General features: G+C 36.0%; 16 protein-coding genes across 43 annotated transcripts in view; 5 read left to right on the forward strand and 11 right to left on the reverse strand.

Annotated features, from left to right (window-relative positions):
• Window positions 1-1,430: 1,430 nt before the first annotated feature.
• LOC104894474 (formin-like protein 1) lies at window positions 1,431-7,238 on the reverse strand. Its single transcript, XM_010680712.4, has 4 exons — window positions 4,807-7,238; window positions 4,464-4,663; window positions 3,337-3,581; window positions 1,431-2,382 (listed from the first exon to the last, which is right to left on the reverse strand). Exons 1-4 carry the CDS (start codon window positions 6,840-6,842, stop codon window positions 1,558-1,560), a joined length of 3,306 nt encoding a protein of 1,101 aa, XP_010679014.2. The 5' UTR covers window positions 6,843-7,238; the 3' UTR covers window positions 1,431-1,557.
• Window positions 7,239-25,287: 18,049 nt separating this feature from the next.
• LOC104894475 (mediator of RNA polymerase II transcription subunit 19a) lies at window positions 25,288-37,938 on the reverse strand. 11 transcript variants are annotated; one of them, XM_048644011.1, is made up of 11 exons: window positions 37,684-37,937; window positions 35,093-35,177; window positions 34,352-34,422; window positions 32,255-32,544; window positions 31,133-31,366; window positions 30,990-31,046; window positions 30,731-30,790; window positions 30,430-30,566; window positions 26,561-26,633; window positions 26,323-26,387; window positions 25,288-25,673 (listed from the first exon to the last, which is right to left on the reverse strand). In XM_048644011.1, the coding sequence occupies exons 3-8, from the start codon at window positions 34,380-34,382 to the stop codon at window positions 30,516-30,518; spliced, it is 723 nt and encodes a 240-aa protein (XP_048499968.1). In that variant the 5' UTR covers window positions 34,383-34,422; window positions 35,093-35,177; window positions 37,684-37,937; the 3' UTR covers window positions 25,288-25,673; window positions 26,323-26,387; window positions 26,561-26,633; window positions 30,430-30,515. The 11 variants fall into 11 exon arrangements, with proteins under 11 accessions (XP_048499968.1, XP_048499967.1, XP_019105305.2 ...); XM_019249760.3 differs by lacking the exon at window positions 25,288-25,673 and adding an exon at window positions 25,742-25,845; XM_048644010.2 differs by lacking the exon at window positions 26,561-26,633.
• A 3,263-nt stretch (window positions 37,939-41,201) lies between these two features.
• On the forward strand, window positions 41,202-47,646 carry LOC104894478 (ribonuclease 2). The gene is made up of 9 exons (XM_010680721.4): window positions 41,202-41,532; window positions 42,810-42,838; window positions 42,944-43,017; window positions 43,212-43,313; window positions 43,428-43,431; window positions 44,185-44,276; window positions 44,444-44,605; window positions 46,225-46,324; window positions 47,309-47,646. Exons 1-9 carry the CDS (start codon window positions 41,327-41,329, stop codon window positions 47,350-47,352), a joined length of 813 nt encoding a protein of 270 aa, XP_010679023.1. The 5' UTR covers window positions 41,202-41,326; the 3' UTR covers window positions 47,353-47,646.
• Window positions 47,647-49,501: 1,855 nt separating this feature from the next.
• On the forward strand, window positions 49,502-53,444 carry LOC104894479 (hypothetical protein). Of its 4 annotated transcripts, none has more exons than XM_057395284.1 (5): window positions 49,502-50,959; window positions 51,065-51,151; window positions 51,288-52,417; window positions 52,537-52,790; window positions 52,956-53,444. In XM_057395284.1, exons 1-4 carry the CDS (start codon window positions 50,806-50,808, stop codon window positions 52,615-52,617), a joined length of 1,452 nt encoding a protein of 483 aa, XP_057251267.1. In that variant the 5' UTR covers window positions 49,502-50,805; the 3' UTR covers window positions 52,618-52,790; window positions 52,956-53,444. The 4 variants fall into 4 exon arrangements, with proteins under 4 accessions (XP_057251267.1, XP_019105306.1, XP_048499962.1 ...); XM_019249761.3 differs by having other exon boundaries at window positions 49,503-49,796; window positions 50,756-51,151; XM_048644005.2 differs by having other exon boundaries at window positions 49,504-49,796; window positions 50,139-51,151.
• A 105-nt stretch (window positions 53,445-53,549) lies between these two features.
• On the reverse strand, window positions 53,550-58,283 carry LOC104894480 (uncharacterized). 2 transcript variants are annotated; one of them, XM_010680724.4, is made up of 6 exons: window positions 58,113-58,283; window positions 57,450-57,548; window positions 57,027-57,085; window positions 56,830-56,947; window positions 56,566-56,718; window positions 53,550-54,193 (listed from the first exon to the last, which is right to left on the reverse strand). In XM_010680724.4, exons 3-6 carry the CDS (start codon window positions 57,032-57,034, stop codon window positions 53,987-53,989), a joined length of 486 nt encoding a protein of 161 aa, XP_010679026.1. In that variant the 5' UTR covers window positions 57,035-57,085; window positions 57,450-57,548; window positions 58,113-58,283; the 3' UTR covers window positions 53,550-53,986. The 2 variants fall into 2 exon arrangements, with proteins under 2 accessions (XP_010679026.1, XP_010679027.1); XM_010680725.4 differs by lacking the exon at window positions 57,450-57,548.
• A 1,425-nt stretch (window positions 58,284-59,708) lies between these two features.
• LOC104894481 (60S ribosomal protein L5) lies at window positions 59,709-63,432 on the reverse strand. Its single transcript, XM_010680726.4, has 9 exons — window positions 63,273-63,432; window positions 62,781-62,850; window positions 62,601-62,692; window positions 62,059-62,185; window positions 61,796-61,875; window positions 61,430-61,546; window positions 60,969-61,103; window positions 60,423-60,592; window positions 59,709-60,060 (listed from the first exon to the last, which is right to left on the reverse strand). The coding sequence occupies exons 1-9, from the start codon at window positions 63,273-63,275 to the stop codon at window positions 59,940-59,942; spliced, it is 915 nt and encodes a 304-aa protein (XP_010679028.1). The 5' UTR covers window positions 63,276-63,432; the 3' UTR covers window positions 59,709-59,939.
• Window positions 63,433-64,811: 1,379 nt separating this feature from the next.
• Window positions 64,812-69,550, forward strand: LOC104894482 (F-box/LRR-repeat protein 12). Of its 3 annotated transcripts, XM_019249762.3 has the most exons (4): window positions 64,812-64,994; window positions 65,957-66,089; window positions 66,517-67,739; window positions 68,243-69,550. In XM_019249762.3, the coding sequence occupies exons 3-4, from the start codon at window positions 66,538-66,540 to the stop codon at window positions 68,247-68,249; spliced, it is 1,209 nt and encodes a 402-aa protein (XP_019105307.1). In that variant the 5' UTR covers window positions 64,812-64,994; window positions 65,957-66,089; window positions 66,517-66,537; the 3' UTR covers window positions 68,250-69,550. The 3 variants fall into 3 exon arrangements, with proteins under 3 accessions (XP_019105307.1, XP_010679029.1, XP_010679030.1); XM_010680727.4 differs by lacking the exon at window positions 68,243-69,550 and having other exon boundaries at window positions 66,517-67,913; XM_010680728.4 differs by lacking the exons at window positions 65,957-66,089; window positions 68,243-69,550 and having other exon boundaries at window positions 66,517-67,913.
• A 4,975-nt stretch (window positions 69,551-74,525) lies between these two features.
• On the reverse strand, window positions 74,526-78,589 carry LOC104894484 (probable plastid-lipid-associated protein 10, chloroplastic). The gene is made up of 9 exons (XM_010680729.3): window positions 78,429-78,589; window positions 77,536-77,686; window positions 77,337-77,438; window positions 76,924-77,058; window positions 76,604-76,699; window positions 75,955-76,035; window positions 75,745-75,831; window positions 74,987-75,048; window positions 74,526-74,898 (listed from the first exon to the last, which is right to left on the reverse strand). The coding sequence occupies exons 2-9, from the start codon at window positions 77,683-77,685 to the stop codon at window positions 74,781-74,783; spliced, it is 831 nt and encodes a 276-aa protein (XP_010679031.1). The 5' UTR covers window position 77,686; window positions 78,429-78,589; the 3' UTR covers window positions 74,526-74,780.
• Window positions 78,590-80,891: 2,302 nt separating this feature from the next.
• Window positions 80,892-88,644, forward strand: LOC104894486 (tubulin-folding cofactor C). Of its 8 annotated transcripts, none has more exons than XR_008969636.1 (5): window positions 80,892-81,133; window positions 83,475-84,583; window positions 84,781-84,862; window positions 86,985-87,749; window positions 87,863-88,291. XR_008969636.1 is itself a non-coding variant. In XM_010680733.4 (3 exons), the coding sequence occupies exon 2, from the start codon at window positions 83,545-83,547 to the stop codon at window positions 84,580-84,582; it is 1,038 nt and encodes a 345-aa protein (XP_010679035.1). In that variant the 5' UTR covers window positions 80,892-81,133; window positions 83,475-83,544; the 3' UTR covers window position 84,583; window positions 86,985-88,291. The 8 variants fall into 8 exon arrangements, 3 of the variants coding, with proteins under 3 accessions (XP_010679035.1, XP_048499959.1, XP_048499960.1); XR_008969637.1 differs by having other exon boundaries at window positions 87,670-87,749; XR_002040052.3 differs by lacking the exons at window positions 86,985-87,749; window positions 87,863-88,291 and adding an exon at window positions 88,627-88,644.
• On the reverse strand, window positions 85,266-88,055 carry LOC104894485 (cytochrome b561 and DOMON domain-containing protein At3g07570). Its single transcript, XM_010680730.4, has 4 exons — window positions 87,876-88,055; window positions 86,979-87,384; window positions 85,715-86,001; window positions 85,266-85,626 (listed from the first exon to the last, which is right to left on the reverse strand). The coding sequence occupies exons 1-4, from the start codon at window positions 88,053-88,055 to the stop codon at window positions 85,396-85,398; spliced, it is 1,104 nt and encodes a 367-aa protein (XP_010679032.1). The 3' UTR covers window positions 85,266-85,395.
• An 823-nt stretch (window positions 88,645-89,467) lies between the features above and the next one.
• On the reverse strand, window positions 89,468-93,118 carry LOC104894487 (hypothetical protein). Of its 4 annotated transcripts, none has more exons than XM_010680735.4 (6): window positions 92,779-93,118; window positions 92,508-92,600; window positions 90,901-91,150; window positions 90,667-90,755; window positions 90,404-90,514; window positions 89,468-89,801 (listed from the first exon to the last, which is right to left on the reverse strand). In XM_010680735.4, the coding sequence occupies exons 1-6, from the start codon at window positions 92,851-92,853 to the stop codon at window positions 89,640-89,642; spliced, it is 780 nt and encodes a 259-aa protein (XP_010679037.1). In that variant the 5' UTR covers window positions 92,854-93,118; the 3' UTR covers window positions 89,468-89,639. The 4 variants fall into 4 exon arrangements, with proteins under 4 accessions (XP_010679037.1, XP_048499958.1, XP_010679038.1 ...); XM_048644001.2 differs by having other exon boundaries at window positions 90,667-90,764; XM_010680736.4 differs by having other exon boundaries at window positions 90,667-90,764; window positions 90,925-91,150; window positions 92,779-93,117.
• Window positions 93,119-95,595: 2,477 nt separating this feature from the next.
• Window positions 95,596-97,748, reverse strand: LOC104894488 (hypothetical protein). Its single transcript, XM_010680738.4, has 6 exons — window positions 97,509-97,748; window positions 97,300-97,396; window positions 96,933-97,008; window positions 96,527-96,714; window positions 96,317-96,389; window positions 95,596-95,841 (listed from the first exon to the last, which is right to left on the reverse strand). The coding sequence occupies exons 1-6, from the start codon at window positions 97,535-97,537 to the stop codon at window positions 95,687-95,689; spliced, it is 618 nt and encodes a 205-aa protein (XP_010679040.1). The 5' UTR covers window positions 97,538-97,748; the 3' UTR covers window positions 95,596-95,686.
• A 505-nt stretch (window positions 97,749-98,253) lies between these two features.
• LOC104894489 (adenine DNA glycosylase) lies at window positions 98,254-104,365 on the reverse strand. The gene is made up of 7 exons (XM_010680739.4): window positions 103,774-104,365; window positions 102,971-103,030; window positions 102,576-102,695; window positions 102,399-102,496; window positions 101,205-101,740; window positions 99,083-99,189; window positions 98,254-98,663 (listed from the first exon to the last, which is right to left on the reverse strand). The coding sequence occupies exons 1-7, from the start codon at window positions 104,164-104,166 to the stop codon at window positions 98,571-98,573; spliced, it is 1,407 nt and encodes a 468-aa protein (XP_010679041.1). The 5' UTR covers window positions 104,167-104,365; the 3' UTR covers window positions 98,254-98,570.
• A 1,568-nt stretch (window positions 104,366-105,933) lies between these two features.
• LOC104894490 (MLO-like protein 1) lies at window positions 105,934-112,833 on the reverse strand. Its single transcript, XM_010680740.4, has 14 exons — window positions 112,393-112,833; window positions 112,184-112,241; window positions 111,439-111,653; window positions 110,349-110,465; window positions 110,171-110,231; window positions 108,933-109,027; window positions 108,522-108,596; window positions 108,296-108,384; window positions 108,159-108,208; window positions 107,892-107,932; window positions 107,237-107,446; window positions 107,071-107,138; window positions 106,914-106,974; window positions 105,934-106,783 (listed from the first exon to the last, which is right to left on the reverse strand). The coding sequence occupies exons 1-14, from the start codon at window positions 112,519-112,521 to the stop codon at window positions 106,559-106,561; spliced, it is 1,494 nt and encodes a 497-aa protein (XP_010679042.1). The 5' UTR covers window positions 112,522-112,833; the 3' UTR covers window positions 105,934-106,558.
• Window positions 112,834-128,932: 16,099 nt separating this feature from the next.
• On the forward strand, window positions 128,933-135,988 carry LOC104894491 (glyoxylate/succinic semialdehyde reductase 1). Its single transcript, XM_010680741.4, has 9 exons — window positions 128,933-129,089; window positions 129,521-129,693; window positions 131,419-131,529; window positions 131,608-131,709; window positions 132,815-132,916; window positions 133,199-133,314; window positions 134,984-135,062; window positions 135,145-135,315; window positions 135,629-135,988. The coding sequence occupies exons 2-9, from the start codon at window positions 129,589-129,591 to the stop codon at window positions 135,713-135,715; spliced, it is 873 nt and encodes a 290-aa protein (XP_010679043.1). The 5' UTR covers window positions 128,933-129,089; window positions 129,521-129,588; the 3' UTR covers window positions 135,716-135,988.
• Window positions 135,989-140,085: 4,097 nt separating this feature from the next.
• LOC104894492 (uncharacterized) overlaps window positions 140,086-140,873 on the reverse strand; it is a 7,016-nt gene continuing 6,228 nt past the window's right edge. For both annotated transcript variants that reach the window (XM_010680742.4, XM_019249764.3), the window contains one exon: window positions 140,086-140,873. This exon is cut by the window's right edge and continues 224 nt beyond it. In XM_010680742.4, the coding sequence (XP_010679044.2) occupies window positions 140,529-140,873 (345 nt within the window). In that variant the 3' untranslated portion in view covers window positions 140,086-140,528.

Genomic DNA, 140,873 nt, shown 5'->3' on the forward strand with positions numbered 1-140,873 from the left:
TTTAATTTTTTCTCCTTTTCTAAATGTTCACACTTTGAGTTTCAATTATATTTGAAAGGAATTTTAAGTTTTTCATACCCCCATTTTGGTATTGAGGTTGCTTTTGTAATTTAGAAAGGGAAGGGGGGGCAAAATAGTCGGTTCAAAAGAGGACACCGTTGCTCCCCCCTTCCCTTATGTAATAGAGATAAATTACCGTGAAAAAAGAGAAATGAAAACTATACTTTGAGATGAAGGGGGTAAAATATAAGGTATTGACACGGGAATTCAGGAGAGAAGAGATAAAAAGAAAGAAAAAGATGGATCCATGTGATGAAGAAAGAGATGATAAGAAGATAATACCAAATAAAGTAGCGTTTCATTTTTTTTGGAGAGAAATCCATGAAAGGGGATCATGTTATATTTTCCAAATCAATAGATCTAACATCATCCAAAAGGCGTTTGCCTATCCCCCAAGGTTGAAGATGAGCTAACATATGACCATATGAGCAACCTTATTACTGGAACGTTTAACAAAAGACCAAAGCAACATTTTATTTATTTTGAGACAGTTTAAAATGATAAGTATTTCATTTATTTTAGAACTATCAAAGTATATTTTTTTGACCATGATAAAAATTATGGGACAAATTTTGCATTAAAGCAGTTAATGCCACCCATGCCGTTTTCCAAATTGTGCATGTTTGTCACTCTTTTCCTGGTCTGGATTATTTTGTCTACAATGTGAAACAAAGGTGGCTTTCCCATGTGATTGATGAGAGATTGGGAGTTGAAAGATTTATCTTATTTTCAGATTTATTTGGTTTGTCCTCTTGTAAAAACAAATAATGCAGTAAATTGTCTAGATTTAGACAAATTATTTGAATTGTTTTTTTCTGCACACAATTATTGACAAACTACTTTCATGAAAGGGAAGTGGGAAAACTTACATCAAATGAGTATCTATTTTAGAAAAAGAAAAGGTGAAATCAAGAATAAGATTGTGGCTTTCACCATTTTACTCCACACCCAGAAACATAAAAAGTTGGTTTATACTTTAGTGGGAAAAACTTCATACAATTTTGGATATTTCCTCCGTTTCATTTTAAATGCAACAAATGAATATTTTATATCTCACAAATAATACCTATTTATTGCATTTAAAACGAAACCGAAGAAGTATATAATTTCCCTCCTCCCACTAAAATGATTTTTTACAAATTTTGGGTGAAGTTTGGGATTCTGTTCATAATACTGTCTGTAATATGCACAAATTTTGGGTAAAGTTTGAAAAATTGTGCATATTAGCAGTGATTTAAAAACATAAATTGAAAAAAACTCCTTTATTACTTTAGCTGCCTAGGAATTATTATTGATTTAGAACATACTATATATTACTATCAATTTAGCAGCCATATTTCCTAATTCCTCCTCCTATAAGACCATAAACAAATTTCAAAATTATACTTATATATAATAATTACAAAAATATGGAAATTACATATAATTAGATGTTAATAAAAAAAAAAAAAAAAAATCCCCTGCAGGCCAGTTTCTTTTTACAAAGCCTCTACCAGGCTAACCTCGCCAACTCTTTGGTGAACCATCATCAGATGAGCTAGACTGCCTCCTACCAGGAAAACCGGGCAAAACTTGGGGAAGGAATGGATTTACTGGAACTGGAAGCATTGGGTTCACAGGTACGGGAAATTTATGCGCGGAGCTGACTACTGTTCGTTCATTGATCATTCCAACTTCCTTACAAACACGATCTAGGATCGCGAGGAAGTCCCTCACTACCAAAAAGATTCTAAATGGATGAGCTTCTTCCTTAGCTGAGTTACCATGGAAGTATTCTGTTATCTCCTTTACTAGAGAAAGAGCTAAACTTTCTTGGGCTTGAACTTGACAGATTTCTTCTTCTGCCGCTTTCATGAACTTGCTGAGTGATTCAGAAAACATACTGCTTTCGTGCAAATGTGTTTGCTCAATTAATCTTGCAGTCTCCCCAATGTTTGCAAGACCTAAAGTAAGCTTTGCAACATCGTTACTGAGGACATCGGAATCCATGGCAGCAGCTTTTTTGACACTGGTGAGCTCTGAGCCAAGACTTGAAACAACTTGCAATCCCAGCTTCCGGCACTTGGCTTCATCATTTGACGCTTCATTGTTGGCAATGATTTGGCGTTGCCCTTCAGTCCTTATGATTTCCTGCACGACGAAGTGCAAAAGAGTGGTTTTGCCATCGGCACCTTTGACATCAACTAGCTTGAGCAATGTGTCAAGCTTGAAAGCATGAGCATCACCGCGGTTTGTACCAACATTCATGCGGTTCCCAGTTTTTAGGACTGCTTCTAAAAGCTTTAGGAACATTCTATTGCTCCGCAGCTCATCACATGCTGCCTGTTGTACAAAGATGAAGTAAAAGCTATGAGTTGACAAGTTGAAACACACTCCAACTGTAGGCCAAGATAAGGATGGCTTAAAGGTCGCAACAATTAAACACTGTATTTCCTGTCTTAATCCAATAGCTACTAGATGTTTTATTCCAAAAGGGTTCAGCCACAAAAAGAAGCTCTGCCTCAAGATTTCTGTCTGTCCCAAACTTCTGTTCAGTTGAATCATGTTATAAATCTTTTTTTCTGGTAAATCTTGTCTCTCAAATAACACATGGATCATTATAAGCCTCAGCCAATCAGAAATAAAGGGTCATCATAGATTTTGGACGGCCCACCAGACGCACAAGACAAGGCAATCAAATGCATAGTTGATACCAAAATCACTAAATTATTGAATATCAATAACATGACCCTATTGCTACCATAACCCTTCTATACAAGTTATAATCATGAATTACTTCAACGAACAATTGGTGCTTCGTGGATCAAGTGTAAAGAAGCAGCCTCTCTACTAGTGTATGATGCACATCAACCACCTTTAAGTCGGCCTTAGCACTGAGCAAGAGGAGGTATCTGAGTAATGTTGATGTGCTGAAAATGGGCGGAAAAAAAAAAGGAAAACTGAACTTTCTAACCATTACTAATTTACTAAATCATGACGTAAAGGAATTATGTAAGCCATTCCCTCTCCTCTCACCCCCTCTAACACAAACAATCACAAACACACAAACTGGCAAATTGGAAGTTCACTTGATCCTACATGGTAAAATGTCATACAAGACAGAGTCTCATATAGTGAGACCAGGCTGACCCAGCTTTTCGGGGCAATAAATTTAACTTTTCGCAATAAATTAGTAAGAGACGGTCTCACCCAATACTTTCTCATCCTACATTCATCAAGTAAAATAACAAAATGTTTAAATTCCAGTAAGGGAATCGAACAAGATAGAAGAATTACCTCAAGAGTCCCGAAAGACTTCTTTAGGTACTCAACCTCAGAGTCAAAATTGGTCATATAAAGCATTGCTTCCACCCTTTTGAATGCGAATGGTATATCAATCACGGCCTTCAAAAACTTCTCAGCATGCCCAAGCTTGACAGGGGAATCATCTTTGTAGTCCTTCAGTTTGCGCTCTTCTTCCTTAGATGGTGCCATCTTCAGTAAACTCTCCAGAAGCTCGGTCCCGAGAGTCTCTGCATTACCTGCACATAACAAGGCCCATGAGTTTTCCATATACGATACAGTGCATAATTTACAGCAGTGATGTGCAAAATGAAAATAAAGGAGAAATATTAGTGCATTATGCGACATCCCAAAGACAATAAACTGCAAAACGACAGAATTATAGAATTCCCTTCATGAAATCGAAAACGTGGAATGATGCTACTACTGTCTGTGAGTGAATTCTGTTCAGGAGGACAAGACGCCCAAGCATTTTAACTTCTTTTTTCAGTTCACATGGCATTCAAGCAATACAACTTAAACTTGCCTTCAAGTTATTCTCCCCGTTTCAGCATATAACCTCACTAACTCATTTGTAGAAGAAGCATGGAGCACAGAACCTCAAAATCTACAATAACAATCAAACACTACCAAATTTATATCCTGATATGTTGCAGGTGACATCACATACTTGTATCCTGTATCGACCATAAAACTAGATGTTCGTGCCCACAGCATCTAACCTTCAAAGAACTGAACTTTAGGGAAAAGATCAACCACCACGACGAAAGTCCATAAATCCTCCTTTAATGCACATCAAATCCAATTCATTACCCCAAAAACAGAATCCATCATATGGCATATGGGATTGGTCCCAGCTAACCTTTTCACCCCAAACAAACCACGTCTAGCTGAATAACTTTCTCCAACAAAAGGTTCTCAATTTTCTGTACATACTCAGAGAATCCAATGCTAGCTTCAACCAACGGACACAAAAGGTACCGTCCACGACCAGCAGCTAGTTCCAAGTGAATGAAACTCGTCTCAAACGTAACTCTTGATACACAACTATGCACGAATATAGCACAACACAATGATTAATTATAAACAGGTTAAGTACATAGGAGTATTTTATAGAGTACCTTCTAATAGAGCTTCACAAACTTCCTCCATGGTCACATTGAGTGCCCTTAACAATATGGCAATATTCTGAGCCTTCTTTGGATCGAGTACTCTATCCTCTTGCAACGGCGATGGCTGAACAGGCTTTCGAGCCATTTCCTTCTGATTTGGATTAGGAGTATTTACTACAAACAATGTCTCGATCATTTCCTCATTCAATCTGCAAACACAACTCCCGCTTAGTTCATCATCAACTCAGTTAAATTCAACAGAAAACCTAACAAGCATATCACACCATCTAATTAAAACAATCAAACGAATCAAACAATCATTTAAACATATGCAACAAAATTAATGAATTACTTGAAAGAGCTTGATCTCAGCTGATCCCACACCATTTCCCTATCCGAACTCGCCCTCACTTTATCCCAATGCAATGGCTTCAACTTCAGCTTAGGTGTGGTTTCATCACTTCCAGAACCTTCCATTGGAGAATCAACCTCTTGTTTCTCAACCGCCACCTCTTTAGGAGGCGTTGTTACCGCTACAGGCGGTCTATTCATAGGCGGAGGAGGAGGCGGTGGTGGACTCTGAGACCTCCTCAATTGAGGTGGAGGTGGCGGCGGCGGTGGAGGCGGCGGAGCAGACCTTGTGATCTTCGCTAGCCAAGAATTGTTCTGAGGAGACGCACTTTGTGATCTCAGAGCTGCCGAAGCATTCGACAACGGCGAAGCGCAATACGATCTCGAGCTCTGTGATGGAGAAGTAGTTGATGAGATTGGAGAAATCGGAGATTGAAGAGAATGAGGTGAAATTGGAGAATTCGTCACTGATGTAGATTCTGGAGATTCCTTTCTCCTTCCTCCTCCTAAAAATGCAGGTAATTTCAGTGAAGCAAGTGATGATTTACGACTTCGAGTACTCGAAGCATTTGACAACGATGGCGATGCTGGTGCCGGAGAACATGGTTTCCGACCTAAAACTCCCCATTCTCTCTCCTCCGGCGACATCTTCCCTATTTTTCCATTCAACGGCGATAATTTCGGAGATTGTGGAGGCGAATTCATTCGACTAGAGCTCGAATTGTTAGACAACAATGGCGATTCCTCTGCTTCCTCTTCTTTAATCGCTTTCATATCTCTCTCAGGCGAAGACGATGATGAATACGGAGGTGAAAACGACATCTCCGGCAATGGCGGCGAGAATGGAATCTCCGGCGATTGCGTCGATGATAACATCACCGGAGGTTGTTGCACTTGCAATTCAATAAAATCCGGCGATGATTTAGGGTTTGACGACCTATTCTTCGGACTCGCACTCACCGCAGGTGAGATACTAATCGACGCTGATCTTGCAGGAGAATTACTATTTGAAGAAGAAGAAGAAGACGATGATGTATCTTCAGAATTTCTTCCTCCGCCATTATTAAGCTTCTCAGCTTGACCTTGAGCTTGTACAACCGAAGCAAATACTCTCCTTGAATCCGATCCACTTTCTCTCCCACTCACTGAACCTCTAGGTGAGTAAAACTCTTCTTGATCCTCTTCTCCCCTTCCCTGAATATGACTATTATTATTATTATAACTACTATTATGATATTGTTGTTGACGGTGATCATTGTAATATTGTTGTTGCTGTGATGGTTGTTGTTGCTGCCGCCCACTAAGAGGCGGCAACGGGTGGAGCTCAGGGGAGTCCATCTTCCTCGGACCGACTCGAGCTCCACCCAAATCAGCTCCTCTTCCTCTCGCAGCTGCGACTCCATTGCCATTACCATTATTACTCCCAGTAATAGCAGTGGAGTCAACAAGTGTACCTAAGTAAAGAAACTCCGAACTATTAGTAGTCGGATTTCTCAACTTAGGTGGACGAGGAGGAAGAGCAGCTGTACTATTAAACGACCCTCGTTGAACCGAGCTAGCAGTAGTCGTCTCCGACCTCGAAGTAGTCTTATCACGATCACAATCACTACGTTCTTGGTGTTGTCGTCTACGACGAAAGTAGAAGAAAAGTGCAACAACAGCAAGAACAAGAGCAGAAAAAGAAAGAATAACAGTAACAGCAATAAGTTTCTTAGAAACAGGCTTAGATTGAGAATGAGGAAGAATAAGAGATGAAATGTTAGCAGGAAAAGAAGCGAAAGGTGAAGCAGAAGGTGTAGATGGAGGTGGTGGTGGTGGTGAAGGGTAAGATGGGAAAAATGGTTTTTTGTCTGAAGGAGTTTGAGTTTGTGTAGGAGGAGAATCAGAAGGTGCAGGAGAAGAATCAAGAGGGAAGAAAGGTTGATGAAGGATTCGACGGTTGAGATTCAATGTAGGAGAACTCAAGGAGAGTGAAGAACCGTCTGATGAGAATAGGAGGAGGAAGAAGAAAGAGAGGAGAGAGAAAGTTGTGTGCATTGTGGAATTTTTCCACTTTTTTTCTTCACTTACTTACTCACACTGACATACATACACTCTTTTTCTTTGTTTTCTCTCTCTTCTTCTTCAAGTAATGTGTAGAAGTGGTGTTTTGGGAGGAGAGAGAAAGGTTGAAAAATGAAAAGGGTGAATCTTTGGGGAGAAGGTGAGGATATGCTGGTTTTTTTAAGACTTTTTTAGGTTGTTTATTGGGTTTGATTTTGTTGGTGTTTTTTTTACTTCCAGCTAATATTATGCTGTTTTTGGGGTTTAGGAGGAGGGAGAAGTGAAATTTGGAAGAAGTGGAACAATGGTGGTGGTGGTTGTGTTTTGTTTGCTTTTCTCAATTTTGTTAGTGGTTGTGTTTTTTTTCCCATTTTTTTACCGTGTTTGATCATGTAATGATGTAATCATTATGCCGTGGTTCATAATTTATCTTGAATTAATCATTCTAGCTTTCGGTTGATGGGAATTCAATTATGGTTGTCAACTTTTAGTCTGAAATAAGTAGATTAAGGTTGGGATTTTCGACTCGTATAATAAATAGTAAATTATTTAAAATAAGCGATGTAGTTTTAACATAAAATTAGATAAATTGATTCTTACATTTTCCTGACAAATCCATTTTGGTCCCTTTTTTTGGATTAGGAGAAATTTAACTGAATTGGGATAAACGAAATTGAATTGAACTGGGAAAAAATGAATTGTAGAGAGCAAGTGAAATGAAATAAACTTAACTGAAAAGAAGTCCAAAAGAACAGGGTATTCATCTTACTATAACCCAACCTTTCACCAACCTAGTTGTCCCTTTACTTGTCCTTCCATTATTTTCCTTTAAATTGCGAATTACATTAGACCATTCTAAAAATACAACTTGCCAGTGTTACCAAATGAATTAAACTAGTTATTAAATAAATAAAAACTAGTCATTAAATTAATTAAATAATGTGATTGTTATATAGATTAAACTGATTATTGGTTACTAAATAGACTAAATTAGTCACTATATTGAGAAAGTTGGTCCGTTATCTTCTTGATATTGGGTCTGGGTCGTTGCCTTGCTAATTTAAATGAAAAGTAGGCGGTGTCCTACAAGATCAACTAATTAATTAAATAGGTTAACACGTTTATGAATAAATCCACATAAAGTTGACATTTTTATTTTGAGATAATTTGCTTTGACCCATTAAGTTTTTTGGGTTGAAAATTCCAAAAAAAATACATTGATAAATCCGAAAAAAAAAAATCTCTAAAGATATATATGTCGTAATTATTATGAGAAATTTTAGATGTCCATACCATTTCTCATGAATATGTTCATTTAATTTTTCAAAACAAATATTTATTTAAATGGGTTACACAGGTAACATAGTTAATAAATATATTAATCGTGCTAGAGGTTAATTTTACAACATCGTAGTTCTTTTATTTCATATCGCTCTTAGATTAAGGGTTTTCCTAAAAAAAAAATTAATAAGGTAAGGAGAAACCTTAACAAGTTGAGGGAAATAAAGGGGAGCCAAACTTGCCAAGGGTGCGTGAGAATCGGTCTCAGGACCTCCTGAAATCAGGAGGGAAACTCTAACCACTAGGTTATCCCTCACTCTCAAGGATTTTGCTAAACACTGCCCTATTTTTTCTACTAACGCTCTGTATATAGACTTCTTATGTATTTATACTCATATACATTTCCTCACTCTTCCACTCTCAGACATCCTCACTCTCTCACTCTCATTCTTCCTCACACCATCTCATCATCCAAATACTTTTCCGACCACTTTTCAGATCACTCTCTCTCATCACATATCGAAGGAGGTTGAATGACATCATCACGCCGCCACTCCTCCGACAACATCTCCGGCAATCTTTCCGTTTACAATACATGCAACTTTTTCGAAAATTGAAAATGGTGAAAATTGAAAATGTCGAAAAGTGGTCAGGCGCCTAAAATAAGCGCCCAACCACAGGTATATGCATCTAATATATGCGTCTAACCACAGGAACATGTGCCTAAAATAAAGCTAAATAAAATAGGCGCCTAGGTACTTTTTCGGCATTTTCAAGTCAATTTCTGGTAAAATTTTACTCTACTCTGAGTTGTTCTAATAAAGCTAAATAAAATCGGTCAAAATAGCGAGACCTCCGTGCTAAATTTTTCGAAGCGCCATGTTCAAGACATTCTACCTGTTTTATTCGATTTTTTTTAATTACATTAGCGTTTCCTTGTAATATAACGAGATGGTAAAAAAAAAACTTGAAATCGTTGGAAAATATGAACTTGTCGAAAATTTTATAAATCTTGTAATCCTGCAATGGGGGAAATGGAAGAGATGAGAGAGAGATCTCTAGAGAAAGGGAGTATGCGTGTGTGTGTGTGAAAGATGAGAGGGAATGTAAGATGTGAGGAGGAATGGAGGGGGGTTGGAAAGGAAATGAGTAAGAGAATGGGAAATAGAAGGGAAAGAGCAGAAAAGACCCTCATATTTTCATACAAAAATACAGGGATTTAGTAGGAAAGAAAGCAGGGAGTTTATAGGAAAAAACAGAACGACATTTAACAACCTAGAAAATGAAACCACCCTAAACTCATTCGATCCCCTGAGTCCTCTTCATTTATATTGGGGGTGTTTGCCGATCAGAGTTTTTGAGCAAAAAGAGAGGGTTGGATTACTTTTAGAGTTTTGACTAATCAAAAACTCTAAAAGGGGTGTTTGGTAAACAGAGTTTTAGAGAGAGTTTTGGAGTGAAAACTCTCAAAATGGAAAAGCTCATATTAGGAGCTTTTTCTTTAGAGGATTAGGTAGAAATATGTTTAATGACTTTTTTCCCTATAATAATAACACTACACAAATGTATTAAAATGTCTATAAATGTCATTTTACACAAACAAATGGCAAATAATTTTTTAGTAATCAGTTAATTTTTACCAAACACATTTATAAAAAAAGTTGTCAAATCAGCAGTCAAATCTGCTAAACAAAAAATTAAAAACTCTAAGAGTAAACTCTGAACTCTAACAACTAAACCTTAAACTATGTGTCAAACAGGGTCATAATCTCTAATCTCCTCACTCCTCATTTCCCGGTACTCGACCCACTTTTCCGACAAAAACACCAATAGGCTTGTCCTCCTATTAACACCATCTTTAATGAACAACTCTTACAACCACCATCTCTAATGAACTTAGAACCACTAACTTATTTCCTTATGTTTTTACCCCCACATACCTTTTGTATGTGAGCTTTATATAGAATGACAATCACCTCACATTAGTGTCATATTCAATAATTGGTTGGTTATCTAACAAAATTTTAAAAACCAAATAGATTGAAAATCATCCCACACCCCAAAAGTATGTGGAGTGAAGTTTCTCGTAACCATAAGGTGGGATAAAATGAAATTCCGTTTAGGATAGAGCCTAATCATGTATAAGGGGCGATTGAATTCTTTCCTTGTAGCTTGATCGGAGGGGAGATTATTTAGTGGTTGTGTGGCTTGTGATTTGGTAGTGTGGTTATGTTGAAGGTAGAAAGATTATATAGAAGAACTACGGAGATTGATGAAAAAAATGGTGATGACAATGATAATACATGAATATATTGTAGTGAACAATGTTATGATAAATTTTGTATACAAAAGAATAATCGAACATTTTCACGAGAATTTTGAGCCGATCTTTGCCTAACTCGGTTGGTTAAGGGCTTGAGCCGAGTTCGGATCTGAGTCGAGCTACCACGAGTCGAACTTTGACTGAGTCGGTCCCAAACCATTCGCGAACAGACCAGACTCATTATCATCCTAGTTGTAATTCTATTGATTATGTTTTAAATTTTGAGTTATTTTTATGAGTTGAAATAATCGGTATAATTTACCCAAAAGTTCTTAATTAATGTTGTTTTGTTAAAAAAAGGAAAAACCATTTACTGACAAATTCAAGAACATTAAACACAAATCCTCATATGTTCTACATTCCTTAATTCCTGTGAAAATGAGAAACATGAAGTATGAATAAAATCGTTGCACCTTATTTTCAGTCCCTATAAATAAATTATATAAGTTTAGATAAAGTCTTAGAAGGTCAAACAAGAACTAATACAATTAATTCATCAAAAATGAGGTTTGTCACACCTACAAAATAAAGTTTGATAAATCTAGATAAATTTTAATAGGTTCTAATAAGTCTAGATAGATTCAGATAAATGAAAATAAACTGAAAAGATATCAACAGAGTATCTTAATTCCCTGTTATTTGCGAATTGCGAGAAACTGAATAGAAATGAACTGAGCTAAACATAGTTACATATATAGATGGCAATGTGTAGGGTTTGGATAGGGTAAGGCTAAACTCAGACCTATACCTATTTTTTGGATGTAGACCTATACCCTATCCATACCCATAGGGTGAATTTCGTTAGGATCCTCACCTGTACTTGTAAGGTCCGGTCAGGTATGGGTAGGCCTAGGGTCTAGAATGGGTCCAATATAAAAAATAATCTGCTTATATTTCCACGTGTATACATAATTGTTAAGCACAATTCAACATATGAAGTTGTCAATTAACACGCAAAATATCATACTCCCTCCGTCCCAAAATATAGTCCCCATTTCATTTTGCACAGTCTCCAAGACGTACCTTTGACCTACGATATCTTCTATTTCTTATTAGTAAAAAATATAAAAAGTTGATATTACGAATTTATACATCAAGATGAATCTAACAAGACCCCTCATGAATATGTTTTTTTTTGTATACATTAGTAAGAATATTTGGTCAAAGTTTTAAAATTTGACTCCCAAAATAGAAATAGAAACTATATTTTGGGACGGAGGGAGTATTAAATAGGAATACATAGTTTTTCCACACCTGAAAAGTCTCGTTCATCCAAACATGAATAAAGAAAATAGTTTGGAGCGAAAGAGTGAGATACTAGTAAAATGAGACTGTGAGAGTGCGACTAGGATAAGGGATTGAGAGTTTATTTTGACTGGAAGAGTTTCTTATATTTTTTATATATTAAATTTATATATTTCGTTTAAACTAAAAAATATAAAAATATATATATTTCAGTTTAGGTGGGTCTATCGATAAGGTTAGGGTATTTGAAAAGTGGATTCTCACCCTATCCGTATCCGATTGTATCAAAACTCTTACCATATCCTTACCCGATATTATCAAAACTCTTACCCTAACCCTTGTCCCTTACCCATATAATCCAAAATACTAAGACCCATACGCTTTAGTTAGGGCAGGGTCTAGACGAATCCGGCCAGAGTCTTGGTCTCTTGGATCCATTGCCATCTCTAATTACATAAGAAAGTATTAAATGGGGGGTGAATAGAAGCAGCATCAATCCACCGACACTAGTATAAATCAATAGTAAAATATACTACTACTGTGTGCAGTGTGCGTAGTTTTCCATGCAATTAGCTACGTCGTATACGTAGTAAAAGTTGACTGACAATTCAAACCAAAAATAGATCAGAGTACCCAAGACGAGACGACGAGAAGAGTCGTTGGATTTGTACGGCTTTTGCTAATTGCTAAAATTGGTGTTTTAATGTCTTGGGAGGTGGATGCGTGGATGGTATCAGTCTATCAGATTATTGGGACAAGGGTTTTTGGTACCTGAATGTATTGTGCTTTTCACATTCTGATCTCCATTAATGTTTCATTATTAATGAATTAATCATGTCCTCACATTGCTTTCTATGACACTGTCAATGTATGATCTATGCTTATAATATTGTGAGTATTCCATAAGCAATAATTCACTTTATTAATCAATTACTAGTATATACAATTGCAAAGAAGAGGTTAAAGAGTTGGGATTTGTTTCTTTCTTACATCTTTTCTATATTATACTGATTTTATCTAAAAATATGCATCTTTCATTTTTAATATTATTTACAAATTATACCTTAAGCATCTTGTATTATTTATATATAAGGAAAAACATAGCTGATCATGTGAAATCTTATTGAATTTGTCTCATTATATGTTTTTTCAAAATATGATCAACTTTTTATGATTTTAACTTATATCTAATTAAAGATATAATTGTTCATCAAAGTGTCATTATCTATCGTATGACACTCTTAACTATGTCATGCAAAAGTCTCATTTTCCATTTTTGATACTCATTTGCTCACTAAACCGATGTTATTCTATACAATTTTTAATTTGGAATGGTAAACTTATCCACCAATCCACTCAATTTCACAAGTTTCTATTTTTAAAATAAAAGATAAATAAGTCTTATATGGCTATACTTTTTCGTTTCATTATTATTGCAACATTATCCTTTGTCACATTATTAAGAAAGTAACGTGAAAAAGTAATGGGAAAGGAGAGAGGTAGATAGTAAGAGAAAAGATATTACCAAATAAAAAATTTTGATATACTGATGTGAAACTTTTGAATAAGAAAAACATTATTGCAATAAAAAAACGGATGAAGTAGGATTTATGAAATTTTGTGCATTTGCAACAATTATGGTATTAGTATGATTTTATTCACTTATTTTATTACTTATATTATTACAAAACAAACTATACACAACAATTAGAGACAGTACTAAAATCATGAGGGAGCCCAATGGTTGGAGCTCCCACCTCCCAGCTTGTTGGTTTGTGTAAATATTTGTTTTTGAGTATAAATCTTCATTTTCCAGTCTCTAGAAGTTTTCAATATTTGGAGACTGGAAGTTTCCAATATTTGAAGACCGGAAGTTTCCTTATGGATTAGGAATTAGGATCCCCCTTCTTACCCCCAATTAATGAGGATTGACCCTACTTAGGCCAGTTAATTATCAAATAAAAAAAAAAGTTCGAGACAATACTGGCATACCCATTCACCAGTTTATATATATACCTAGTGAGTCATCTACTTATTAATTTTTTGTAACATATTAATTAAGTCCGTTGGATTCTCTTAAAGACAGCAAGGTGTATGCTTATAGTAATGTAATAATGTTATACTCCTAAATATTAATAATTCATGATTTAATTATAATGAACTCTCTGAACTTACACACTATACTATAAGATCTCAGTACAAAGTATGACGATTGACGAGTAATTCTAAAAAAAAATTAATAGCACGTATGTATGACTCCTTAATTAAATATAAGGAAAAGACAATGCAGACCCAACTAATAGATCAAGAATGATTAAGTTAATTAAACAAGTAAATAATCATACATGGCCCATTACGATTTGCTTTGCTTCATGCATGTGAGTCTTAAACCAAGGTTGTTTTGCCTGAATAGCATTGATTGATCATCATTTTTATCCTACACTGTTATAACTTTGTGATCATGAAGTACTCCACTATGCACATTTTAAGAGAATTGTCAATCATATATAGTTCATAGGATATAAATTATAGATCAATCTATTTTAGAGGTAGGTTCATTTGGTTAAATCTTGAAGGTGAAGGAACCACATCACCTCATCATTCATTCTAATGTTGAACGTAATTGTGTGGCAAGGAACTTTTTTGCTTGGTCGTTCATTTTGAACTATGTATACAATAATATAAAAACACAAATAAGATTCCCCCTTTTAAAAAAGATGTCCTAACTTTCCTCATATACTAAACAATCATCAATCATGTTATGTTCGTCTTCTTCAAGTTTGTTCGACAAGTAGTTGTACATATTGCTAGCTACTTCCTAGATAAAATATTTGTTGATGAAGGTTTTTGTATCAACCGACTCCTTAATAGTCAAATAGATAGAAAAAAAATTGTCCTCAAAATTAAACTAACCTAGTTGATAGATTCCATTTGTGTAAACACTACTTCAAAAGACCCAAAATTTGGGAGCTGGTGTAAATTACGTACTATCCTAAAAGTTAAAGCTAACCAACTTTGAACATACATTAGTTCATAAAAGTTAAAGCTAACCAACGTACTATCCTAAAGTTAAATCTCATTTCATAAAATTCGGAAAGTTACAGTTTAAATCTATTTGTAATTTAGTATAAAATGTTAAAAGTGTCTAACAATCAAAGTAATTAAGTGGCACATACAAACATATAAAAAAAAATTAGCGATTAGGGGATATTAATTTGTGGTCTACTATATCGCTTTTTTGTTAGCTTACAACTAGAGCTGATCAACTCAGCCTGTCCCGGTTCGTTTTTGAGCAGCAGAATTTTTTGGCATGTAATCGGGTTCGGCCTGATTTTGTTTGCTTTGGGCAAGTAAACAATGACTTTTTAGTCTATTTTTTTGGCTTGAAAAGCCCGCTCATTTTGGTCCGAAATAGCGGGCTTTGGGCGCAAAAAATTGGCTCGAATTTTGGCCCGACCAATGAGCAATTTTTCTAAGACTACGTCCAATTCATGATCACCTCTACTTACAACTAGAGATAATAAAAAACAAACAAATGACATATGATAAAACGATGAGCATAGTAAGATTGAATTCCAAACAAAGGAATCGTTATGTAGAAGATGCTTGCATTTGTAAAAGCAGCCTTTTGATCTTTAGGTAAAAATGAAATCTTAGCTTGTGTTTTAGTCTTTTGATAAATATAATTGGTCCAGTGCATTGCTTTTGCAACCTTATCGTTAAAAAGTGCCATATTTGTTGTGCATGACCGTTAAGAATGCATTAAAAATTTCCTGTTTGAGCTAACTTTAATTTATCATGCTGAGCCAACTTTTTTAATGAGAATCTTGAGTAGGAAAAGGTTTTGCAAATGAATGTATAAATACCTTTACATTTTATAGAGGTATAAGAGGACATTCTAGGATTTCACTTTTTAGTATAGTGGCTTAAACGAACTCTCGCCTTCTTCTAGATCTTCCAAATTAGTCCAATATTTTCATGCTATATAGAGAATTGATGTTAGGCTTCGATGCTATGTACTGTTTTTAGTATCAATAAGGAGGTTTTGAACTAGGTGTAATGGTAACTTTTGAAAGTCACAACATATTCTCTTAGTTTCTTTTAGAAATGGCGAACAGTGCGGGTCAATTCAATCCAATCAGCCCAGCCCACTTCGTGGGTTGAGGTCGCAAAAGCCCGGTCCAGCCTAGCTCGAACCATGAAATTGGTGGGTGGACCGTGGGCCAAATTTCTTAAGCTCAGCCCACTACTAAATCGCTCAGCTCTGACCACGAAACCGGTCCAGCCCCGCCCATGAACTGGATCAGCCCAGTCTAGAGATGACAATGGATCTTGGACCTGTCCCAGATCCGTGGATCCAGGTCCGTTTTGAAGGATCTGGATCTTATCATTTTGGATCCTGCGGATCTGGGTCTGATCCGGGTCCCACACAAAAAACGGATATGGATATGGATCTTATGTAGAGGATTCAGATCCGACCCGTAGATCCGTTTTTTATAGTTTGAATATTTTAATTAGTAACTTAAGGCTACTGTTTATCTCATTCTCATACAAGATTGAATATTTTAAATGTTGGGATGTTGCTATATTGTAGTTTGGTGAATGTTATAATAATTATATCATTTAGTGATAAAATATTGGCAATTATTTGTACAACTTTTTGGAAAAACAGACAGATCCAGATCCGTAGAACCGTGGATCTAGTGGATCCGGATCTGGGTATTGCCTTTTGAGATCCGTAGGATCTGGATCTAGGCTCAAAAAACGGATCCGGATCTGGTACCACCAAGATCCGGTCCAGATCCGGCCCGTTGTCATCTCTAGCCCAGTCCGAGTAAATATTGAACCAAATTGTGTATATTCTAATCAAATTGTATATAATTTTATCAAATTGCATATATTATAATTCAATCAAATTTGAAAATAATGAAATTATTCATTAATATTAATAATTGTATATATTTTAATTCATTTTAAAGATTTTATGTAATAATAATGAATAATTTCATTGATTAAATAATTTTGAAAAAAATTCTCATGCCGGCCCGCCAGCCCGGTCCAGTTCACCAGACTCGCGAACTACCAGAATCGCCACCTGAACAATGAAAATCGGTAACAGATCGGTGTGGGCCAAGATTTTTCAGCCCGCGAACCAGCCCGTCCAACCCATAAATTTTGCGATCCGGTCGTGGGCCGTGAAATCTTAGCCCAGTACGCTACGGCCCACGGTCTGACCCGTCCAACCCACACCAGTAGCCATCACTAGTTTCTTTTTAATCTACCCATTTTTCTTTTCGCGATCTGTATCTTTTTAGTTTATACATTATTGACTAATTTATTTATGGTAACATGCCTCATCTTTCTCATCTTTGTTCACCCACATTATCCACTTTTTTTTAATACTTTAACCTACTTTATTTTTAATTTCTCTATCTTATTTTCAGTTTTTCTCTCATAACTTTGTACATTCTCCTTGATTCTCCCCGAAAATGAAGTGAGTGAACTAACGGATGGAGTAGTTTATAAGGTGATACTCCCTTACGTAAAATATTGGGAAATTTTACATGCATGGTAACACTGCACTTTTGACTTTTCCATGTGATGATACCCAGAATTTATTGGATTATACATGTATCCCATTGTAGTTTGGAGTAATTCTCTACGGTAACATGCCGTTAATTAAAAGGTTAGTTGGGGGTTAATTAGGGTTAGGGGTTTGCCTCGTTTTTGCGTGCTTTGATTTACACACCAGGTAAATCGATCTGAGTAAAGTTTTGGGGGGATAATTTAGATCTCAAGGGTTAATTTTGAGGCTGAAATTGGAAAAAAGACCGTAAATGCCTCGATTTGCGCAACAAAGAACAAATAGTCTTTCCTCGCACGTAAAACGACCTGTTTTTGGTCTTTTTTTGCCAATTTCGACTTAACATCTGTCCCTTAATGATTAAAATGACCCTCAAAACTTTAACCGAGTTTTTTCGACACCGAAACTGAATCGCGCAAACTGAGACATGCAAACGAGACAAAATCCTAACCATATCCAACCCCCAAATAACTTTTTTTAACGAAATGTTATAATATAGAATTAGTACAAATTACAGAGGTATCATCTAGAATCCAAAATAATTTTGAGTATCAAATAGAAAAGTAAAAAATATAGTAGTATGAAAGTGATTGTTTGTCTCGATAAAACACAGAAAATGTTTTAAGGGCTACATATAACATTACCCAAATTTTAATATGAAAGTGTCACAACTAAATTGAAACGGATGAAGTATTATAATTTGTACGCTTTTACATTAGCTTTTTGCATACTGAAATATTTTTTTAGTATTTACTTAGCCAATTAACAAATTTATTTTGTATAATTGATTGTAAAAAGGGGTAATTATACACTCTACATATACTAAGGGATTGTTTGTCTCGATAAAACACAAGAGGCAAAAGTATATGAAAAGCACCCGAAAATTTATGTTTCGTAAAATGGAGGAAGTTGTTTGGTAATGTTATATATAGCCCTTAGGGCTACATATAAGCATTAAATACATTTCTTTAAATGAAAACGGTTCAAGAATTTAAGACACATTTTCACATCAATTGAGGTAATAAATGCTGGATTCAATATTTTATTTCCATTTTAAGCACCTTATACATCCCCTCAAAAAAAAGCACCTTATACATAACCCTTAGAGCTATGTATATCATTTTCCTAAAATTTAAGAGGCAAAAGACACGATTATGTAAAATCTATACAAATATATTAAAAAGCGTGCGAAAACAAGAAAATGTGCCACGTGACGCTCTCCCTAGGGGAGTTTTAGTTCATGTAATCCATGTACACTAAAAAAATTAAGAAATTGCATAGTATAGGGTTTGATCCCCAAGACCTCAAGTACATATACTAAAGTTCTAACCACGCACTAGGCTAAGTTGTATTTATTATTATTATCATAAAGTATTATATTAATAAATGAAATTCTTTCTTACCAGGGCATAACCCGGGCCTAATAACTAGTTATATACTAATGAACGCTCATTGATTTGCAATTCACTTTGGTATATTATTAATCAACCATTTAAAAGTAGTCAATGCAACTACATAAAACTAGTTTCCTCTTACATCAAACTATCAAATTAAGGCATACATCATTCATTAGCTTTACACTAATTAGAGTCACTGTATAAATCATTTAAAAGAAATTCTATTTCCTTGATTTATATATATATTATTATTAAAAAATTCTGTTATAACATTCATAGCTTTATATTAATATTTTCTTAAAAGAAAGATAATCTAAGGTTACGTATAATTATTGCAAAAGGTTATTATATTACTATCTAAATTTGAAGTGTAAATATAAAACTCTAAATATCATTATATAATCAATATTTAATCTTTAAGTAAAAATATAAATAATTATGTACTTCTTCCGTTTAGAAATAGTTGTACCATTTGTATAGTGTTTACTATTCACATTTTGCACTATAATGTCTTTTGTCATTTATATTCTAGGAAAAACATAGTCATCTGAGATCTTATTAGATTCGTTTCAATGTATATTATTTTAATATCAACTTTTTATAATTTTTACTTATTGATAATTAGAGATATTAATATTTGAAACAGGGGCCAGGCTATTGATGGGCCTAAGAGTATGCCCATTGGTTGATCCCAAACATGGATCATGAGAGAGAGAGATTAAATTGGAATAAAGAAATAGGAGAGAGAAAAAAAAAAGAGGAGAGAAGGCAATGAACCGATCGTTGCAACGATCTTGCCAAAGAGTAGATCATTGCCACATGGCGGAAGGGGAGAGGAAGAAAAAAAATGGAGCGGGGCCCGCTGCTGCTGCATGGCAGACATCCAACGCCCCTCATTTCTCTAATCTAACGGCTAGGATTATTTGTAATTGTTAATGTTGCAAATTTTTGCAACGGACATATTGTCAGTTTAAATTTTTTTTTTTTTTTTAAAAAAAAACACCAACAATTATTATTATTATTATTATTATTATTATTATTATTATTATTATTATTATTATTTTGTCTATAAATAGAGATCAATATTGAACTATTTTTACACATCTTATTTTTGAGCTTATTTTGTTATTGGAAGTCATATTTGTTTCCCTTCTTTATTTATCTACCCCCACAAACATAAAAATTATTGTTTAATGTAATATTTTATTATTATTATATTTCTGACTAAGTTAATTACCGTATCTAATTATGTACAATATTAACGAAATTAATTTTTACTAATAGTTTTTAGTCACAAACATAAAAATTATTTACATTCAATAATCATTAATTGATTCTTAAATAATCCATAATAAATAAAAAAGATGGGATGGAAAGGAGATTGAGGAGAGAGAATATATGGTGGAGTATAGTAAAAAGTAGGAAAGAGAAGGTGAAGATCTAAAATTATAGATCATTCATTGGGGGTGAAGAGATCATTAAAATTAATTGTGGATCATAAATGAGGTGGAAGAGTGAGAAATTAATGAAGTAATTGATGATCCCAAATTTGGGATCATCCATTGGCCATGCTCTAAGAGGACCATGGTCCTTGCTAGCCCGACCGTACCTATAATATATAAGAGACCCAAATAGATGAAAATTAGGAATTCTAATAAAGTGGCCCCTCACAATATAATAATGAAAAAAGGGAAGTATATTCGGTCCTCCACCTAAACCTAGTCTGACTTCGTCCCTGATTATGAAATAATACATTAATAAACGTAAAAATATAAAATGGTGTAACTATTGTAATTGAGAAAGTATATTCTACAATTGTTTTTGTTGCCCCATAGAAGAAGCTGACTCTTCATGCATTCAAGAACGGCGTAGCATGTATGCCGACAACTAAAAGCCCCCGAAAACTACAAATGTGAAATAAATAAAAAAAATCAATAGAGAAAGCTTGCTTTATTGTTCTATAGTTGGAAGGTCTGATGACATATATTGACATTAATGAATTCATTTATAAGATAAAATTATGAAAATCGAAAAAAGGCAAAAGGAGATCAATTATGACATTTTGGAAAGTGACACTTAAAGACTTACAAATCACGTTTGAGCCTTTTCTATCTTCAGATGGCCCCATGATTAAATTAAATCAAGTAATTAGTGCTCTTATTAGATCATATACTATATTTGATTAATCAAATAATAACATATCGCAAACATTTCAACAAAATTTATAGTAAAGTGAGCAATACTGCTATCAATGCACATGAAATAACCTTAACAAAGAGTTGACACATTCGTTGTTTACATTTATTGCTGATAGTTTACTTGACAACATTTAAGTGATTTTCTCGTTTAGTTGATTTAGTTCCTCTATGTTTTTAAAGACTTTATTAACATGAGTACATGACGCAATTGCTCCTATAATATGATGTTCCCACCATAGAGAGCACTCATGGTAAACCTGGTGTACCATGAGCATGGTACACCCAGGTATTTTTGTAATAAATTACAACTTCAGGGGTACGTTTGTAATTCCGCGTACTCTCTCTCCTCTTCCTCTTCCTCTTCCGCGTGCTTTCACTGCCATTTTTCCGGCGATGCTGCTCATTTCCGACGGGATGTGTGCCAACGGCGGTGATCCGTTCAAATCTTCGTCATTTTTGTCGTCGTTGTTGTTTCAGGTTTCATTTCTCTCAATTCTTTGTCTCTCTCTTTCTCGCTCTTCTTTCTCGCCGGAAACATAGAAATCAAAACTTCCACGATCTGAAATTCGCGAGATGGTGATGATGAGGCGACTGAAATTCCACGATCTGAAAGTCGACAGATCTGAAATTCGCGAAACAAAAAGAAACAAGTTGAAATTCGTCGATTTGTTCAATTTCTCATTATTCATTTGTGTTGTTCTTGTTGTTTTGCTCATTGTTGTTCATTTGTTCAATTGATCTGTTGTTGTTGTTGTTGTTTCAATAGTTCTCTCTCTCCTTCTTCCTTCCAAACACAACAATGGAAATCTAAAATTCGCGAAAAAAAAAAATTCCAGATCTGAAATTGAGGAAGAAGATGATGAGCAAATGACAAAGTTTGCTCGTTTGGGTAAAAGTGTGCTCATTTTCTTAAATGAGTAGAAATGCTTGCTCATTTGTTCATTTTACTCATTTGCTCATTTTATTCATTTGCTCATTTACTCATTTGCTCATTTTGCTCATTTGCTGAAAATAGCCTTGGGTGTACCATGAGCATGGTACACCCAGGTCTACTATAAAGATTCTCCCCACCATACACTAAATTTGATGACACAATATCTTTACTTGAAAGGATCGAATGGCGAACTACATTATTTTTGTACACATGAGGATACGTAAATTACAACTAAAACACATAAGAAATCTTACTAAAAGGAAAATTCAAGACAACAAAAAAAAGAAATATAGACCAGGAATGATTAAAGTGACCATTACATAAGGCCTATGAAACTTTCAAAGATGGAGGATGAAGGCTAGTGTTTTGAAAGACATCATATTGTTGCATTACTTGTGAACTTTTAGTTGTTTTAGATCTAAGCTATTACATACATGGTTTATTTTATATCTATCTAGTTTTCCTTCGAAAAAGAAAAAAAAAGTATCGATCAAATGTTGACTATAACCCTCAGTTTGATGTTGAGCATATTCAGTACTTCAGGTTGATGTTTACTATAGCCCTCATTCATCATCTGATATAAACTAGTATTATATAAACGCTATGCGTCCGAAATTATCATCAAAGTTCAAATAAAATACTTACTCCGTTCTTTTTCTATTGCAGCAACGAGATTTGTACACTAGTCACTAGCCACCCTTTAACTATCCATTGTGATTTTTACGTAAGTAAATATATAGTCATGTGGAGTCTTATTAGATTCGTCTCGATGTATACTTACAATATATCAAATTTGTATAATCTTAACTACAAAGTAATTAAAGATATTAATAATTGATGTGTGCATTGACAAGTGTACTAAAAACTCAATTGTTACAATAGAAAAAGAACGGAGAAAGTAGTTAGTTTCTTATATTTTTTATTCTTTTTTGAAAAAAATAAAGAATTTTTCTTGTATTTTCTAACCTTTTTTTTTTTCCTTTTTCCTATTTTACTCTTCCAATATATAGTAGTGATATAAACTCAAATTAGGAGTTATTCAAAAATAGATATTTTTCTATAACCATAACATGCAAAGTTCCATACTCATCCACCCCATTACCCCAAATCCCAATATTGGAACATTATGGCTTCTCTAGCACTAGAGCCCAATCAGGCCCAGTTGGGATATCTACAACCTAATTTTATTTATTCTTATTTAATTCTACTAAGATGTATTGATCCTTTACACTCCTAAAGTCCTAATTACCAAATAAATAGATAAAATCTATGACAGATTCATAAGCAAAACAAATGACTAACTTTAAACCAGATTCCTTCAAGCAAAAGCATTTCAAAAAGGTGATTTAGAGGACCACAAGAAATTGCTTCAAGATAGAGTACTCATAAAGATCAATGCATATCCACTAAAAGGTTTTTAATATTAGGTTGAGAAAATCGTCCCTTTCGCTTACCCTTGGATGGAAGATTAGAAAAAAAATCTATTACCTCTAAGAGCTAATGTCAATGGCGACACAATTGTTCATGAAATTGTAATTTTTTTAAGTGAACAAAAAAAACCACCTCTCCCATTGCTGATAATAATTTGTTCATGACATGAACAAATTGTTCATTGTTCACTATGCGAACAAATTGTTCATCCTAAACTACATCAAAACAAGCTAATGACAAGTTGCCACATATCCTGGCTAACTTTAGGAAATTTTGTAGAAATTTTCATGAAATTTCCCGAAAAATTCCTTTATAAAAAAAAAATTATACCAAAATTCAAAATTTATTTCCCTCTATAAAATGATACCCATATTAACATATTTCGGAATATTTTTAAAAAAAATAATAAGAGGTATAGTGATGATTTATTTATTCATGAGTAGAATAAAGGTGATATTTTTGTTCATAAAATTAACAAAACATTAGTAAGGAGAAAAATTACTCACTGAAAATAGACATTAATAATAAATAAAATCCAACTCGACAATCCTTATATCTCGTGCTTCATCTACCCACTAAATAGGTATGTTACTCAAGATACTTACTATTAACTTTAGATCGAGAGAGTAATATCAATTCATTAGCCTTCACTAATGCAGAGCAATTGCAACTGAATTATGTCACAGAATAAACCTAACATGCAGTATATCTAATGTGGTCCAAGTTGATTGTGTTACCTCAATAACAACCTAATAAACGGGTCAAATCAGGCATCATAAATTAGCAGTACCCCCAATCTGAGGCACAAACCAACAAATACGTCTGGATAGACTAAAGATGAAGTTGACGTATATAAACATCACACATTCACACCACAGTTAACATGGCCATGAACCAAAAAAATGTCCCAATCATTTGAGTTGGACAAGAAAGAATCCACAAGTTGCTTTCTTCTTCTTGTTGTTATCTATCTTCACATGCAACAACAGCTGTGAGTCTATGATTCGTGTTTATTAACCAGTTTTTTTCTGCAAACAGCTTAGATTATGGTTTTAACATCTCTACTCTTTTGCATCTACAAATTAACCTATTTTCTATCTAAACAATGAACAATAACCCACAACTGCAAATGTAACATATTTTGATTGATTGGATATAGTTTGATGTACTACGTAGGATATCCAACATTGTGATGGTTATTTTTGCCCCCAATAACTAACTCAAGACGAGCTATTTTTGACATATGCACACAAGCATATTCCCACAATGATCACCTTTAGTACATATTTACTCTGTTTCCAAATACATACAATATGTCGACTTTTGAATATGTTAATTCACTACTTTATTGTTAATATATTTAATCATCAATTAAAAAAAACCTTATAAAACAATGAAAAGTATGTCAAAAGACAACATTTTATAAGCAACTTATCGACTAAAACCTTTTAATTTTTTTTAGAAAGACCTTAAAACCCAAAAAAAACTTAAAACCTTAAAAACATTGTCAGAAGAAACCTCAAGACATCATTCTTGCATTGACAAATATTTTCCGACATTTGACTAATCCCACAGCATATTATATGAAAGCATTTATATTTATATAGAAAATACTAACTTTGAAATGCTATCAAATTAGCATTTAAATAGTGCAAAATTTCTAATGTTGCGTGTATTTAGAACTAGAGGTTGTACTAAAAAGAGCAAAATGGACATTATTGGCACATCCTAAAAAGTGGCAAGTGAAATGCCCATATTTACATAAAGTTTTAACAAATAGATGCATAATATGGACCACGAGGTGAAGAACATTCCCTGCTCCTGTACAACAATTACCTCCACCTATGCCCTAATGCAGCAAGAGTCGACAAAGCAGTAACAAAGAGTTCATTGTAAATCAATTTGTCATATTGTACGAAATGACATACTATAATCACGTATCACAGATCAGACACAAGTGTCAGAGTTGACGAAAAAGGCCATCTGGACAACAAAGGTTCCCCGGAGAACATTATACAACACCTTACCCATTTTGCAAGTATCACATTAATAATTACAAGACATTATCATACATTCAATGGCTCGTTCGACACGATCAAAAATTGAAAAAATAGCAATAAATTTGTATGCAACTTTACTTTGAATATTGCATACAATTGTCAAGGTAATACATCTCTACTTCCAAGTAAATGCTTTCTTTTGTTGGCTTTTACTACCACTCAACAACCACATCTCTAAGTGGTGACTTTAGTGGTAAAAAGATCAGTGAGGAAACATGGAGATACATCATCATGAAAATTATGTAAATAATCAAACCATTCGCTTAATTACGACATTCTATTGAACAAGCACAAGGAATTCTAGATCCGCCAGCTTCAAACACAGTCCTGTTTTACTCAACATCAAACTCACAGTAGCATATCCAGCTATTCCTAACAGAATCAGAAGACATTCAAGGTTTAAGCTCGTCTAAAATCACACGATTTTCTGAAACCAAAGATGCAAAAATGATTTGATTGATCTAACACTTGTTGAAATACAAAAGATCTTCACATCTTACAGGAGGCTTTATAGAGAGGCTCGATAGTTATCAGTCTCAGTCACCTACACAAGGCAGTGGCTTCTACAATCAATTCTATTTTTTCAGTGAACCCGTTCTTCCATTTTGATAATATAATTTACAAAGAATATTTCACCATTCATGACTAGAGATAGATTAATTAAGATACACGCAAGCCTACCCTTAACATCTACCTACCTGTTTAAACAATACGACAATAATTAAAAAGACAAGACACTTTCCTGCAAGTAAGAAGTAAAGGAGGAACACATTAGCACTTCTACCCAATCCTAACCTTGTCTACATCCCAGCGACAAGTACTAACTAACTCAGCATGGTAAGAGTGCTCAAGTTTGGACCTCTAGAAAGAAGAAACGTTATCATAATGGACAAGAGTTGGGAATTTCCAATGCGCCATATAAACTGAAAACAAAATGATCAGAATTTGATAGGGGTTACTAGCAATAATATATGGGGGACCTTTAGATGATACATGACATTTCACCACCAGCAATCTGTACCTTCAATCCATACATTCTTCCACAAGGAGTTCGCCTTCCACACAATCCTCAACTCAACAAATATTCTGCAGTCCAAGAATAAGAGGAAGCATCATATTGTGCATATCAAACAGCAGACGATTTTGTCATGAGATGACGGTCAAAATCCATAGATTCCCATAAGCCGCAGTACAAGGCGAGTAAAGATAATATAGCAGAGCTAGACTCCAAATAAATTGTATGTATGAGCTAATCTGACCTCAATGCTAAATAGCACCGCCTACGGCTCCATATCATACCTAGAAGTCAAAATAAGTGTCTACACTGGCCAACTGAAAAAAATAGTGCAATGAGGAATATTGGCCAAACAGAGAAATAATACTAACTCCCAGAGGCAAAAGGCACGGTGGCCATATAGATCAAAACTTAACACGCACATCATATTCCCAACTATGAAATATTTTAATTCATATTGTCAAGATAACTCTCAAGCAAGATAGCAGAAGAATCAATCAATAGTCCGCATAAATGATGATCAGGACAAAGAGTTCCAAAATTATGGCATTGAGCCCAGACTTGCAACTGCTTGATACTTATACAAAACAATGCATCTCCAGCATTCCAGATTGCCATAGTTTCCTTTTTGGATTATCCCAATTTATTTGCCACACCCTTTTAGCAATTTTTTCACTCCATCGTTTCTCCATTTTTGGGTTTTACACCTACCCACCCACTTCATCCTCTCTGCTTTCAAACAAATCTTTGCCTAAATAGCTATTGGCAACTAATCTCTAATCAGGGATGCAAGGCGTATTTTTCTCTGCCTATCATATCTGATAACTAAAAGCAGAAGAGATAAATGTGGAATATACCTCATTTAGCATGGATGTGTTCACTTCACCATTACCAAAATTTTGCTGAGCTTTTATTCAGAAGGTTCAAGGCATTATAAACATGTAGGACACTAAATACAAATGCACGCGGAAACTTGGTTTACCCCTAATGGTAGTGCTCGAAGAAAGCACATTTAAAGGTAAGGATTCGGAGGAAACTACTTGGGGCTATATGAAGAAAGTGGATCAAGCGATGCCAATGTAAGCTACTCCTTGTGCCCCAAAATTTTCCCCCATTTCCTTTTCATTGGTCCAAAAAACTTTGCTCCTTCTATATTTGGTAAAAAAAATCATCTCTACATTTCCACTAAAAGTTTTGGCTCACAACCATTTTTTCTTTCCTCTTTACCAATTTCTCTCTTCTTAATATATATGTAAAATGCAAGTGAAGCAAAGATTAAAAGACAGGGAGTATGACCTTTTTTGTTATATACAAATTTGCATCGACATTAGCACAATAATTAGCAAATTTAGGTCCAAACAATGAGACATGGAACAACTTAGCCATCAGCTTGGTGTAATGTGATCCCCTAAAGCTAGGGTGGGTTTGGATTGAGGATACATTTAGATAGGAGAGTTTACAAAAGCAAGTTTGCATTACAACACATACTAAGGGTCTGATCAATTTGATTTCATATGAACTTAACTTATTAAAACTTAGCTGAACTTATTGAAATTTATTTTTATAAGGTGTTTGAATTTATTGGAGCTAATATGAACTTAACTTATATGAACTAGTCTAAACATCTCTAAAATAGGTTGAATAGAACATAACCTAAACATGAAGAAGCCTAAAGAACGGAAAGAAGTTTTTAACGAGGGATTTAGAAAGAGTGATAGGCTGATAGTTACTTAAGTGAGAATGCATCCCACGCTCTAAATCATATATATGCCCATAGGTATTGTTCTACTCAATTTTATTTTTGCTAAACGTGATTTATTTTAGTCAAACTTAACTTATTTTTGTTGAAACTTGGTGTAATAAGTTGAAAAGAACAAATCATGTATTGTTGGTCAACATAAAAGGTTTAACACACATTTCTTTCATTAAAGTGGAGATGATTTTATCCCAACTCACATAGGACAGGTTTTGGATGGATTTTTATCATAAATCAGTATACCACAGTATTTTCTAGCCGCCAAAGCCACCATAATGCATAAGATACACTAAACTATGAAGTCTTAGAAAATATTAAATATATTTGGGGTATCATAGGTAAGTCTGATTGAGGGAGGGGGAGAGGAAGAGGAGTTCAAACTTGTCTTTTTGAGCCAATACAACTGCTGCAACTCTAACATCAAATGAAACATTAATCACTAACTGAGAAGTAAAAATCCTTTTCAGCCATTATATAACTCATCTTCTTATTTGATATACAATTAAGGCCCTACCCACTTCCACTTCGAAAGATAATATTCACTAACAAATCAGTTTTTTTCAATGGAAGCCCAATCTAGTAAGCAAAAACATTCTGTCCTTAAAAATCAGTTAAGTACACAAGAGGGATACAATAGAGATCAGAAAGCATCTGTTTCAATTAGCAAAAAGCAGTTGCAACCAAAAATATCAGTTAGATTATGTTATGTTCAACTTATTTTGACTTATTTCTAAAAAAGATAAGTTCCAATAAGTTAAAATAAATTTTAATAAGTTCCAACAAATTGTAACACCTTATAAAATAAGTTCCAATATAACTCAAGATAAGTTCGATTAAATTGAGTCAAAACAGTTCGTTCAACACAGTAATATTGCCAATTCTTTTAATATTAGGTGAGTAAACGAAGTGTGAATAAAAGGCATATACACTAAACCTTTTCACTTGTTTTTTATATATTTCATAAACTCACATATAATGACTCAAAAAAAAAAATACTAGTACTTCATCTTTATTTTTTTAGTTTGCTCACTAATAATCTTGACACTATTCACTATAAAAAAGAATCTTCTATATTCTTCTCAATATATAAGAAAAAATATAGTCATTCACTTTAGGGTTAGTATTCACTATTCACTTTAGGTTGGCCCGCGTCTTAGGATCCTCCCTAGTTGTTTATTTCCTTTATTAAAAAAAAATGTGTGATCTTATTTGATTCGTCTCAATGAGTACTTTATTAATGTTGAATCGTCATAATTTTTACTCATATGTAATAATAATATATATATATATATATATATATATATATTATATATATATATATATATTATAATAATATATATTTATATATATATATATATATTTAAGGTCAAAAAAGTGCATTGACAAACGCACACTGTCAAAACAAGAAAACAAAAAAAATACAAAAGGAGTATTTCATTTGATGGCTAAGCGAGCAAATTACATATTTGCAAAAACTAAAATCTTGAGTAAGGCGGTTTAAGGAATTATTTTATGACTAAAAATCAAAGGACAATTTTGGAGTTTATTGAACACCTTATATAAACCTGGTAGTTTTAAGGAAGACCAAGTTACCCTTTGGTGCTTCATAAAGACTCCAAATTTAGTGCCAATTATTACTCGATCGGCATACCATTTCGAGTTTGGAGGGGGGGGGGGGTCCACCATGGAAGCAATCGCTATTATTCCAACAAATAAAAATTAACATGAAATCACAAAAAATCATAACTTTCTTGACTTTCCAATGGCATTGACTAGTTTTGTCTAGTACTGAATATCAATCACTGGAAAATAAAAAGCGCGACCTAAATGACGAGGAGAGAAATACAGAGAACTCATTCCTATATTAATATTACAACCAATTTGAAACTTCAAAAAAAGGTAGGTGTTGCAAATAATTTGAAACGGAGAAAATATAATTTTTCCTCTCTTTCTCATGGGAAATTTTGACAAAAGAGCAGACATATAAACAATCCAACACAGTGAGTCACCATTAATAACAAACAATGCGGCAAAAATGACACGATTATTAACTGGGGATTGTATTATGGGCATCATAGATGGCAACTCCCAGTTCTGTTGTAACTCGGCCATTCTACAAAGGAATGACCAAGATTTAATTCCCTAGTACTAACAAAGACATCATACCAAAAGGCATTTGCAACACCACAAAAATCATGCACAGTAAGGCTTAGTGTGCTGATGAATCACACATTGAATTTAAACTAAATAGCTAGAATGCCTACAGCAAAATCATTTACTACAAAAACGTCCCCCAAAAACAAACGTCGTAATACAAATCAACTAACATAAACTATGAGTAGAATACAAGAAAATACCTCAATTGATTGCATGGAAGTAATCGACTCCTTGAAAGTCCCAACATCTGAGAACAATAAAATCAACAAAACTACCAGCAAACGTCTCACCCAGCAACCTTTATTGCACCCATCTCATCTATTTTTGAGCGATTATGCTGAGACAGTTCAGTCAAAAAGCAATAGGCTCAATACATGAGCACAAAAGCACATTAACAAAGATTCTTGCTGTCGCATAAAGTAACAAGTGCAAATTCAGACCCCCAAGCAAAAGAAACTGGGTCCAAGTGAACAGACAGTGAAATGACACCATGAATATTACCTTACTCTTTTTATGTCTATGAATGTCATTAACATCTTCATCACCATCATGCTTCCTCTTCTGCAATCAAGGGAGATAGAATTATTAGAAGTCAGTAGAAAATCTATGGAATACAAGAGAATATTACTAGCAATCATTCTAGCAAAAGGATGGTTAGCAGCAATATAAAATTATTTTTTCGCGGAGCGAACAGATAATTACTTATTCCAGAAACCAACTAAGCAGCCAAAAAAGTAAAACGCAATATGTAAAACATTACTTCAACACCCGATTGCGATTTTGATTGAAACTCCCCAATCCCCATGTAAGGCATTAGCTGTCAACATCAGACAGTGATGAGCCTATTCACAGATGGGTCATATCATCAAATGCCAATTTCAGAAGATATAAACATGTACAAACCTTATCATGGTGTTTCTTCGAAGGTTCACCACCAGAATCCTGGTGTCCACTTTTATCCTTCTTCTTTTCCTTGTCCTTGTCCTTGTCCTTGCTCCGGTCTTTATGGCGGTGTTTGTGCTTCTTATGCTCTCTATCCTTCTCTTTGTCCCTGTCCTTATGTTTTTTGTGTTTTCTCTCCTTGTCTTTTGACTCGCTTTTAGATTTTCCGGCAATTGTAGGCATCCCCTTTTCTACCTAAAGGATACATGAGATGTAATACTTAAATGAAGAATACACAAAGACACAACTGTCAAATTATACTCTTCAAGATAAGATACAAAGCAGAAGCAATCAAGCAAAGAACGGAAGAAGGAAATATTGCCATCATTGCTTTTCAAAAGCAAAACCAGTTGCCACAGAAGCTTCTTCGGAGAATATAAGATTGCAATCAAAACTCTAGCTTTTGTCCCAAAATAGGAAGTCAAGAAACTTCTTCGGAGTAGATAAGATTGTAATCAAAACTTCAGATTTTGTCCCAAAATAGGAAGTGTCCAAAAACCTCTTCCAACCGAAAAACATTTTCTCAATCATTTGCCAGTGAAAAATGATATACTTCCTCCGTTCTTTTTCTATTACACAATTACCACTTTCGGTAAAAAACTACTTTAGTTGACAACATTACCCTTACTTTATCTTACTAAAACCATTATTAATTACACACTTTGCCTTATAAAGTTGCTTTTACTTTATTAAGAATTATTTTCTCTCATACTCTAGTTCATTAAAGGGGTATCTTTATGCTAAACTATCCATTTTTTCCACTTACTTAAAAACGTACCCAAACACATTGTTGCAATAGGAAAAAAAAAACGGAGGCAGTATATTTCAAGTTCAACTTTAAAAGCAGAAGCAGGTCAGCAGAATGTATTTATCAGAAAACCCTCTCTTCATCAACAATAACATCCAATTTCTTAGTGGAGATCACAAATTCACATTTGGGGGGAAGATAGAATAAGAGACTTTAACAAAAATAAGGTTTTCATTAACTATTTGAAAACAAAGTGGCATTTAACCATTGATCCAAGATCCACCACTGAAATTTCAATTCTGGGGAGGAGGTGTGGGAGGAAAAAGATTACTCACAGAAGGCAACTCAACAGGGGTTGTTTCCCTTAGATGAAAGGCTTGTCTAAGAACATCTAAATCAAAGGGTCGTATGCGTGTATTTCCATCCTGTGAATATGATGGATTTTGTATTAACTGATCTAACTGCATTCCTTCTCCCTTCCTAATTTCTGTATCGCCGACCACATTGTGGAGGTAGTGGGTATCTGCAACAGAAACAGGAAGAGACTTTTTGCAGAAAAACTCGTGATGTGGTAACAACTTGTAGTGACTTATCAGATCAACAGCACCTGTTAGCTCTCTCGGACCTGAAACCAAAGCAAATGAAACATAAGCAAGAAAAAAAGAGAGCAACAAGCAGCCAAATTGCATCAGGATTCAGCAGAAACAGTAAGCGATTAAAATCAAATAAGAATCAGTACATCAACAAGTTACATGCCCCTTAAATCAGGGCCACAATCACTAACACTTTGTCTGATAGGAATGATAGAGGTCGAAAGAGTGAGCTTGCATATTCCTTCCAAATCATACAACAATGGATGAATTTGGTTTATCAAGAGGGGAAGAAATTGAGTCCTTCCAACTCCTTCCCCTTCCGTAAAAGTCGAATCCAGACAAGGGAAAGTAAATCCGTCCTCTCTTCACTCATTTTCCTTCATAGTACCTCTATCCAACCAAACTATAAGGATATGATAATACATGAAATACCCAACCGAAACTTGATAAAATGGGGACCCACCTATGTTACTCCGACACAGATGGGTGTCGTATCCAAGTAGGGATCGGAGGATCCGACACCCTACTCCAAATATTTGGCCGACACTCCGACACGGTCAATAGAGTGTCTTGACCAATATTCTAGACACGTCAATGATTGAAAGTGTCGGAAAAAAAATTTCCGACACTTTATTTTAATAAAAATAAAATCAATACTAATATATTTAGGAAATTTATACTATTATACTTTTTTGTTTTTATATTAAACAATAACACTTTGCTTTAAAGTAGGCAGTACTTTTGCTTTAAAGTAAAAGCCACCTGGGCCCAAATGAGGTGTCCATACAAAATTACAAAGCATGCAGTACTTTTGCTTTCAATGTGCACAGAGGCCCATAACAAAAATATCCCATCTCTTAATTCTTCACCAGAAAGAAAAAATACACGGCTCTTCGTCTTCGAAGCAAAATCAATTGAGTGCTCCTCTCTGTCGCCGGCAGCCGACAGCCGCCAATGATGTCTCTTCTCTCTTCATCTCTTCTCACGCATACCATTCTGTGCGGCTTAACCTCCTGAGTAAAAGCCCTAATAAAGTATGAAAAAATTTCGTGTAATTCGACCTTAATTAGCAGATCTAGGGTTTACAAGGTAAACCCTAAATTTCAAATTTTGAAGAGAATTCAACAAAATAGGTATATTTTCACCCTTTTCTCTGCGTTTTTCTTTTTACTTTTGTCAAATGGGTGTCGGTAGGCGACACTTTTTCGATACGGGTATCGACACCCATTTCCAGGCGTGTCGCGCGTCGTGTCGAGTCGACACGCGAGGTTGAATAGGGTGTCGGAGTAACGTAGGGACCCACTATCACGGCAAGAAAATTCAGCATCCTGCAACTTTAAGCACACAATTCACTAGCAGAATACCAAAACTCTTATCATCTATTATAAGCAAATAGCTGATCGCAGTTTGCAAGATATTAGTCTGCTGTGTGTCACAATACATCCTGTACAGAAGATGTGATGTTGCAATCCGAGACAACGTTATTCTGATTTATTTGAACCCACACGATTCAGAGTTAGATCACAAAAACTTGGTAACTTGGACTAGCAAATAGCATCAGTAAACTTAACCAGATATACAGATTTAAAAACGCCCATACTATGTCAACTTGTATATTCCTAAAGTTAGCATGAATATGAAAAGAGGGTCAAAGAGAAAGAACTCCTCAACTACATAAGTTCATCAGCCAACAAGGGTAAAGATGATATGCAATGTTTCCTACCCAGCCCTCCATCTACAGTAGCATCCCCACTCTAGCTGATTGTTTCTCTTGTTACTACATACAAACAATAAAAATACACATTGACTGACAATTGAAGATCAATCTGATAATTTTACCTCTTCCAAACTTCTTGCCTTCAGAATCCATTAATCAACATCTCTAAGTGTGGTGGACCATCCTCTCCAAACTGTACATATAGAATTCAGACGCAGTATTAAAAACAGATTGAAACAGTTTCAATTTAGACACTGTTACAAAAACTAACAACAGCAGAAAGAGCAACGCAACTATACAAGTTAAGCAAGTGCCGATCTTTTGTTTACTTTTAAATGTATACGGTCAGACATGGTTAAGGCAAAATGCAAAACTCACTTATTCCTTCCCCTACCCTCCCCCCCCCCCCCCCCCGCGCGGTATTATCCAAAAACGCCTTTAATTTTGAAACTAAACAGCAAATACAAAATAAGACTACTAGTTTATTTCACATTCACGAGAATGACCCTCATTATTCAAGAAGTAAAGGCAATGAATGAAATGCTCAATCTCCTTTAAAGTCGATGAATGCATTGTTCTCTGCTAAACACCACCATCAACAAGTTTGACCCAACAAAAAAAAAAGGTACATGCAATATGTGGGAGCCAATGGAACGGGCATGCGGGGCAATGAGGGTGAGTGGATTTCATTCCCGGAACGAAGAAGCAACATAGCATACCAAAAGGTAATTTGTATCATTAACCAATAAAGATAATATGTTAGATTTTCTTAAATTTTCCACCTGCAAATCTATAAAGATGCATTTTACATCATGCATTACAGACAAGCCCATGCAAACTTCACAAGATATTGCATCAATCACCTTAAGAAAAAAAGTAAAATGTGTGCCCAGTGGAGAGAATGGCCTCGAGCTTCACCTTTTCAAATTGCCCCAAACCAATAGCCACCTACCAGAAGAATAACAGATAAATAAATTTATATTGCATTCCTTGATAAAGAAAAAAATTACGCAAGTGAATATTTAAAAGGTTATTTCACTCAATTAGCTGAAGAAGAAAAAAAAGAAAAAAGATTATCTGTTTGGCTGGAAAGAGTAATCAAGTAAAATCCCTTTTTATTTACGAAAGATTTTAAACACCAGCAACCCCCCCCCCCTCCCCAGGTTGCAACTCACAGAAGGAAAATACAAAATATTATCGAATCAAACTAGCATGCACAGTGGAGAATAAACTTGCACTTGTCTCAGAAAAGGGACACTACCAATTAAAACACTCATGACAGACAAAAATAAAATAAAAGGAAAGGGATATGGTAAAACTTGGTGCTGGAGGGCCACCGAGTTTTAAACAACCCCACATTTTGACTTCTACTAGATAGTACAGATCATAGGAGCACAACCAAAACACACTATGCACAAAGTGGCTGCATCACATAAATCAAGGCTCAATGCACCGGACCAACAACTATAAACAAAACTGGTCTCCATAGGAAACACCAATTAGATCAGTGATCACAAGTAAGAGCAATAACAGATGATCAACAACCAGCAAGAGCATTCTCTCCACATGTCATCCCATCAGTCATTTGCATAAATCAATTTCCTCCACTCGCCCCTATTAACTGCAATATGAACCTGTATACCCAATTATTACCTATCCTCTTTAATCCTTCCATCCACGTAATCCTTAGTCCACCTCGAGTCCTCGACTGCTCTTAACATTTCAATATTACATACTAAATACTCAAAACCGTGCACCCTGATGCCGGCATTGGATATGTCAAAGCTACCCCAATCTGATCCCTTTATCTTCCACTAGATAACACTGTCAATCCAAAGTCTAATCCTGCGACAGATGTCTTTATTATTTATTCTTATCTCGTCTCGAGTTCGTGTAATACGACACACCACCTTCAATATTGACACATCTGAGATGTCTATTTCTGAACATGATTCGTAAAAGTTCCCAACATTCGAACCCATATGGCAAAGTTGGATAAACAGAAGTACAGCCAAAAAACTTCCCTTCACCTTTAAAGGCGCATTGGAATCACAAAATACAAAGGTTTTTCACCAAAAATGATCCCAAACAACTAATTATTAACATCAACATACAAGAAATAAGTTCAACATCATATGTTTAGTGTCTTTACGGTCTCTCTTCTGCATTTACTAGGATAATGAAAGTAGGTGTACGCTTTAAATGTCTTCATAAAGATAAAAAAAAAATACAGACACATAAATAAGACTGTATATGCTGGTTCGATATAAACTTCACATACTATTAAAGTTATAACTTATAGGAGAGATAGATGGCTCATGACAAAAGATACCTTGTTTTGCCTAGCAAAAAAAAAAAAATTAGGAAAATCTATATGCTACCCCTATATGTTTTACATTTCTATTTGATACACCCCAAATTATTCAATTCCAAATGGTGTATTCCTCAATTATTACATTCTTATTTGGTATCAACTCCAACAATGATACTCCCTCTGGCCTCCAGGCTCGACCAACGACCATCCAGCCGCCATCGCCACAAACCCACAACTGCCATCAGCCAGACCTAGCAGGCTACTTATTGGCGATAGTGGTAGGAAATATGGGGGAAAGCTGGCGGCGCTCCAGATGGCGGCAAAGACTAAGGTTTTAAGAGTCAATTATTGTGAGATACCATGACGTATTCATAATATCCTTCTGTTAAGAACTTCATAAATAATTATGATGTTATAAGAAGCTGCCACTTGGTAATTCTTGCCTCTTGTGGTAGTTGATTCAAAATTAAGTATCTTGCCATGATTCTTCTCATTATCGATAAAAAAAAAAAAAAAGTAAAAACATTATCTAATACTTAGTCTCACAAATGGATGCCATGCTAGATTCTAACTTCATCTCCCTAAGTACAAAACCCTTTTTCCCTAACATAATTATCCAATGATCATAAGTATTATCCCTCAATAGTTTGAACAATCTTTTTGTTCTTGTAAAATGACACTAAATTATCCGTACCAGATCCATATTGATAGTGTTAAAAGATTTCCTTGCCCTAAACTCGAGTCGGAAGTATATAACAAATAGGCCATCAAACTCAAAAATCCTTAACTCCGTAAAATTCTGATATCATGCATAATGAAATAATGAATTATGCTCAACATCCTCTCTTTAGCAAATTAGCATTCTAAATGTTCAAATACATCATACACTTCAACTGTAATTCTAAGTTCAACTAACTCAACTATAAAATTCAAGAACTATCCTTACCCTAGAAATAAAGCAGTCCTTTAAATCTTTGATAATGGCGGTTCACTAACTTCAGCTGAATTCCAAAATCTATAAATTTCTTATTGCAATTAACCATGAAACCATTAAGAATAAATAAATATTCTCCAAATTTTGCTCTTAAAATACAGATTTTCAGCATAAAAATTTTGTATTGAAATTACTCGTAAACAAACCTTCAATTTTCGTGGAAGTTCTGGGTTCTCGATCTCGTTGAAAGAAGTTTTTTCTCTCACAGTTGTTATCTATTCCTGAAATTAGGGTAAAATAATTTGATTGCTCAGAATTTGAAAATGAGTGTGATGATTCGTCGACTTTTCGAAGGGAAGCTCGAAGAGATGAATCTAGAGAGAGAAAGTTGTAAATTGAAATAGAGGGGTTAGGGTTAGAGACTCGATCTTCTTTTCTTTTATTTATTTATTTATCCCTTCTCTCTTCGTTAGTTTGTTAATGGAGGGGTGAGGAAAATTGAGGGTAATAAGGGAATTCTCATATCAAATCTATACTACTAAACTAGTAGGCTTTAGAGTTTATCTCGTGAAAGACCGTCTACTTTTAAATTAAAATTAGTCAATAATTAGCCCAATAATAAAAAGAAAATTTGCCCAATAAGGATTAGGCTAATTTTTCCGTTGACTAGTTTAATCTATCTAGTGACTAGGTCAACTTTTATATTTAAAATAGACCGTTTCTTTTAATAATTTTTGTAGGTTTATTCTCTTCGACATATAAAACAATTGAATTGGATTGAACTGATTTGAATTAAACTGAACTTGCACAATATATATATATTCTCTGTTCTTTTTCTACTGCAACAATTTAGTTTTCACGCTTGTCGATGCACAACTTTAGTCCTTAGCTATTAGTATCTTTAATATCTTTTTTAAAAAAAAATTCAAATTTGGTACTTCTTTAATATCTTTTTAGTAAAAATTATTCAAATTTGGAAGTATATATATAGACGAATCTAACAAGCTAAGACCTCACATGACTATATTTTTTTTATGTAAAAATCACAATAGATTTTTTTTTTTTTTTTTTTTTTTTTTTTTTTTTTTTTTGAGGGGAAAAATCACAATAGATAGTTAAAGGGTGGTGAGTGGATAGTATAAAAATCCTATTGTTGCAATAGAAAAAGAACGAAAGAAGTATATTTTTATATATCAACTTTTATAAATATTCGCTTTTTTAATTCTTGCAGCATTTGCATAGTAATCACTATATATCAACCAACCTTATTCAATATTCTCTCACAATAAATATATAAGATAAACATAGTCAAATGTGATCTTATTTGATTCGTCTAATGCATACTTTTATAATATCAACTTTTTTACAATTTTTACTTATATACAATTAAAGATATTAATATGGACGAAGTAGTGCATTGGATAACATGCATACATGAAATAATACAAGTATTAAGAAATAGATGAAGTAATATTAAATAATTAAAAATATTGATGGTCAAATTCTTACACTAAACAAACCATACAAGTTACCGTATAATATCTATAAAAAAACAGATGCAGAATATATAAAGGAAATCGCTTTTGGAATATGGACTAACTAACCCGAATGTTCCATGAACTGAGTTTTTTAGAAGTGAGTTTAAAATGGAGAATTTATAAGGGCCTGTTCTCCCCAACTTATTTTCAGTTCAGTTCAGATCAGTTCAGTTCAACTCTTGACAATACTTTTACTCTCACATATCACTATTCATTTCAGTTCAGTTCAGATCAGTTCGGTTCAGCTCGGTCCTAGTTGTTTTATGCCGAAAAGAATAGGCCCTGAGGATAATATATGATACATATATAGAGTTTTAGATAAGAAGATAATATAAGTGATTTTGAATAGACAAACTAAGAATATTACTTTATGTAACTAGTTTAACTTTTACTACGTAATTTGAGTTATTTTAAAATGTATTTCATTGGATGGTAATGATAAACGATAAGGAGTTTTTTATGGATTTTTCACCATATACTCCCAACAATTTTTTTTATTCACCATATACCCTTGATGTTTACAAAATTCACCTTATATCCCTTAATCTCTTGATAATTCGCCATGTGTCCTTAATAATTAACAATTATCAATTTTTTTATCATTAACCCTTAATTCCATTACTAAACCTTATTTAATCCCTATTTCACTAATTTACCCTAATATATTATCATTGAAACAACATCTCAATACAAAAAAGAAGGAAAAGAGTTCTGAAGAAAATGAGCTAAAAAGGGTCATCTGTGGTGTTTCACTGGTGTTCAATTAAGACTAACGACTCAAATAAGGGTTAATTAGGATTTGGTAACGGAATCAGGGGTTAATGATCAAAAAAGTTGATAATCGTTGATCATTAAGGGCATATGGTGAATTATTACGAAATTGACGGGTATACGATAAATCTTGAAAAATCAAGGGTATATGGTGAATAAAAAAAATTTGTCTTGGGTATATGGTGAAAAATTCGTTTTATTTTTTATTTTTTGTATTTAACTTGTGTATAAGAGCATAATTAACAAAAAAAAAATGGGTCATGAGCTATAGTGGGAACATGAATAGGTGTAGTTATAGAGCAATAGGTGATATTCTAGTGGTGTTGACATCACATTCGATCCCAACGCTCCTGAGATCAAGTCTCATCCCTTGCAAGAACAGATCCCCATTTATCTCTCCTTGCAATGTACTTCATTTAAAAACTTATGAATATATGTAGCTATGCAATCTTCGGATTTACAAACTATCAAAGATTGTTAACATTTTATATACTTCTTTCTTGTTAACAAGGACCATGTGTGACTTTCCAACCCTTTTGTGTGTCAACTTCAACGAAACACTTCTATGTACAACCACATGAGTACTCAAGTTAGATCATACCATAACTGAAAAATTCTCACCGAATCATATTATTTTTTCTTTTTAGAGTCAAATCATATAAAAATAATTCGCATCAACCAAAAAAAAAAACATTCAGATCAAAATAACCAAAAGAATTCAGACAAAATCCAATAAAATATATGAAACTAAACTTGAAGTCTATACTATAGCTCCTTATTCACAAAGCTCATCTACGTATTTTTTATTTGATACTTTTAAAATACACATTGAGATTAATAACGTGTTCTCTTCACATTTATTTATGTGAACTTGTTGGTGCAAAATCAATTGGTTGACTTTGCAAACAAGTCAATGCACATCCAATAGTCCAAAAATGGTTTTTGTTTTGGTATCACTGTACCTCTATTGGAACAAAAAAAAAATATAGTCTAAAAATGGTAGTAACGAAACTGAACTTAACATATCTAAACTTATTGAAACTTGTCGAAGTTCATTATATATGCAATTTATATTAGACACTCGAATGGATCATAAATCTTTGGCTACTTCATCGTTCATTACACATCTGTACAACTCTAAGACTATGTTCTCCTCGACTTATTTTTGAGAATTTAACTTATTTTTATTAAGTACAATTTCTTTATGTATTGTATATTAATGCTTAATTTAACTTATTTTTGTTAAGCACAATTTCTTTACAATAATATTATACGTATTTATGGCATTAATAGAAAATTATAGGGCGTTATTTAGCAAATGAGTTTTTTTTTTTTTTTTTTAAAAATTTCCAGGTTGGAAGATCAGTAAAGTAGGAGTTTCAGTTTAAGAAGTTAACAAAAGTATCTAACTAGTAACTACCGAATATCCTACCAAGTTTTATTACGCAACAACTTATCTCCACACTGATAAACAACTTTATATAACAACACCTTGAAATCAATAAATTTTCAATCATCGTCAACCTTCATTCAAGCAGTAATGGTTTCAGTCTCCGTCATTTCTATTCTCTCTCATCTCATCATCGCATTCTTCGTTGCTTCTACTGCAAGCTTCATTGGCGTTAATGGCGGCCTCGAAATTAGCAAGCAGAGAGAATTCGATTACTTCAATTTAGCTCTTCAATGGCCCGGCACCTACTGCAGGAACACTCACAAGTGCTGTAAAAAAAACGGCTGTTGCCGACGGTAATTATTTCAAACTCTTTCTACTTTTCGATACGAATTGATTGATTGATTGATTGATTGCATTGGACTATTGGAGTTTGATGCACCTGGTGTTTGATTGAGAGATTGATTGTTGAATTTATTGGAGTATTTTGCATCTGATTTTGTAACTAATTTGAAGAATTTATTATATGAACGCATTTATTATGTTTCGTTCGTGTAATTAATAAATTTAGGAAAGAATACAAGATAATCTGAATTAATGTATTTTATTCTATGTAGTTTATTATAAATGAGAGATAAAGAAGGTTATTTATTTCATTTTTCCTTCAAGTCAACGTTTTTTAATTTTTTAAAATTATAGAATTGTGTTAAGTACAGGTAAAATTGGAGATATCCAGAAGTGATTGTCCGATTTGACATTAGTTAAGGTTAACGATTTATGAGTTCAAAGTTTAGCTGATAGCATTGAGATTTGGAAATATATTCCCATTTTTGGAGCTTCATTGTAATTGATTTTACATCGGACAAATCGATAGCGTGGCATAATTTTAATTAATTTCCAACTCATGTTTAAGGATAAGTGTATAGTTTGGGCCAAACATAGATTGCCATGGATGAGTGTCACATTTGATAGATGTAGAAAATGACACCTTCAATTGTGGATTTTCCACGAGAGTCTGAAATCCGTCAAAGAAGAGGGACTAGAGATCATGAATTTCATCGATGATTAAAGTACATTCTAAACAATCATGTAGTTTCCTTGATTGTGATTTAGCAAAAAACATTGATATGAATGTACTGAGACTTCTTAGCATAGAAGAAAATAAGGGTTTACCCTGAGGTTAGAGGAAATGAATACTTAAGATAAGAACGGAAAAAAGCAAGTATATACTTTTCATTTATCTGGTAAGAAAGCTAGACCGTAGTTAATTTAGAGGTGCTGCAAGTAAAAATATTTTGAAGATCTAGATCAGCCTTTTAATTTATTACACCTATCTCGTGGAATAATTGTCAATATCATTGTTTAATTGGAGCTAGAATTGTGGCCACCATATTGGAATGCATCTAGTAGATAAGAGGCATTTAATAGATCCCTCTATAATGATGCTAAAATCAATGTCGCACCTCATAATAACGCTGTGGATTATTGTTATTCCTTGAGAGATGGATGGTACATAGTGTAAAATTAGCAAGTTAAAAACAAATGATAATGTTGAGAGACTATTTACCTGTTTCCCGTTATGAAGTTTACTACCAGAAACTCACAATCTGTTTCTGCCTTCCTTTTCTTCCAGAGATGGTCCTCCAACTCACTTCACAATCCGTAAGTTTACTATAATACTACTATGCCAGAGACATTTTATATGTTTATATTTATGCTTCTAAATATGAAATGTTGAATATGTTTAAATGGCTGCATTCACTGCAGACGGTCTTTGGCCTGACTACAATGATGGAAGTTGGCCTTCTTGCTGCACTAACGCTGATTTTGACATAAATGAGGTAATCATCTTCAAATATGACCATCACACTCATAGACTCATAATACTTCTAATGAATAGCAAATTTCTTATTCCACATGTTTGATAGTGTTTTCCTTCTTCTCATGATAACATGGACTTAAAATATATGATAAGTGGAAAATATGATCATAATTTGACAATTCACGACTCTTTCCTATTTTTTCTGGCTTCTAGATCTCAACTTTGCGCGATGTACTAGATGAGTATTGGCCATCTCTAAGCTGTGGTTCACCATCATCATGTCACGGACACAAAGGATCATTTTGGGAGCATGAGGTGGTTATCATTTATTACTCATCAAACTAAAACCTGCTAATATCTCTTTCCATATTATGTTTCTGACAGCTTTTCTTTTGTATACTTGTGGTGCCTGGTTGCTACACATCGCAGTGGGGTGAGTATCTTTGGCTCTTTTCTTGCACCCCTCTTGTTAAGCTCTCATTTTTTTTTCATCTGTACTACTAACTGCTAAGTTGGAGCAACAACTGTATGTGTTGAATAGAGAGCTATACTAATTTTGACTTGCAAAGAGTCCAAAAAGCTTCTCGCCTCCAACACTTACTTGCTAGTTGTTAAAGATCCATTTTTTCGTCTGCATTAGATGTAATCAATTACAAAGTATGTTGAATATAATAAGTACTTGGTGCTTACTGTTTGCCCTCTAATTTATGCCCTTTGTGCAAGTGCCGCACCAGCAATTGGTCCTAACTCCTAATAGAGATGAAGTTTAATGTTATAATATGGGGTCATTCAATGGGTTCGACCTGGGTTGTTATTGCTGTTTGATACTGGATCAGATATAAGAGTCATACTGGACCACACTTGGAAGTTGGAAGTTGGAAGTTGGAAGTTGGAAGTTGGAAGTTGGAACTATAGTAGATTAAATCATATAATTCATTAAATTAATGTCTACTTCTTTTACCATGAAATACTGGGTTAGTACTGAGGCACATGCGTGTAATAGTCTAGTATGATGCATAGAACTGAAAAATGAGATATTTTTCTAACTGAAAATTGAGATATTTTTATAACTGAAAAAGCATCCAGAGGACATGCAAGTAAAGTTTCCAGATTTTCATTTTAAAATTTGAATTCCATTGTTACCCTAACATTTTCCTCCTTGTATGTGATGGGATGCATCTCTCAGGAAAGCATGGGACTTGTGCTTCTCCGGTTACAGGAGATGAGTATAATTATTTCTTGACAGTACTCAACCTCTACTTCAAATATAATGTCACAGTGAGTGCTTTGGCGGATATGTATGCGGAATTTCTCATTAACTTCTTATGTTGTGCTGAAAATTCGTTCCAAATTTTCTTATCATGTATGATCTTTTTTTTCTATTAGCTCCTATCCTTTCTGGTTCATTAACTTAATCGCTAGTAAATTTTGATGCACAATTGCAGGAAGTGCTGAGTGAAGCTGGATATGTGCCATCAAACTCCGAAAAATACCCTCTTGGTGGGATTATATCTGCTATTGAAAATGCTTTCCACCAATCACCTACGGTAGTTTGCTCGGGTGATGCCATTGAGGAACTTCATTTGTGTTTTTATAAGGATTTCAAGGTTAGCTCAGATCATTGTTCATGTTCTTGAGTCTTGACCCTCTCCAATTTTCTCATATTTGATTGGTTCTTCATATCAACAGTTGTATTCATGTACATTTATTATCCTTACATATAATTTTAATTTAAACCATGTATAATGTGTAAAGATGCAATAGATCAACAGTCTGTAGTGAGGTACTTGGTGAATTTTCACCATAGTTCACTTAGCTCTTAAAAGATTAGTGGAGGAATTTTTAGCTAAATTTACTGTTTAATATCCAGTTCTAGAAAACTTCTCGTATGTTTCTTCAGCTATGTTCTATGACTCAGGCTTATTTTAAGGAGACTGTTACCTTTTCTAAAATATAAACTTCAGAAGAACTAGACTCGAGAGATGGTAAATTAGATCGTTATAAGGTAGAAAAAGAAAGGTGATGCCCAAGAATCTTAGTATAAAGAAGTGCCTGAGCGTTAAGAACCAATTGATCCTAGTCCAAAATGAACAGATTAAGGATAAATGGAGGATGTTGTTTCAATAAGAACAGTATAATAGAGGAGGAGAATAGTGGTGTGAGAAAAAAGCTTACTCTTTGCAGAATTTATAAAATTACTCAAGGACCAAAGTAATTAAAGGCACAAGAAATTTTACGAGAAAAACCACGCCAGGTTAAATAGGTAGTAAGAACCTCGACCACAAGGGATTTAAAAATCAATTCTTTTACTATAATGGACCAAACACCAAGGAACAACCTGTTACACTTGGCCAACACCTGAGTTTCTCAACAAAGTCAAATCCCAACAACAATTCCCTTAACTCTTGTTGTTCTCTTGACTTCACTTGAAGCCTTCTCCCTTCGTCTCTTAGCTTCACTCACAGGTCACACAATACAGGTTTTTGTTCAAACCCCTTTACCCCAGAATCAAATAAAGAATATGATAAATGAACTAAGGGAACAAGTGATTTGTAGCAAAGGAAGGATAACACTTATAAGAAATGATTATGGCACTGGCTCAATTATAAGTGAAACTCAATTAATTACTTAAATTGTAAAACACTCTTCAAATATTAATTAATTGTTAATTTATAGGCCAAAGGAAATTGGAATGAAGAGATACATGTGAATGTTAGAGTTCCAGATATCGAGGACAAGATAAGGCCATAAGCCCATAAGGAAAAACTATCTACGTTGGTTGCACCCAATTAGGGAGACCAAACTTGATACGGATGGAGCGTTATTTATGTATACTAGATAGAAAAGAATAGAGGAAAAAATCTTGGTGGATGAACAACGACCACATGGTATCATTTCTTGCTTTCATGCATCCCCATATTTCGGGATAACGTTTTTTTTTTTTTGGGTGAAAACAGCGCTGAATAAATTACATTATGGGTAAAGTCCCAATATTTGTTACATGCTGCAGATTGTCTCTGGGATAAAGGCTTTGGCATTGCTGTCGAAATGAAAACCTCTTGATACTGAAAAAAGGGAGCATATACATAAGAAAAAACATTTTCTGTATCAAGTGTTGGATAAATTGTCTTAGACATATCCTTCTCTCTCAAATATATGTCTGCATTACATATCAATCTTTTCAATTTTCATGCAGATCTAACTTCAAAGTTTTGATGATATGCAGCCTCGAGACTGTGCAACTCACGCTAGAGTTGAAGCAAAGGTGGGTTCTTCAAATAAGGCTTGTCCAAAGTATGTCAGCTTGCCAACTTACGATTCCTTTGGTGAGTTCTCCATCTTTATTATAGTATATAAATGTTCTTCAAATTGTATTGGGCATGTGCTGAATATATCTTAATGAACTCTGAACTGATGTTACATAACTGACAAGGCAAACTGCCAATGCAGTATATACGAATGTGTAACTTAAACTTAATTGCAATTTTAGGATGTCACAACTTTGTGCTGTTCAACGTCTGAGTTGAAAGAGTCATAGTTTGTTTATTGTCCATTTGGGACTAAAATGGACTAAATCGACTCTCATTTACAATGGTTTCTTGTTATAGTCTATTGAATCAGCCTCTGCTCGGGGTAATCCTAGTTCATGCCCATACCACATCCTTGGATACTATCTAAATTCTATTTCAGAAACTTGGGACAACCCCACATGGTTTTCATACTACCTAAATGCTAGTGATTGTATATGGAGAGTTCCTGCTACCAGTCTCTACATTCAATACAGAAGTATCTCATTATTGTCTAGATGGATATAAAGAGTCTTAAGTTTTTCAAATTGGATCCCTTTTTGATAATTATTTATTACATTTCCTCTCTCATGAAAACCCGAAAACCCAATGGGAGGGTATGCCTATAGTTACTTATTTACTCCCTCCGTCCCATAATATAGTGCTTGTTTCTTTTTTATACGGTTTCCAAGACGTAACTTTGACCTTTAATATCTTCCATTCCGTATTAATAAAAAATAATAAAAGTTGATATTATGAAACTACACATTGAGACGAATCTAACAAGATCCCACATGAATATGTTTTTTATATATACAAATGAGAATATTCGGTCAAAGATTTTAAAGTTTGACCCACCAAAAATGAAATAGGCACTATATTATGGGACGGAGGGAGTAATACTTATGAGTTATGGTGTCCTTCCATGCTGTGATTTATTCGCAGCAATGATACCCTTGCATAATTAGTTGATTGTGTGGTGCTTTGGGCCGTGGCTAAACAACTTCTTTTGTCATTGAACAGGGTTAACTAAATTTGGAGCGGGGTTTAGATCAAACTCAATCTGATACCGGAGCTCTGCGAGATGCAGTTGAAATGCCACCGAAGTGCTGAGACTATACGCTGTAGCATCTAAATTCAACAGCTAATGTCCTTGCTCGTCATGCAGTACTTCGCATAGGAAATCTTGGCAACTACTACTTGTCTACTCATATGTCATATCTCATGTGTGGCTATGAAATGATGTATAGGTTGTAGTTACAACACATTTATCTAGTCAAATCTTTGTAACTTAATGAATATGTTGTACAATAATTTGGTGCGAATCTGAACTATAGCAGAATCAAAATTTGAGCATCAAACTAACAGTTGAAGGCACGCCATTACTGAGTTACTGTGAAGTGTCAATAAAGATGAGGTCTTGTGAAAAGAAATTGGAGTGGATAAAACCACAAAAATCTACAAACAAAATTAGAGATTTGGTAATATAAAACTAATATGGTTTGCAACATCAGTGTGAAAAAAATGGAGGTGTTTAGGCTGAAAAGTAACAACCAACAACCTGAGTACCTGACCACTTACATATAAATGTTATCAGAATTATTGTGTGTAATATATCTTCCTATTTTCACTTCTGAAAGATAATATTAGTAGCAGTGGAAAGTGGAATGGATAGCAATATTTTACACACGGCCAAACGGAGCCTGAATTCAATTGTAACTAAACTAAAAATAAGATGGAGAGAATAGGCTAGAAATAATAATTCTATCTATATGATACTCCCTCCGTCCCATAATATAGTGTCTACTTCATTTTAAGTGGGTCAAACTTTAAAAACTTTGATCGAATATTCTCATTTGTATATATAGAAAACATATTTATGTGAGATCTTGTTAGATTCGTCTCAAATCTCAATGTGTAGTTTCATACTATCAACTTTTTATATTTTTTTTATTAATACAAAATTGAAGATATTAAAGGTCAAAGTTATGTCTTAGAGACTGTGTAAAAAAACAAACAAACACTATATTATGAGACGGAAGAAGTAATATTTAAGGTCATAACAAATTTTTGATACACAATACGTTATTATAAACTCGTAAATTCAAGTTTTTTCTTTTTAAACCTTTTGGACTCTACATTTTCGGGTGTTATGCGCAAAAAAAAAAACTCATTTACTAAATAACGCCCTAAAATTTTTTATTTACGCCCTAAATACGTATTTTATACTGTATTTATATATCTTCTTTCTACTCTTTCTCTCAGTTTCCCTTTCTCCTTTTTCTTTGACCACCACTATGAACTAAGAAGTGTACCACCGGAGCCACCAGCACCAATTTTCCGGCGAGCTTGTTATCACCAACAATCCAAAAACAAAAATTGTGTTTTTTGAGAGAGAGAAAATGGTGGAAAGTGAAGCAATTTCAGAAAGCATATTGCACTCCAAAGTGTGGAAAATCAATTTTGTAGAGGAGAAAGTGCAAAGGTTACCAGTAATTGAAAACTTCATCACAATCATGAATGATATTAGAAGTGGGAAATCAAAAATTTCTTTCAATGCAGGAAGTTGGTATATTTGCATGTAGTTTTACTTGAGTTTGGTATTGCTCCATTATCAAATCTGAAGTTGCTAGCATAAGAATTTGCAAGCTACGAGACTTAGAAAGAAGGTTTGATTTGTACAGCAACATATCTAGAGCAAATAACGAGTCCCCACTGTCAATCACCACCATATCACACCCAGTACCCCACTCTTCTTCTAGATCTCCTCTGTTTTCTTCGATTTTAAAAAAAAATCAAAAAAAAAAAAGGAGGCGTCCACCATGGACGCCCCACCACTGGTGGAGGCGCCCATGGTAGGCGCTCCACCACAGGGTGAGGCGCCTGCCATGGGCGCCTCCACCGGTGGTGGGGCGTCCATGGTGGACGCCTCCCCTTTTTTGGAATTTATTTAAAAAAATATATATAGAGGCGTCCACCATGGACGCCCCCACCACCGGTGGAGGCGTCCTTGGCAGGCGCCTCACCATGTGGTGGAGCGCCTGCCAAGGACGCCTCCACCGGTGGTGGGGCGTCCTTGGTGGACGCCTCCTTTTTTTTTAAAAAAAAAAATCAGAAAAAAGGAGAAAAAATAGAGAGAAGGAGGTGGTGGTCTGTCGGGGGTAAGGTGGTGGAGGTGGTCTTCCGGTGGTCTGCCGGTGGTGCTGCTGGTGGTGATGCCGGTGGTGGTGGAGGAGGGGGGTAGGGACGTGAGTTAAGGGGAGGAGAGAGAAAAGAAATGCAAAGTATATAAATACAGTATATTATACTGTATTTAGGGCGTTAGTAGGAAATTGTAGGGCGTCGTTTAGCAAAGCCAAAAAAAATCTTAAACTACATAGGTATAGGCGTATAGTACCACTCCAAAAGACGCAAATTCAATTCTTTTACAACGTTCCTCTAGAACCACTCATACGCAAATTCGTCACTCATACACTAATTCCAAAGCTCGAATTGCAGAAGCTGATTCCAGGTTGTTGTTTTGTTCCTTAGATGAATCTACTTGTTTTGTTGCGGATTTTGGTGTGGAATTGCGATTTTTAAGATCTACTTCATGTGATTATTCATGCGATTGGTTTTATGCGGTTGCTATTGTTTGTTTCATGAATTTAACTTATTTTTATCTCATATATGTTACTTCATGTTTTTAGGGATGGATAATTTACATGTTATAAACTTATGATTCGAATGAATTTCTGGTATAACTTGTTAATTCATGTTTGTTTGTTTCATGGAACTAAATGATAAGAAAATTTATGTTACAATATGTAGATACGCATATTTGTGTTCACTTGTTCTTGTTTAATTTCATCAGATGAATTTTTCAAGTGTTGTGGCTGGAAATCAGGGATGAATGACCTGTCATCCCCGGGACCAGGGCGGCCGCCCCTCCTGCCCTGGCTCAGGGACGGGCCTGGAACTCTAGAAACTATGATCCGGCGCGTCAAGATGTCGGTGCCGGGTGGAAATCATGCTTTTTGAGCATTTTGATGAGTTCATAACTCGTCTTAGCTTAATGCCTCTAATATTTCAATCTTTATACTTCCTACGTTTCAATTTAGTTGTGACACTTTTAAAATTACGGGCTCCTAGGCAATTTTTGGAGAGGAGAGAGATAGAAAAAGATAATAAAAGGGTCACATGTGATAGGAGAGAGATAGAGAGAAGTTATTAACCAAAATAAAAGTGTCACAACTAAATTGATATTTCCTAAAATAGAAAGTGTCACAACTTAATTGAAACGGAGGAAGTATTTATTTTGGTTTGTCTTGTTGGGTTTCCATGAATGAGAATATTGCCATTAGCATATATACCTTGATGAAGTATTGTTTTTGGAATATTTAACCTAGTTGCTTCATTACTTGGAATTGGCGTGACATATGAATGATAATGTGCATTCTTGTTATAGATAATCAAGGTTTGATATTTCAGCGAGATATATTAGGCATTTGGATATCAGCATCATTGGCAGTTTTTTTTGCATGATGATTGAACTCTTTCTATCAAAACCTATATGGGATGATGATAAAAATGCTGAATCTGCTGAGCTAAGAATGCCTCTTTACAACAAGTTGGAAAAGAGCATATGGGGACTTATGACCTCTGAAGGCCGGTCAGAGGCTAGATTGTGGCTTTGTGAGTCTATTTCAAGCTTGAGTTCAATCTCAAAGTATGAACAACATGACCTGTTTTTAAGGTTGTTGAGGTCCAAGCCTAATAAGTTGGATATTGCTGCTCAAGTCCTTCAGATGCTCTTTGAGAGGAGACCACAGCAAGCTGGGTTACTTTTGGCGAAGAAAAGTCGCAGGCTTGAAAGGTTCTTTGAAGGCAAGTTAGTTTTGTAGCTTTATATTTCATACTATATTTGATTAAATTATGAGCAATGCTGTATTATTTCTGGATGTCTTTGCTGTAATAAAACTGTGGAAAGTGCTGATTCTGGCATGTTATATAAACAATGCAGGACATCCAATGCGTATATTGCAATGGTTTTCAACATTTTCTATTGCTGGTGATTCGGCACATGGAAAGGGTGCAAAGTCACTAGCCCAGTTTGCCTTTGTGAACCGGGACATATGCTGGGAAGAGCTTGAATGGAATGGAAAACACGGACAATCACCAGCAGTTGTTGCAACAAAACCTCATTATTTTCTTGATTTGGATGTTGAACGTACGGTGGAGAACTTTCTTGAGAATGTACCTGAGTTTTGGTCATCTGAGGAATTTGCAGAGTCTCTAAAAGATGGTGAGATCTTGTCTGTTGATAGCAAGTTCTTTGTAGATTTCTTTCTCAAGCTAATGTACGAAGATAATCTGAAAGAAGTTTGGGAGATTATTGGTCAGTTTTTAATGGAGGAGCCTTTTTCTTATCTTTGTCAACATCTTTTAATCATTCTTGATGAACGAGACCTATCTACTTTATTGCAAATGCTTCAAGATTTTCTCACTAGAAGAAAGAAACCTCTAAATTTCGATAACACGTCTTATTGGCTGGAAATTGTCATCTATAAGTGTGGTGACCAAATATCTATCGACCAGTTATTTCTATTGAATGCACTGTTTAATAAAGGAAAACTACTTTTACGGCTTGTACATAATGAAGAGACGGAAGAGGAGAAGGTCAAAATTAATGATTTAGTGTTAGGGATCAGTACAAGTACAAGTGAAGCGAAGAGTTTGGCCCTGATTTCCAAGGATCACTTGAAGTCAAAGACCATAGAAATGATGAAGTGCCTTGGTCTTCTTTCATGGAGCCTTCTTTACAGGTTATCTAAGGAATGTCAAACTTCGGAATCCTGGGAATCACTGTTTGTCGGTAATAACATTGGCTTTCGTAAATCTGATATATATGGTCTTATGAAACATTATGGAACTTCAGATGAGAGTGAACTGGACTTTGGTGATAAAGCAGCAACTAGAGCTAAAAACAAAAAGAGAAAGAGTAGAAAGAAAAGGAGAAGAAAGCAAGATTATGATGACCTCAGTGATGAGGATTTGCTTGAGCTTGACAATCCAGATGCTAAATTCGGTGTCAAGTCTAGTTCTAGAAGCTGGTTCCTTTCTACTAATGGCTATTCTACTTCATGGAGTGCGGTATGTTTTATATCCTTTTTCTGTTGACCTATTGATATAATGATACTTCATATTGTCTTTTGTGATATATGACGCATGATAAGTTACAACTCTGGAGGTTTTCCATGGTGGTGTTTCAGGCTGATCTACCGGAACATTTATCAAAGCATTGTTTGAGAGAATGGATGAAGCAGACTTTTAAGAATAGCGATGCCACGTAATTTGTGACAGCGTATGTTTTTCCCTATCATTTGTGACGCCCCAAAATGGTGGTTCAGATAAGCTTGAAATGGACCGACTTTTCTATTTGTTGAAGTCTGGCCTGGCTTGTGATCGGTGCTACTCAAGTGCTGAAGTGCATTATAGTTTGCTATGTAGAGGCTGAATTTTAATGGTGAGTTGATATCTCTTGTGATCTGGCGACTTTGGTGTGAAAGTCTGTTTCTTTTCTTCCTCCCGTTCATTTTTCTCCCCACCCCTTCTTTATCTCGTCTTTTTAGCTGTTGAATGTTTATCGTTGTTCATAAATCATACCATTGTTGTGGTGGTTTCTACTCAGGGGTCATGTGTCATTCACCAAGGTGCTACTATGTACTAACAACTGCTTAAGACTGATGATGCGATGTTTTAGTAAATGAAGCTTGAACAAAGTGCGGAATGCTACTCCTTGTCGTAGCTGTGACTCAGACATCACTGCATGAAAATGTGAAATTATAGAGCTTTGTTGTTACGCTTTGATTTTAACTTGTGAATGAAGCCTGCAGCTAATATAGAAAGTGTGGCAGTCAGAAGTTGTAATAGCTATATGGTTCTTTAATAATTGTGTATATTATTCAAAACAAAGAAGTATAGGTTCTTCCTGCTGGAATCCTACCACAGCCTAATGCTGGATTGCTGCCCCTTCAATATGTGATGCAGAATAGCAACGAAGTGTATACAAGATGTTTAAAGCTGAATGTACGTACTTTTGTTAAATTCTAGGGGTAACTTTGCCTCAACTATCTGTTCCGAAATGAGAAGAGTTTGCCACGGCTGTTGTTTACTAAAATTTGTTCCTCCATTGTAGCATGATCTGAAGAGAGAAGTGTGAGATTAGATTATGTTCTTTTGGATTGAACTGAAATAAATTTGTCTTAACTAAACTAAACTGAAATGAATTAAAACCGTGGGAGTAAATTAACTTAAATGAATTGAATTTGTCTGAACTGAATCGAACTTTTATTATCAGTTCAAATTTCAAAAGAACAAAGCCTTACTTCATTGACAAAATGCCATGCTATGCACTTTTTGTCAAGAACTTTACACTTCTGGCTACTTCCTAATTGTTCAACAAGATGGGTCTTGCAAATAGGCCTGATCAAGATGGGCCTGCAGGTAGGCCTGATCGAGATGGGCCTGCAGGTAGGCCTGACCGAGATGGGCTTAGTTGGTCGAACTAACCAAGGTTTCAACTCTATCACAATGATTAACTCAAAGACAGTAACAACTAACAAGAGGTGAAAGCCAAAAATAATGTTCATTTCCTTTTAAACTAGAAATGAAGTGATATCTCATATTATCTGCACAAATTTATATAGCCTGTAACAAATATCAGCTTGCGTCCATCTCTTCTGCATTATCCACGTCAGCCTCTTGTTCACCATCCTCCATGTCAGCATTTTGTTCACCATCATCCTCAGCAGCTTCGTCGTCCATATTTTGCTGGTTCGGATGGGGTGGCAGCACCTGAACTACCAACTCCACCATCTTGTCCAGTCCGTCCTCATCAAAATTGCGCTCTTCCATCGATTCTATGATCTGTGAATCAAAAAGGCAAAGAACGTGTGTGATAACTGATAAGCACACAATTTCGAAGAGCAACAACACTATGGCTTTTGAATCATCTGAAAGGAAAGAATTATAGTCCTAGTAATAAGATTTATTGACAAAATAGGGCTTTAAAGCCGGCAGGAATATGGAGAGGGTTTATAACCTTACAGAGACACTGCACTAGATGCGCATGAGGGAATGAATCGATACTAGTACAGACTAGAGGAAATGGAAAAAGCATCACAAACTAGACCATTAACCAAGAAAGATATTTTAGAAGCCATTTAATAAGGTGAGGAAATTTCAACCCCTTTTGGAGTCCTTATTCACTATAGTTTCCTCTTTGGGATCTCCCTAAAAGAAAGTCCCATACGAAAAATTACCACGAGGGATTGAGAGTCCGTGTCACTTTACATTCACTACATTTGGTTCCAACCCTTTTGTCTCGTATCACCCAACCCTAATTTAGAGAAGTAAGGCCCAATTGGACATGAAAGGGTATTTCATAAAGCCACAGAGTCAGCACAACTATAAACAGCTAACCTAGTTTTTGTTGATCTGCATAAAATATCCAAAGTTAAGGTCCCAATGGAGACATGCAGGCTCGTTTCTAAAGTCTAATATGATTACCACATTTTCACTCTGTCCTGAGGTAACCAAAAGGGAAACCTTTTATTTGGACGGAAATTCTAAGCTTTAAAATAGAAGTAAATTGTTGGCTTAAGAAGATGATTATAAAGCAAGAGGAACAAATTAAAAATCTAAATGTTCCAAAATAACCCCCTTTCCTCACTGCCACAGATGCCCCCCCCCCCCCCCCTTTTCCCTCTTCCGCTTCAAAGAAAGAGTAATGGGCTTCAAACGTGCTCACATTAAGGAAAAGAGAAAACTCGCACAAGCTGCTGAGATGGCGCTTGCAGTGGTATCTCTGGTAGTGGTTCTGACAAATGGTGGTATAACCGTATAAGGTGAAATGAAGAGACAGAGGCAGAGCACGATAGTGAGAGAAGAGAAAGAAAGTCTGCTAGCTTTACAAATACAACTATTGCAGGAGGGGGGTCCACCAGATAAGGGAAAGGGGGTTGATGTCAGAAAGTGGGGGCTTTACATGAGGCTAAGGAAAATAAGAGGTAAACCGTAAACGGTGCACGGGCAGGTGGTCACATGAGGGCTGGATTAAGTTATTGGTTGGGCTGCAGGGTGAGAGGGAGATGCAAGGAATGTAAGACAAATTTCTAATAGAGGGGTAGCTAAACTTAACTGATCTTTGTTTTGATCTAGGTTGTATGCTCAACACAAACTATTCAGTGTAAGATTTATGAGGTTGTGTGTCCAATGAAATACTTCTATTCTTTAACGTGCCTTGGGAGTAAGGGGCAGCAGGAATATCATCACGGTGTCACATAAAAGAAACCAAATAAGAAGCGGAAGGAGGAGAACGGTCAAATACAGATTACAAAGCAGTAGTACTTTTCCCTCTTCAAAAACTTAAGGAGCCATTTTCAATGGAATTCTACCCATATCGCCACAAACAAGCTTTTGAAGTAACTTATATAACGAGCTCTGTTCTTTAGCAAGCACTGCACGCCAAAATTCTAATGAGAAATTACTTTCTCAGACACATTCAGTGAAATATACACATTGCCTTTACGTAATTTCCATACATGTCCAGTATTAGTCTTCCCTCAATTGGATGTAGCTAATCTGGATGCAGGTAAATCTTGGCTTCCAATACATGGTGCATTTAGCTGGACAAAAGATGGGGGGTCGTTTAGCATGAGGATAAGAGAACTAAGAACTTCTGTCTAGATTAAAAGTTACCCTTAGATTTCTGATAAGCTAAAATTCAGGGAATGCTTTCAATACATATATACTCCTAATCTAAACATATATTCCAGTAACATCGAGAAGTAACACACAATAACTTTTTGTCATGAAGTTTTGATTGAAAGCAAGGGAATATTGCACTCATCAAAGCTTCCAGGAAGAGACCAATACAGTCCAACCAAAGTTCTAAGCACATGCAATCAGGTGGAAAACTTCAAATAGATATCAGCACCAATTACGAATTATAGAACAGATTTTCCTACTTGCTAATGAATCCATCATTGAAAAATGGAAGATATTTCTAAAAGAATATCTCTCCTTATTGAAATGGAACCTACTGTTGATTAACCACAAAATATTTCAATGAGAAACTACTTGTCAAGATGAAACCTGCTCCATTATAAGGATACAATAAGGTGAGATCCTGAGGGAAGTCAACAAGCATAGGTACAACCAAGCTGCCAGCAAGTGAAGGGTATGAAAAGGCATTACGCAAACCAAGAGTTATGAGTTAACCAATTAACAGATCATACCGGGGCAACTTCAACAGCAGAAGCAGGTCGAATGTTAATGATGTTGATCACCTCAGCTTTTGCTAGCTGGAACTCTTCAGATTTCTCTAGAAAGTTATCAATACTTTCTCTAGTCTGATTACAAGCAGCACTCTCAACCAAATAATCATACACCTGAATCACACAGATAGTAAAATATCAACCACGAGTCCATGACAAATCTTTTTCCATGTTAAATAAACGAAACATGGCATCGCTTAAAAGAAAAGGAGATGATGCCAGAACCTTGAACTCGGATGGTGTTAACAAAGACATAACCCGAGTAGGATCCTTTGAAGCCCCTCTAGATCGTAGAAAGTCGACCACTTCAAAGTTAGTAAGAGGACCAGCATTGGCTTTCTGGCTGCAACAGTCAAGTAATTTTTCTAAATGCAGATATAGTAAAATAAACCAAGGAGATAATCAAGAGTAAGAGGACGTACATCTTCATTGGACCAGTGGAAATCCGTGACTCGTCTTCAATTCGAGAAACTAGAAGTTTCTGCACCAAGTAACATAATAAACAAATCATCACCAGGTCATTATCACTATATGGTTTTAGGTGGCACCAACATATTGCCATTAACAACGTACATGAACATACTACATATTGTGAGAGAGAAAAAACGCTATAACATGATATTAAGCACAAAATCATCGAATCCATAATCATTTCATTAACATGTTAACACGACAATAAAACAAGTCAAGTGTTTATGATTATGCTACTTTATTCTAATTTTCTAAGTTCATACACATGTTCTTCGTCACGTTTTCTTGTAAAATTAGACAAATCCATAAATTCAACAATTACCAAGTAATACCAACAGTAATTTTAAGAGAAGTAAATAAGTAATAAAACTAACCACAACCACAAGCCCAGAGCTCTGGCTGTCCGTTTTTTGCAAAACCAACGCAGCAATCCTTATTCCTTAAGGGTGAATGTGGCACCAGGTTACAGGTCACTGCAGCATTGTCAGTGGCGGAGCCAGGATTTCAAAATCGAGAGGTCACAAAAAAAGACAAAGGATATTCAATATTGAAAATTTTACAATGCAAAGACACATTGTCTGATATTCATTGTCATACATTCCAAGCTAAGAAAAAATTACATAAACAAAAATAAAAAAAAACAAGGTGTATCACTCATCGTTTCCTATATTCATTATTTAATACAAATTAACACATATGAACTAACTATTAAACTATATGAAAATCAATCAATAAATTACCATCATAAAGAAACTAAATCATCATAGAAAACTATAAATTAATTAACACTACCTAATATATACAAATTCACATTTCACAAATTCAACATTCACAAAAAAAACTTAACAACAAACTAACAAAGTGCATCAAGCCATCAATCACTTATCACACTTCACAAATTCAAAAATTCACACATGTATGCAAATATTACAATTAATATCAACCAAATAAGATTTTATATATACAATTTAGGAATTAGTAAATAAATAATGTAAAAGAATTAAAATTTAAACTTTGTAAATGTAAAATGTTAATACCTGATGTGCGATGGCTTGTCGAGTGGTCGGAGGACTGCGGGCGTGCGGCGCGGTGCGGCGGTGGTCGCCTGGTCGGCGTGCGTCGTCGTGCAGGCGTGCGGCCGGTGGTCTATTTTTTTTTGGTAGCGTGAGAATTCAGAATTGAGATAGGTGGGTTGGAAAAGGAAGGAGGAAGAAAGTGAGAGTTTTTAAAATTAAATGATTTTTAATTTTTAACTAGTTATTAGATCCGGGTTATGTCCCGGGTAAGAAAATATCTTATTTATTAATATAATACTTTATGATAATAACACTAAATACAACTTAGCCTAGTGGTTAACACTTTAATATATGCAGCGTCACGTGGCACAGTTTCTTGTTTTCGCACGCTTTTTAATATATTTGTATAGATTTAATAAAAAATTTGATAAGTATTGGGAGGAGAGACTATTGCAATTAATCTTTATTAGTCCTATATGAATAAACAAAAATTTAATTGTGTAATAATATGTATGAAAAATTATCTACAAAGTTCATTAAATTAATGATGATGATGATGTAAATATTTTGTTAATTGAGGATATAATGATAAAAGATGGTGAATTTATATTTTGTTACGGGTATAAAAGAAGTTACTATATTTGGTATCCCCCTCCTCTTCGCTTAAATTTGTACCTCCATAGAAAATATAAAAACTATACATGCGTTAAAGTTCGACGACACCTATGGGCTAGGGCGATGATTAATGAGCACGAGTCAGGCAAATATTATGTGAGTTTAATGAATAACGAGTTCGAGTCGAACAAGGTTTGAAATTTTTTCGATTTGGGTCGAGCAACTTTCTGCTTGCAATCAACTCGTTCAATAATCACCCATATGGCCATATGTGACATATTGACCTTTGATTATAGATAGTCACCCTGTCTTTAATGTTAATATTAGTTGCAACTCTTCGTTTTAAAAAAAGAAATAAAAAAAAAAGCTCTCTGTAAAAGTTTTTGTTACTCGAGTAACTAAAAAAACTGTAACTTTTATTTTCTAAGTTTAGCCAACATCTTGAAGGTAATACACCAAGCTTAACGAAAGAAGTATATGAAATAGATTATATTGATCACAAAGAAAATTGAAATACATAGGTAACATAGAACATCCTTCGAGATTACATGGGAGAAAACCATAGGAAATCCAATTAACTACTGCTTGTTTCTTTTTTACACGGTCTCCAAGACGTAACTTTAATCTTTAATATTTTCAATTCCGTATTAATAAAAAAATATAAAAAGTTGATATCATGAAAGTACACATTGAGACAAATCTAACAAGATCCCACATGAATATGTTTTTTATATATACAAATGAAAATATTTGGTCAAAAATTTTAAAATTTGACACACTAAAAATGAAGTATGCACTATATTATGGGACGGATGGAGTAAAAACTTAAGAAAAGAAATTTAACTCAGAGGGAACAAATAGACTTAGTCCATGACCTGGTAAATCTGAAAATCGCTAAATTTTATCAACTTCTTATACAGTTAAATTTTGTAGTACGTCATCGCAACAATACATAGAGAATTTGCAATGGACTAAAATGTAGCTTAACTTCAAACATAGAAATCGACCAAAAAAGCTGAGATAAAAGACTAATTTGAGTGCAGAATCATAGTTAAAGCAACTCAGAATTTGAACCAGCTACAGCTGAACGTTTGGCGGATCAAAACCATAATTCAAAAAAAAGTTTGTAAAATAAGATTTCACAAGAGTAAAAATGTCGGACAAAATTGAATTTTTCCCAAGATGTATGGACTATGGATATCATAACAGAAACTGTCTATAACAAAGTTGTCCTCACTCGTCATCTTCATCCTCGTCGTCATCCTCCATATCTCCAGCTGCAGCATTCAGGGCATTCAACCTCTCTATCAAGCTAGCCTTTCTCTCATCATATGTCAATTTCTTCAAGTTGTACCTATCAATGACAACAGAACAGAAAAAAGTTTAATTTATGTAGAACAAATCATGCAGTTTTACAAATCCCTCCAGCTTTCATCTCTTTTGACTCATAACAGTAAGACTACAGGGATGTGTAAATCTTTATTCAAGAGATGTTATGACATCAAAATAATATTACAGAGATATTTATACCATGACCGGGTTGTCAGACTTGAGCATGCATTTATATATATGTTTTGTAGAACGAACTAGTTTTGGAGGTAGATGTCCACATTGACATGGCTTTAATTTAGTAAAAATATTTTCTACCCTGTAAGGATTAAAAGAAGGAGCTCCTTGGAAATATAGATGTCTGTTGTCTATAATCTATATTCTTACCTCTTGTGTGTTTTAGGAGCTTCTTTCTCAGATTGCTTTGCGGTAGGGTCAGCTCGTATAGCAGCATGAACCTTTTTGTACAATGCCTCAAGGCCATCTGCGTCGATTCCTCTCTTAACATATTCACTGAAGTGAGTCTGGTACTTCTCAGGCTCATCTTCCATCAATGTCTGAGAGTAGCAATGGTGCAAAAGCAACAGACTTAGGTTGAGAAAAAAGTGAAATATGAAACAAGTTTTCCACAAGATAAACTTCAATTGTTGCCCTTCACTTCTCATAAATTTCAAATATACCGAGAAATAATAGAAAAGTTTATCTCAGCCATTTATTACTCCTTATACTAAACTTTATATAACATGATCGCCGCTTCCTCTCTCGTCACAATAGAAAAATCATGCAAGGTTCTAATTGAGCCCTTGAAAACTCTTCATATTTTCTTTCACTCTATTTCGGGTGCATTTGACATACAGGAGCAAGGGAAAAAAGAAAGCTGCAGTACAAAGAAGCATCATGTAACCAGAAACATGCCACAAACTGAGGACAAACCTTCATGTAACCAGAAACATGCCCACCGTAGATATATTTGCGGTGAGCCTCGGCATCAAGCTGCTTGCCGTCCTTGCTGAATCCAGCAAAACGCTTGTCACTATGAGGTATATCTAGTCCACCATCCAGAGCTCCCTAACAGCAAGCAAGAAAAAGAAAAGTGAGAGCCAACAAAAGCAGTTATACAAACAAGCATTTAAAGTCAACACGAACCCACGGTTATTCTATAAGGCATTAACACAGGCAATAAACGATTACAGATTATCTTAAGTGTAACTTTTCTATATACTCCTATAGATATGTTTCAAGCATCAAAAACAAACTTCACATCATCTACACATCCACAAAAAGGTAAAATATATGAATGATTGAGTATGAGAATATACAAAAATAAGTAAGTTGAATGTCTTTTTATTGGTATGTGCAAAAGCATGCAAGGAACTTAAGAAGAATTAACATACCTTCAATGCACCAAAAACACGATTTCCGGTAGTAGTTCTTATAAGTCCTACATCAAGCAGAGCACGGAAAGGTCTCCTGGTCTCTGCTGGTTCAACAGAGAAGTCTTCCCCAGTTGCCTGCGAAGAAAAGCCATGAATGAAACCAGAAATCACGCTGGTGAGAACATTAAAATAAAGAATTTTCTAATTTCCCCAAGCACACAAGATAAAGATGTCCTAGATTTATAATCGAGAAATTTCGGCTTAGCATTCCACGGTTCTAGAACCACACTTTCAGCCTTTTGTCAATTTAAATATGAAAGTGGATGCATTGATATACATTAACATGAGTCCGAATGCATATACTCCTAAACAAAAGAATTATACCTCCACGTTCCCTTCATACTCCTGATCCATTTCAAGCTTAGTCAATACCCTCCTCGCCAGAAGAAGCCCAGTGCAGTAAGCTACACTTATTAAGAAAAGGTTACAGTTTATATTTTATATGTCAATAATGTCAATGATGATAGCTATAGAAGAGTAAGAACCTGGTGCAAACAAGCCCAGTGCAGAAAGATACATGAAAAGATGTTATAATTTAACCTACATATATGTGAACAATGTTATCTAGATAATATAAAGAAGCTGACCTGCAGCGTAGTTTGTAAGACCCACTTCAAGTCCATAACGAGGAAGTTCGTGAGCATATGCAGAAGCAAGAACTGAATCACCAGTTATGCTAGCGGATATAATTTGTGCGGTAACATCTTTGTTTGTCTAAAAAAGAATTAAGGATTGACAAGGTAGAAGCGAAAATAACTAAATACAGATAAGTACCTCATTATAAGGTCAATGAGAAAGCGCAATAAGTGATGAGGGGCATAAAAACTGAAACAGTACAATTGAAACTGATGGACTAGAATACATGAGATGACAACAAACGACATATTGATATCTGAACCCAGCTTGACTGAACAAGAAATCATAAGATGGGTGAAAGCAATATGGAACGACTGCATGCAAAATGTAACCAACCAACTCCATGGCCGACACAATAATCAATGAAGGAGACCAGTGTTTGAACACACATGTAACATTACAAGGCCATATCATATATAAAAAACAATTAAGGTCTAATAAGAAGCACATTAGCAACAAATCGAACAACAAGCAACTCGAAAAGCTAGGATACAAATCGCACAACAAAACGATATTTTGGAGTGTTGTACTTGTTCTTGTCCTGATTAATCAGGCGATTCCTGGCCCTATAATCGGTCTTACCCTCTGCAAAACATACACAACAGAACTCAATAACACGAAGCATAAACTATAAAATGACATGCTCAAAACAACAATAGAACAACCCACGTACCACGCCTTCTCCTGAACTTAACTTGGTATCGCTTAAAGTAAGCTCTCGACTTTTGAGCTTTCACGAATGCCTGTAAAAATCAACAAATTCCCAATTTAGATCATAAAACTATCTAATTTCCCAAATACAAAACCAATTACAATATGCATTAACCCAACAAAATTAGCTCAAACTCATTTTACCATCACTGAACTATATAGATTATGAATTTATGATAGTAATTTTCATTTTCATCAGATTTCTCTAAAATATATACCCTCTTTAATTTAAATTAATTATCTTTTTACTCCCATTTCGGCTTCAACAAACAGAATAACAAAATAATAAAAGCATGTATAAATTAGTTGTACAGTAAATGTTTGAAAAATGAAATCTAAAACAAAATGAAGATTATGAACAAAATAAAAGTCTAGAAAACATAGCAATATTAAATAAAGTCAGTTCAAATATAACATAAAAATAAAGAGAAGATGAAGGGAACAGCAGAGTTACCATTGTTGCACGCTGAGAGATTTGCAGGGGACTAGGGAAGAGAGAGAGAGAGAAAGAGAGTGTAGGCGAAATCAAAAGTGTTCAAATACCTAAAAATTGACAAAACCCTAAACTAGATCTCATTTGGGCCGATAAAGATAAGGCAATAGATGAGCTGGTTTTTTTTTTCTTGGGCTTTATTCGACCGAAACCAATAAGCCACTCGGCTGAATACCAAATAGATTTACTTTGAGGATTTTTTTTGTTTTTATGAAGAGTATATTAAGGGAATTTGACTAATTTATACCTCCTCTGTTTTTTTTTCTTATCTTTCTCACTTGTAATCGTAAAATTATTCATATTTAAAGAGAATATTTCTCTATTTTTTCCAATTTATAAGAAAAAATATAATGAAAGATATTTAATTGTGTTTTGTTTGATTTGTCTCAATTAGTACATTATTGATATTCAATTGTCTTAATTTTTCCTAAATATATAATGAAAGATATTTAAATTCAAAGAGGTGTATTGGAAGACACGCAAAGGAAAGTGAGAATGATATAAAATAGAGGAGTATTCTACAATTCGGTGGGGTGGTTGGGGAGGGGGTTTCGGTAAGGTGGGGGAGGGGGCTGCAAGGGGAGCGGGGGCTGCTAAGGTGGTGGGATGGTGGGGGAGTGAGGGCTCCTAGGATGGTGGGAGGGTGGGGGAGGGGGATTAGGGTTAGGGTTAGAAGTTAGGGTTAGTTAGGACATATTTTAGGGTTTAGTTAGACTAATTAGGGGTTAATTACGGTTAACGTGGTTAGTCATTAAGGGTATTTGGATTTATTTACCTAAAACTGAAGGGTACCTGATGAATTTTGAAAACACAGAGGTACTTGGAAAATTTTTTTTTAAAAAAAAAACTCAGGTATCTGGTGAATAACCATTATTCTTATAAATGGACCATATAAAGCATATGCGCTCCTTTCTAAATACATTCTCCTCTGATTTGCAAAGTTACTTCATAGTTCATACAGCATGCCAATCCCCTCTCATCAAAAATCTCATTCAGTCAACTTTTTTTAGAATTAGAGGGTTGAGTCCAAATAACTCTCTCAATCCACATCTATATATAAAACACCAAACATCAAAGAACTTGAATGATCGATTCTCTAAGTGAAAACGATAAAATTTATGCTCAATTCTCTTAAATAAACTTAACGTTTGATACTCTAATATATGTTTAATTTTATATAACAAATCAAAAAGTTTAATTTATGCTCAATCCTAATTTAAGCTCAAATCTTCCAAAGCTTAATGGTGCACATGCTAGTGCATAAAGCATGATACGCATATATACATTAATAACAAGTCAAATGTACATGAATAACAAGTCAAACAAATACATGTACACATGTACATGGATAACAAGCCAAATGAACATATATACATCTCTGTTAATACATGTTTATTAATAACAATATTCGTGTACATAATATAATACTTCATATTGATCGCATCTCATCTATAATACTCCTCGTATGGACGTGTATACTTACTAATTTCGGCAATCCTCCTATGGATTTGTGATACCGCTTACAAGAACTTGGGTTCTGTCACTTTTTAACACCTCTCCTTGGGTGGATTTGTGATCACTCAAGTCTCATTTTTATCATCCGACAAAACCAAATTCTTCTTCACACGCAATACAAGCTTGCAGCGATCTAGATTTCTTCCCCGTGCGACGACATTCAACCTGGTAATTCCTAATTACTCAGTAATTGCAATCTAGTATTTTGGTTCTCATTTTATCTTGCTGATATTCTCATCTCGATTATGTTATGCGGTTTATAGGATTTTTTTGGAGTAACTTTGATGGGTTTAATACGAAAATTCATGATTGAGAACTCTCCTTGTAAAAAAATTGTGACTTTGATCATTTTATCTTGCTGAATTGCTTGAATTTTTGAGTTACTTTGATGGGTTTGAGGTTCTGGTAATATCCCCTCTTTATTCTTGTACCATTGTAGTTGCATTTGAGCTTTACATCTCTCTAAATTAATCATTTAGTATTACAATATAAAATTTGAAAAATTGATTTTAAAAATTCAACCCTTTTCCCTTAATTTAATCTCAGCTATTAATTATTTTTTAATGATCCCAACTTTTGGGGTAGCATCTTAATATAATTCGAATTTTAATTTTCTTGCCATCATCAATCCGTTTTAGGCGTATTGTGTGCCAGGAAAATAAGAGCGAATTTTTTTAGATGATATCCCCAAAGTTGGGATTATTACAAATAATTAAAGATGGGAGATTGGGAGTCATGGACTAATATCAGCAAACCCGCCAAAGGTTGGATTATTAGATCAATTTTTCCTATAAAAGTTGAGGTTTGTAAGATATTTTGGGTAATAATGTGGAAAGATTAACAACAAATAAATAGATATAAGAATTAAAGTGTTGCTCACATCTAAACACTAAACACACTTATATTATTTAGTGATAAAACACTCTTACATGAGATTGATAGAATTCACTCTTTAACAATTTATCTCCACTCACAAATGAGCTATCGTAGTACTACTACTATTTCTTGTAGCTAACGCTCAAAGTTGGCTGAGCATACAAACAATGCACACACAAGCACTTATTTATACTACTACATTGCACTATTCATTTGACATTTTTCACACTAGCTTTTGTTTTTTGTCATTGTAGCTATGCATGTAGGGGGTGGTGGTAGGAGTATTGAAACTCTTGCCGAAGCATTAATTTCAGCAGCCATGTTTTTACCAAAGTGAAGAAATTCAATAGAGGAGAGAGAGTGGACAGTCCACACGATTTTAACAAGGTTATATGCTTTTCCTGTTATTATTTGATATGCTAGTTCAAGATGCACACTTTCTGATTTTTAAAGTTGACGTTAATAATCCCAACAATTGGTAGTCGTACCAATACAATCTCAACTTTAGATTATTCTGGAATAATCCCAAGTTCTCAGGTCCTTCTCAATTATAACACAAACTGTTGAGTTTCTTATATACCATAAACCCAAAATGAATTTAACTGAGGCAGGAAAATACTAGTTTGGATTATTTCGAGAAGCCCAAAAACTTAGGCTTATTCCTGTACAATCCAAAGTTCCGATTATGTTGAAAGATGGGTGAAAGTTGGGAATTGGGATTGTTCATGCCAATATTTTCTTTTAGTAATCAGTGGCAAACGTTTTCGGGTAATATTGTGTTCTTATGAAGTTTAATGTTATGGCATATTCTCAGAGTGATAATTCCACATCCGTAATGGATCTCCGCAACGATTGTGTTGGTGTGAAGTATAATGTCATGGAGGATTCTCAGAGTAATAATTCCACTACCATAATGGATCTTCCTGATGATTGCCTAATTTTCATCTTCAAATGGTTAAGAGATGAATGTGATCGAGTAGCCTTCGGACTAACTTGCAGCAGGTGGCTAAGAATTCAGAACCACAATAGACAGTCCTTACAGTTTGACTGCTCATTTACCTGTTTCAAACTCGGGCTCTCGAAAACCCCGCGTAGGATTGGCACATTCGAACTACATAGGGTTTTGACCCGTTTTCAACACCTCCAGTCGCTATCCTTATCTGGGTGCGTTAAGCTACCAGATTCGGGTCTTGAGCTATTACAATTCTTTGGTTCAAGTCTACGAGCCCTACATTTGGATTGTTGTTCCGAGATCACTGATAAGGGTCTTTCATTTGTAGCAAGTGGTTGCCCCTTGTTAAGGTTTATCAGTCTATACCGTTGCAATGTTACTGATGTGGGTTTGGAAATCCTGGCCAAGTCTTGTCTGGGTTTGGAAGATGTTAATCTTACACATTGTTTGTTTACTACTGATCATGGCATTAGATGCCTTGTTCAGAATTGTGCTCACCTCTATGGGATTAAAATCAACAACTGTAGAAATATAAAGGGAATTGGATTTCATGGGTGTTCTCAGACTTTGGCTTATTTGGAAGCTGAATCTTGTAAGCTTGAGCTAGAAGGGATAACAAGTATGGTAAGCGGGGGAGGTCTTGAGTATCTGAGTGTCTCAAATCTTACTTGGTCGATTCGTGGAGACGGTTTATCGGCAATTGGGGGAGGGTATGCAAAGTTTCTTCGGGTTCTGAATATGAGATTATGCAGGACGGTAGGGGATGAGGTTGTCGAAGTAATTGCAAAGGGGTGTCCTTCACTGGTGGAATGGAATTTGGCTTTGTGCCATGGGATTAGAGTAGCAGGATGGGAGTCAATTGCCTTGAATTGTCACAATTTGGAAACACTCCATGTGAATCGATGTCGAAATCTATGTCATCGTGGATTGGAGGCTTTGAAGAATGGTTGCAGGAAACTCTCTGTTTTGTATATGAGTGGTTGTCCTAATATTAGTACTATTTCAACTGAACTGTTTATGTTATCAAGAGGTGATATTATCAAAGAAGAAGAAAATCTAGCAACTGGTCCCAAATGGCATTTGAGGTGGTACCAACGCATTTTTGTGGAGTAATATTTATTTGTCATGTAATTATAATTTCAATATTTTAAAGAACTAGTTGGACCACCGCGTGCTACGCACGCGGTAGCCAACATGAATTATAACAATAATCTCAATTTTGGAATAATATTTTGCATATAATAAGTTTTATATATAAATATTATTTATATACACACATATTTATAACATACATATATAAAAGCTTAATTTTGGGCATAATTACATGTAGACTAAGATATAAACATCGAAGGGAAAAACAAATATTACATTCCTATGATATATTATTTTACATAAAATATACTTTTCTAAGAGATAGCAACATCTTTTTTTTATCTTTGATCTTGGATGCATTCATTGTATTCTTGAAGTAGATGGTTATTTGTATCTTGCAATATTTTGAACTCATAGTAGTTGAAATCTGCAACTTTAATATTATATGTTTCTTCTAGAAATTTAATTGCTTTTCTTGCTGCATTTTGTTGTGAAGGGCCTAGTTGTGTAGATGATGATCCGATAAATCGTAGAGGTCCACGAACGTTTGGAATTCCATAAAGATCGACATATGCTTCTATTTTGTCATGAATTGCCGCATGAATTCCAAAATCTGCATGTGGTAGACTTAATTGCATTAATATATCATTTAATATAATTTTGATATTTACCTCAATTACTCGACGTGGTTCTTCCATTGATACTGAAATAGAAAAGGAGAGTGTTAATCAATTATAAGCAAGTAGTATTTGAGCTTTAAGATATGTAAGTTGTATAAGTACATTCTTAATTACTATGTAAGGGACGAACTATTGTACTTGTTGATGTTTTTTTTTGTATTTATATAGAATACAAAAGGAACTGAAATAGATTTGTGAAAGGTAAACTATGAACAAACTTAATTTCAGCTACGTGTCTTGATGTAGATATCTACAAAAATACGTGTAAGACAGGTGGTCAATTCAATGTAAACTTCTATATATTATACGTGTCTAAAAAGTTGTTGTATATGTGTCAACCAGTTAGTCAGTTATAAAAAGGTGTCATAGTATTGAGTGACTTTGATTTAAGTAAAATGTTGATAGTTATCCGCATATGATGTATGTATATACATTTTTTTTATTTGTTATAATATTGTATTTAGGATAGATAAAGAAATTGAGTTGTTGTCATTTCTATATAATAATATTTGTTAAAGTAATTATAATTATGAAATAATATGGATGTAGTAAATAAAACAAAATGATATTAAAAAAAAAACTTAATGGAGATATATTAGTATTTGTGAAAAAAGACAAATACATATTGTATCATATATTACATAGTTAATAAAACATAGTTGATTACATAAAATCTAATTTTGAACGTGAATACATTATGCAACAACATAATTAGGTTCTAATATATTTTTTGTATAGCTGATGTAAGTGTCGATGACTGTCTTCCAACAATTTCATCTGATAATAATTGTAGTCTCCAATGTCAAGATTATATGTATCTTGAAGAAAGCTAATGGCTTGTCGAGCTGCAGTTTGCTGTGAAAGATTCGCCTCTGTTGAAGTTATTCCGATGAATCTTAGTGTTTGTGGGAAATTTGGAACTCCATGAATTTCAACGTATGCTTTCAATTCGTCAGCAGTAATAGAATGAATTCCATAGTGTGCCGCTGGTAAATTAAGTTGTATCAGCATGTCATGCAAAATTATTTTCATGTTCGTTTCGATTACTCGATGTGTTTCACCCATTATAAGCAACAATATTTTCGAAGTTTTCGTAGTATTTGAATGAGTGTGTATGTGTTTCACTTTCTTTCTATCTCTGTGTGTGTGTGTGTGTGTGAATATATATTGAGTACGAGTTTGATAATATATGTAACATGCATGTTGCCATGTGCCACAAAGATTGCTCTAAATGCATATATGTACGACAACACGTGTTGTTTAAATATTCATGTTGATATGATTTGGCATGAATGTTTATATGGACTGTATATTTGAAATTTACGTGTCAGAACATTTATACCCTAAGATAATAATTATGACATAATATGGATGTAGTAAATAAAACAATCTGATCTTAAGAAAAACATAATACAAATATATTAATACTTGTAAAAAAAAGGTAAATACATATTCTACCATATCTTACATAGATTGTTACATAGATTTTAATCTTAGATTCGGATACATTATGTAATAACACAAATAAGTTCTAAAACACTTTGTTGTACAGAAAAAGTAAGTGTCGGTAATTATCTTCCAGCAATTTCATTTGATAATAATTGTAATCTCCAATGTCAACATTGTATGTATTTCGAAGAAAGCTAATGGCTTTTCGAGCTGCAGTTTCTTGTGAAAGATTGACCTCTGTAGAAGTCATTCCGACGAATCTTAGTGTATGTGGAAAGTTTGGAACTCCATGAATTTCAACGTATGCCTTCAGTTTGTCGTCAGTGGCAGAATGAATTCCATAACATGGCACTGGTAGATTAAGTTGTATAAGCATGTCACGCAAAATTATCTTAATGCTTGTTTCCATTACTCGGTGTGTTTCATCCATTACAAGTAACAATATTTTCAAAGTTGTGGTAGTATTTGTTTGAGTGTGTATGTGTTTGTGTGTGTGTGTTTGTGTAAGTATATATTGAATACCAATTTTATAATAAATGTACCATGCATGTTGACATTTGTCATAAATTTTGCTTTAAATTCATGTGTCTATGATAACACGTGTTGTTTAAATATTCATGTTGATATGATTTGTCATGAATGTTTACGTGGGTTGCTTATTTAGAATTTACGTGTCAAAACATTTATGTCCTAAAATAAGAAATAACGTGTTGTTAAATAATTTAATTTAATATTGTACTTTTTAGAAAATATTTTTTATTATATTTATATCAATAAATTGTGATTTATATTTGATTTCTCTATGTACTTAGGATACTTGATATGACATAAAAAATATAGTAAAATTGGAAAACATTGTATTTAAATATTTAAGGGTTCAACAAATGATATGAAATACATAGAATCAAATGTGGAAGATAAAAACAAAAACCCACCAAAGGAACACGATTTTACGACAAGTTTATGAAATCACAAAGCACAAACCATCAAGCAAATGAAATTTCAAAATTGTAATTAATTCCACAAACTCAGTGTCAAAATTCGTATAGCCTTAATTTGCTCCATAAACTATAAAAATTCATAAATATAAATGAGAAAACAAACAATAATAGTAGCTGAATACCTAAGATGATACAAACTCACTGTACTTAATCAACCCACATAACCATCTAATTTTTTTTTTTTTTAAATAGACATAACCATCTAATTTATCGTAGCTCAACCAGCACTATATCAATCAATGTACCATAATTTCATAATGAAATCTACTAATCATAATCGCAACTTTACCAAAGATCATCTTTTGGTTATACAATGTTATTACAAATGGATACATCACCCCAAAATTTGACTCAAAGAATACGCTCATAGTCCACTTCCATGAATAAAATTTTGTTATACTATACAATAAAAATAACATTCCACACATGCAAATCGAGAATCAAAATACCATGGAAGTAGTTGTTGTAGGCTATCAAATATAAAAAATACGTAATTTTAGTTGACTAACACAACTTGATCATGATTAATTATGGAAGTATAATATAGGTTTTTCTAGCATAGACTTAAATTACGCATAGATATCCTGTACGTCTCTCATATAACAATTTATTGCAAATTATAACAACTAAATAAAGTTTCATTACAAGTACTAATAAAGATATAGTTTCATGAGGAGGAATGCCTAGGTTGAGTCGATATTTTTTATTCTTTTCTTATGAATTAATAAAATTTAATACTAAATTATCAAAAAAAGTACTAAAAATATAGTAACAACTTTAACAACAAAAAGATATGTATGGTTGATATTATAAAATATAGCTTTGTGCCATGCAAGGTATAAGGATTTATAAGGAGCGTCAACTTAATTAATAAAGTTATGCATCTAAATTGAAAATGACTAATTTTTCTATTTGAAAATACCACTTTGTCTTACATATAGTATTCAAGTCTCATGCAGTTCATCTACCACGCTTAAATTGTGGATTTTAAGGGGAAAATATACACCACCAATAATGTGGGTCAGATGTGATCATGTCACAATTCTTAACCTAAATTTATTAATTAGAAGTTGCTGATAGATGTACCAAATGATCATCATTACATATCTAAGTAACACAATTTTTTAATTTTTTCTGGTGCATGGCTAGATGAAGACAATAACACAAAGTTTCCTACAACTAAAAAATCAAAAGGTTAAAATAAGTAAATTAGTTAACACCAAAATAATACTTCTACTTACTGAAAACAAAGCTAATAAGAACAAATTTTTTTTAAAAAAAACAAGGTTGCTGATGGTTTTCTTCATCTTCTTAGTTCTTAAGAACTGCCATCACCATTCTCTAAACTTGGTCCTTTAAGTGTCATAATCTCGCCGGTTTCACTATCCAGATTATTTCCCATTACCAGAAGAACAAAAATAGAATCTAAAACTCTTGTGCACATATCTTTTCTTACCATTTATATCTCTAAAATTCTAAAATGACCCATAATGGAGGCACTCTATAGCAGACTTTATTATTACTTGGTAAACTTCATAACTTTTGCATCTTTTCAAATTTTTAAAAATTTCGTTCCTACTTTGCCAATCACTTTTCTCTATTCTTTTGCACCAACCCGAAAAGAACTTTTCTCTATTCTTTTCCAGATTTAGTGCAAAAAAATAATGTGCACAGCTTGGATTTTCAAGAAGTTAGCACAGTTGCCATTTCAAGATACGCAACCTGAACTTTAATTTTCCGTATCTTGTTTGTATTTCGACTCGCAAAGTAATCAACCTATAACATCCTTTTTGTATTTCGACTCGTAAAGTAATCAACCTATAACATCCTTTCGGATGGTAAAACAAAAACTAACAATCAAAAATTTTGTTGTTCACGTGATAAAGTAGTTTTTTAGTCAAAACATTCTATGATATTGATATTCTTAGTAAAGGATTTTTTAATAGGAAACTCCATTGTTATAATAATCTATTGTGGTCCTCAACTATTTGGTACTACATTACTAAATTAATAAGACTTATACTTTTAATCTAATAACTGTGCTATTATTCATTTATACAATCTTTCATTTTAAAACAACATAGAATATGAACTTTCATTATCTAAAACATGTCACCTACAACTCAAAACTTAGGCAATATAAAGTTGAAAACAGAAGAAAGAACATTCTTCATCTATGAAGATCGAAAACCAAATAAGATATAAGAAAATATAGAGAAAATATTGATGATAAATTCTGTAGACTCTGAGTTTAAGTCAATCTAAAAAAACCCGTCAATTTTTTTTTCTTAGTGATGTGCCAATGGTCATCATATCTCAACGAGGAAGAACTCAATAATTGGAAAAACTGAGCTAGTTTTCCTTCCTCAACTTTGTCTTCTCAAGTAACAACAACAAAGAAAATTTTATCCCTTTCATCATCAACGTCTCAAAGGGAAAATGAAGTTGCTTATTTACTCAAATTTAAAAGCGTAGAATTCAAAACTAATAACATACATCCACATTCCACACATGAAATTGGGAATCAAAGTATCATGAAGTGCAGTAATTTGGTTTCGTCGCTCAAATGCTTGGAATAATTTAAGATCTTCATGCCTTTATTAATGGAACATTACACTTCCAATTTATACACATAATACCGTTTGTATAAAATTCAGATGAACCCTCTATATGAAATACTCAAACAAGCTAAACCAATTTAAAAATAGAAAACCAAATTACCGAAACAGAATTACAACAAATTAACAAGATGAAATTTCGGGTAAGAAAAAAAAATCAGAAATTGTAGTAACAAAGCTATATAACTACTAATCAAATAAACAAAGCATACACCTTGCTCTCTTCAGCAGCGCTTAATCGACCCAATAGAAAACTCTACACCTCAATAAACAAACACAAGATGTGTTGTAAAAATGATGGTCGAGCTCCGGCGAAAACGACGGCGATGGCCATGATAATAATGGTTATAATTACGATGACGATGAAGAGAGAGGAAAATCTGAAAGTTTAGTTTGGTAAAAATGATGAAGGGAGAAGAAGCAAAAATTTGAGGACAGACTACAGAGCTTCACGGGTTGAATAGTACCATTCTTCCCATTCTTCTGTATTTTGCCATTAAAAAAAACATGGAAACAAAAAAGTTAATAAAAAAAAATGATGAAGGAAGAAGCAAAAATTTGAGGAGAGAGGTTGACGGGTTGAATAGGAGTATCTCTTTTGTATTTTGCCATTAAAAAAAAGGAAAAAAAGATAGTAAATGGCACTCTGGTAATTATGTGAAGGAAATGGTCGGTGCCCCTACCCCTGGCAAGCCGAAACCCAAGTTCTCTTTTTATATAAGATATAAGATTTTGTAGAAGTTATATCCTTAATTATATGATTTTTTTGTAAATTCGTGTGACATTCCTTGGATTTAATGTATGTGCGTCCAATTAAGGTCTTGTACTCATGTTAACGATTAGCATCGTGAAGCGAGCTCGGAATAGCAAGCGAGCTCGGAATAGCCATAACCAGAAACTAATTGGCAATGAGAAAAGTAACTTATATATATTGGCACAGCTTGCATTTTGGGGCAATGACCTGTTTGTTTTGTGTTACTGTTATCGCACAACAAGCGCATAAAGGGTCATTTAAACTTGAAATTAATCTGTAAACACAAATATGGTCTTCCTTAATCCTTAATCACCCTTGGTTGCTAATATCATCTTTCATACACGAGAAAATAGAGGAAGAATAACTTTACACAAACAAGAATACTTATATTAGTACATGTTAAGAATTGAAACTACATAGATGACATGTATGACCTATCGAACCAAAATTTAACTGTTTGACCAAATCCTATAGCTGAAATACATGTTAAGAGTTGAGAAATCCATAAGACAAACATGGGAGTTGAGCATTGTCAACAGACAAAAGGTTGAGCTCGGGTAAACACGAAAACACCTCCACCACCAACTGCTCGACCTAAAAGCATATTGTTATCCAAGTATGAAAGGTAGTATAAACCTCCTACTGATCGCCTGAAATCGCAACGAATCAATCATCAAAGTGAAAAAATTTCAAGTGAAAAGAAAGGACCATAATGTTTGAACATATCATGTGGTGTACCTCTGAGGGCTTGTGCTTGTTACAGGAATCTCAGCTTTAAAGGAGCGGATGAACTGTAGAATCTGCAAACAGCCATCATCATGACGTTCATATATGCCTTGGATGAAGCTAAGGATAGCAAGTACCGTAGCAAAGTGGTGCTTAAATGCAGAGGTCAACATTGCAATAAATAAACTATAGGTGAAAATTTTGTTGGCATTTCGCAGCCCCCCAACACAAAGAATTACAATTTCACAACCAAAAGTTGGAGAATGAAGAAAATAAGGAGTTTGTTGCTCTTGACAGACTTGCGAGTTGCATTCTTTTACAAGACGGAGGAAGTATTTTGTTTGTTTGTTTTTCCCCCGGGGTTGGGGGTGGTGAGTTGGTGTAATTGGAAAATAGTCTGAAGGCAACTTAGAAACTAGATATAGCTAAGAAATTGTTAGACAGACTACAAGACATTGAGCTTTTAAAGAAGCATAAAGCACAATCATCAGAATAAACATTTACAGCAGAGTTAGATTAACGTTTTATCAAGACTTCATCAATTTTATATACACCTATGTAACTATGTTACTTTCACACCTTCATCTACCTCAAGAATCGCGTCAACACTTGGATACTTCATTTCAAACTAATAACTTGACTTTTTCTACAAAACACCCGAGTTACACTTGGACACTCGAGTAGATACTTAATCTGTGTCTGAATAACATTGATATGCACAAACATATTGACGCAAACTTAAAAATAAATAAAGTTTTATACGGTTCTACCTGTAGGCTTAAAAATGTTCGCGGTAACAGCGCTGGAGCTATGACAGCTTGAACCTGCTCACTGATGACAATGTCTTGAAGAGTGATCTGCCAAATAACATCCCAAAGTCAGACATCACAGACTGGAAGGTCAAAGGAAAGAAGAAACTGTGAAGTGGGAGGGGGTAAGTGGAACCAAATAAAATGCATCAATTGATAGAAAGGACTAACCTCCTCAAACTGAAGGTAGATATTGCGTCGTGAAACCACTGAAAACTTTGCAGAAACAAGGAGGGTAGCACCTTCATTTTCCTAGCAACGAAAACCTCATTTAGTACTTAGCATATGTGATGTGTCATGTGTGAACAATGTAAAGAGCTGATAGACAGCCTGCTCTAGAAATATGTGTATATGAAGATCAAAGGTTACAGCAATAAGCAGCTACATAGGGATCATAAAAGAATTTTAGCTGAAATGATTTCACGTCAGTCGAGCATAAGTACCGCATGTATCTTTTAGCCAAAGTACATATATTTCGTCGTTTGGATGATTTGAGGTACATTTGGGGACTAGTAAATTCCACATTCAGAAAGAAAAAGGGTATTGAAAGAATATGTTCACCGAAGAAAGGCTATTGAAAGAGCATGTTGAACAGACTCACAGAGAACAAGAGAGACGGGGATGGAGAACAAGTTTGTTGAAAGCCAAACTTTTCAAAAAGTGTAGGCTCAACTCTCAAGGGAGGTAAACATAATGGGATCACTGAAAACATCTATTTGTGGTCCTTCCAACAACTTCCAGGTACTGCACAATACATAATACTTATAGCTTAAATGAAAAAAGCTCAATGAAGATGTAAACAAGAAGCTGGTGAAGTCACCTCCAGTAGGTTTTGTACGCTCCACCTGATAATATTCCTGACAGCACCACCATCAGATCGATTTCGGCATTCAAATTTCTGGAAAATCTGCCCCACCTATCATCACACCAACAGACAACTACCACTGAAAAACAAGCATACGAAAGACACATATGTCAAATAACTTTCATAAAAGAAGGAAAATCTATAAAAGAAGATTAAAAATCCTGTGAGAAAATTAACATAAAATCAATAAGATGTCTTCAAAAGTACTACAAACATTAAACATAATGAAGCACTAACTTAGAGGTATTATGTTATCTGAGGGACCCCGTCAGTACCTGAAAGACAGGAAATCTACTAGCAGCGTCAAAGAGGACAACGACATCAGGAGCAGAAGTATACTGAAGACGCCACGTACCATCCAGTTTTGCTAAATCAATTGGCTCACCAGCATCATATTCCTCTACAGTCACCTAAATATATATTTATCAAAATAGTTAAGCTCACATCATCTAGCCAGTAACTTGCTTCAATATAAACCATGTAACCAACACAATATAGTAAAAAAAATTAAGTGGCAAAATCTTGTATGAGACGGGTCTCACAGTAGCTCATCATGACTAAGGCGACTTTTAATCCTTTCTTAATGATAGCTTTTAATGTCTCATAATAAGTTAGTGTAAAAACATCTTACGAAGACTTACTCTAAGAAATTAGTGTAGACAATGTTCAAGTAAAAGGAGATACATACCAGGGCCTCTTCAATGAAAGACCGTTGATCAGCCGTTGTTTTGAGCCCCCTTTCAGTGTCTTGAATTGCTCTCAACAAATCATGCTTTCTATTTTCCACTTCCTGAAAAAAGAACAATAAAAGTGTGTATTAGCCATTGTGGTTAAGAACATGAAAACAAATGACTAGTTACATTATTAAAGGAAAGAAGTCCACGAACCAAGGAAGTAATAGTAGCATTAGCCGAGCACCGCCATAATGTTTTACGGATGTTTCTTGCCACACTAGGAGTTGTAACATGAAGATTTTTCTCATCATGGACTCTATTGTAAGCTGGTGCAAGTTTTAAAGGTGCCATAACAAACACCATACTGCACAGCAGAACACAATGTTGTTATACAACTAAAGGAATAAACATCCTGATTCCTTATACTCCGTCCGTTTCAAATCACTCTATTAGGCATTTTAGCCAGAAGAAAAAATTGTTTCAAAATATAATAAATTCTATGATACCCATATAATATCAAGTTAAGATTATAGGTTATTCTATATCATCAATACAAAATTTGATGTCAATGCTTAATACATATGCAACTTAAAAAGTAAACTAAAATTTGTACTCTATACAGCATAGAACATCATCAAAATTCTAAAATTAAAGTTTTATAAAATAAAGCTTTTGCACCAATGATCAATATTTCAATGAGCTAAATCAACATCTAAAGAGGGAAAATGACAAGATATGATACAACAATCCATAGTAAAATTATGTTCATCCATTATATTGATGAAGTAATTCTTTCTCTAATCTATGGTAAATCTTGATTAGCCAGCATAATTAGGCCCCCACTTCACATTTACAAAAATGTTTAATTTTCCACCATCATCTGCTTAAGTGATGATATTCCTAATAACCAAATTTCTTCTTCTATGCTATACCATTTAAAAGCTGGAAATTTTTATGATTTCATGCAAGAATCAAGATAACATATTAGAAACACCACTTACATAAGCAATAGATTACAAAAATGAAAGTTGGGCAAAAATATTTATCAATAATGTTGAACAAAAACCCAGCAAAAGAGAGATGAAACCAAAAAGATTGAGTATAACCTGGAGAAGTTGAAGGAAAAGGAGTGAGAATGTGAGATCAGAATACTCCGTAAGTCAGCAACAAGCCAGCAGATGTGAAGCTGAGTGGACGGGAAGGGAGATAGAATAGGTGTTGAGGGGGCGAAAAAAAAATTATCAAAAGTGACCTCGAATTTTTCTGAGTTTTTTTTAATTACTGATCGTGTTTTTTTTATTTTTATTGTTAACTCTTAATTATCGTTCTAGTTCCAAATGTAATATTATAAAGGCAAAAATTGTTAATTTTATTAACTTTTTGTTAGAATTAATGTCTTGGCACAAAAAATCAAGGTGTTTCTAATCATTTTTTGTCAATTTTGAAATCAAGTTTGACTTTTAAGGGTCAAAATGATACTCAATTCTTTAACCGATTGATTTTTCGGCATGAAAATAAATTTAGACTTTAAATTTGATTCTTGAGGACTAAAATGAGGCCTAAAACTTAAAGATTTTGTCTTGTAAGAGACCGCCTACTTATAAATTAAAATTAGGCGATAGTAAGTCCGATATTAAAAAGAGAATTAGTCCAATAATAATCAAGTTAATTTCTTTTGGTGACTAATTTAATCCATTTAGTAACTATGTCTACTTTTATATTAAAATTAAACCGTCACTTTTAATAATTTTTGAAACTTAAATTGAGCTGTATTTGCGGCATCAAACCCAAAAAAATCAAGCACGAAAATCGATACTTTTATTCTAATGATAAGTTGACAAAACTAACGGTTTTTAACTCTATAAGGTCACATTTGAGAATAAAACAATAATTGATGGTTATTAATGGAAATAAAAAAAAATTATCGAGTACGGATGCGAGTACGAGTATATGACCTATAAGAAGTACCCATGCTACATAGTTCTTGAGAACCACTCATCTCAATCACAAATGCGTTTCTTAATATAGACAAGTAATGCACTTCAAATCAAAGCAAATGCATTTCAACTAATGATTCACCACACAAGCGAACCATCCATGAAACAAAAAGCACTTTCTAATTTTCTATGATACTTCATTACATAGCCAACACCTTTGCAGACTTGTGTTTTTTTTTTTCTAAGAGCATGTAAATACGAATTCATTTTGAAAAAAAGCATGCCACAACCTTATTAAACAGCTAGCCCTCAAAATTAGGAATTTCACAAAATGAATAATGTTGTTGTCCATAATCATTTATCAGTTTCCATCAATTCCTATGTGTTCTTCTTCTTTGGCCTTTTTTTTTAAAGAAAATAATACACGTAAGTATGACCGGGAAGTTCTAATCAACTAAATTATTCCTTAATTGGAGTACTTCTATTTAAATTAGTACTTATCTGACTAATCAATAATAGACTCATTTGTAGAGGTGACAAACAGATCATATGAGTCGGGTCATAGTTGGGTGAACTTTGTTTTGGGTTTTGTTCGGCTCGAGTCAGAACCGTTCGGGTACTGGTGCATCTCCGGTTCATGACATTTCAGGTAGGGGTGTTCAATGTCGGATACCGGATCCGATCCGATCCGAAAATTTCGGATCGGAGGAATTGAGATCCGAATCCGATCCGAAATTTTCGGATATCCGAACTTTTCGGATCGGATCACCGGGTTCTCGGATCGGATACCGGATTTTCAGATCGGGTTCGTTGAAATTTTTGAAAAATCCTGATCCGTATCCGATCCGAAAACCCGAATTTTTTTCCGGATACCCGATCCGAAATATCCGAAATCTTAAAATCGGATCGGATATCCGAAATTTCGGATCGGATCGGCGGGTTTTCGGATCGGATATTTCGGATCGGATATTTTTGCACACCCCTAATTTCAGATCATATCGTATCGAGTTAGATCAAATCAGGTTAAACAGGGTCGGGTTAAATCAGGTTTTCAATCTCGCAAATAAATAAATCACATGTAAGACGAATAATAGTAAGCTAAATAATTAATGGACAGTGACTATTCATGACAATTTTTTCCTTAAACTTATTTAAAAAGTATTCCTTCCGTCTTTTATTAGTTTACCCCTTTTGACTTTTGATACTATTCACATACATGACTTTGACTATCTCTTGTAATTTGTATTTAAGGAAAAATATAGTCATGTGAGATCTTGTTGGATTCGTCTCAATGTGTATTATCCAAATATCAACTTTTTTGTAATTTTTGCTTATCGAAAATTAGAGATATTAAGGTTCAAATTAGTATCTCGGCAAATGTGCCCTAAAGAAAGGGGTAAACTAATAAGAGACGAAGGGAGTCACTAATATGACAACTTATCGGGTTGGGTGTGGGTCATCATTATCGGGTGAAATTCCGGGTGTAGGGTCACTCCGGGTCGGGTGGATTCGAGTTCAGATAATTTTCGGGTCTGTTTCACCTTCGGGTCGAATTGGCCGGGTTATCCGAGTTTCAATTCTATTTCGGGCCATTATTTTTGGATAAAAACGGGTCTCAAGTCGGGTACGTGTCTATTTTGCGGGCTGTACTTATTTGCCCCTCCCAATTTTCTCCTTCCAACATTCGAATTTTTCATTCGTGCGTTCTCTCTCCGTCCACGCCCATCAACGAGCCAGCGACGCCATTCACCGTCGCCGAAAACAGCAAGTCGGCAGGAGTACCACTAGTGATTAATCTTCGTTCGCATTCATACATTTGATATTTGTAGCAAATTAAAGCTTTGATCTGAAGAAATTTTCTCACCTAAATCAAGGTTAGATTTTATTCGATTTCTACAATATTCTCAGGTTTCTAAATTGCTGTTTTGGAAGTGTGCATAATTCAAATTTCTAGTTATGGTTTACTATTTTACTGGTCAGAGTTTCTTAATGTTGCTTGGATTATAATTTATATGCTTGTTTGAATTTGAATTATGATGTTGATTTTAAGTTTTCTAGCAATGGCGATTTTCGTTTTTTTATCTATTTATTTTGGAATTCGCTTATATTTGCAATTTTAAATTTGCTAAGTTTAATCTAAGGTAAACATCCATTCTCAAATATTCCATTAGTGAGCTTGTAATTTGCTATTATAACCTGGATAAAATTGGTTGCTTATGATTTGTTTTTAATGAATGTTAATTTAGGTGTTTTGAAGCCGTTTAAATTATGTAGCATATGTAATTAGATCTTAGAGCTTAGAATTGATGAACCGATTTTTTCGCCGTATTGTCATATGCTTTATAAGTTGTGAACCAATGTAATGCTTAGTTTTCATGCTTATTTGTAAACCGCCTATGGACATAGTTGAACATCAGATGCAGATTACAGTTTTAAGTCAATTTGTCGTGCTTTCGATTTGTGTTTTCTGTTAAGATATGATCATATTGCGACATAGCTTTTTTTAACAGAAAAACAAAGCAGTATTAGAACATACGATGTTTTTTTAATGTGGCTTTATTGACGTGACACGGATTTGTCATCTGTAGCCTGTAGGACCTGTATAGGCATGTTGTGATCTACTTGCTTGTAGTCGTGTTTCTTTGTCTTAATCTGGTTTGTTTAGGGTAGATTCATGCTTGTCCTGTGACATTGCAAGTTCATGTTGTTTTGATGCTAATGGCTATTCTACGACTCTGGAGTCACTAAATTTCATGTTATGTGATTAAGCACATGTGAGAAACTCGATTTATTGGCTGCGATCCATGTGAGAAGATGCTCTGTTTTAGCTTGTTGAGTTTTAGCATGTGTTCATCAAATGTTTTTGTTTTTTTTTCGGTGAAATGATTCAAATGTTTTGTGAAAGATAATATTTATCTTGTAGCAAAACAATGTGGACCGTCATTTAATCTATGGAGTAGTACTGGACACTAACACACTATACCGTGTCTCAGTGGATTTCTAATCATACTCTACAATCTACATCACATTAGTCATTCTCAGTCTCTCTGGAGGAAGTACTATTGTGTTGTATTTGGAATCTGCAGTTATACATGGATTCATCATTGTACAATCCCAACACTGGCTTGGATAAATATTTTGGTAATATAATCTAGCTTCTATTTCAGTCTGAGTCTGCATTCTTTTGACCTTGACTTATTTGAACTTATTAGACTTGGCTAAACCCGACGAGCCCTAATTTCACCTTGTGCCTAAATCTAATTAGACCTAAAGCCTTTATTTTAAGGGGAAGAGAACATACCCTAAGTGGATTTTCGATCATAATATACATCTCATTCCATTGTTGGCTTTACATACTCTCGTTTCAATATACCAGAAGTCCCATTAATTTCAAGCCTCTTTGTTTACATCTACCAATAATTTGTGCACACTAATCCAATCTAGTATTTGTCACTTCATCCAACTGTCTCTCTTTGGTTCGTAATACTTACTGCTTCAATATTCCAATGCAATATTCTTCTTAACTTTAGGTATCAATGCAATACAATTGCAACACTACCAACCCTTATCTTGTGCATTTTTATAAATAAGGTTGCCCCAAGTTGAACCCCCCAAAGAGAACTCTTTTCTTTGTATTTCATTTAATATTTCCAGTCTTTCAAATTAAAAATTTTGTAGTACTTTTCTTCTATCTTCTGTTTGACAATGTGGATCCTTCCAGATTGTTGGTTGGTTCTCTAACCACATAATCAGAAATTTTGTTTTTGTTTTCGCATTGTAAGTTCTCATCATTTTACTATTAATTATTGCTTCTTGAAATTTGCTGATTACTTTGATTTAGTTGATTCGTATTGTATATATTCTCCCGTTCTGATGCTGAAGATACACTAAGTGGTTTTCGTGTTTTGATGATTTAAGGGATTTTATATTGTGGGACAAACTGCAAAAAGTCTTCACAACTTGGTTCTTTTCCTCTTCATTTCAAGTCATCTCTAAATGCTGTGCATTAATCATGTTAGTTTTATTTGGTTTGCAACAGTTTAGAGTTACCTTTTTTCAGTTTCTTTTCATCGTTAATGGTGTTTGGGTGATTTGAGTCAAATTATTTAGCTCATGTAAAAGTCAGAACGATTTGTTTTCGATGCGAAGTTCTTTCTGGAAACCCTATTATGTGAAACCTTCACACTGTATCTTGATATTGTCATTGACTTGTAGGGGATTCACGGCAGCTTTTTAAGGCGTGCAAGATTCGCCAAATATCAGAATATCTGAATCATCTCGTGCCATGGAAGATGAGAATAATGCCCCAAACCCATCCTCAATTTCTGACCAATCCTTAGATCTGGCTGTTCAAAAGAAGCACCAAGCAATGATCGAACGGCTTTCTAACCGCCACCAAGCTCGTCACCGGAGCAAAGAGTCGGATTCATCTCCGTCCTTTGAGTCTACTGACTCTTTCCTTGCTCGCTTTTCTGATCTGAAGCATTCAGTTAACTCTGAAATTGATCAAATTGGACAAGCCCCTGAGTCTTTCACTAAAGGAGACCTTGATAATGTCTCTGCTTTAATCAGTGATCTTGAGAAGCTTCTTGCAGAAAATTCCTACCACTTGCCTTCCTATGAAGTTCGTGCCTCTCTCAAGACTATCTCTGACTTGAGAGAGTACCTTGAAAAGGTGTCAATGAAACTAGTTCCTAAAAAGAAATTCTCTTTTAAAAGCAAAGTTGTGAAGCAGAAACTGCCCAATCTTTCCACGGAAAAAGTTGACAAAGTTGAAGTGGTTTCTGGTAACAAATCTTGTATTATGTTGGATCTCCCGGGATTTAAGAACAGAGAACGAGAGGTTCTGGTGGAGAATTTGAAGGGAAAGGACATGGGGGAGTTTTCATTGTCAGACCTTGATTCTTGTGAGGTGAGGCTGGTAGGTAGGTCAAGGGCAATCTTTATTCATAGGTTAAAGAATTGCAAAGTTTATGCAGGGCCTTCTCTGGGTTCGGTGCTGATAGATGATGTTGAAGGGTGTGTATTCATGTTGGCATCACATCAGATAAGGATTCATAATGCTAGAAGATGTGACTTTTACTTGAGGGTGCGGAGTCATCCCATAATTGAGGACAGCAGTGAGGTGAGATTTGCTCCCTATTGTTTGCAATATGATGGGATCGAGGAAGATTTAAGGGAGTCGAGACTTGATGAGGAGACCGGGAGTTGGGCAAATGTTGATGATTTCAAGTGGCTGCGTGCCATACAGTCTCCTAACTGGTCCATCCTTCCGGAAAATGAACGGGTTAGCTCGTTTCGTGTAGCAATTGAAGATAGCTGATGTAAGCAATGCTATTGTTAATTTGTTATAGTGTGCTAACTTTTTTCAATATATTTCCTTTTGCGAGTATTCTTTTATTATATAAAACCAGAATATTGTATGGATCATCATATTTTTTATTTAAAGAGCTTTTTTTCCCCACTTTCCTCCTGGTGTCTATCTGTCGACAACCCTGCTGTGCTTTACTTGTCTTTGCAGTTGGTGCGACTTCTTTTGTTGATGCATTGTTCATGAAACCTTGCCGCTGCCGATCAAGCTACTGGCTTAAGAATTTTTACTGGTCAGTGGGCCTGTCTACTCCTTCAAATATAAATGATTGACCTTTGTGAATTCGCCACAGTTACTATAGGAATGATCATTCAGGACTTTGAACTCATTGTTGATTCTCGATATCATAGAAATGCTGAAAAAAATTGTGTTGCTTTCTCTTGGCTTGTTTGCTTTGAATATATCACTTTTCTCTAATAGATGCTAGTGCAAAAGGGGCTTGCGTAGGCTTTTTTTGGAATGAAGCTGTGCAAGCTTTGTTGAGTGTGTATCGTCATTAAGAAGAATTATAAGGTCTTAAGTGGAATAAGGATCTTTAGTAAGCCCTATAGGATGGAGATGTACAGAGCGCAGTCCTGGGCATCCAAATCATTTATCTAAAGTTCTGGAACAGTATTTGAAATTCATTAATACATTCACAAAAGAAATGTTTGGTGACATGTTATCTATGAGAATAACAAAAAAGTTACTTCCTATCTCATCACACTCATCAGGATCGCCATAATAACAAGTATTGTTAGAGTTTGGACTGCAAGACATACAAAATTATCTTTGTCTCCATAACCTGATTTCCAAGATAATAGCCACAATAACCATAAGTGCAACAATCACTGCGTAGGTACCATACCAACTGGAGCCCTCCATACCCAAACGAATTCCATAGAATATGTTTGAGATTGCAAAGATAACCAAGATCCTCCCTGCATTATGGTGGTACCAATTCCAGTATTTCCGCGGCTTTGATCCTTTCTTTGGTCTAATCAAGACAGCCATTACCTGCATAAAGCCGAGCCCTTTTTAATATGTATTTCCCTCTATTGTAGATTTTACCTTCAAGGTAGATATATATGTAAATGTATCTTACCTGAAGACAGCCGAGTATCAGAATTAGGATACCAATGTTCTTGTGGTGTGTAACTTGTGCCCTTAAAAAATCCTTAACTACAAACCCTAAGACAAAGCCGACTAGTCCAAATAGGAAGCCGAAGATCTGGATTGCCATGTGCGAGTAAAACCAGATTGGATCCCACTGCCTGAAGTACCTAGCAACTATTGCTCCAATTGGCAACAAGATTCCCCATCCTAGCATGTTTAGAGCACCATGGGTCCTTTTTATTCCAGTATATGGGCTGTCTTTTGTGCTGCTTCTCCCTGATAAATAATTTAAAGTAAAATGACTTTTCAAGATTCTCACTGCTATAAATTTGTTTTTCATTATCTAGAAAACAGAGAGCGAAATGACTACCCGAAAAAGCTGATTACTGAGCAACACATTGTATTTGGATGGTGAAGTTCATAATGTATTTCTAACCTTTGAACTGAAGCAAAGTTGTCATGTACAAGGAAACTGATAAAATGTCTGTCCATTTCTGCTTATACGGAGTGTAGTTTATGGGGTGAGTCTTATGCAATAGTTTCAATAAGATCTCTAGAGGTGGGAATGGACTGTGGAGAAGGTATTTTTTCTTGCAACAGTGAACTTGTTTATATGATGTATTGATGTCCACGACCAATTATCGTAGGATAACATAAATATCTGTGGTAGCAGTATGTGGGGTTAAATGCTTCAGTTTAGAAGATGCTTGTGTGAGTTCCGTGTAATTAGTCTTCCATTGTCCAATCACTAACTATCCAGAATTTCCTAACCAGACATAGCAAGAATAGGTTATATTGGGAGCTCTGACTACGCTTATCCTGACCATTTCCAAGATACTATATAATAAAATGGAGATCATGCTGTCAGAAAGACTGGTCATTTGACATTTATTTGGTGGTGTGAGTAGATATCTAAGGGAGAGTTGGTACTTGGTAGTGATATGGTAATGTATGTCATAATGCAACCAAAAGTAACTGGGAGAATTATTCTGAGTTCTATGAACGTGGCCTCTACAGCATTTGTTTTGTTTCCTTTCTTCCTTTTTCTGTCTGTCTGCAATTTTTCCTGCTTTTATGAAATATTTTTTTTGTAATTGTTTCCCTTATGTCATTGTCATCTCATTGTAAATTCAATCTGAATTTTTATCATTACCAGTATGGTAAGTGAAAGAACTGTTCTTTGACCAAGTAAATGTATGTAAATTAAAGTTATGATCTCAATCAAATGAAATACTAAGATAACCGAGTTATACCTGTAGTATAATCCAACGAGGCGCTGCCTGTTTCTCGGTGCTGAGTCAACCTTAACCCGTCATTGGCTAATGGCAGCCGGCCATAGGGCCCCACGGCATAGAGCAGCTCACTGCGAGGATGAGCTGTATTGAGCTGGAAACCTAGGTACATGCGGTTTGACTCAACAAACACTGCTGTCGAATTCTCCGTCACAGTGAGGTCACCTGCATCAGGCTCCACCTTCTCAGGGTCTTTATCCTGCAAGTAGTACTGCTTGATGACTGCTGTCCCATTCCTGTAGACCCAGCCCACCATTGCACTGGAGCCGACCATCAGCCCATTGGTTGAGAAACCAATCCCAAGCCATGAGTCCGTGTTCGGTGCTGAGAGCAGGAAGCTCCATAGCCCTGGTTGTGCTTGTACATACTGGAGAAGCAAGGGAAAGAAAAGTGATGAGAGATGACATCTTTATAATTCTAATGGAATAGGCAGAATTAACCCAGGCTATCCAGCTCATTGAAATTGGATAGCAATGCACATATAGGACCCAAATCAATATTAACCCAATTTAAGTAACTCGAAAGGGGTGAAAATTGAAAATCAGGTATAGAATAGGCTTGAAATGAAAGCTGATCGAAAAATATAAGGTTCTAAACATGACTTTGGACCTACAAATGAAATCACCTTCTCTGAGACCGATGTTTTTGACAGGTCTAGCTACAAGGTAAGCTAAGAAGTTGAAGGTTGAACCCCGCCTACAAAGTTGATTGCTTGGTTGCTGTCTTGACAAGGTTGTTTATGCTTTACTATTGACAGCTTACCACCCCCCTGTACTTGCTAACAGATGAATTAAAATTATTTCCTACCTGAAAGACCTTGGTTTTTGGGGATGGGGGGTTTGAAGGTGGCGAACTTACCCGAAGAACGTAGTCTTTGGAGGTCCAGACATTTTGGCAGAACATGGCAGTTGTGTCAAAGTTGACCATTTCATTGAAGTCGACAATGCTGTTGCAGGATTCTGCATTTTGTGATAGCACCAGCAAACATGGGTTAATGAGGAGGACTATGGTGAAAAAGATGAGATCTACCTGTTTCATATCCGTCTCTTTTCCCTTGTTATCTTGGATGATTTTGTGTTATTTGGTTCATGTAATTCCAGTTACTTTGAATGAAGGCAATACGTTAGGTAACCATCTCCACTAGAAGGATTTGTAGGAGTTGACCACGTTTGTTGTCGCCCAGTTTGTGATTTTAATGTCTGTGTTATAAAAATACTTTGTATACTATATTGTGGTATTTGCTGAATGATGGGATGGTGGTTTGTTATAATATTCATGCTCTGCACTTGTAACTGATATTCTAATAATCTGATTACCTGTCTTTTTCTGTATGTTACGCAACATAGTAATCTTTGTTTTGTTCAACTCTACTGGCCTAGTAATCTTTGTTTTGTTCAACTCTACTGGCCTAGTAATCTTTGTTTTGTTCAACTCTACTGGCCTTCTCCGTTTTGCTGAATTTTTCGAGGTACACGGTGGGACCCACAGGACTCGGGCTTGGGGGAATCGAGGGTCGTGTATGGGTGGGGAGTGTGGAAGGCTAGCCTTCCCCACTTCCTCCAGCCCTCATCCTCTAGCCTGATTGTAATATTTGTTCCTTCAACTGCAGGATTACAATCTATGTGATCTTCGTCTCGTATAAAGATGTAAACTCGTAGTCTCGACGAGATGATTGTGTTCATGGCTTGGCAACACTGGAAGTATGGTATTCAAGGCATGTAGAAAAATGGAATTAGTAAATTATTAGGTCAGTTTACTTTGATATTGCAGGTACAATGATCTGCAAGAGTCCCTTATACATTGATGTCCTTTGTAACTTCTTTGAAACTTGCTTCATATTATTACCCAGATATATATCAAAATCCAAAGAACTTTTCCACTGTAGTGCAACCGCCTATTATATTATATTACTCTCATGATCTCTATTATATAAGCCAAAGGGGGAGTAATGGTGTCCCCTTTGAATTTACATATTCACCCCTCCACAACATAAAGATAAAACCATTACACGTAAACTTACCAAAAGAAAATTCAACCAAATCTCTATTAAACCCAATCAACTCATGACGTAAACTTTTCCAATTTCTTAGTAGACAGAAAAGGACAAAAAGTGGCAAAATAAATTATGGAATTTAAAAATAATAACATATTTGTTTATTATAACTGATCCGAGGCAGATCCGAACCCAAGTATTAGTTCCAACTTAATGTAAGGGGTAAGGGATTTTTCCCAGTTCTCACAACGACAAAGGTAGGCAATATTCTATCGGCCATATTATATTACCAAAATCTGTAGCACTTTTACCTAATCCAATTGAATGATTCCACAATTAATAGATGATAATGCTGAGAGATCAAGTCATAATAGCATGGATAATATATTTTGGATGTTGGATAACACAAACAAGAGGCAAAGTCAATTTTTACAGATAAACAAACGAGGCAGGGCCCTGTGAATAAAAGTGGCATGTGTTTATCCATTTTTTGCCCTGTGAAGAGGGTAAGAAACCACATCTACAGCCTATAACAAGTCATATATCAGCCTAGCAAATATGTTACAATACAAAAATCCTCGAGAAAATTAAAAAAAAAATCCGGACAAATTAATGGCTCAAAAGGCGGGTTATATTACAATCTCAAATGTAGCACAAAGCTGACATTGAATGTACAATGCAGTTAGATCAAATACAGTTTCGATACAGAACTTAGGTTTGGATCTGCAGCCTCTATCAAGATGTTCTTCATGAGCTTCTGCTAGTCGATCCCTCAACAAGCTCAGGTTTACCTATTAAGCAAAATAATGATAAACGGATAAGTAAACAAAGAGTTTTCGACCAAATATTCACAAATTAGCAGAGAACTCTATGCCACTAACATTCAAACAATGGGGGGACTAAAGAAAGACAAGTTCCAAACGAAACTTGCAATTTCTGCAGCTAGATATAGGAACACTTTAGCCAAAGTTCTACAGCAACAACAGATGAACTGAACAAATTTTCTCCAGAAGCAAAATCCTTTCTTTCATTTTTGAATCACCAGTACCGGAAAAACAATGCCCCCCTGGTTTATCTAGATACAGTTAGGTCCCAAGGACACCCTTTGAGAAAAGCAGAAAAGACATCTCTATCTCCATTTGTTCTTTGATAAATCTTTTTTTTTTTTTTTTGGGGGGGGGGGGGGGGTTGCATGGTCGTCAATCATATAAGTGTAAGTCATAAGGGCCTCAAGATTATAAATTGTTAACACAAAATAGAAGATCACAAAGACTATCTAAATATCGTTGAGTTGACAGTCCCTACGGATCCTACGCACTGCCTAGGTGAGAGTTAATGTGTGTGCAGGACAAAGCATGATAAAGAATGAAAGATTGAGTGATAATTGCAAGACCTCATCTCCTCGGTTGAGCTTAAGATGACAAAGATTGCAATATATAAGATGCTCATTCTCTTGTAATTCTCCCTTCTTGCAGACCGGACACCAGATTTGCTCCTTCCATGACTACAACCATACAATCATAAGATAATACAAGGATGAATTAGGAACGGCAGCCTAATAAAAATTGGTTCTTTATTATATCTTTAACTACACCAGTTAAAGTTTTCTTGGTTCACATCTTATCCACACATGTTTAATCACTCCACATCACATACCTTTCTATCATTTAACTGCATATACTCATTAACTGCAGAAGCCAAGTACTCGTCTTCTTCATCCTCCAAGATAATGGATTCCTCCGCTTCTGAAAAGGCTAGATAATTTCAGCCTCAAAAGTCAAAAAACTTTGCATACCAAATCAGTTCCAATTTGTGGATTTCTTTTTCTTTCTTGGGGAAGGGGAGTGCCACAAGTGTTCCAGGAAAGCTACCAATAACTTGCTACTATACCTTTTGCGAGAGGGTGGAGCATACCTTTTTCACTCAGCTCCAATCTTATATCTTCATAGAAGATCCTTTGCATTTCTAGCAAAATCTCTTCACATTCACCTTTATTAGCTGTTTGGGTACCATCATATTCCCATAAAACGTCATCTTCTCCTGACAAAGAACTTGGAAATTCTGAAGAATCAGAATACTGGTTCTTAATCTTTTTCAACTCATCAGAAACTATACCCTCAAAAGCAGACTTGATTGATTCCTGTAATTGATTCATGAACCAAGCATGTGTAAAGATATCTACTTAAAAAAAAGGCTTCTAAGTTTCTGGAATCTTTAGTACAAGAAACATTGCATAAAACAGTAGCATATCACAGTCAATCGTACAGGCTATAGTATCTGAAAGTATTAGGAATTCAGGATGTAATGTGGAGGAGTAAGAAATATATGGTCTGAGAAACATACATAAGAAGTGCATGTACTCCAATTGAGATCAGTAATCCTTTTGTTCTCCTTAAATTGAGTATCGATCCAATAGTTAGGTATAGAATACCAAATCTCGTAATGTCTATCATAGTCTTAATCAAAGTTACCAAATTACCTAATTTCTAACATAGTCTTACTTAGAATTCAGTATTCTAAACCATACTGTGTGCGCTTCAGGACACAGGACAAGAGCATCTATGTATATGTTAAGATATGAGCTTTTGAAAATCAATCTTTCTCCTCAAACTGAGCTTTCATCCAGTAGTTAGTAAGCATAATAAACGTCATAACATCCAAAACAGTCTTATTTCAGTGTTCTAAAAACATACCATGTCTGCTCCAGAATCCAGCAGACAGTAGCATCTTTCTAAACGTTAAAAATACAGATTGCACATTACAGACTACTGAAAATAAATCACAAGAATGACCAACTTCAACATTTCACAGATGACTCCATCTATCAACAGCATGCATAAAACAGATGACTCCATTATTCCGACACTCCAACATGAGTAAACGACACTTGGATACTTTATTAGGATCCAAAAACAAAGCATTTTGTTATAAAATAGCCGAATCAAACACATACTCATGTACAGTTCAAGTAACTCCAACATTAGTATGGACACTTTATTATGATCCAAAAACATAGCATTTCATTATAAAAATAGCCGAGTCAAACACAGACCCATATCCCCAATATGAGCACCCAGAGTTCGGAGTAACTCCAACATGGGTATGGACACTATGACACTTTATTATGATCCAAAAACATAGCATTTTATTATAAAATAGCCAAGTCAAACACATACCCATACCCCAATACGAGCACCCAGAGTACCGAGTAACTCCAACACGAGTATGGACACTTTGACACTTTATTATGATCCAAAAACTAGCATTTTATTATAAAATAGCCGAGTCAAACACATACCCATGTCCCCAATACAAGCACCCAGAGTTCAAGTAACTCCAACATGAGTACGGACACTTGCACACTTTATTATGAGCCAAAGCATAACATATTGTTATAATATAGCCTACTCGGACACGTACCCATGTCCGATACGAGTATCAGATTTCTAGTTATAGGAAAAAGAATGCAGCATAACCAAGTAGAAAACAAAGCAAACCTGTTTAGCAGAAGATTGATTGAGAGGTGATCTGAAACTCCATAAAAGCTGACTTCTATCTTCTTTAACCCTCCGGTAACAGCTCTCCTTTAACTATTCTTCATCAAAACAAACACAACCAATAATAATTAAAACAAATATATAACATAATAATACAAAAAAAAAACAAGAAAATTTAGATTGTGAAAAATTCTTAAATGAGGAAGATACAATGAATATAAGAAATAACCCAGAAAAGATTATGGGCTAAAATTTGAAGGGTTTTTTTCACCTTTTCTTTCCAAGAGATATGAAGGGTTTTGAGGGGTTGTCTTTCTGGCTTCAATTGCTTCTTTTTTCCCTCCATTTTCAACAAATTTTGCCCTAAATTACCTCAAAATTCTATTTTTTCAAGATTTTAATCCCAGAATTAGGAAGAGTCGAGATCTTAAATTGGTGTATGTGGAAGAATTTCTGGTTTTATAACAAAAACAATCGAGAAAAAAATGCGTGTGTATTGGCGCCCTATGAAGAGGTTGAAGAAGGTGATGCAGCGCGGTAGTGTGACCCTGGTTACGACGTCGTTTATTAATTTAGAGTTCAGTGTTTTGCAAGTTTTTCTTGATGTTTTTTTTGGTAAACAAGATGTGTATTCATTGTCGATATTAATGACTAATCTCCTCGCCCCGAGTGTTCCACTTAAGAGTAAAGAGTTGGCCAAGAATCTTTTTCAATTTTCAAAAATTGAGGATTAAACCTCCGACTAGTGGTGTCATAACAGGTTCTCAAACAGGTTCTGGGTATACCCAGGGTGAACCAGATCAGACCCGGACAGGTCATGATTATGTCAGTCAATGTCCCAGGTCGTGATTGGTCAGGTTTTTGTTCAACTGGGTGGATCACATTTGAATCATGGGATTGCTGAGTGCCGAACAGGTCTGAACGTTCCATTTACAAGTCGATTCATTATCAGTTATGATCGCTTCTGGACAATTTTTAACCGAGTTTGTGCTAGGCGTATTTGGGTTTCAGGTATGCTTGGGTAGAGTCAAGTGTACTCGGGTTGAATCACTAATGACCTTAGTTCGATCATTGTAAAGCATCGGATCCATTTGCTATTGAACGTTAATTCAACTTCGACTGACTCCTTGTCGGGTCATTTTGATTTTATAAACGAATCATATTGTTAAAAGCATTAAGATCGACATACATATACATATGTAAGTGTGGGATACTATATGGATGATAACAAAAAACTAATAAAACACTATATTGTTTATCGTAGTTAAGAAAAAACATATTCATGTGGAATCTTGTTAGATTCGTCTGAATGTATATTTTTCGGATATATACTTTTTATAATTTTTATTTATCGGTAATTAAACTTATTGATGGTTGAAATTATACATTGGCAAGCATGAAAGTCAAACTATTGCAAGTAAAAAGAAACAGATGAAGTAATAATAATAATAATAATAATAATAATAATAATAATAACAACAACAACAACAACAACAACAACAACAACAACAACAACAACAACAACAACAACAACAACAACAACAACAACAACAACAACAACAACAACAACAACAACAACAACAACAACAACAACAACAACAACAATAATAATAATAATAATAATACAAATAATAAGAGTAATAATAACAATGCTAACATTAGCAATAATAATACAAATAAGAACAAGAATACTAACAATAATAACAATATAAATACTAATAGTAATAGTAGCAACAATGCTAATAATAGCAATAACAAAAACGAACATAACACGGTATATATGTACTATGTTGTGACTATATATGATAAAAGTATAAACACACTCAGTATCTCACTAACTTGTTCCACGATAATTGAAAGAAGTTGTTACTAGATAAGATTAATGAATATATCAATATAGATTATAAGCTAATTCAAGAACAATACAATATTTTATCTAATAGTCTTCATGTGAAATACATTTTGAAACTAAAAACATATAATTGGATTGAAACAACTTGTTATTGGACAAGATCAATAAATGTATTATTGTAAGTCGATAATCTATATATGTCAATGTAACACTACATATAAGTTTACTTAAGAAAATATAATAATTATACCATTACTTAATTGAGTAATAGACTGATAGTTGTATAACGCTATAAGGAGTCTAATTAAAATTTAGAAACTCAATTCATAACTCTAATTAAATAGTACTTAAATACTAATCATAATAATTTCAATAAAAATAACCAAAATTTCAAATTAATAAAATAATCGACTAATTATTAAATTTAGAAGTTACTAAACCAAGACAAGAATTAGTAAGATTATAAAAAATATAAGATTGTCAATCATGTGATAAGTCATCAATCCATCAATCCATGTGCTAGATCATTCTCTTTTTCTATTGGCCAAAGATTAATATCATGGATCATGAATTAGAACCCTTGATTTGAGAAGGATCAAAATCTAATCACCAATCTCTCAAAGATTCAAACTCATCTCCCATTTCTGATTTTCCTTCTCTATTTCATCTCTCCCTTCTAAAATCCTAATCCCCATCCGTCTCTCATCCAACCACCTCCTATTCCTTAAAGTAACTTTTAGTTTCACAGAAAGTAACCCCTAGTTTTAGTAAAAATAACCCCCAATTTTAATAAAAATAACCCTACAATTACAAAAAATAACCTCTATTTTAAGTAAAAGTAACCCATTTACATTGCAAAAAGTAATCTCTAACTTCACTAAAAATAACCCCTTAGCATTTGAAAAGTAACCCCTTAGTATTTGAAAAGTAAACCCTAGTCACAAGTGCAGAAAAAGAAAGAAAAAAAGAGAGACAACGCTTGGGCTTTATATTAGCTGGCCACACCATTTGTTCAAGGTGTGGCCAACCTGGTGTGGCCGACCTTATATAAAAGCTTGCATTAATAATCAGGGATATTTGGTTCAACTAAATGCTTCAGTTAGACGACGTTATGAAGACTGGTTGAAAAATATAATACTAGTACTGGAGTACAAATTATTGATTGTGGATGAATTTTTGAGTTTTAAAATGGTTATTTGCTAAAGATAAAGGTTGTAAACAAAATGTGCACAAAAGTACAGTAATCTTTCAATATGTATTATTAACAGAGAAATTTATACAAAAAAAAGACTATGAATTTGGATTAGATAGAACATTGAAAAGCAAATTATCGTTCCCAAACAGGAATGATCCCTTGAGCTGCCAAACGCTTCTCAACCCAAAACACCACATGCCTTGGGGTGATTTTCTTCTCATCAATAAGAAAAGGCTCCACAGTACTCACTTCCGAGCCATACGAGCATAGCGAAAATCCCTTTGGACCTGTCAAGAGAGAGTTATGTGATAGTTTTACATCTAACGCATTGATTCATGGCATGAAAGTATGTAAAATATTCGATATTTGAGCCACATTACGATACTTAAAGGTAAGATCGAGGGGTGATAATAAGCCTAACTGGTTGGTGAGCTAGTCGAGTTGTGGAGAGCTAAGCTCCACCACGACTCACAAGACTATTATAATTTGACTTAACTTTATAGAAAGGATTTGCATAACTTGGTACGAATAGTAATGTTATAACTTGGTTACAATAACTTTCGAACTAAAGTTGAGCTTCAGGCTAAGTTGATCATGGAACTTTTGAGCTCGACACTTGACTTGAACTCCATGCAAGTAATACATGCTGAGCCAAGCAACCCCAAGCTTGAGATCGACTTGTTATTACCCTAATAAGTACTACATGGGTTTCATCAAACGAGAGAAAAAGGGAATCAGAGGAAGCTGAAAAGAAGAAAATACCTGTAAGATTTCCATCAGGGAAAAACGCCCAAAATGAGTAGGCTTTGTCCTTTTGCAGAAATGAACCTTCCAACTGATCATTTCAGAGCAAAAAAAAACCATAAAGATTTTTTTATAAAAAGGATTGTATTATAGCATTTTGTACTTTTTAATACTAATGTTTTGTGATCAAATGAGCATGCAATTTTGCATGGGATGCAGAAAACTAACAGTATTATCCTTGAAGGCCAACTCAAGATCTGTTATATCATCTTGTGCTTCAAGAATTGATTTAAGAGCAGGTATAACATCTTCCTCCATCATCTGAGGCAATGCTTTAGCAGGAGCTTTCGCCGCAGGTTTTGGCTTTGCTGCTGCTGGAATTGCTTCTGCCTTCTCTTCCTTTGCGTCCGCAGAAACTAAGGGGGAAAACATGGCATAATATGTTGTTAATTGATTTGCAAATTGTGCCACTCATTTTGAGCCAAAATCATGGAGAACTTCATAACAGTCGAATCAGAAACTTGGACACATACGGGATACCCATGTTTAACACAAGTACTTGGGTCCGAGTAGCATAAAATGCAAATGAAAGTCACCAGATTAAAGTAAAATTCAGGAAGATAGAAATGATTACCTGTAGGAGTGGATGATTCTTGAACAGCAGAGCAGGCAATGTGTTTACAAGGAGCAGCAGATTTGAGAACCACCAGCTAAACCAAGTTGTAATAGGTCAGTGGACTAGCATATACTACTTCAGAGCAATGGTTACTTGTATGTTTGCATCAATCTTAAAATTTTTGACAGCAAACTGAATAAAGTAAAGAACAAAGGTGATTCTATTCATATATTAAAATTGATGCAACATTCTGTAACATAAAGTAACATATTGAACTAAAAATTAAAAAACAACATTTTAATAGTTTCAAGAAACTTCACAAGAAAATGGGGAGGGAGCCAGAGACTAAAGAAACTACTGCAGAAAAAAGATGAGATGTCTGTACCCGGGTAGGATCAGATGAAGGAGGAGCTAAAGCGCGACTGCTGGAAACCCAGTTGCTTCCATTAAAATCCAAAGAAGCGGCTTTAAACAAAGATATCCTGTAAATTTCATCATATATAGAACTTACACATTCAATTAAAGGAGAATAAACAGAAGAAACTAAGATATACCAGTTAAATAAACAAACAAAAAGTGTAGAAATTAAAGAACCTTGAAACTCCAACAGGTGATAATGCCATCTACACTTCAATTTTTCTAGAGTGCAGCAGCAACTAAATAATCTAAATTGTCAAGTTTAATAGTTGCACATTCTTTATTTCAGCTTATAAAAAGTTATTGGATTTTATTCTTAGATTGATGAAAGTGAAAAAAAGAAAAATTAAATAGTTTTTATCAGCTGCAACTGAATACTAAATGAATGGAGAGGCATAGCCCAACAGGCTAATATCCACAGAATTGAAGAAAATATATGCCACTGAAATTTTAATTTCTTTAAAATAAGAGAATTTATTTTTTTGTCTTTTTTAGTTCCTCATTTGAGGCTAGAAATAGACCCCACAAAAAGGTCCCAACCAGTGAACTTGTGAAGGCTGGATTCTGGGGTTTGTTTCAAATGCTTCCCCACATATCTGTTCTTCAAGGTCATGTATGCATGTGACTTCCACGTGCAAACTGCACCAAGAAGAAAAGGATTTTGCATCTAGGATATGGCTTCTTTCTCTAGCTAGTAAAATAGTATGTTACTCAAACACGGATTGAGTGTCTACTCGGATACGGGTGTCCAAGTGTCTAACTCGGTTATTTTGTAGAAAAAAGTCAAGTTTTTAGTTTAAAATAAAGTATCCAAGTAAAGTATCGTGTCGGACACTGACACCCTATTTTTGAGGTAAATGAAGGTCTCGAAGTAACACTGGTAAAATAACTTGATGAATGATAAATTTACTAAACCAGTGTATGATAAAATATGTTCAATTATCAATATATATCTTCCTTGTGAAGAAATAAAAATTTCCCCCACATAACTTAGCATCAAAAGATGATCTACTAAAGTTGCAAAAATTTACATGAAATTGTAGACCTTGCAAGTTACAATCATCCCATACGCCTTCCTGCTGGAGCTTAGTGCGTTGCGGAGTCATGAGCAAAGGCCCCAGGGAGTATAAATTAGTACTGAGGCAAATTATACACAAAATTGGAAGCTTGCCGTAACTCAAGAGAGTTTACATTTGTTGTCATGCAACCATGAGAATGCAGCAAAGGCAGACATTTCAATTATCTTTTCTTTCTCGATTTTGTTAGTACAGTGTCTTGGGTCTTCTTCACGGTCAGGCTGTTTTCTTTGAATTTCTGAACCATGGTATGAACCTGCATCGATGAAAGAAAAATATCATGCACAGCTGAGTTCAAACATTGGTATAAAAGAAGCTTTATAGCATGAAATTCCAACTGAGGTAATAGAATTGCAACTTCGCCCACTTGATACGGGGAGATTCTCATTGGATAAGAGACTTCGTCCAAGTCAAAACTCTAATTAACGTAAAAAAATGGTGTTTGGTGAAGTGGTGTTTTAAGGTAACTTTTAGTAGTCAAGGACTTAAGGTAGTGTTTTGATAGAGGTAGCTAAAACATACTATAACAACTACTTTTGCCGCACGAGCCCACAGGCCACAACTCAGGAAAAAGAAAATTGTTCCTTTAGTATATGTTCGCACATTACTTTTCTCACAGCTGGTTCTTTGGAATATTTAGAAAAAAGAAAAAAGCAAAGAACGGAGAAGACAAACCTTTTTGACACCAGATGTCAGACCCATTCTTGAAAGTTCCTTCCAGTCAACACATTTCCAGACCATACTTCCTTCATCCGGCACGCTCTGCAAGAAATCCAACCCACCTTCATGGCAAAGGCAAATTGCAAAAAATAATTAACAAAGAACCAACACCCTTTAGATACATAAATAGTATAATAGCCAAACCGTTAAGATACAATGTAAAGTTGATAGGCGTGTCGCGCACATAATAAAGATAATTCCTAACTAACCTTTGTAGTATGGCAAGTTAGGATCGAATAGACAAAGACAAACAGTATCAAACACTAGATATTTTGATTCTTGACTCAAATTAACTAAACAAGTGACAAACAACGGTGGAAGAGATGTTAAACTAATACAAACATCTATTCATGCACAATATTTTGCACGCATGCGAATTATCAAAACCAATTTTCAAACTTCTTCGAAATAGTAATTATGGTAGAAAACAATCAAACCTCACAATGTAACACAAGGAAAAGCAATCATCTTATCACAAGTTCTCCCATAAGCTTGACTCAATCATGAATATAGTAGCTCTCACTTTAGTCGTGCACAATATCTCTCATGTGTATAAAAAGGTTCAAATGATTGTTCAAGACTATAATTTACCATAAGCCAAATAGCCTTAGCACGCTGGGTATAAATTATAATAGACGACTTGACAGTGATCAAGTTACAAAAAGCATTATCATCGTAGCGCTCAGATCATATTGAGTCTTGAGCGCTCATTTGAACCTTTTTATACACATGAGAGATATTGTGCACGACTAAAGTGAGAGCTACTATATTCATGATTGAGTCAAGCTTAGGGGGAAACTTGTGGTAGGATGGTTGCTTTTCCTTGTAATATATTGCGAGGTTTGATTGTTTTCTACCATGATTACTCTTTCGAAGAACTTTGAAAGTTGTGTTTGAATTGGTTTTGAATATTCATGCATACTCTGCTTGAGGCGGCTATCGAACTCCTTCCTTGATTTCCTAGTTTGGATTACTTTAGGACAAGGAATAGTTTACCTTGGGGGAATTTAAGTCGGTTTTTAGTTGCATATAAGTAGGTTTTAGGTCTCAGTTTCATGTAGTTTTTAGTGCATCTTAGGTCTATTTGCATGATTTGAGTAGCTTCTGAACCACATGTTACTTTGATATACTTTTGCCTAGGGTGTGCACCGGTCCAGGACCGGACCGGTGGACCGGAATTTAAATTTTTTTGGATCGGGATCAGACTGGAATATTCCGGTCCGGTTTTGGACCGGTTGGAATGGAATTTGTATTTTTTATTCAAAAAAATCTTTTTTGCTTAGGTTTAAGCATGTTTATAAATTCAATAGATTAAAAACTAATAATTCTAAAATCAATAATCTTAAAAGCAATAAAGATGAGGTTTTAACTTTTTAACTTTCGAACTTTTCTAAGTTTTAAACTTTTTTTTAACCTTCAAAGCTATTTTTACAAAAAAAAAAAAATCCGGTCCGAAACCCAAGTTTCCATGGACCAGAGACCGGACCAGAAATTTCCAAAGTATTTTCGGTCCGGTTCCAAAAGTGCACAGCCCTACTTTTGCCTCTTATTTGTGATTTTCATAATATTGTGGCCGGTTGTGGCAAAGAGAGGTTAAGATGATTCGTATATGGTCTAGATAGCGCATCTGAGAGGATAGTAGATGAATTTGAGATATTTCGGATTGAAGAAATGATGTTATTTGAATAATATTATTTACACGGACCATGCACATTTCCGCTTGACCGAGCGACGAGCAGATAGCTGCTTTCCCGTGCAAATCTGTAAAGAGAAGAAGAAAACAGTCTGCACATTTCTGCTTGCCCGTGCAAGCTGTTGGTTGGCTAATAGAGTAATATCCGCGATCTTCATTATTTCCTTTTTTTAGTTTTTTGAAAACAATAGTTAGGTTTTCTAAACATACTTTGAGACAGCTTTAGATGATTAGAGAATAGAGTATTAGTTTTAGAGAGTTTTTGGAGAGAAAAACTCCATTATTGAGCATTCATATCTACACTTTGGCTACTTTGGATCGATTTTAATCAAGTAAAAGACTAAGTTTTTCTGGAAAAAAAAAGGAGTAAGAAATGACTCGTACCTTTTAGGTGTATGATCAAGTATTCAACATACATTTTCAGCCGTATGTGAGAGAAAACGTGGACGTACTCTCCAACTTCCTCTCTCGAGATCACTTTGCAGGTTTTCTTTGTATCAAGATTGAATGATGTTTTTAAGAAAGTATCAATTGATTTCTTTCTAATTGCTGTTTCAGACTCTTTCCCTAGCAGAACAGATGGAAACTCCCAGAGGCCAGCTAGCAAACCTTCATTGGGTCTCTTCACAAGAAGATAACGGCTTGTTCCCTGGTAGGCTTCTACCAAGTTCCTGGATTCTGTAATCTCCACAACACATACAGCAGAGAATTCATTTCTCGGTTTAGCCTTTACAACTTTTGCTGGATAATCAGTCACTAATCCACCCTTCTGAGATAATGATAATGCATGACACTGAGCAGAAACAGGGCATTCAGAACAGCTTGGGCTTGTCACAGTGCATGTTGTTGCACCAAGCTCCATTAGTGCCTGGTTGAATTCTCCAGGTCTACGAGGATCCACTAGTTGGCCTGCTAATCTCCTAAAAAAGAAGAATCATTCAGCATATAGAGCAATAACTAGCTGACCTGAACACGGATATGCTGAGAATATCTTTTGTTTTGTACCTCACATTTAACATTTCTTAACAGGCATTCCATTTCTTACATTAACTTCAACTTCATTAGTCAGTCAGTTATCCAGTTCGTGGTATTTATTGACATAGACATGTAAAGGTGAATATAGCATTGTAACAGTACAAATTTTATTTCTTCATGATGATAAAATTCTATATTGACAGTCCTATGAGCAAGCAAAGATGACAGGGAAAAGAGTAACACAAACACCAGTTTTAGGTGCACTTGCATATTGTACTGTTACAACTCCTACATATATCAGAAACAGTTTCCTACCAAACAAAATTCTGATTCAAGGAATAGATAGTCAACCTAGCAAGCTAAAGCATCAGTGTCCATTTGTTAAGTCATCGACACCCTTAGAAATAATAACACAAACAATCATGATGAGAACTTTCCGAACAACGTATCAACACATTATGTATACTGATGAACACAGTTATTATGAAAACATGTCAGAGAAATGAGAGTAGAGCCGTTGAATATCCACATATTCGCCAGAAAATGGTTTGAGGAATGCATTTGACAAGAATAATATTTAAGTGATAAAAGATGCATCCTCACCAAAATTTCTTTACAGTCACCGAGTCCTTTGGATTAGCAGATATAGCCTTCAACCTAGCAAGCACCCTAACCACATTGCCATCTACAACAGGCACCACCTGAGATAGCAACCACAGATTGTCAGATATTTAAGTTAATAAGAAACCATAAATACTCAATAATATTGAAGTTACTGACCTCATTGAACGCAATGGAGGCAATTGCACCTGATGTATAATCTCCTATGCCAGGGATCTTCCTCAGAGAAGAGACTGTTCTGGGAAAAGTGCCTCCTTCTTCAATAATCTTTTTTGTCCCCTATAAGATAAAAGGATTCAGTCATCAACAATGTCGTTCCTCCTCCACCATATATAGCTCTCTCTCTCTCTCTCTCTCTCTCTCTCTCTCTCTCCTCTGTTACTATAGGGATGAGGGGTGGAGGAGAGGAGGTTCGGTCATGATGCTGAAAAACCAATTAAATGCATTGCTTGAAGAACCAAAGAAGTTCCGTCCATAATTTGAGAAATGGCAAGAAAACCAAAGCAAACCTTGATCAGTATTCAATGGGAAGAAATATTAAAAGTAGAGGTTACCTCTAACAAATACCTTGCTCGTCTGTAATATCCCAAGCCTGCCCACATTTCATTCACCTCCTGCAAAGAAACACCGCTATGTAACTTCAGCAACACGATCAAACAGACACCAACCTTACGCAAACAATGTATATGCATTGATTCAAAAGGAGTATCATATCCTATTTCAATTGAGTTTCATCTTCTTTTGGTCACATTCTGATGCATCCAGAAATTAATTTGCAATCAAACACAGATGTCGAAGCAATATAGATTAATAAAGACATCAACTTCCCCCCCCCCCCCCCTTCAAACAAAAGCAACTTTAGAAGGTTTGCAAGTCAGACTACATAGTTTTCAAGCTCATAAACATAAATCAGAACTCACAAGTAAACCACACTAATCTCCTTCATAAATCAAATTCAAACCATTGACGGGGCGTTTCGTATGTAGCATGTAATTACATAAAAATAAACAGACAGCAAAATTTAGATTCATACAGTTCATTTCAGCATTCCAAGACTCAAACTTGATCAGTAAATTTCCTCAAAACACACCCACTTTCCTCACTTTTCCCATCTCCAAAAACCCACTAAATTTAACTCCTTTCATGGCTAAAATTAATCAGGCTCATTCTCCCTCTCCCCTTGTTACTCAATCTCAGTAACCCACTAAAAAAAATCAAACAAAATCATCACTATTTGGAAAAAGATGACAACTTTTTCTTAAACATCTAAAATTAGCATATATTTTACTAATACTTCATAATAAAAAGTAGTAAAAAAATGATACAAAAAAAAGGATGGAAAAAGAAGAACAACAACCTCAAGAGAAGCAAGAGAGAGAAGATGAATGGAAGGCCATTTCTGCATCCAACGGTTATAATAATCAATTACAGTAACAACCCTAGTTTGTTGCAGCATTACTTCAGAAACCCAAACCCCATATGCTTTTCTCTCTCCTCCATCATCAACATCATTTAAATTTCTCCAAGGCAAATCCCTTTTGTTCTTATCATACCATTCCAACAAAGATGCCCTAATTTCTGCAATTTCTTTATCATTGAACTTCAACAAATCTTCTATATCTTCAATTTCATTGTTTGAAGTATTTTTCAGCTTGGTGGGTCGTTTTCTCTTGTTTGGTATGATTTCAGAGGCTTTTGTTGATGAATTTGTGACATTTTTTAGACGTTTAGTGGTGCGAGGTTTGGACATGGAAGTGGGTAATGGAGGAAGGAAGAGAAGAGGGGAGGAGAGAGAAATTAGGGGAAGAATTTTGAAGGTGGGAGGTTTTCTCTGTTTTCCCGCCTAAAAATGGAGGTGAAGGGTGCCTCAGAAGTCAGAACTCAGAAGTGGAGTGGACAATACTGATACACAAGAAGACTAGAAGAGAGTTTCTTTGCGTTGGAATTTTTGGGGAGTGCTACTAGTAGGGTTGAAAATAATGACTAACCTCTTCGTGAACAGTTCGAGCTTATTCTGATCAAAGTTTGGCTCTTTGTGGCTCGACTCAACTCAGTTTGAGTTTGAGACCTTAACAAGCTGAGTTGAGTTACGACAAGTTTGATTCGAGAAGCTCGTGAATAAGCTCGGTTAGTTTTTGATGTATGGAAATGATGTGTACATAAATATATTTATTTTTGATATTACATAATGATAAGTTAATAATAATAAACTCAAAAAACAAAAATATTCAAAAAATAAATATAAAGAATACGAGTAAACTAAAGATAATAATAGGTCAACATTGTTCGTGAACAGTTAGATAATGGCTTGGTCCACGTTTGATCATAGCTCGACTCGATCACAGCTCAGTTTGTCAAGTTTCGAGCTTGACTCGAGTTCGAATAAATGCACAGAAGCCAAGCTAACAAGAGTTCGGCTCGACCCGAGTGATAAGCCCTCCTAGCTAATTAGGACTTTGGAGGATGCAATTAGGACTTTGGAGGATTGTGAATCACCTTCAATTCTTATTAAAAAAGTTCAAATAAGGATTAATAACTAATAAGTTCAGTATAATAAAAATAAGATTTGGCACATTAATAAAACAAAATCTAATGAGTTCAGATAAGTTTAAAGACATAATCAATTCGATTATCTTGGACGATAATCGATAAACTAATGATAAAAATTAAGTAATTTCTGGTACTACCAGAATTGTAATTGGAACATTTACAATTTTCAAGTTTCAAGTATTAAGAACACTAGATAGTATCAATTTGGGTTTCTCGTATACATTGATATTATTCTAAATGTTTTTAGTACTATATTTTTTTTACATAATTGCATACTCATAATACTATGTTAAACTTGTATCGTACATTCGTACTATAAGTCTTCTACTGATACTAAAAAAACATTTATTGTTACTGAAAATGCTTACTTGAAAGCCATCAACATAACTACATAAGGTGGAAACCAAAAGTGATTAAAAAACAAAAAAGAAAAGTGGAGACCAAAAGTGATTAAGGCGTTCTCATGGATACGTAGTACATGGAGATTGCTACATCTACCCACTAGATAGACTACTCATTAGAAATAGACAATTAAAAAATAAATAATTCTGCTGAATTGGACTCCACTTATTATTAATGTCTATCTCTAATGGGTAGATTACACAGTGGATAGGCGAAGTTTTTCCCGTAGTACATGGTAGTACTTTTAATGCTTTTAGCTAAGAATGTTTGGTGGTAAAGAGTTGAACTTTGTGACTTGGAGAGTTGGAAGTCAAGAATTTAACTTTCCACTTTGACAAGGATTTAGATTTCTTTACCTTCCACCTTACTTTCAAAGTTTTTTTTTTTCCCTCTTTTGGTAACCCGTTGGAAGATGAATTTTCTCTAGACTGCCCTTGCACAGAGCTACTCACCCAGAGGCCCAACAAGTCCCAACAAAGCTACTCACCCAATGTTTTGGGGTGAATCGTGTTCACAATAAATTTATTGTAAACGCAGAGTGACTATATCAAAATTATACAAAAACTGACTATAATAGAGAAAATTGATTATATCATATAAAAACTGACTATACAAAAAATGAGTATATCATATAAAACTTACTACATTATATAAAAACTGACTATATCATACAACACCTTGTGCAAAATAACTTATTATGCACCATGTCCATTCAGATTTTTACCATAACCATAAATCTGGGACTTTATCAAACATATAATTCGGCTGAACTTATTTACTTTGGTAAGTACAGTAGCATAAGTATAAAATTTGCAGTATTGTCATTCATCATAAACAATTGCATGAATAAAGAGAATACATTAGCCCTTTATTTACAAGTGCACATTCCTTCAACATAGACAAAAAACAGCAGCTGCAACAGCCTAAACTCCCATCCCCTCAATCCAACATCAAGGCATCAAAATTTTGCAGAAGCTTTTATATACTAGTGTCATTGCTTTCTACATGTACTTCTCCTACAGCCTTTATCACATATCAAAACACTACCTCACTTCCGAAGATCATACAAATTCACCAAGTCGAATCTCCGAAAAGGCAGTGTAGAAGGCTACATATTAGTGAAGTCACACACCTGCACCAATCATTAAAATTTGTAGCCCATTCTTCCTCTGATACCAACCATTGTCTCCTTATGTGTTACTTGGTTGAATCTCGCTTCCCGCATTTCCATTTTCCTTTTGGATAAGTCGAGCCATCTGAATTCTCGTAGTAGGACCCTCAGTCGATGTCCCACTAGCTGTAGAACCGTTAACTGCATCTTTCAAAGCTTTCTTCTTCTTTACCTTATCGCGCCACCCTAGGATGCCAGCTTGTACATGCTCATCAAATATTGCCTTCTTGAAATTACTTCCCATCTTCATAGAATTCAAAAAAAAAAAAAGTTTAGGTATGACAAATTCACAGTAACAAAGAGAGAGACATTTAGAGGGGAGATGACTTTAGGACAGGAAGCAAAAGTTTGCACTTTGCAGTATATTACAGTACCTGGGTAACAATGGCATAAAGTGGTAGAGTGCTATAACTACATAGGACTTGGATGATAACACTGCAAATGATAAAGGGAAAGAAAAATTACAAACGAGGAGACGAAATGTAGAGGTTCTAACAAAATATGATCAGAAATTCAGATGAGCATTTTTACCCTATGATCAGCCTTGGTACAATATACCGCACTTGTCCCATTATACAGGAGCTGAAACCATATTGCACCTGGGGAAAAGAGCAACATATCATATCAAATTATGAACCTCAGATGAAGTTAGCAAGTAAAGAACAGCCTGTGAAGTCTTCAGCATGCAGCTCCTCACCCATATCCAAAAGAAATATGCAATCTCAAATGCATTTTGAAAAAGGATGAAGTGGATCAAGAATAGAGTGATCTGAGGCCGACTGAACCAGAAATGTTCATCAGAAGGCTTAACCACGAGGTCTCCTTCTATAGCAACATGTTTTTCAGCAACTTCATGAGCAAGCTCTGTGATGATATGCTCCAGTTTTGTCCCCACAGCAAGGAGAAGCTGAAAACAATGCACAAACACAGATGAAAATCAACTATCAAACCTCTTGCAACCATGATGTGGTTAGTCGCATACATTATCTGCTAATCGAGTAAGCAAGTTCTATGTTGCCTAATGACTACCTAATGCGGACCTCACTCAGAGAAGACCAGGAATATCAGAAACACACTATACCAAAAAAAAAAAAGGGTATCCATTTCTTTATGCGGTCTAGTGACTTCCTAACCGAACACACTATAATAGATTAGAAAACGGGAATACCAGAAACACGTTAAAGAAAAGATAACGGAAGCTATCAATCTCCCTATTTTTTTTCCTCTGTATTTGCACAAAGCCAATGGTAAGTGTGAAAGAGCCCTTCCAGAAAAGTGTGCATCAGTGATGAGCTGTAACATGCCAAGTCGTAGTCACATCATTTATGAAAATTTAAGTAGAAGATACTTACAATAAAAGGAATAAATGCTATCCAGAAGTATGTATGCCAACCTGCAACAAAGTACATCCAGAAGATGGAAAGTAAACAATAATCACTACATATTCTGCAATTAAATCCAACAAATTTTAGAGTACATATTTGGACAGAAAGATAGAGGGCAAGCACTGGGAAACGCACAAAATTGACAAACAATTGCTCATGAAAAGATGTAATTAGCAACAATAACATGCTCCAGGCATAAAAGAATACATCAGCTGACCCAGAGTAAATTCATACCATCAACATTCAGCAACAAGAAGATGATCACAAATACCCAAAGATACCAGCTGCATCATACAGAATAAAATCTCAGTTCATAATTTTAGCAGACAAAATATGTCATAGGGTAAGCAAGTGTGACATAAACCACTTGCCTTATACCAACAACTCGTTTAAAATCATCTTCCAGAGCACGAATCATGTATTTGTGGAAATTAAACTTGCGATTTCCTTTGCAATGTGTCTGAAATAAAAATCATTATTATCTAGTTATAGCATATGACAGTTACACGTAAATCAAAAAGTAGAAATCAGAAAGAAAAAGAAAAAAAGTGCATCAGCATGCCGAAGACACTATAAGAATTTAGAAAATATGCATACCATGATGAAACCCATACGCAATGTCATGTAGTCTGCTTTTGTCACCGCTCCATAAAATTGCTTGACAAAAGAATGCTGACAAATAAGCAGAATAATTTCCAAACAATTAGTTTGATTATAAGTAGTAATTCCTGATTGATAAATACTTTGTTTCAAAGTCCTTCTGGTATATATAAGAAGAATAAGACAGGGGATTCCAACTTATTGATATAAAACTTTGCACAAGCATATCTACAGTCAGATGTATGCTAAAAAGGGAGGGATAACAAGGCCTCCTAGATGCCAAACAATTTTTTAAAAATCAAACTTATTATATCTAGGTGGAACAATGTTATTCTTTGTGAACTGCCATCAGTAGGTTTGATGATTGCCTATGATACCCGTCGTGCAATAAAAAAGAAACTCACTCACCATCCAACGCAAGATTGCAGAATTTTCACCAACACCCACAAAATGATCACGAATGAAGGCATGGTCATGAACGTGGGTAACTGCAGGTTTAACAGCTGCACAAAAAAATGTCAAAATGGTTTGGATCAATAAGCAAAAATGTATTCAAATGCTTCCATACGTCATTTCTATTCCCAGAAAAAAGTAATGAAATGCAGTTAGCAAACAAATCAATCACCCAGTGCCTAGAAAGTCTTGTACCCCTACAAAGACCACAACTAACAATTGCTATCATCCTGCAGAGAAAAGACCCCCACTTTCTTTGTTTTAAATATCTTTATTATATAAGTGAAGGGCGGAGGAAGATGGTGCCCTCCTTACAAAAAGTTTGATATACCCTTAGTGAATTTAAATCGTCATATATATTAAATAATTTTTTCTTCTTACTACTTGCCATATATATTGATTGAGTTAACTATGGAATTGAATTTGAAATTTCAATTAAATATTAAATTAAGGAGAATGACTTCCTCTTCTTACATATGTAGTAAAAAAAACCATTGTTACATGGAACACAGAACATTCCGGAACGTGGTACAGAAATGGGAACGCGGAACGAGCCTCTAGAGTAAACCAGAAGGACTCCTAGACCACATACCACGTACCACGTTCCGCGTCCCCTAGAACATCGAACATGGAACGTCGAACGTGGAACATGACCACGTACCACGTTCCCGGTAAAACTCTCCAAAAAAAAAAATTAAATGAATATATAACTTGATTGACACAATGAAAAAAAAAACATGAATTTCATATTAATAATTATACTGATAATATTTTAAAACCTAAATGTTTATTATTATTCGGTAATCTCTATTATATAAATCAAACTTTTCCACTTTATTAATATTCAAAGATTGAACCTGATACTCAAGCTCTTCCACTTTATTTGAGCACAAGCTTTCTTCTTTCATTCTCTCAATTGAATAATGATGAACAAATAACTATAAAAACCAACGAAACATTGATTTAAGAATAACATATTAAAAAAATTAAAAATAATTATAAATGTTCATACGAATCAAATTGTTTGTAACACTGATGAATAACTAATGGATGAAAAAAGTTACACTCGCACGCATAGCGTGCAAAATGTGCTAGTATTCTTATAAAGCCAGATAAGGGATGAGCGAAAATAATAGAAGTTCATGGTGCAAACAAGGAAACAGCAAGCGACAATTTTTGTGCTACTTCTTTACCTTGATCTGTATCGTAATTTTCCTTGGCAATAGAGTCTTCCCAGTGCTTCCATTGGCGAATCTGTCACATAAGATACACATTAGCAAAAATCAAACCAACTTCACAGCATGGAAAAACATAACACTACTAAACAGCAATAAGAGAGCACAACGTAAGACTCGAAACAATTATACATACTCTTGCTCCCCCAAAAAGGACGGTGAAGACAGAGAAAGTGCAATGAACAACCGCCAGAACAAAGATGAAGATATGGAGGTGATGCAGCCCTTCAATGGATAAGAAGGGAACTTGATGCTGCCAAAAAAAAGGTAAGAGATAATTAATGATAACTACTTGGGTAATACTTTCAAGTGAGCAGCATACAGTTTGCCAAACACTATAATATAAGCCAAGCTTATATCCTCACTGTTTAGCATAAAATTTATAGTAACCTGAAGTGATTTTATTATTAAAATAAAAAAATAGATTGTCACAATGCAGGAATGAAATGATATGTATTTATGCTTCTCACAGAGCATACTAACAGACTTGACTTTGTATCCTCTTTTGTGAGTAAAATCTGACCTCCTAACCTCCAGACCTCCGTACAACCCGTGGCATAATCTCCACATTGGCAACTGAGTATTTTGTTTTCTTTACATCATGAACTCTTTTAATACAACACTTATTATCATCTGTGTAATTCAAGAATATAAGGAAAATGGCATGTCAACCGTGCTCTGGAAGTCTGGATTCTTCATTCAATACAACTTAATTTTCAAGGCTTTTAAACAAATTTAACAAATCCTTAAAATGCAGAAAGTCCATAGCCTAGTCGAAGAGAACTCACAATTTATCCTTAATTGGTTCAGTGATCGTTCTAAAATATAAAACATTAAATTAAAAAAAAATCAAAGCAAGAATTACCTAATAATACCAAGAACTCCTATACCACATGCTTCCATTGAGTTTAAACAATTTTGAAATAAACTAGTAATTGTAATAGAAGAGCAATGAATAATGCACCAACAACTTTATAGAGACAAAGGTACATGAATTTCAAATTTTCAATTATATAGTAGTCAACAAAAATGGAATGTTAGCCAGCGATCGCGGCATAGATTGTGGGCTTAGTAAAAATAATTACACTTAATAAAGTACACTAGAACAAATAATAATATATACAGATTAAAGCCAAACCTTACAACTCATCCACGAGCCTATAACAACAAAAGGCCAATAGAACAACAAAACACTAGTAAAATGCAGCAACTAAATCTCACATTACCTTATTGGCACAGTATGCAGACTGAGACACGGCGGCTTCAGACAGAAGCCGCCGGAACCCACCAATGTGCTTGGTCGTTGGTAAAGCAGCCGCCTCCTTCTCTTCGAGACTACAGGGAAGCATATGTCTGACATATTTCTCAGAAATACATACTTTGGAGATTGCCCCTTGAAATACTGTTAGCAGTAAGGATATAAATCCCAACAGCATCAGCTCTGTCCACCATTATTTCACACAACTCCATTAATTTTTTTTCAGTAAGAAATATCTCATTTTCATAATTAGAACACATGAATTGAAGTAACATCAGTTGCAATTCTAGAGAACAAATGGCAAAAAGGACACTTTTACATAAGAAGTTATTAACATAAATCTATGAATTCCTGTTCATTTCACAATCAATGAATCTAAACAAATATATACTGTATCAAACAGTACTAAATTGACATGAATTGCTACTAATTCTGAGGTGACATAAGTTGAAAAAGGCAAAATTCAAATTCAAATTCAAATTCAAATAACAAATTCATATGACATCAAACTCATTTTCAAAACCAACATAGGAGAGAAATGAAATTAAATTAAATCAAGATATAGCATCATTGAATCAATTCAAAAACACATAAAACAAATAATCAACACAAACCCATCAAAAAAACAAACAAATATTCTAGTACAAATCAAAACCCCACAAAATAAAAACCTCAAAGTTCACAACTTTAAACAAAAAAGATTCATTTTTTACCTTCTTTCACTTTCTGCAATGCCTCAAAAAGAGGTTTCTGATTCTTTTTCTTCAAATACTGAAAATTCAAACCCACAAAAAGCAGATAAATTGTTGACACTGTTACATATAATCTGGGTTTCAAAAAAAAAATTACACCAGAAATCATATTACATATATATGTTTGAATTTTTATCTTTTTTTTGTGGGTCTAAGTGAAAAAAACTTACCTTGCCACCATAATGAATACAACGTTCAACAGCGAGAGAAATGGCGATGATGATAAAACAAACAACTGCAACAACCCATGTTGGAGTGAACTCCAAACTTAACTCTTCTTCACCTTCTTCATTTGCCATTTTTTTTACAGTTTTTCACTCAAAAACACAATTTTTTTCTTCCTTTATAATTTCTCTCTCTTTTTCTTCTATTTGTAAGTAAGTTTAGTTTTTCCTCCGAAAATCACTACTGATTTATTTCCATTGTTTGGAAGTCAGAAATGGTGGGGTCAAATCAACCAAACGCGGATTACACACAACTGGAAATCGGTGGTTTAGTTTTAGTACTAAGAAAATTAATTAAGGTTTTACACTTTTACATATGAAAAAGCAGACTTTTAAACATTTTTTAAGAAAGGATGAGAAAATGAAGAAAATTTGAGAACTGCCAAAATATGGACATATAAAGTTGATTGGTATTCTATCTTTTTTTCTTTTTCCTTGGGGCTTATTGTCATAAATTTTTGTTGTATCCATATGGGTCATTGTCAATTGTATGACTCGTGAAATATGAATGTTGATAGTGTTACCTGTTACGGTAAGAATAAAAAATGAGAAATGTGTGTATGCCTAAGAGTCTTCGTAAAATCCGAAACTGAAAATCGGTCTAGATGGATGGTAACTTTACTGATAAAAAATGTTTAATAGTATAGTTATTAAGTCGATAAAAGTAGCAGTCTGACGATATAATTACTATTATGATTTTGAAGTAAACGGATAGTGAAATATCGAAATATTTTTCTGTATTTTATTATTGTGAAATATTTTTCTGTATTTTATTATTGTGAAATATTTTCCAACAATTACATTAATTCTACTATTTGTTACTAAGTTACAACAATTAGAGGAAGTATGTGATTATTTGAAGCTTTAGTACTAATATAAATACTATAATTAGGAAATGGAGTAAATTTTTAGTGTTAGTTATATTTTCAAATGAATTTATTGTTCACGCACTTTATAATACATTAAGTAAAATATATAACTTAAATAATGTTGACCGAAAAAATGGTTGACTATTTACTCGGTAACCAGTGTGAACGGTTAAGGTTCGCAAAAAAGAATGAACCGAGATATTATTTCAGGGCGGTTAACTACTCATGAACACTCTTAGATGTATCTATCAGGTTTGGCGTAATTTTAAACATATTTCTTTCAATTTTGAAATCTCTCATATAACATAAGGTTTGACACATTATTCATAAATTTATAGACGAAAATTTATGTGTATTAATTTATTGAGATAGCCTTGAAAATTAATATTTAAACTTCAAAATTCAATAAGGGGATTTTGAACTATATTCCGAGTTCTCACCAATTCCCATATATAATTTGTAAATGGTCATGTGGAAAGAGTTATTTTATAAAAACCTACCATACAATATATAATTCATGCAAAGTATCACTTAGATAGGAAAGTAAATAAGTAATGTGTTATTTTATGTGAATCATAAATGAATGGTCAAAATAATAAAATGACAACTGTGAAAAATGTAAGTGTTACGCATTACTCATGAAAAGTAATATGTTAAAGTTACTTGAAGTGTTTAAACTCTATTGTATTGATTTTTATGTTTAAGTAAAATGCTAAAGTATATGATTGGGGTTCCATAAATAGTTTGATACAAATGTAAAAATGCAAGTGTTAAGTATGGCTTACGAGTTACGACAAATAATGTGTTAGAGTGACTTGAAGTGTTTAAACTATAACGGGTGAATTTTATGTTGAAGTAAAATAATATAGTAGTATATAATTAGAGTCCCATAAATAACTTTATAGTCTATCATGAGTAAGATATATGGTCTCTTATAAAACTTGGAATTTTGGTTATGTGGAAGTTTATTCCGAAAAGGAATGAGCTATTGATTTTGTCTTATTTTGCAAATATATCTCTCTATTTGTTTATTTTTTAAGGGTTTGTGAAGTATGATTCTAGGCCATTTTCTTTTAAATCGAAGTGAATTAAACTGAATTCAAAATTGTGAGAGAAATTTGTTTAAACTGAACTTCAAACTAATCGAAATTGAAATTGTAAGAGAATTTGTCTCAACTAAATTTCAAACTAAGGGTGCGTTCTGTTCAACTTAAAAAATTAAGTTTCAGGTCCAATAAGTTCAGATAAGTTCAGATAAATTCAGATAAGTTCAGATAAGTTGCAATAAGGTCTAATAAGGACAATAAGTTCCAATAAGGTCTAATAAGGTCTAATAAGTTCCAATCAGGTGCAATAAGTTTTAATCAGGTGCAATAAGTTCCAATCAGGTCTAATAAGGTCCAATAAGTTCCAATCAGGTCCAATAAGGTCCAAATAGTCAATGTTTAATAAATATTTGTATTATTGTCCATTATTTTGTTATTCATAATTTCATATCACTATTAGCTGATTATGGTATTATTAGAATTTAAATAAAGTACCACAATGATTATATAGTATTATACTTGTATTAGTGTATATTATTCTATTATTTATTTGTATTATGTCTATTATTTTATTATTTATTTGTATTATGTCTATTATTTTATTATTCATATTACTATTAGCTGATTATGGTATTATTAGAATTTTTTATTAAAGTACCACAATGTATAGTATTATACTTGTATTATTGTCTATTATTTGATTATTCATATTGCTATTAAATAATATTATAATCATGGTCAAATAATTAAGGTTAACAATAATAATAATTATAATTATAATTACAATATTTGCAATTCGTCTTTAAATAACTAGAGATAACATGTTAAATATATAAATAGTAAAAGTTTTTTGTTAAATTAATTATCATAAGAGATAATTAATAAATAATTATTTATTTATAGGATGAATTTTATTATTTATTACTTCATAATAAATTTTGAAGGGTAGTATTTACGTTAGGGGTAATATTTATATTACTAATAGTCAATTTTTTTGTCTAATAAAGTCAAATAAGTTTCAATCAGGTCCAATAAGGTCTAATAAGTTTCAATCAGGTCCAATAAGGTCTAATAAGTTTCAATCAGGTCCAATAAGGTCTTGTTTGGGCCCATTAAATCCCTCCAAGGAAATCATGCCACGTGGCACCGCTACCTAAGGATCGTGGGTCCCACCAGAGTCATCCAATGAAAAGGTATCACCAATCCCCAAGTGAGCTGTCATGTCCAGCACACCACTTTATGGAAATTCTCACCACTATAAATACCTCTTGTCCCATCAATGCAGAGTATTGAATACTCACCTAACTAACTTGAGCTTCTCACTCTAGACTCTCTCTCTACCTCAATCATCAACTGACTTGAGCGTCGGAGGGGCGATCCCGGAACAACCCCCGGGGTAGTTTGTTTGTGTTTTGCAGGTTTCCGGTGAACTGATAACCAGCCCAGCTCGGACCTAAGGACTTGTTCAGCACAGACCATTAACCTTAATTTCTAGACAGAAACAGTTTGGCGCCGTCTGTGGGGATAGTACAAAAAGTTACTTCGCCACCATTTCGAAAGACCCTCTTGCTGCTCAGCAGGATTTAATCTCAGTACCAGTCTACCATGGCACCTTCCAAGAACGCCCGTAACAGATCTAACCAACCTCAACAAACTGAGAGGGAACCCTCACCCCAACCAAGGAGGTCAGCACGAACTAGATCCCCATCGGTTCATACACTAGACCCTAACCTGGAGCTCTCTCAGGAACTTCAGCCTTCTCCCTCTCGAGAAATACAGCTGCTGACCCCCAACCTCTGCTCACAGCTGACATTGCACTCATAGCTGCTCAGCTGCAGCAAACCTTGCAACAGAGCATTATGCAGATGCTGACCACTCTCCAGCAAGGGCAAGGGCACAACCAGCTCAACCTCCAGCAACGTGAGGACAATATCCAGAGGCCCTCTCATAGGAAGAGCGAAACCCTCGCTCCCTTCATGACCAGCCTAACCGGCAAAGGTCAGCTGCTAAGGAGAGAACTCATTCTCAGACCCCCCTCTCGGCAAGATGAGCGCCCACCTCGGGCGAGAGGTCTGCACCTCGGGAAGCAGCTCTCCGAGGGAGGAGACCCATGTCTCCAGATCGCCAAGGGGAAACCCCGGCTGCAAACCGGAAGATGCTCGAAATATCCTTAACGAGAAACGCCGTAGCCAGGGTATGATGCCGTCAGTTCCTAGATCGAAAGGCTGCTCAGCGTGAGGGCATGGTGATTCCGCTCAGTCCAAACCGCTAAAGCTCGGCAGCGGGAGTCTCAAGTTCATGACCCCGTTCAGCCGAGAAATTATTGACACCCCTACCCAAGGGAAAGTCAAAACGCCACTTATGAACCATTCGCGGGCCTAACCGACCCGGAAGATCATATGGCCACGACAAGGCCAGATGAGTGTGCAGACCAGCTGTGAGGCCACATGGTGTCGGTTCTTCCCTACCACACTGAAAGGTCTCGCGCTAAATTGGTTTCAAGAATTGCCGGCCGGAATCATCACCGACTTCACCGTACTCGAGGATATGTTTACCCATCAGTTCGTGGCCGGAAAGAGGCAAAGAAAACTAGCTTGCACCTCATGGGGGTCAAGCAAGAGAAAAAGAAAGTCTTGCCGACTACATAAAAAGATTCAATGAGGAGTCCCTAAAGTATCCGACCTACAAGATGCTGTGGCCTTTGCTGCTCTCATGTCCGGATTACAACCTGGCCGGCTAAGATGGACATTGGCTGAAAGTGAGGTCAAAACCTTCTCAGAGGCCATGGCAAAGGCTCAAAGATTTATCCAAGCGGCGGATATTTGCCGCCACTCGGAAGAGGGAAGTAAGAAGAGAAAGGAAGAAGGAAACAACAGAGATCAGCCCAAACAGCAGAAAACGGGCGGTAGGTCGGATAGGTTCACTGATCATGGAAACGACCCTCGTTTCAATAAAAACAGAAGAGAAATATACCTGGACATCAAGCACAAGTCCATGCTGCCCAATCCCCAACCCATCCGGACCTCAGCTTACCGGAGGGAAAAAGCCAGTGGTGCGAGTACCACCGGGAATGTGGTCATACCACAAAAGATTGTAGGGAACTGAAGAAAGGTTGGACAATCTAGCTGACCAGGGAAGCTGAACCGCTACCTCAAGCACACGAGTGAAGAGAAGGGAAGCAGAAGGTCGGTCAGTCCAATAGTGGGGACACTGAAGGCTACATTGGGGTCATCTCGGGTGGCTTCGCTTCGGGGGGCCTAACCGGCCGAGCCAGGAAAGCTCATCTCCAAAACCTCAAGCACCAAGTACTCGAGGTCAAACCAAGCCGGTCGGACTGTCCTGTGATGACCTTCGGGGAATCCAGTCGACCAGTCAGCGTACCCCATGATGACCCCCTGGTCATCGAGCTCAAGGTAGCCAACTCCCGGGTAAGGCGAGTCTTGGTTGATAGTGGGTCGTCCGCTGACATCATAACTCTAGAATGCCTGAAAAAGCTGAATACAGCGAAGAGGATGTCATACCACTCGACCAGCCACTCATAGGCTTCGGGGGTAACTCGGTACAACCTGTGGATCGATAAAGCTCCCTACTCGGATGGGTGAGAAAGGCAAAGGCAGAAGCCTACCGATCGACTTTCTAGTGGTCGACATCCCCCTCCCATACAACATAATAATGGGCGACCCACTCTGAACAAAACAAAAGCTGCTATCTCCACGTACCAACTCCTCATGCAGTTCGAAACAGATGAGGGAAGGTCGGAAAAATTCAGGGAGATCAACAGGCTGGACGAGAATGCTATGTTAATAGCTTAAAGAGCAGAACTGAGATCGACGTCCAAGAGGACTCGAAGAAGAGGAAAAAGAGGAAAAAGTTCACCAAGGAACTTGGGGGTTACATAACAGAAAACCCCAAACAGTACGAACGACCTCAGCCAGCTGAGGAAGACGAAGAAGTAGAGATCGGGACAGAACCGGTCGGACTGTAAGAGTGGGCAAGGCCCTAAACCCAGAAACAAGAGCACAAGTTGTGCAAGTGCTCAGGGAATACCAGGACGTGTTCGCCTATGAGGCCTCAGAGATGCCCGGGCTTGACCCCAAAATTATGTGTCATGAGCTGAACATTAAGGAGGGATACAAGCCGGTCAAGCAAAAGCTAAGGCATCAAGGTCCGGAAAGGTGCAAAGCTGCCGCAGCGGGGTAAAAAACTGCTCGAGGCAGGATTCATTGAGGAATGCCAGTACTCGGAATGGCTGGCTAACGTGTATTGGTGAAAAAGCCGAGCGGGCTTGGCGCATGTGCGTGGATTTCACAGACCTGAACAAGGCCTGTCCGAAAGACAACCATCCTCTGCCCAAAATAGACAGGTTAGTCGATTCGACAGCTGGTCATGCCCTTCTAAGCTTCATGGATGCTAATGCAGGCTATCACCAAATTCCCATGGCGGACATGATCGGATTCATACCGCTTTCACCACCCCGCAAGGGGTATACTGCTATAAAATGATGCCATTCGGACTGAAAAATGCCGGAGCCACCTACCAGCGGACAGTTAATAAAATTTTCAGTGATCAGTTGGGCCGGAACATCGAGGTGTATGTTGACGACATGATCGTCAAAAGCAAGGCCCACTCTGATCACCCAGACGATCTGAGGGAGACGCTGAGCACACTAAGGAAGTATCGTATGATGCTCAATCCTAAAAAGTGCGTCTTCGGAGTGAAAGGGGGTAAGTGCCTCGGATTTCTGGTAGATGAAAGGGGTATTGAGGCCAACCCCGACAAGATCAAGGCAGTTCTGGAAATGAAATCCCCCGGAACGTCAGGGAAGTGCAGCGCCTAACCGGATGTCTAGCTGCCCTTGGACGGTTCCTATCACGGTCGGCTGATAAGAGCCTATTCTTTTTCAAGGCCCTTAAGAGAAAAGATTCGAATGGGACGAAGAAGCTGAGCAAGCCTTCGCCTCCCTCAAACTTCATCTTCAACTCTCCCAAGCTCATGTCCCCCTTGCCGGGGAAACATTGTTTGTATACTTGGCCGTATCCGAATACGCCCTAAGTGCTGTTCTGGTAGCCGAAAGGGAAGGGACGCAACACCCGGTCTACTTCATAAGCCATGCCTTCCGAGGGCAGAAGCAAAATATAGTGAGTGGAGAAGATGGTCTTCGCCCTCGTCATGGCAGCAGAAAGCTGAAACCATACTTCCAAGCCCATCAAATCAAGGTCCTTACCGGACAGCCTCTCCGCAAGGTCATAGAAAGCAGGAACCACTCCAGTCGGATGACTGATTGGGCTGACCAGTTGGCTGATTTCGGCCTGGAATATGAGCCCAGAAGGGCCATCAAAGCTCAAGCCTTGGCGGACTTCATAACTGAATGCACAACTCGGCCCCCGGTCGGCCAGAATGAAGAGTGGGAGCTATACGTGGATGGTCTTCCACCAAGTCAGGATGTGGGCGGGGCTAGTGCTTAAGCCCCCGGTCGGAGAAAAAATGGAGTATGCAATCAAATTCGAGTTCCTGGGGTCGAACAATGAAGCGAATATGAGGCATCATCCTCGGACTTCAGCTGTGCATTCTTGCAGGAGCCACGGCCATTGAGGCCCGATCAGACTCACAGCTTATGTGGGTCAGTCTCGGGGAGTACGAGGCCAAGGAGGACAATATGAGATGTATCTGGCTAAGGCACAAGAGTCATCAAAAAACTCTCCCATTTCCGCATCAGCCACATACCCAGGTCGGAGAATCAACAAGCCGACGCCTGGCTCGTATGGCTAGTTCGCAGAGGGGTCAGCCCCTCGGACTATCATGTGGGAGGTGCTTCGCCAGCCCAGCATAATGCCAAAGAACATTGATTCTAGACCGAACGGCCACTTGGATGGATGAGGTGGTCGGATACTTAAGGGATGGAGTCCTCCCAACAGATGCAAAGAAGCCGAAAGGATCAAGCACCGAGCAGGTTGGTTCTTATGGCATGACGAGCAGCTCTACAAGAAGTCATACACGCACCCATTGCTGAGAATGCGTAACCCCTGAAGAGGAATTACATCCTAAGGGAAATACACCAAGGGGCGTGTAGTAGCCATCAAGGGGGGAGAACCATAGCAGGAAAAGCTCTAAGGGCTGGGTATACTGGCCTACCCTCAAGGGATGCACAAGAATTGGTGAAAGATGCCCATCTTGCCAAATCCATTCGGATATTCCCAGATCCCCAGCTACCCCCCTCAACCCATTCAAGCAGTTCTACCTTTGACAAATGGGGCATGGACCTGCTCGGCCCATTCCACCAGCATCGGGTCAGCGGAAGTTTTGATAGTGGCCATAGACTATTTCACCAAGTGGACTGAAGCCGAACCCCTTGCCTCCATCACTGACAAACAAGTCCAAGCCTTCATCTGGAGGAACATAATCACAAGGTTTGGAGTCCCCGAGCCCTGGTCTCGGACAATGGTCGGCAATTTCAACAGTGGACCAACTCGGGAATATTGTGCCGTTTTGGAATACAGACCAGGTTCTCTGCCGTGTCCCGACCACAAACTAACGGCCAAGCTGAAGCACTAATAAGATAGTGCTCAAGGGGATAAAAAATCCCTTGACGCAGCGAAAGGGGCTTGGGTGGACGACCTACCTGGAGTCTTGTGGTCTGCTCGGACAACGGTAAAAAGCAACGGGACACTCCCCGTTCGGACTTATGGTAGTGAGGCAGTACTGCCCGTAGAGGTCGGTATCCCATCGCCTCGGATCACCTTTTATGACTTTGAGCAAAATGAAGAAGAAAAGCCTGTCAACCTCGACCTGCTGCCAGAAACAAGGGGCAACTCATTGTTAAGGTCGATCCGCTACAAGCAAAGAGTAACTCGCAGTTCAATCGTCGAGTCAAGTCAAGGCCGATCCAGCTCGGAGATTGGGTGGTCAGGAAAGTCGAAGCTACGGGGCTATCACATCTGAAAGGCAAGTAGGGGCCAACTGGGAGGTCCTTACAAAGTAACCAAATTATCAAGCCTGGTACATTTCAGCTCGAAATCCGAAGGCATACCACTTGCTCGGCCATGGAATCTGGACAACCTAAAGAAATATTATGTATAGTCAATTGCAATTAGGGGCATATAGCCGAGATACTGGCCAGACGTGGCATGTAGTCACTCGGTTTGTAAGACTTAACCAGTCAATCTTCTAAGTTAATAAAAAAAAGACAACCAGTCATTTCAAGACTTAACCAGTCATCTCAATTGTTCGAATTAAACTTAACCAGTTCGAGAATCTATACTTGAAGCAAAAATTGCAATCGACAATAATAAAAGGTGCTCGGATGAAATAAAAGAGACTTTCATTAAAGTTAGAAAAATAGTACATCCTAAAACCTTGGTACTACCAAGGTTAAAAACAAAAAGAAAAAACAATACAAGGCAAAGCAAAGCCTAAGCTACAGGGGGGTCGGTCTGATCATTAGTACTCCCATGGTGCTCCTCAGACCTGGCCACCCCTTGGCCTTGATCCTCCTCAGCTGCCTCCGCATCCTCATCATCATCATCATCATCATCATCCGAGAGGCCAATATGTAATTCCGAGAGGATGGCCTGATCCTCCTCCTTCAGAAGAGCTTCGTAGCTCCCCATGACCTCGGACCAAGAAGAGAGGGATGCGATCTCTCCAGGGCCGCTTTCATCCTCTTAAGGGCGCATCTACCCCATCTGCTGGCGGTAGATCCGACCTCATTGACGAACAGTTCGCAGGCCTTGGTCTCCTTCCAACCCGCAAACCATTGGTCCTCGGTCTTGGAGCCTTCTCCAGCTCGGCAAGTTGGAATCGCACTGGTGTGATTTGGCTCTCCGCCTCCACCACTCGGGCCTCGGCCTCAGTCTTGGCAATCACAGCCTCATCCCTCTCCTTGATGAGTTTCTGCTTAGCCAAGTCCCACTGCTCCCGTTCGGCCTTGAAGTCCTTTTGGTCCCGGTCGATGCAGCGTTTGGCATTGACGAGTCGGCTTCAGCTATCCTTTGGCCCTCCTTGGCAGCGCGTAGCTCCTCATATTGCTTCTTGCCTCGAGCCTCCAAGTCGGAGACCTTGTCGGCCAAGTGCACTTTGTTCCGAGCCACATGACAAGCGAGCAGAAAACTACAATAAACAAAAGATTCAGTACTTGGCAAGAAAAAATAGCGAAGTTAAAAGCGAAAAGGGCTCACCTCAACCCAGCTGCGGAAGAGGTCGTTCGTCTCCTCCGGGCCGCTGGACTGCGCAATGTACTCCCGGTCGGTGGGACTGTACAGGCACTCGACCGCATTCATCCAGCGGGTGTCGAGCCCGTGGGCATCCAATTCTGCGAATGGTTTGGCCAGCGCGAGGTTGAGCTCCTCCGGGTCATCATGATGGCGAGGAGTGGCCGGTGTATATTGAGGGCTCTGGACCGGTCGGAAATCTTCAGAGTGAACCGAAATCCGAGTCCCCTCAGACCTGTCTGCCCGCTCTCCTCGGTCGGGGACTATTAACTTCAACGGACTTGGCTTTTTTAGCCTTTTCCTCCTGAGCCTTGGCAGCGCCTTCTCGGACTTGGCCACCTTATGCGGATCCCGCTCCTTCCTTTCTTCGAAGCTTTGGGCTTCGACGGATCCTGCAAAGTTTCAAGATCAGCTCGGAACCAACAAGAAAGGGACTCGGCCAAAACCCGAGACATACCTTTGGAGGGTTGGGGACTCCGATCTTTTTTGCCTTCAACTCAGCCTTAAGCTGGGCCGCCCTCATTGCTGCGTAATTCAGCTTCTCGGCCATTTCGGGATCGGATTCGAGGAGACGTGTCAAAGAGCAAGCTGCAAAAACAACCAAATATGAGAAATTGCAAGCGCAAACAAAAACAAGTTAAACAACCCCCTCGGCCGATTACCCCTGGGAAATGTCCGGCTTAGCCCGACCGTCGACAGCAAGTGCTCGCTCTTGAACAAGCGGCAGCTCGGTATCCAGTTGCTGGCAACATAAACCTCCCCCCCTTGAACAATTTGGGCCTCGGTTTGTAGGTAAATGGCCGCAATGGCTTCCTCTTCGGACATCTCCGAACCCTGAAATTAAGTTCATGATTGGGCTCGACATCCGGTCGACTGTGGGGATTCCCAGTCCCCTCCAAAAAACACGAAGGCAAACTCCCTCCTAAGCCCTTTTGAGACGTGGGCAGGTCGAGCACTACCTTGTACCCCTGTCGGGCCTGGAAATACCACCAACCTGGACCGTTGTCTCCAGCCGACATCTCGACCAGCTTGAACATATTGCGCCAAAGTCTAATGGTTGGTCGGACGCTCAGCATAGCACATACTGTCTGAACAGCAACAATACTTCCCCAAGAGTTCGGAGAGATTTGACTTATACACAGATTGTAGGCGTTGAGGAGTTCCTTCACAAAGGACGTCAATGGAAACCGGAGCCCCATCTCCATAGATTTGTAATAAACCGCGGTACAGCCCGGAGGGGGAGTGAGAACAGTATGATGGGCCTCTGGTCGGACAAGCATATATGGGTCCCTTATCTGAAACCTTGCAGCCTGCCCCCTCGGGTCCTCAAGGAGGGCCTTCATCAAAGCAGGGAGCGGAAACTTGGACCCCGGTCCTCCCTTCGGATCCGGGTCAGGAAACTCCGGTCGGCCAGAGGTTGACACATCTTCGCTATCCGACATCGTCACCCTCACTACACCATCAGCAAGGTATTTATCTAAGTAACTGGCTTTAGAAGAAAAGGCCAGGGACACTTCCCAGGGAAGGGAACAGCGTCCTCGGCCTCTTCCTCTAGTGACGATGAGGGGCTCGGAAGCAGAACCGCGTCAGGAACGGCCGAGGGGTCGGGGCAACTTATTAAGGTCGACACCAACGTTATTCCCATCCCCCTCACCTCCTCGAACCGATTGTAGGGAGGTGAGGTCGGAGGTGTCACCGACTCGGACGATTCTCCCATTATTGTATTGACAAGGGAGTCGGTCGAGGTTATTGAAAAGAAAAAGCGAAATAAAACTAAAAAAGCAAGAGCGTACCTGGTCGGACGACGGAAACCGGAGAAATTGCAGAAACATAGAGAGAAGCGAGAGCTTTTAGAGAGAGAAAGTGAAGAATTTTTTAGAAGATTTTGCACAAATGAATTCTCTCTCCTCTCCGTACAAATATATAGGCGTGCCTCGGGACGCGTCTCTCCATAAACCTATCAGGTGCCTCCACATGGCCAATGGAAGATGAAACGTCAAAATTTCCAGAAAGTCCCATCCAGCTCAACTACCCAGCTGAGAAGCGCCATGTGGCAGGCCACTGCGTCCAGCTCAAAGCCACCCTCTCGGGCTTTACAAGCGTCAATGCAGCACCCGGTCGGTCAAAATGGGGCTCCATCACCCCGTCCGACCAGGTCTCTACTCGCACCCTTCACTTAGCCAAGTTTGCCAAGTGCTAGGGAGCATCTGGTCGGTCTCTCCAGGGCTTGTTAGCCCCTGTCCGAGCAACACCGTCCAATTCGGAACCCGGTCGGTCAAGTTGGGGCTCCATCACCCTTTGCCCGACTAGGTCTCTGCTTGTTCCCTTCACTCAGCCAATGTTGCTAAGTGCTAGGGAACATCTGGTCGGTCTCTCCAGGGCTCGTTAGCCCCTGTCCGAGCAACACCCTCCAATCCGGAACCCGGTCGGTCAAGTTGGGGCTCTATCACCTTTTGCCCGACCAGGTCTCTGCTTGTTCCCTTCACTTAGCCAATGTTGCTAAGTGCTAGGGAACGCCTGGTCGGTCTCTCCAGGGCTTGTTAGCCCCTGTCCGAGCAACACCCTCCAATCCGGAACCCGGTCGGTCAAATTGGGGGCTCCACCTTTTGCCCGACCAGGTCTCTGCTTGTTCCCTTCACTTAGCCAATGTTGCTAAGTGCTAGGGAACGCCTGGTCGGTCTCTCCAGGGCTTGTTAGCCCCTGTCCGAGCAACACCCTCCAATCCGAAACCCGGTCGGTCAAGTTGGGGCTCCATCACCCTTTGCCCGACCAGGTCTCTTCTTGTTCCCTTCACTTAGCCAATGTTGCTAAGTGCTGGGGAGCACCTGGTCGGTCTCTCCAGGGCTTGTTAGCCCCTGTCCGAGCAGCACCCTCCAATCCGAAACCCGGTCGGTCAAGTTGGGGCTCCATCACCCTTTGCCCAACCAGGTCTCTTCTTGTTCCCTTCACTTAGCCAATGTTGCTATGTGCTGGGGAACACCTGGTCAGTCTCTCCAGGGCTTGTTAACCCCTGTCCGAGCTACTTGGGGCTAAGAGGACCTGGTCGGCGCCTTCCCGACCTGGTCTCCCTCTGACCCCCTCTTTCATGGAGGTCGGCCTAATTGCACCGGCGAATATCATGAACCTGGTCGGCACATGTCCGACCTGGTCTCCTTTTGGTCTCTCTTCATGGAGGTCGGCCTAATTGCACCGGCGAATATCGTGAACCTGGTCGGCACATGTCCGACCTGGTCTCCTTTTGGCCTCTCTTCATGGAGGACGGCCTAATTGAACTGGCGAATATCATGGACCTGGTCGGCGCCTTCCCGACCTGGTCTCCTTTTGGCCTCCCTTCATGGAGGTCGGCCTAATTGAACCGGCGAATATCATGGACCTGGTCGGCGCCTTCCCGACCTGGTCTCCTTTTGGCCTCCCCTCATGGAGGTCGGCCTAATTGCACCGGCGAATGTCATGGACCTGGTCGGCGCCTTCCCGACCTGGTCTCCTTCTGATCTCCCTCCATGGAGGTCGGTCTAATTGGGCCTGCGGATCAATGACCTGGTCGGCACATGTCCGACCTGGTCTCCTTCTGGCTTTCCCTGCTAAGGATGGTCAGATGAGGGAATTCTACGCCACCAAGGGGCTTCACCCGGTCGGACGGCCCTTCTGCCCCTTCCCGGCGTGGGGCTAAATGTTTGGGCCCATTAAATCCCTCCAAGGAAATCATGCCACGTGGCACCGCTACCTAAGGATCGTGGGTCCCACCAGAGTCATCCAATGAAAAGGTATCACCAATCCCCAAGTGAGCTGTCATGTCCAGCACACCACTTTATGGAAATTCTCACCACTATAAATACCTCTTGTCCCATCAATGCAGAGGTATTGAATACTCACCTAACTAACTTGAGCTTCTCACTCTAGACTCTCTCTCTACCTCAATCATCAACTGACTTGAGCGTCGGAGGGGCGATCCCGGAACAATCCCCGGGGTAGTTTGTCTGTGTTTTGCAGGTTTCCGGTGAACTGATAACCAGCCCAGCTCGGACCTAAGGACTTGTTTAGCACAGACCATTAACCTTAATTTCTAGACAGAAACAGGTCTAATAAGTTTCAATCAGGGCCAATAAGGTCTAATAAGTTTCAATAAGGTTAATAAGCTCCAATAAGGTTCAATAAGTTCCAATCAGGTTCAATCAGGTCCAATAAGTTGAATCAGGTCCAATCAGGTTTAATAAGTTCCAATAAGTTCAGTTCAGGTTCAATAAATTCAGTTCAGATAAGGTCCAATAAGTTCAGGGCCAATAAGTTGAATAAAACGCACCCTAAATTGATTTTGTCTAAATTAAACTCAATTGTATTTAATTTTTTTTTTTTTTTGTTATGACAGGGACATTGGTCCATGCGACCATCAGCTGCATGTGATGACTGGTTCGCTCATGAGAAAGTAGTGGAAGAAGGTGGATCAATCAATTGTATGGAGTTATGGACAATTGGATAGAGACTTTTGCCAATATGACAATGTGAAAATTTAATTGATGGATCATGGATGGGAGGATGATTCGTGAGAGTTATTGGATATTTGCAATCTTGAGGTTATGAGATCAAATTTTACTAGAGACACTTTGGGGGATGAGAATTTCCCCTTACCTCCCCCTACTACCAAGGGACCTTACCTACAAGGCTACAAACCAGGATCGAATTGACATGTACGAAATTCCAATCCAGTTAAGACGCCTATATATATACATATATTTATTAGAGTGAACATTTTCTTTAACTCTGCTTTCTTTCTTGATTCTTTTTCTCCTCATAAATTTGGTATTGCTTAAACATTAAGTAAAGAAACTGTCATGTTACTACCTAGAGGTACAATTTTTTTAAAAGATAAGAAGAAAACCTTTGGACTGCCCTTGCACATGCCCATTACAAGCCAAACACCCCCAAACCGCCCCCCCTAAATCTCAAGCAAATGCATGGGGTATGAATTGAACTCTAAACTTTACTGGGAAGATAGAAAAGCTAATCACTTAAGCCAACCTCAATTCCTCGTACTTCCTCCGTTTCTTTTTACTCGCTACACTTTCCATTATGGGAAGTTTCACATTACTTGCTACACTTCTTTTTTGGGCAATAAACTCTCTCTATCTCTCTCCTCCCACATGGGTCCCTTTTCTTTTTACTCTCTACCTCTCTCTTCTCCAAAAATTGCCTAGGAGTCCGTGAAATGAGAAGTGTAGCGAGTAAAAAGAAACGGAGGAAGTATAAGGTATAAGTACAATATGTGTGGCATAGTTGGACACTTGGTGGGTCACAAATCATAATACGTGCTCACACGTTTTAATAAAAAATAGTACATGTAAAACGTATGAGGGCAATTTGATGTTTGTGAAAGCAAAATTGTTTCTTTTACTTCATTCTTTTAGAAGTTTCACTCAATTTGTCCAGAGTTTTCAATGCATATTGTAACTATGCGTGGAATATGCACTTGGGTGCATGTACTTATCTGTGGTACATACTATTACAACCAAAGGAGAAGGGAGAAGAAATAAATCGTGCGATTTAGATGTAGTAGTGATGGAACGCTCAGATTTGCTCATTGTAATCAACAGTAAACTTCACGCTTTTATGACTCATTTCACTATTCTAGTGAACAATAGGTGAACTCCCTACTTTTAAAAGGTTAAGGATAAGGAATTTTTTGATTACGTTACATATATGTAATAGAAATAGTAAAAAGTTGTTTATAAAGAAAATCTGAATTTAGATGCATTTAACAAGACCATCAAATATCATGACTATATATTTTCTACATTATGACTTGAGTAAATTCCTGTAGAATGACTTCATTCTTATGAATTTGATTGGATTAGTTCTTTTTGCCTTAATGCGTTGGCCTCTAAAAGTACTCCCCTATTGTAGTGAGTCTGAGTCAGTGAGATAATTAAATATGACTAATTACAGTAATTTGGAACCTTCTCCTACAAACTACAAACCTAAAAATCAATTATAATGCATGTTATATGAGTATTGTGAAAAGTGAAAAATATATATATTTACAGTTTTATGAAAAGTTATGTAATAAGCTGTTCATGTTCCATTATAATTTGAGAATTATGCAGATGTCATTTAGCTTAATTGACAAAGTTTTATAAGAAGATATCTAAAACCTAAGATCAAATCTCGTCTATATAAATGCGCTTAATTGAAATTGGGATTGTGTAGATTGTCATGACTCATGCATGCTCACCCTAGATCCACCACCCATGAACCCAACTTAAACCTTCCCAACCAAATTTTACTTGGGCTCACTATAAATTTCCATTTTCAATATTGATAAATGGGCTAACACTTGAAGTCTGAAGAGTCCAGGAAAAGTGGAGACCATAAAGGGACAAAAACATACTGATGATTTCATCACAAAAATTAAAAATAGCAGATTAGCAGCACCCTCTTCTGCTTCCCTCCTCAAGTCTCAGCCAATCCCAGAGAGTGGAGGAGAGAGATTACAGATTAGTGATTACACTAATCAACATCAACAAAAAGTATGAACTTTGTCCAATTTATATTATATAGTGTAATAATTCCTAATACTTGTATTTCTCATTCTTAATCACACAAAAGATTTGAGTGTGTAACAGTGTATATTATGGATAAATGTAATTTTTTTTCATCTGGGTATATACTTGTTTTATTGCCCATTTCATGAATTACTTGTTTTTGGTGTTTGATTTTTTTTTTTTAGAGCCACGAAGACGGTACAAAGTACAAAGAAGGGGAGGGGGGATTCGAACATGTGACCTATCGTTCATAGCACCTCAATCTTAACCACTAGGCCAAGATATCCTTGGTTTTGGTGTTTGAATTTATAGATTAGTTACAAACTTACAATGAACTATAATGATACTTATGTAGTTGTTTATTGTTAAAGTAGTGATTAATTTAATTAGTTTGATTTTTATGTGGTGTGATGCAGGGTATATAAATATAATAGGGCGGAAGAAATTGGGGTAAGGGAAAAAGAAAAGAGAAAGAAAAGCAAAAATGGAGGTAGGGTTTTTGGGTCTGGGAATAATGGGGAAAGCTATGGCTATGAATCTGCTACGCAATGGTTTCAAGGTTACTGTTTGGAATAGGACTCTTTCCAAGGTAATGTATTTCTTTCTGTTAGATTTTTTTTTTCTTCTTAAATTCAAGAAGTTTATGTTATGTGTTGGATGATTTTCAAGTTATTGTATTGGTGAATCATTTTATGCATATGTGTTCATCTTATGTTTATCTTTTTTCAATGTTGTAGTTAGTTTGGGAAGTTTGAAAATAGGACTCTTTCCAAGGTTTTTATGTTCACTTAAGTGAGACCCAAAAAATTTTAGTTGTGTTGTTCTAGGTTGCACATAGACGGATACAGGTGCGGATTCGGCTACGCGGACAGAAAACGGCAAGATTTTGAAATTTTAGGAAAGGGTACGCGTACCCATGCAAGATATGTATCGTATTGGGTACGGGTGCGGGTACGAGTACGTGACCTAGAAGAAGTACCCATGCTACATAGGTGTTGTTTACTAGTCACTGTGATAAATTTATAAAGAGGGTAACTTTGACAAATGAAAACTGAAACCCGAATTGATCATTCGAAAGAAATTGACAACTTGTGATTTGTAAGAGAGCAAATTTGTGGTAATAGAAGTATATGGTTTTTATATACATGTGGAAACCATTGGAGAGTGACATTTATAATTATAGAAGTGAGGGTGAATTTGTGTGTGTATATTATGCGTATGGATGTTCGTCATTTTAAGCTTTGACGGATGCTTATTGATTACAACAGTGTATTATGAGGGGATTTTAGCACATAGTAGTTAGTTAGTTACAAATACTTGTAGTGATTATCTGAACTCTACCTGATAATTAATTTTCTCATCCAATTCCTCAATGTTTAGCTTGCACCCAAATATTACTTCAGAGCAAAGCTTGTGCATGCAACTATTATCAGGTGAAAGTTACAAGTGGATCTGTGATTTGTGAATGCATTGTTGTAATGAACTGGATATTTGAGACAATATATTAAAAGAAGATGAAGATGATTTTGATTGATAATAATGGAAATAACAGAAATAAAGATGGCTTATCAAGTTTTCGAGTGACTTGACACACTTTCAAAGCTAGCACTAACATAAACTCTCCAGTATATTCTTTATATCCCCTTTCCTATCACTAATCCCCTATATTTATAGAGCTAACTTACTCCCCAAGCCAATCTAATTATATTGTACTAGCCATATTACCCCTCCCCTTCAACAAATCTATTACAATTGTCATAAAGAATATGTTAGAGTGGCAGATAGGAAGATTAAAAAGGTTTATGTAGGCCAAGTAGTTTTGCGAAGTGCAAACTATAGCAACCTTACTGATGATATCAGGGACCGGACGACAGACAACCAATGTGGTGCATTCTTCAAAATATTTGTGATGTGGGATTGGAACAAGAATCAACTCGTGTGCTCTTGTGAAATTATTTACATTTTGAACGCATACTAAGCAAGGACCTCCCACTTAGTTTCCACTGCATGCCTTGTGCAACCAATCCACCTGTCTAGCCCAATAATAGAGCTTCTCTAAAAGCATATTGGTAGTGTTGATTTAGCTTCTGGAACGAGGCAATATTTCAAAAATGACAACAGGATGTTGGGGAATATAATTGTACCTTTTACTAGTAAAATACCCATTTAACTATTCCCTTATTTCTGGCCTTGATAGCTGAGATACTTGCTGTTTAGAGGTTATTATGTCACCGATTTCATTCTTTCACCGTGCTTGCCTTTCTGTATTTTGATTAGTGTATAAGTCTTAGCTTGTTGTTGTTTAATTTACCAGTGTGATGAGCTTGTGGAACATGGAGCTACTGTTGGAGAAACGCCTGCAGCTGTGGTCAGGAAGTGCAAGTATACAATTGCAATGTTGTCTGATCCCTCAGCTGCTATTTCGGTTAGTTACTTATTGCTGCCTGCTTGTCAAATATTATCTTGGTATTCCTTGTCTAATTTTAGTTTCATGATTACGTAGGTTGCCTTTGAGAAAGACGGGGTCCTTGAGGAAATCTGCAATGGAAAATGTTATATAGATATGTCAACTGTAGATGCAGAAACATCCGTAAAGATCAGCGAGGTTCAAATTGGATCCTAATATAAGCTCTTGATATATTTTATAAGTTTGATTTGTGTGATTCTTATCAGATGTTGATCTCTTTCTTCACTTTTGCAAACCTTACATGCTCCAATTTTTTTTGGTTTCGATCTTTTTACTCATGTTCATTGTTTGAATTTGGCCACTTTTTATGGTAATGCTGGCTTGCCAATTGCCATAACAGTGTAACATATCTAGTGAAATAAGCTAAATGGATATTCAAGTCCAACTATATATGTCAAAGGATATATTGCTATATGTTGTTGAGGTATCAGGGTGACCAATGGGATGCACAAAGACCAACTGACAATCACAAGGTTTCTTTGTTCAAGTTTTGTCAAGGAAACGGATTGGATACTCATATAATTGAAAGGAGAGGAAAGGAGCCAGTCAATCAGATAATGGCCATTCAATTACTTTGTGAAAGTCTATTTGGTCCAATAATTTATTCAGGAATCAAATATGCTCTCTGGCCTTCTCCATTCACTGCCTCAATCCAATTCCATTTCAACCAATTTCTCTGTAGCACTACTTACTGACATCATTGATGAATTGTTGTTGGTAATTTGAGGCACCAGGGCAAAGAGAATCTGGTAAAAAGTAGAGAGGGTAGTTTGCAACCCATATGACAGCTAAAGGGAGTCAAGAGGACAGCCAATAAATAGCCAGTTGGACGATGGTTTGAACTACCCCTTAGTAACTTGAATTGAAATTGCAGAGAGTTGTGGCGTTTCTTTCTGGTGGTTTTCCAATCTGGTTTACCCGAGTGGAAACATGAATGCAAAACAGACATTATAAAACAATCAACAATTTTTGCATTCCATTTCCATGGCCTGCAATTTGTCCAATAAAACAGGCTGAAAATGTATTTATGGTACAAAAAAACTGGTTTCCTTATTTGCGTTAAGGTGTGGATCTTTGCCCATTATTGATGCTAAGCTGCATTTGGATAATTGCAGATTTGACTAAATTACCTACTGCCTTACAGTCTCTTGTGTTTGATTGGGCCTATATTTTAATTTAGTTTGCTTGCTCATGTCTCAAAATTTGTGGTCTCTTTGTGAAAACAAATTTAAGTGATCTGCAGGGAGTAACATCCAAGGGTGGGAGATTTCTGGAAGGTCCAGTTTCTGGTAGCAAAAAGCCTGCAGAAGATGGTCAATTAATTATTCTTGCTGCAGGAGAGAAGGTAATTGATAAGTTTTTTGCCAGACATTTATCAATGTACTTCCACGACCATTCTTCAAATTGGAGGATATTTATTACTAAGAGCTATTGTTTGAGAGCATCTCTAAGTTGCTATTTTCTGTGAATTTGTTTCACGAGCCTCGATTCTAAATATTGGTGGTAGATCATAGATTTATGGCTTTGTTTTGAATAACCTTCTTACATTCGTTGTACAGTTGTACCTAGTGGCTGATTGTATAGACATATCATTACATTTTCATATGCTTTTGTGGGTGGGATGTAGGGACTATATGATGAGGCAATTCCAATTTTTGATGTGCTGGGAAAGAAGTCGTTCTTCTTGGGGCAGATTGGAAACGGGGCTAAAATGAAGCTTGTTGTCAACATGATAATGGGCAGGTGACTCTTCTTTCCACTTTTAGTCAATACTCCATATTGGCATATTCATGTTGTGTGTAATATTTAGGGATAAGCACTACATGTGCCAGTAGAGTGCTAAACAAATGGCCACCTACCTAACAAGATGAGCTGGAGAGTTGTGGTGTTTCTTGATCTTTTGGAACTTCTACTAGTAACATCCTTGTTGTGGACCTGACATATCATGTTTGTCTTTTTCCTTTCTATATCTACAAGGCATGTATTGACTTCAACCTCAAAACTTTTCTTCTTTTAGCAAGGGGTAGGGCTGTGTACATCTGGATCTTTGCAGGCTCCACATTGTTGTTGAATCTTGAATGGAGATATAAACTTTGCCGGAACTTTTTGGGTAACAATCTTTACTTCATTGCAGGGTTGATACTATATTGATGCGTATGTGAGCGCATCTGAAACGGAACCTACTTTGCGAATAAAGATGTGGACTTAAGATGTTTCCTAGGATAAATAAAAATAACTAAAAAGTTTGTTAAAGTTGAGGCTCGTTAATGAATCTCACCTATCACTTGAAATCACTAATTGTGTGTTTGGATAGGAGAATTTGGAGGGAGAAGGGGAAGGAAAGGATTCATTTTTGCTTCGATGGATATAATAAATGGTGGAAGGGATGGGAAATGAAGGGAAGTGGAAGGATAATCACCATATCCTTACAATGTTGAGAAGATCTGAAAGGAAAATACAGGCTCACTGTCCTGAACTGAATGCACTTTCCTCAAAACGGCCTATTCCTCCCATGCAACATTACCTTCTTTGCCTCAATTGTTTCATAACCTCCTTCAAAATTGTATCTATATTATGATGTAAGGTTTTTAAAGGGGCTTGCTCCTTTCGGCACTTGTGAGGTGCAGATAATACTTGGGATGATTAATGAAAGATTGGAACAGAGACAGAAAAATCACAATTATGTTGATCAATGACGGTGAACAAAACTTTCCTATATAGAGGCTGATCTTGACATCAGATGGTGATATGTTTTAGTGGTGTCTAGTACTTTTCATTTGTTCAACTGGTTACAAACGTAGCTCCTTATCTTCATGAAATTCTGATGGTTGAAATTCTCAAATTTTACACTTCTAAGCAATCCATGATTGCATCATAATTAGTAGTTGAAGTGCAGAGAGTCTGTTATTCAAAGGCCCGAATAACTCGTTTGTCTGAACATTGGCCATTATTAGATGCTGTAGTTGTGAATTACTCTGGCCTCTGTGAAGTGTGAACTACTTCTGTTAAATTGATATGATGTCTATATTACTCGTCGGGTACTCTTGTTGGAAACATTCGGGAGCCTTTCGCGGCCTCCCTCACTTACTTGGAAAGTGGCAGCAACTCCGTCTAAAGGAATTTTAGGCGCAAGCAATCAATAAAAGAAGAAAATAAAGTGCTAGGCGCCCCTCGAAAGGCTCCCGAACGTTCACAAGTAAGCTAGTTAACAAATAAACTTCTCTTCTTAATGAAGTGTCGAAGTTTCCTTTCCCATGTCAGAGTATTGAGAATTTGACACGGGGATTGAGGTGAAATGAAGAGTCCAAAGATTATAGAATCTGATATTTCTTCTCTTACAGCATGAGAGACTGTATTACCTTAGCTAGAAATTGGGAACCCTTGAGCATTTGATGTTCTGTTTTTGCTGCAGTATGATGAATGCATTTTCGGAAGGGCTGGATTTGGCTGACAGTAGTGGACTAGATCCTCGTACTCTTCTTGATGTGTTGGTAAGATGGTTCATGTGATCTGACGTATTATTAGTTTCTTGGTCTAGAATCTTGGATGTTAACAAAAATTACTTTCTTATAGGACTTGGGAGCAATGGCTAATCCAATGTTCAAGATGAAAGGACCGTCAATGCTTCAAAGTAATTACCCCCCGGCATTTCCTCTAAAGCATCAACAGAAGGATATGAGATTAGCTCTTGCCCTTGGAGATGAAAATGCTGTTTCAATGCCAGTAGCAGCTGCAGCTAATGAGGTGAAAATTTCTGTCATTATTAAAATATCTACACACAACAATTAGATGGTGACTGGGGAACAGAAAGTGTGTGATGTATCTATAATACTTGCTCCTTCTGTTAATAATCCCCCACGGTACTTGTATGAGACAATCTCATCGTAAATTCATAACCATTTATTGGACTGGGGTGATTTATCATATTTTATGAGGAAATTTTTCAACTACTAAGCCTGTTTATGCTGATTCCTGCATAATTTTTGCACAACTTAAACTACAAAATGTAATGCTTCTTTGAGTTCATTTAAAAAATACCTTCATATCCTTTATGCAGGCGTTCAAGAAGGCAAGAAGCATGGGGCTTGGAGATCAGGACTTTTCAGCTGTGCATGAAGCAATTAAGGGTCCTAAACATCCTTAAATATGAATGAAGAAGATCAGATAATAAGAATGGAGGAAAATAGGGTAGCGAGACCGGTCAAGATCTTCTATATTCATAAATAGCACACATTGTAGTAACGGTTGGGTAACAAATTCTTGTGTCATGTTATGATTGTTGGCATACCTTACTGCAGAAATATGTTAATGTTCTGGAGTTTAAACTCAATGCCTATGCTTGCAACTTACAACAGCTGAAATGTGTTCAGTAGTGAATTCAGCAATAAAATAGGTGTTTGCCATTTTCACTTTGATACTTTGAAGATTTACTTGGCATAACTAGAGTGCTGTCTCAAAAAAAAAAAAAAAAAAAAACAGATCTATAGTGCTGGCTCATTTTTTTACTTTTGAAAAGATCCGTAGAGGTTAGGGGTTGTGGATGAATTTAACTTTTTAAAATTTAAAATTCGCGTTATTTGAGAAAAAAAAAAGTCTCTGTTCCAGAATCGTATATGAAATTTTCACCTTATACGGCTCCTCCCTTAAATATACATAATGAGAATTAAGAATACATGGAATAATCAAAAAGGATTAAAACATTCTCATTATGAACTGAGCGGGGAAGTACAAAAAATCTTAAGCCAACCTTCTTGCGCAAGAGATTTTACTAGAATCAAGTGTCTTAATACTAAATAAAAAATATAATCTAATGAAGAAGTTTTTATACAAATAATTTAATTATTGAGATGTCCATTGAAAATTATTATGTTACACAAAGATTGTATATACAATTAGTAATTTAAAAATTTTCATTTTTTAACATAAGTGGAAGAAAAAGGGAAAGTAAACAAACTACAAGGTAATAGAGAAGTGAAACATCGTAGAAACACATATCGAGTTACTATGTGTTTTAGTGAATTATATTTGTTCGTGGGATTAATTTGAAAAACTAGTAGAGAGATGTAAGAACAAACAATATTGATTGGAGATACTCCTTTGATGAGTATAGATCGTACACCATGTGAACGTGTTGACCTTGGAATGATGAAATCATCGCAATAGTCCATTGAAGTTGTATGTTACAAAAGTTCCATGTCTTGTAACAAGAGTACAATATTCATGTAATAAATGAGAAAAGCAACATGAGATACAAGTAGATGATTTTCAATATTTTTAATCTTCCTATCATATTTTAAAGATATGATATAGTAATTTTTTTTTTCCTTAGACTTCCAAAAGAAAATTAAATTGTCCCAACTTGAAACTTAAAAGATGATTTCCTACATTTTAAATCTTCATATTATGATTTTGGTTTCGAATCGGGTCAATTTTGTACAGATATGCACAATATGTATTGTTTCTGCTTAGAAATTGAGTATGTTGAAGAAGTGCTGATTAGGTGTTCGGGTCAGATCTTGTTGTCCCGAGTCAATCGTTCGCGTACACCGTCATCCTGCAAAAGACAAGGTTAGACTGCCCCGGAGGTGGTTCTGGGATTGCTTCTCCGACGCTCAAATCAGTTGATGATCAAGCTAGAGAGATAGAGTCTAGAGAGATGCTCTGATTTGTTAGGTAAGAATTCAATATCTGTTCATTGATAAGGGATCAGATATTTATAGTGCCGTGGAATTTCCAACTGTAAGTGAGCTGGAATGCACTCACAGCTGGAAAACACACACCTGAGTGGGCTTCCTAAGGCCAGGTGGCGGGGCCACCTGTTGGGCCTTCTCTTCCTCATAAGTGGGCCATGGTTGTAAATGAGCCCAAACATGTATTATTTAACAATAAAGATGACTTTTGTGAAGTTTATCTTTTGTTTTTAAATCGGGTTAATTTCTAACACATGTATACAATGTGTATGATTTTCATCCTTATATTTGACATAGGTCACCTAACTAAAAGACACAACATATCTTAATGTTTAAGGTAGTTATAACTTGTAATCGCGTCTTTTTCGAATTGGATTTCAAATCATGTCGATATTTGATAAAAAAATTCACATTCCGTGACTTTTCATTCGCATATTCCACAATAACTATAAGACAGTAGCTTATAAACATCTCATCTTTTAGATTGAGTAGTGGTTCAAATCAATGTTGTCTCACAAAATTCTCCACCTTACGGAGACAATATACCTTACCCACATCACATGTTCAGTGGGTACATAGGAGCCCCACACGACTTCAAGTTTAATTTGATGTCTGTGCTCACACACAATCGTAGTGGCCCTGCCACATCTTAATCCGAGCGCGGTTTGGCATTTCATTGTTGGAGTCCAAATATACGAAAGTAATTTTATAGGATGAACGTTGGAGGTACCAAAGTAAAGGTAAGTCAGTAACAAATCATAATAAAGTTGGTACCATATCAGAGTGACTCTTATTTAGTATTAGAGTAACTTGACTGGGGAAAAACTTGGTTAACCCACCGGGTAGACTACCCACCCCATAATATAAGGTCGTGGTAATTATAATAGTGAAATCCAACTAGACTTAAATACTAATATTTTAATTATCTATTAGTAGCGGGCAGGGCCGGCCCGTAGCATGTGCTACATGGGCGACGGCACAGGGCCCCCATTTCTTTGGGGCCCATTTTTGCTTAAAATCTTCCTACATATTGAATATCTAACAAATATGTTACTATTAATTGAGCATAGATCAGTGGTTGACATTTACATGAGGAAAAGGAATGATTGTGGGTTCGAAACCTTCAAGTCATTGTTTTCTCTTCCTTATTGCTTATTTTCCATCATTTCTTTTCGTTACCTTACTGCTTGTTTGTCATTAACTTAGTTTTATGATATTGTTACTTTTATCAACTCATTTCCTTCCCATTTTACAACATAATACATTTTATATAATATTACCCCATAAATTTTACATGTATCTGACCTTTAATCTATCAACTTTATTTTTTTAAAAAAATACCATTATATCATACTTTAGAGTATTAATAGAGATAAATCAAATAAGATCCCATACAATTGTATTTACAAAATATTATAAACAGTGAGTATATCATAAACGCTCCATATTAAAAAAAATCTTTTTATTTTGAACGCTCGTTATTAGGGGTAAACACGGTTTGATTTGGTGCGGTTTGAGTGTCAAACCAAACCAAACCAAACCACAAAATACGGTTTGGTAATTTCTTCAAACCAAACCAAACCGTATTAGCATTCAAACCGAACCAAACCAAACCGTAATAATACGGTTTTGTGCGGTTTGGTTTACGGTTTATAACGAGTAAATAATTTTTTCCACATAATTGTTAAATACTACTTCATTAACTTATGATAAAGTTTAAGGGATTGACCCAAACGAATTAAATTATATTACAATAAATATAACAATCAAGTACTAACACATAACAAATATTAAATAAATTGACCCTAAATAATAAATATTAACCCTAAATCTAACCTCTTAATCGTATAAAATTATGTGATATTTTGATTTTTGTTGTTTTTATCTTTTCTTTAGATTTTCATATATGTAAAAATAATTTAATTTTATTTAAAAATTATATATATATCAAAATACGGTATACTGGTTTACGGTTTGGTTTGGTTTATAATATTTGAAAAACCAAACCAAACCGTAAACCGCATTAACAAAAAATCCTAAACCAAACCGTATTTTTATAAACCGTAAACCAAACCAAACCGTTAAAATGCGGTTTGGTCCGGTTTGGTTACGGTCCAGACCAAACTCTGTATAGCCCTACTCGTGATAAATTTCGCACAGGGCCCCCAAACTCATCGAGACGGCCCTGGTAGCGGGTAGTCTACCCGATGGGTTACTCAAACAATGTCCACTTGACTCGCGCTTTGTTACTAACTTTTATATTACTTTGTTACCTTCAAGGCTCCAACAATGAGTTATCAGTACTTTCTCATTTAATCCATCATCAATGTAAATACTCATCATCTTCATCTTTTATGTGTTTTTACGAAAAGAAAAAAAATCAACAAATCTTAACATTTACTTCAAGGATAGGCTAATATGAAAGAGCGACTTTTACTTGCTAAATTTAAGAAGAATATATTAACAAGGATAGCCTTTTATCATATTATAACAAGAGTATTAAAATATATTCGACAAGCTAGAAAGGAAATCCAACTTGTCAAGAACGAGAACAGGTATCAACATCGATGAGATGTAATACAATGTTTAATGATAACCAACCTAAAGTACGAGATGGTAGAATACAAAGATAAAATACAAAATGGGACAAAAGCTACATGCTAACCTTCACTTCCCACCCCCAAAAATATAAGATCTGTGCTGCAACATTCTTCTACTCTTTGGGGTGAGTGGGAGGTAATAAGATAAATTTATGCTGGAAATTAACTGATGATACAAATCTTTAACATCAATACTGATTAAGAGGGAAAAAAGGAGAAAAGAATGCCATGAAAGCCAGTCTAACATCTTGCCTCTTGTAAGTAAGTTGTACAATGCAAAAAGCAGGCATTCACTTTTTAAGATAAGATACCCAATAGGCAGTGATAGAAAACACACCAGTTCCAGTTTCAGTGTACAGAGGAGGGTATGAATACGATCGACCCGGAAAAAAAAAAGTAGGAAAGAAGAAAAACCTCAACCCTTCTTAAGTTACATAGCAATGCAACCTTCGAATACAACAGGCCGATCCCGAATAAAAGACCGAAATTCAGCACTGTTAGTACGCAGAATCCCGAGAGCTAAAACACCTGAGCTTACTCTAATCAAACTGTACAGATAAAACCGAAAAATACTAACTGCGGGAAGGAGCTAAATCAAAAATCTGCTGATCAAGCATTGTCACTAACTTTAAAGGACGCCCTCATCCCCTTTCGGGCTTTCCCTTCTTCAGTAGGGAAAGCCATTGCTGTTGCCGTTGCTGCATATACCACCAAGGGACCCGCCATTTATATGCTCACTATGTACTCCATTCAACAACCCATTGTCATGATCCTTGCAAACACCATTAAGTGAGCCATGACTACTATATTCTGGATAAACACCATTGATCGAACCATTACCATGTGGTGGATGAACACCATTTGTCAATCCATTTGTATGTTCCATATAGATACCATTCGTGGAACCATTAACATGTTTTCGATGACCACCATTTATCGCTCCATTAGCATATCCTGGATGAATGCCATTCGATGCACCATTAGCATGCTGCTCTTTGTGTTCACTGTTTAA

This window comes from Beta vulgaris, chromosome 5 (assembly GCF_026745355.1).
Source record: "Beta vulgaris subsp. vulgaris cultivar EL10 chromosome 5, EL10.2, whole genome shotgun sequence".
Classification (NCBI taxonomy): domain Eukaryota; kingdom Viridiplantae; phylum Streptophyta; class Magnoliopsida; order Caryophyllales; family Amaranthaceae; genus Beta; species Beta vulgaris.

Coding starts and splice junctions, on each gene's coding strand:
- LOC104894484 (XM_010680729.3), bottom strand. CDS start 77,685: ATGGTGTTTGTTATGGCACCTTTAAAACTTGCACCAGCTTACAATAGA. Junction 76,700..76,923: donor GTAGATTTCCTGTCTTTCAG/GTACTGACGGGG, acceptor GTGTGATGATAG/GTGGGGCAGATTTTCCAGAA. Junction 76,036..76,603: donor GCGTACAAAACCTACTGGAG/GTGACTTCACCA, acceptor TTTCGTTGCTAG/GAAAATGAAGGTGCTACCCT.
- LOC104894482 (XM_010680727.4), top strand. CDS start 66,538: ATGGATCTCCGCAACGATTGTGTTGGTGTGAAGTATAATGTCATGGAG.
- LOC104894481 (XM_010680726.4), bottom strand. Junction 61,876..62,058: donor TCTTACAAACTACGCTGCAG/GTCAGCTTCTTT, acceptor TAATAAGTGTAG/CTTACTGCACTGGGCTTCTT. Junction 60,061..60,422: donor GCTCCTAAAACACACAAGAG/GTAAGAATATAG, acceptor TGTCATTGATAG/GTACAACTTGAAGAAATTGA.
- LOC104894486 (XM_010680733.4), top strand. CDS start 83,545: ATGGAAGATGAGAATAATGCCCCAAACCCATCCTCAATTTCTGACCAA.
- LOC104894474 (XM_010680712.4), bottom strand. CDS start 6,842: ATGCACACAACTTTCTCTCTCCTCTCTTTCTTCTTCCTCCTCCTATTC. Junction 4,664..4,806: donor CTGAGATCAAGCTCTTTCAA/GTAATTCATTAA, acceptor TTGTGTTTGCAG/ATTGAATGAGGAAATGATCG. Junction 2,383..3,336: donor AGTCTTTCGGGACTCTTGAG/GTAATTCTTCTA, acceptor TTTGTACAACAG/GCAGCATGTGATGAGCTGCG.
- LOC104894479 (XM_019249761.3), top strand. CDS start 50,806: ATGATGATTGAACTCTTTCTATCAAAACCTATATGGGATGATGATAAA. Junction 51,152..51,287: donor GCTTGAAAGGTTCTTTGAAG/GCAAGTTAGTTT, acceptor TAAACAATGCAG/GACATCCAATGCGTATATTG. Junction 52,418..52,536: donor ATTCTACTTCATGGAGTGCG/GTATGTTTTATA, acceptor GTGGTGTTTCAG/GCTGATCTACCGGAACATTT.
- LOC104894491 (XM_010680741.4), top strand. CDS start 129,589: ATGGAGGTAGGGTTTTTGGGTCTGGGAATAATGGGGAAAGCTATGGCT. Junction 135,063..135,144: donor GTACTCTTCTTGATGTGTTG/GTAAGATGGTTC, acceptor ACTTTCTTATAG/GACTTGGGAGCAATGGCTAA. Junction 135,316..135,628: donor TAGCAGCTGCAGCTAATGAG/GTGAAAATTTCT, acceptor TCCTTTATGCAG/GCGTTCAAGAAGGCAAGAAG.
- LOC104894480 (XM_010680725.4), bottom strand. Junction 56,719..56,829: donor TAACACCATCCGAGTTCAAG/GTTCTGGCATCA, acceptor TGTGTGATTCAG/GTGTATGATTATTTGGTTGA. Junction 54,194..56,565: donor CTGCTGTTGAAGTTGCCCCG/GTATGATCTGTT, acceptor TTTGATTCACAG/ATCATAGAATCGATGGAAGA.
- LOC104894485 (XM_010680730.4), bottom strand. CDS start 88,055: ATGAAACAGGTAGATCTCATCTTTTTCACCATAGTCCTCCTCATTAAC. Junction 86,002..86,978: donor CTCGTTGGATTATACTACAG/GTATAACTCGGT, acceptor ATTATTTATCAG/GGAGAAGCAGCACAAAAGAC. Junction 85,627..85,714: donor TGATACTCGGCTGTCTTCAG/GTAAGATACATT, acceptor GGCTTTATGCAG/GTAATGGCTGTCTTGATTAG.
- LOC104894478 (XM_010680721.4), top strand. CDS start 41,327: ATGGTTTCAGTCTCCGTCATTTCTATTCTCTCTCATCTCATCATCGCA. Junction 42,839..42,943: donor TCCAACTCACTTCACAATCC/GTAAGTTTACTA, acceptor CATTCACTGCAG/ACGGTCTTTGGCCTGACTAC. Junction 43,018..43,211: donor CTGATTTTGACATAAATGAG/GTAATCATCTTC, acceptor TCTGGCTTCTAG/ATCTCAACTTTGCGCGATGT.
- LOC104894487 (XM_048644001.2), bottom strand. CDS start 92,853: ATGGAGGGAAAAAAGAAGCAATTGAAGCCAGAAAGACAACCCCTCAAA. Junction 91,151..92,507: donor ATCAATCTTCTGCTAAACAG/GTTTGCTTTGTT, acceptor AATCAATTACAG/GAATCAATCAAGTCTGCTTT. Junction 89,802..90,403: donor AGCTCAACCGAGGAGATGAG/GTCTTGCAATTA, acceptor TTTGCTTAATAG/GTAAACCTGAGCTTGTTGAG.
- LOC104894475 (XM_048644010.2), bottom strand. CDS start 34,382: ATGGATTCTGAAGGCAAGAAGTTTGGAAGAG. Junction 31,047..31,132: donor CGAAGAAACACCATGATAAG/GTTTGTACATGT, acceptor TGATGTTGACAG/CTAATGCCTTACATGGGGAT. Junction 30,567..30,730: donor ATAGACATAAAAAGAGTAAG/GTAATATTCATG, acceptor GAACTGTCTCAG/CATAATCGCTCAAAAATAGA.
- LOC104894489 (XM_010680739.4), bottom strand. CDS start 104,166: ATGTCCAAACCTCGCACCACTAAACGTCTAAAAAATGTCACAAATTCA. Junction 102,696..102,970: donor GAGCAAGGTATTTGTTAGAG/GTAACCTCTACT, acceptor TTTATCTTATAG/GGGACAAAAAAGATTATTGA. Junction 99,190..101,204: donor CTTGATCATACACCTAAAAG/GTACGAGTCATT, acceptor TTTGCCATGAAG/GTGGGTTGGATTTCTTGCAG.
- LOC104894490 (XM_010680740.4), bottom strand. CDS start 112,521: ATGGCAAATGAAGAAGGTGAAGAAGAGTTAAGTTTGGAGTTCACTCCA. Junction 109,028..110,170: donor AAATTACGATACAGATCAAG/GTAAAGAAGTAG, acceptor TTTTTTGTGCAG/CTGTTAAACCTGCAGTTACC. Junction 108,597..108,932: donor CTGCAATCTTGCGTTGGATG/GTGAGTGAGTTT, acceptor CTTATTTGTCAG/CATTCTTTTGTCAAGCAATT.
- LOC104894488 (XM_010680738.4), bottom strand. CDS start 97,537: ATGGCATTATCACCTGTTGGAGTTTCAAG. Junction 97,397..97,508: donor TCACCTGTTGGAGTTTCAAG/GTTCTTTAATTT, acceptor TGAAATTTACAG/GATATCTTTGTTTAAAGCCG. Junction 97,009..97,299: donor CTTCATCTGATCCTACCCGG/GTACAGACATCT, acceptor AACTTGGTTTAG/CTGGTGGTTCTCAAATCTGC.